Raw genomic sequence first — 144,179 nt, forward strand, 5'->3', positions numbered from 1 at the left:
TTCACAAATCCAGAGGAGCGAACTCGATGCGTTCGACTGTGGTCGGGCACGTTCGAACGCGATCGGTGAAAATTGTATTATTAATGTTAATTTTGAGTTGTTGGTTAGCCTCTAAAAGGATGTGGATGGCAACCAAAGTCATTATTGATTATTGAGAATTGAGTTTTGCCTTACCTCCTTCGTCTTCTTCGCTCCCGTTCTCTCAATCCCCGGCGACACCGCTTCTAACTTCCCTCGACCGGCTAATCACCCTAAACCCTTAGGGGCGGCCCTCTCCTCCCCCTTCTTCCAATCTATCCGACACTTGCCCTAACCCTTCCATCAACCATAATCCTTCCTCCACCACTTTTCACCGATGCCACCCTATTAACGCCGGTCCACCTCCAACCACCATCACCTAGGATCATGTGCCTCCATTCATGGATCCAAAACAGACCACCTTGACCATCGTCCACTAATCGGACGGAATATTTCGGGAAACTAGATTCGTTGGAAAGCACTTTCCTAGGGCTACAACATATCAAAATTTCACGTCAATCCAATAACGGAATATTTCGGGATCTTATTTCAAAGTTCCGTACCAGATCTAGTCCAGATCAGGAAATTGTAAGAGATCAAACCTTAGCCTAGTTGGTTGACTCCTTCCTACTATGGTCGCTCCAATGGAATCGGTTTCACTATTAGGATCATTGTGGATTGAGTCTTCCCTTGTTGGTGTGCTCTCCATTGGTCTCCTTGTTGATGTCATCTTTCTTGTTTCAACCATTAATGGAGGTCTAAGGTTTGCCTGGCTCGGATACCAATTTGATGAGTTCTCGGTATCAAAGATAGGCTACGCAATGATTCTTTTAAGATCTGAATATATTATAAGAATCAGTCCGCGCAACCGTGGGAAAATATTTATCAAATATGCTTTGATAGTCAAAAAATTACGAGACTAAGTGGATTAGATCCATAACTTCCTAATCCAACTTTCATATTTATGCCATTCGCAGATTCGAACTACAGCAAGGACAAAACTATGGAATAACATGGGTGATGGTGGTGGTGACACGTGGAGTGGATGTTAGTGTTATGGATGGGTATGGAGGTGAAGGTGGATGGTGGATGTGATTAAGGGATATAGACAAAGGGAACAAAGTGGTCGAGATCCCAAAGAAGATGGGTGACTCGATAGACGAGGAAGATTATAAGTTATGAGAAACCCTACTAACGATACAGGTGGAAGGATGTGATGAGATTTGGAACCAAAAATAGAATATGCTAAGATTCTTTCAAGATTTGAATTTATTATAGGAATCAGTCCGCACAACTAAGGGAAAATTTTCGTTAGATATTCTTCAGTAGTTAGAAAATTACAAAACTAATTGGGCTAGATCCGTAACTTTCTGATCTACAACTTTTATATTTACGTCCTTCATAGATTCCAACTATAGTAGGGACGAAAACATGAAATAACATGGGTGATGATGGTGGTGACGGGTGGAGTGGATGTTAGGGTTATGGATGGGTATGGAGATAAAGATGGATCGTGGAAGTGATTAAGGAAAGTAGACAAAGGGAGATTAGAAGTTAGGAGAAACCTTGCCATAGTATAGGTGAAAGGATGGTGAAGAGGGAAGAGGGAGGAGTTTAGAGAGAAGATAGGAGGCAAGAAATTAAGAATCCAATAGTATAATGAAGTTGGCTGCCATATACATATTTATAGAGGCTAGCCAACAAGTCCTAAAACACTATGAAACCCTAATTCTAGAGGATTCCCGTAGATCGCATTCGAACGTAGTTAAAAAACCCCATATCTGGATGTGCGAACACGATATAGGCATTCGAACACGAGCATTCAAACTCACCTGACCCCATTCGAACGCATAATATGTATTCTCTGTATTTACGAACCGGATGTAGGCGTTCATAAGGGCATTCGGACGTGACCCCACCTATAAAATCCATAGAAATGTGATAGGCTCTAATACCAATTTGATAGGCTCTGATACCAATTTGATGGGTTCTTATACCAAAAGATCGCTTACGGAACAATTTCCTTATAATCTGAATTTATTGTAGGAAGCAGTTCGCGCAACCAAGGGTAAATATTCACCAAATATTATTTGGTAGTCAGAAAATTATAAAACTAATTGGGTTAGATCTGTAACTTCCTGATCTACATCTTTTATATTTATGCCTTTCACAGATTTGAACTGAAACTAGAACAAAAATATGAAAGAACGTGGTGATGGTGGTGGTGACGGGAGGAGTGGATGTTAAGGTTATGGATAGATATGGAGATGAAGGTGGATTTTGGATGTAATTACGGGAAGTAGACGAAGGGAACGAAATGGTCGAGATCCCAAAGAAGAGTGGTGACTCAACAGTCGAGGGAGATGAGAAGTCAGGAGAAACCTTGCCAACGGTAAAGGTGGAAGGATGGAAAAGAGAGAGGAGGGAGAGAGTCCAGAGAGAAGATAGGAGGCAATAAATCAATAATCCAATAGCATTCTTCATCATACTCCAATTAGGGTATCCTCCACATATATATAGAGGCTCACCCTAGAAACTCATCAACTAAATTAAACAACTCTAACAAATCAAAAACTAAGTTAAAACCCTAACGAACCAACTAAACCAGTATTCCTTATCTTCTTCGATTGCCTCTCGGATTAAGATTTTATTTTGTTACAGATAGATTCTGAATCTGAAGAAGTCATAATTATCAAAGTTGTAGATCTGGAGGTTGGCGAACATATCCAACTAGTTTGATATTATTTGGATATGTGTAGAATATTTTACGAATATATTGCCAAAACTGCACAGAATTGGATTTAGCTAATAAAATAAAATCCTAAATAAGTTTATCAGCCCACCACGCTTTCCCCACCTTGCCCTCAAGGTGAAAAGTTGGGAAAACGCTCTAAGACATCTGTCTCCAACTCCCATCTCGCCTCATTGGATGGCTTGCCAAGCCACTCAACTAGAATCTCTATCTCCAATCTCGTACCATGTTGTCGTCGGTGCTTAGCAAGTACACGAACTGGCTCTACGATCTTTATCTCCTCCAATGGCTCCAGTAGAGTTGATCCAACGACCTTATGATCACCATTGCGCTCCCTTAGCAATGAAACATGAAAGACAGGATGCATTCTTGACCCTTCCAGCAGCTCCAAATGATAAGCAACAGGATCGACACACTCTAACACCCGGAATAGACCAAAAGTAGCGATCTGCTAACTTTTGATTACACATCGGATGCAGGGTCACCTGTCGATACGATTTCACCCTCACATCCCTCCTCAATCTTGGCCACGTGTAACTCTGAGATAGCCTCCTATAAGACCTCAAGACACCCTCATGACCAGCCTCTGGAATTTAGTGGAAGTGCTCCAACAATTTCTATCGCAATTCCTTATTTGCGGGCACCCGAATGCATTCGCGGTCCAGCAACAAACCGGATCGATTCTCCAACTCTGGATGGTGCGCTGGATCATTCATCACCTCCTGTAACAATCTCAAAATATCTGGGTCAAATGTACAAGCATACCTTAGCTCATCAAGAAAGGGAAGAATAGGAGAAGAATAGGCTGCAAGCTCGATAGTATCGAGTTGGCGCGATAGTGCATCTGCCACTCTATTTTCTATTCCCTTCTTGTATTAGATTTCATAATCATATCCTAGCAATTTTGTGATCGAACTAAGTGTATCAAAATGTCCTCCCAAACACGGTTCGGTATAGGTAAAGACCGAAGTAATCCAGCCAGTTTCATGGTAGTTGCTTTAGCCCTTTGACAGACTTCGCAAGCACGAACAAAACTCCTCACATACCCCCTCAATCCTGACCACGTGCAACTCTGAGTTGAAGTTTGGTGGAAGTGCTCCTATAATTTTTGCCGCAATCTATCATTTGCGGGCATCCGAATGCATCCGCGGTCTAGCAGTATACCGCCTCGGTTCTCCATCTCTAGATGGCACTCCGGATCATCAATCACCTCCTGCAACAATCTCAATATATCTGGGTTAGATATACATGAATACCTCAGCTTGTCAAGGAAGGAAAAGGTAGGAGAAGAATAGGCTACAAGCTCGGTGGTATCGGGTTGGCCAGATAGTGCATCTGCCGTTCTATTTTCTATTCCCTCCTTGTATTGAATTTTATAATCATACCCCAGCATTTTTGTGACCCATCTTTGCTGTGCCGGAGTGTGTATGCGCTGTCCCATAAAGTATGGAAGGCTCCTTTGATTGGTTCGGATAATGAATTGTCTACCTATCAAATAAGGCCTCAAATTTGTCACCGCATGTAGAATTGCCAACATTTCTCTCTCGTAAGTCAAAATATATCATTCATGAGGCCTTGAAAGGTAGCTGGAGCAATGGTGAGACCAAAAGGCATCACCCGGAACTCGTAATGCCTATCCGGAGTATGAAATACAGTTTTGTGCACATCCGCCGAGTGAACTCAAATTTGATGGCACCCGGCCCTCAAGTCAAGCTTATTAAATATAGTCGCCCCTACAAGCTCGTCCAGCAACTCCTTGATAACCGGGATGAGATACCGATCCTTGACGGTAATAGCGTTTAGTGCTCGATAGTCGACACAAAAATATCATGTCCCGTCCATTTTTCGCACCAATAGCATAGGGGATGAGTATGAGCTATGACTTGGTTGAATAAGGCCTTGCGCCAACATCTTGATACGATTCAAACTTCACCGATGTCGTCACGAGCATGGATTCACTTTAGGAGTATTTTTGTTCCATGTTTTAGTATTTAATTTTTATTAAAATAAGTTTTCTATAAGTCGCGTTCGAATGCGGGTGGAGTGAGTTCGAACACGGTTTGTGAACGAGGTTGTGAACGTGGGTGAAGGAGTTTTGCCTTGCCTCCTTCGTCTTCTTCGTTCCCGTTCTCTCAATCCCCGCTGACGCCACTTCTAACCTCCCTCGACCGGCCAATCACCCTAGTCCCTTATGGGTGGCCCTCTCCTCCCCCTTCTTCCAATTTATCCAACACTTGCCCTAACCCTTCCATCAACCATAACCCTTCCACCACCACTTTTCACCGGTGCCACCCCATTAACTCCGGTCCACCTTCAACCACCATCACCTAGGATCACGTGCCTCCATCCACGGATCCAAAATAGATCACTCTGACCTTTGTCTATTAATCAGACGATATCTTGAAATCCCCACATCCGATTCGCTTGAAACTAGATTTTTTGGAAAGCTCTTTTCGGGGTATACAACATATCAAAATTTCACGTCAATTTGACGGCAGCATATTTTGGGATCTTATTTCAAATTTCCATGCTAGATCTAGTCCAGATCTAAGAATCGGAAGAGATCGAACCTTAGCCCTAAAGGGGAGATCGTATCAACTTGGTATCAGAGCTCCATAGCCCAAGGCGTGATCGTATCACATCTCAACTACCATCTTTGAGATAACTTCTTTTTGCACATGTGGATACTGATATGGCCTCACGTTCGCCGGTGCCGCCCCAGGTACAATCTCTATGTGATGGTCCACCGCTCTCCTCGGTGGCAACTCCTGTGACTCCTCAAACAGTCCAGAAAAATTATCTAATAAATTCGACGATTCAATGGTAGTACCTGAACTCATTTGAGGCTCATCTCTTTCTGATCTTATCTGAAGAAGATAGGCCAAATCATACGCACAAGGCAGCCCTACCATAGGCTGCATCGCAGGAATCGGCGAAGACCGAACACCATCAAGCCGCACATCTTTCTTTCCTTGTTTATATTTCATCCACATGCTCCAGAAATCAAATGTGATAGGTCCCAAACTCTATAACCACTGAGCACCAAGGACAATGTCCGCTCCTCGTAGCGCCAACGAATATAAGTCTAAAATGGTGTCGTGTTCTTGTACTCGTATACTGACCCGACGACATAAGCTCTTCACCCTAAGCTTTGTGCCGTCTCCAACCTGGCGGCATCCAAACCGAATCTCCTCACTAACCTCTCATCTAGAAAGTTATGTATACTCCTCGAATCGATGAGGATGTGCATATAATGCTTTTTAACGAGTTCGTCTACCCGTAACGTCCTCAACGCGGAAGTATCCGAATATGCATGCATCGATATTTCAACTTGGATATCTTCCTTCACGCCCTCCTCCACAGCATCCTCATGGACCTCCTCTGGACACTCTCCATCATCAACAACCTCATCATCCTTCTCAAGACCATCGATAAGCATCACACTCCCGATCGGTTTAGAACACCGATGACCGGGGGTGAAACGCTCATCATATTGAAAGCAAAGGCCCTTCGCTCTTCGCTCCTCCAACTAGGTTGGTGTGACAGTTCGAATGGGGGGTCTAGTGCCTCCTCTAACATCGGAAGAAGGTCTCAAAGGTGGTCGTAGTCTAGTACTTACAGTCGTTGTTTTTGAAACCGTAAAATTTCTAACAGACGTTCTAGGTGCAAACTGCCCATCTCGGTTGCTTCAATTAGTTTTCGCTGCCATCTTTAGAGCCCAATGCTTTTGTTCCATCCTCATGGCCTTCTCAAAGGCCTCCTCAAGAGTAGTAGGACATAGAGCATGAACATCCACTTGTATCTTATCCCACAGCCCCAAAATAAATGTACTCATCAATGTCTATTCGGGCCATGGTGGCTCACAGTAACTACTAACTCTTTCAAACTCAGCTTGGTACTCCAATACAGTCGTCCTCTGAACCATCTAGCTTAATGTGGTAGCAAAATCTTCATATGTCGCTGTCCCAAATCTACGTGTAATCATCCTACAAAAATCAGCCTATCCGATAAATCCACCATCACAAATAACTGATCTATACCAATGCAATGCCCGTTCCTTGAAGGTGAAAGCTTGCCATTTGGACTTTTTCATCTTCCGCTATACCTTGACAATTAAAATATTATTCAACCTAAAACATCCAATCCGTTGGATCACTGCCTTGAAATTTTAAAAAGTCCAAGTGTACAATTCTCCCCCAATAGCATTGCTAGGTTCACGAAAGATCCTTGATTCATGTCTAAACCTTTGTACATGTTGATCAACTTCTCTAAATTCTCAAGCACATCCATCACCATCTCCATAAGGATCAATCTCATCCTCATAGTGCCAATTCTCCTCATCGACGAAGCGCATCGGTGCCGCACGCCTCTCGGGTTCCACCACCGCCGGTCTTGAGTTTTGTAACGGAGGTGGAGGGATGATGTGTAGGCATAGGAAAGAGGGGATCATTGGCACTCATATGACGCACATGAACCTGTGGGATATCGTTTCAATGAGGTCTTACCGCTGGTCCTTCTTGAAACTCCGATCGTCGTTGAGGAGATGACAAACCTAATCGGTTCATGACATATTCCTTAAATTTATTGTGATCCTTTTGCATGTTGTTAACTCTATGCAACAATGTTTGGAACATGCCCCTAAGTTCATCCATATTCGCACCCATGGACGTTGGTTGACTTGGTCCTACCGTGGTCGCTCCAAAGGAATTAGCCTCACATTTAGGATCATCGTGGATTAAGTCTTCCCTTGTCGGTGTGCTCTTCATAGGTCTCCTTGTTGATGTCATCTTTCTTGTTTCAACCATTAATGGAAATCTGAGGTTCGCCCGGCTCTGATACCAATTTGATGAGTTCTTGGTATTAAAGATAGGCTACGCAACGATTCCTTTAAAATCTGAATGTATTATAGAAATTCGTCCATGTAACCATGGGAAAATATTCATCAGATATTCTCCGATAGTCAGCAAATTATGAGTTGGATTAGATCCGTAACTTTCTGATATATAACTTTCATATTTATGCCATTTGCAGAATCGAAATGTAGCATGGACGAAAACATGAAATAACATGGGTGATGATGGTGGTGACAGGTGGAGTGGATGTTAGGGTTATGGATGGTTATGGAGGTGAAAGTGGATGGTGGATGTGATTAAGAGATATAGATGAAGGGAACGAAGTGGTCGAGATCCCAAAGAAGACGGGTAACTCGATAGACGAGGGAGATTAGAAGTTAGGAGAAACCTTACTAACGATAGAGGTGGAAGGATGTGATGAGATCTAGAACCAAAAATAATCTACGCTAAGATTCTTTCAAGATTTAAATTTATTATAGAAATCAATCCACGCAACTAAGGGAAAATATTCGTCAGATATTCTCTAGTGGTCAAAAAATTACTAAACTAATTGGGCTAGATCCGCTATTTCCTGATCTACAACTTTCGTATTTACACCCTTCACAGATTCCAACTGTAGTAGGGATAGAAATACGGAATAACGTGGGTGATGGTGGTGGTGATGGGTGGAGTGGATGTTAGGGTTATGGATGGGTATGGAGATGAAGGTGAATTGTGGAAGTCATTAAGGGAAGTAGACGAAATGGTTGAGATCTCAAAGAAGAGGGGTGGCTCGAGAGACAAGGGAGATTAGAAGTTACGAGAAACCTTGTCAACGGTAGAGGTGGAAGAATAGTGAAGATGGAGAAGGGAGGAATTTAAAGAGAAGATCGGATGTAAGAAATCAAGAATCCAATAGCATAATGAAGTTGGCACCTAACTGATCTCTCTCTATGAGTAAGAGAGCCTGCTCTGATACTAATTGACAAAAATCTAGATACACGTATATATCTAAACCCTAGGCAATGATATCACCTCTTTGCTTAAATAAATATGGAATAAATATAAAAAAAAACTAAAGCAAAGATGAACACTAAGATTTTTACGAGAAAAAACTCAAATGGGAAAAAAAATTACGAATCCAAACTCGGATCAAAACCAATCATTAGAATTGTAGTAGTTACAAGACTAACTCACAAAATAACCAGTCGATCCCCATAACTTTATTTCTCTCAGTCTCGCTCGCTAGAACTTACGATTCACCGCTTCCCGTGATTGATCTCCAATCTCAGTAACTCTCAAGATTGATCCTTCATCTAAATAACATTTAAAATGAAAGCTTGATGCGAGATAGAAGAGACAGACATTGTTGGTAGAAGAATGATGTAGCCTTAAAAACTCTCCTTTAAAAGCATTCACCAACCACACTAGAGTTAGGGCATCATAATCTTTATACATGTTACCATGATAAGGGCAAATGCAAGTCATATCAGAACTCACGTAAGTCCAGAATTTTGCATATTACTTAGGTGTGTTCGAACGCAGCCCGAGTGTGTTCGAACGGACTGACTTGTTCTCAGGTGTGTTCGAACGGGCCCAAGTGCATTCGAATGCGATGACTTGATTTTTACTAGATGAGTATGAATGCACAAATACACTCCTCTATATGTGTGAACATACTGTGAACGTATGTAGGGTGCGTTCGAATGGCCCATGACTGCGTTTGAATGACAAAAAAATGTTCTCTATATATGCGAACACCTGTGCATGCATTCGAACAGTTGTGACGCGTTTTCTGTATTTACGAATGCCTATGCATGCGTTCAAACGACCTTAACGCATTCTCTATATTTGTGAACTCCTAAGTGCACGTTCGAACACTATGTGAACGTAGAAACTTTTCTTCTCTGATCCTGAAATTTTTCAATCCAAACACTTTCAAAACTTATATAAATACTTATGTACATGTATAAAATTACTTAGAATATTTTATACACAATTGCCAACACTAAAAACCTAACAAACCGGTCTAGTTAGTCTCGAGCCTAGTGGAGGCATGATGATTGGCTTGCGAGGTTAGGAAGATGGAGCATGTGATGGCATGAATGCTGGGGTTAGAGTGGCTGCAATAGGCATCGAGCCTACATGCAAGATCTATGCCAATAGCTCTGCCACTCGTTCTCCGACCTCCCTTAATGCCCTAGTCTCCCTCAACATGTGTATAATCATCTGGTCAATCATGACAACCTACTCCACAAGGTTGCCAAGTTGGACATGAATTGAAGGGGCTCGATGTTGGTGTTCTCTTCCAAGTTGGTTCTCAACGCTACGGCTACAGAAGTCTCCATTGTCATCGGGTTGGGTTTCTTCGCTATTGCCACACTGACATAGCCCCAGTAATTGTCATGAAAATAGAAGTGCGTTGAGGACAACCTGATTCTGATACCAAAATGGATATAATTAGAAATTGGGTAGGGAATGGCGGTGTGATCTACCCATGGGATAGTATTGGTAGTTACGGTTAGCTGGTAATGGAGATGGTTTATGGATGAAAATGAAGTGGCAATGGTGATAATAAGTTAACCGCTGAAAGAAAGATTGTCAGCCCTTAAGGGACTGGGGAATGATCGAACGCGAGGGCTAGATGACAACGGCGCTAGGTCAGCCATGGGAGGAGGGAGTTAGGTTGAGAGAGAGAGAGAGAGAGAGAGAGAGAGAGAGAGAGAGAGAGAGAGAGAGAGAGAGAGAGAGAGAGTAGGGCGAGAGATAATTTTTCAATTCGATAATGAAAGCCGGTGGCTAACCCAATTTGACTTGATCAAATAGCAATAAGCAATTAACTAAAACATAAGAACTAAAATGCAAATACAATAAGCAAATGCAAAAAAGATAAAAGGATAATTGGGGATGGAATTCCATCTAGTCTATTGTAAGGCAGTTTGGTCCTGTATCAACTTGCTTCCTCACATTGAGGATGTGATCAATATTTTAGTCACAGTGAGCAAGTTAACATGAGTTTAGATCACGATCATCAATAAGATGGTAATCTTGATTCATCAGCAGAGTATTGCGCAAACATCTATATGATTGTGAATATTTGTACGTCCATCACCATGATTAAGTCTATTAGATGGAGTTTCACTATCATCATACGTGCCTCTAAATTATAATTAGAGAGGGCATCCCGAACATTAAAAGAATTAAACAGGTAAGTGATATTAGATGCCTCTTGCAGAATATGTTGTACCTATTATGCTAAATGGAACGAAATCTCGTCACATTGTTATTGCTTCCATATACTTCTTGATTTTGTCCCCAGTTGGAACTTATGATTTGTAAATTGAAATTCATTCGATTATACCCTGATATTAAGTTAGCATAGAAGATAGGGGACAAATAATTCTCTTCAATAATAAGATTAGAATATATGTATGTCATCTCACTAACGGAAGAGTTTAACGTCTCATTATAACTTACATTTGGAATCTCTTTAAGTCAAGACTCACCTCAAAGTTCTCATAATATGAGCAAGAAATGAACTTCATTTAATAAGAATAGCATTGCCCCTAACATAATATTCTAATATATATCTATAGGATCATGTTACCAATCCAAAATAAACTCTACAAATAAGTTCGACTAGGAATTGAAAAATAAATTTTATTAGGTCTTGAAAAAAAAATCCAAACCTAACTCGGAAAAATAAATGGAATCCAACTGGGAAATGTGCTGCATCACATGGGAGATAGCTAAAGAAGAACTAGCAGAGGGAATGGTAGCTGAGCTTAATAAACCTTTTAATTGAACTTGATTATTTGTGAACTAGAACTTGACGAGCGCAATAAAGAAAAGCGCCGCGCTGAGACCTTACATACATTTGCCGTTTGGGAGTTCAAACTTGAAGTCAAGTTTAAGCTTGCCTAGAGTTCCACAATCGTTACCCATGCTTACTGCCCTCTTCAGTATGATTGCCTTTTGAGAGTTTAAGCATGACTACAGACCAAAAGAGATTAATCGTTAAAAGCTTATTCTCTGATAGGGGAGAGGAAAGTCTGAGTATTGTGGAAGATCATAAGAGTGGCGAAAGAAATACAATGTGTGGGAAGAGGAGTAGGGAAGAAGAAGAGGGAAAAAGAGAGGAAATAAAATTAAGACGGGGATCGGTCACTCGGAATGCTCTTGCCAGCAGAGGTATCTCAGTTCCTTCGATTTGCTGTCTTAATTTGTAACGAGCATCAGGAGTCGGTCAGGCATCTTTTCTGCATTGCTCTTTTTGTTCAGCTTTTTTGATGTTCCCTTGCAGCTAAGTTGAATGTTCCCCTCTACTCCTTCGGTTCAAGATTATTAGTGTTGCTGGAGGAATCAACGTATTGGTTCAAGTATTAATCGACGTGATAGATATCTTTATTTTGGTGACTTATGAACACATATAGAAAATCATCCGCTGGTCCGCTACAACCAAATATGATTTTGCGGCAGATCTAACGTTTGTTTGGCATAAAATGACAGTCCTTTAATCCTTCTTTTAAGTGCAAAACTAATCTTTCTTCTGTCGACTCTCTGTTAGATCTTTAAATTTTTTTTCTTCTCTTTTTGGGTCTTTGATCAGGGTTTAGGAGGGAACCTATAACTAATTATGAGTCTGAGTTAAATTAGGCTCTAAAGTAGTTGTTTATTTTGGTCCTTTTCTTACTAGGCTTGGCCTAACTTAAATAGATTCGGTGAACATCTTAAATTCCAAAAAAAAATAAGAAATTTGTTAATCAATCATGACATGAGCAATTACATTCTACGTATCTCAATTACCATTCAGGTTAGTCTTATTTATCCAAATGATATTATAAATCGAGCTAGCACATCCTCGTATTATTGTCATCACTTTTTTCTGGTTAAATATATTTTTACATCACATACTTATATCCAAAACCGTCTTATATTTTAAAAAATCTTAAATTAATCTCTATATTTATGATTAAAATAGAACTGTTAGTATATCTATTATATTTAACTAAGATACCAAAATGATCAAAATATCTTCATCGTATTTGTTGTTATGAACTAAGGTGATTTATTTGATGTGAGGGCGATTTGGTGGTAGAATTAATATAGATGGTGTGATGCAGATGATGGGAGCTGAAGAGATAATGGTGAAGATGATGACGTGGGGTAGATATGTGATTTAGAAGAAAAGAAGGGAGAGACAATGGTCAACTCTAAAAAAGGGGGATCGAGGAGCTAGTTAGTGACTAGGGTTTAGAGGGAGGGGGGAAGATGGCCAAGCCTACTAGGCTAGAGGAATCGCCAGTAGAGAAAGAAGGGAATGGTATCGACTTGACGACCTTGGATCAAAATAAAAGATTAAGAGAGATGAGATAGGATACGATAGAAATATCAATATTCTTTCTTAATACCAAAATTACTTCTTTCAACATATTTAGTGGTTAACTAAAATTTAAAATAATTAAAATTAACTCTAACACAATGTTCTTAGCATTGAGCATTTGAACGCTATTGGACTAGCGTTCGAACGCCGTCGGACGGACTGCATTCTCAAGTTCTGGTGTTCAAATAATGAGCGGTAGCCATTACCTAACAATAGTCAATATATTTTGGCACACGCTGGATTGTCACCATTTGAACGCTAAAACTTAAGAGCACTTATTCTTTGATAGGGCTGCGACATTCAAATGCCGAATGACAATCATTCGAACTCTAAAATCTAATAACACTTATTTTTCGATAGGATTGTGTCGCTTGAACGTCAGGTTACGACCATTCAAACGCTATAGCCTTAAATTGCAATAGTTGAAAAGAAAATCTCAATGATAACCTGATTCAACCCAGCAAACCCAAATTTCCTTTATAGGGTGACCTAATCAAACTGTACCACATTATTTGTCACATAAGATGTGCAAGTTTTTAAGATATAACGCTAAATAACTAAAATAGATTTGATGCTCAATTAAATTTGACAAAAAAATAATACCACTGCATAACCAAAATAAAAATATGGTGCTTTATTCAATTTGATAGAAAAATTTATATTCAAACTTTATAGAGAGAATAACTGAAACTTTTTAAAATATAAAAAAAAAATTTAGACATAAGTACATTTTACAGTAAAATATATTATTATTATTATTATTGGAAATAGGGCGGCGTCACACTACTCTTTGTACGGTATAGGCTTGATCTCTCACATCAATAATGGGTTTCGTATGCAGATTGCGCAAGAAAAGTCCCGCATGCTTGCTCCTACGGAAGAAATTAACAAACAGAGACGTTCTGATCGGTATCGTTCAACTTCTAGTAATTCTAAATTGGTTTTCATCAAATAATGCGCTAGCTCAACCAAACTCGTTATTTCGTCCTCTCTCTTATGTACATAATAAGCTCACTTGTTCCCAGTCCCCACATAGGTCCAACAACGCACCAACAATGATCGACCCCCCCCCTTCAAAAGTAGCAGCTGCCGTTGCTATCACTCTCTCTCACTCTCTCTCTCTCTCTCTCTCTCTCTCTACCGACCGGAAACTTAATTGCACGTACCTCCTCCCAAAAGTCCATGGAATCTTGTCCCTGCTAATTCCACAACCAATGCAAAGAAAAAGGCAGCTCCGATCCTTTAAACCAAGATATAATCAACTATATACAACAAAGAAATAAGGACAAACGAAGAAGAGGCAGCGTTAATATTCATCATGCGACAAATAAAGAAGATACCAATTAATTAATCTTTCAAACTACTCTTAACAATGGATGCGTTCTTTATCATCTTCCTCGTTGTCGGGGCTCGACTGCCACGCGGAGGCCGTGAGCAAGGAGAGGTCCTTCCACCCGAGCTTGAGGCATCCGGCCTCCTCGGCCAAGGTGTACCCCTTCCAAGGGAACATCCCCAGGAGAAGATTCGCCTGCGCGGCGGCGCTCCCGGCGAGCGACACGGGCCGGAACCCGGCGCGCTGCAGCTCGTCCCCCCACCGCCCCACCTTCACCTCCCCGGTCCGCTTCGGCCCGCCGATCGCCACTATGTTCCTTATCTCCGCTGCCAGCAGCTGCCGCTCCACCGCGTGCCGCTCTGTGCTCTCGATGTCGACCCCGTCGCCGAGCGCGTCGAAGAGAGCCGAGTAGTAGTGCAGCGCCTCCACGAACCGCCCCAAGAAATCTCCCCCGTGCCCCAAATCCTGCTCGATGATTGTGATCAGCTTCGGCCGGAGAATCTTAAGCAGCCTAATGGTGGCGTGATCCGATCCAGTGACGTCGTACAAGCAATGGTGCATCCAATGGACGACGGTGACCTCTCCGACGTTGCGGACAGCGAACTCGCTATGATCCGTCACGTGCCCGATCTGGCCTTCTATAGGGTGGAAATCGAACGGGAGCCCGAGAGCCGCCGCGAAGTCGGAGAGCCTTCGCCCGGTGGCTTCAAGAAGCTCGAGGGACGACCCGAGCCCGGTGATGCGGAGGGATCGGAGCTTGGAAGGCCGGGAAGCGAGGATTTGGAACAGCCCGGGCCATTGGAGCCCCTGCATGATGTCGAGGTCGATGACATGGACGCGGTCCTCGCCTTCCAAGGCTTGGAAGATGGCCTGGTTTGCGGTGAAGTGGGAGAACTTGACGAGGGGCGAGAGAGCGTTGTAGGATTGAAACGCTTGGAAGATGCGGTGGTTTTGGATGGTCGTCAATGGCTTGAGAGTTAGCGGGGTGTACGCGCCAAGGTAGGAGCTGAGGATCCTCGCGTTAAGCGCGTCGCCGAAGTAGGCGGCAACGCGTTCCGGCGAGGAGCCGAAGGGGGAGGCAAGCTCGGAGATCTCCGGGAGGAGGTCACGCGCTTCGGCGAGGTGGTCGGCGGCCACTGCCTCCGCGCACTGTAGGAGGAGACCCAAGAGGCGGAGGACGCGGGATTCTGTCTCGTCGGAAGCGGTATGCCCACCGGAGTGGTGGTGGTGGTGCTTCTTGTGGACGCGGTCATCCTCGTCGTCACCAGCGGCGGCGGTGGTTGAGGAAGAAGGGGCGTCGCGGGTGGAGCGCTTGGGTCTCATGGAAGATGGAGGAGTCGGGTCGGAGGAGGTGGTGCCATTGATAGGAGACTTGGGGAGGAGGCTTTGGAGCATTATGGGAAAAGGAAGAGGTGGATATTTTGGGAAGAGATGGAAAGAGAGAGTGATGGAGGGGGGAGTATTATGGGAAGAAAAGGAACGGGAGGAGGAGGAGAGAGACAGATTGGGTTCGGGCCTTCGGGGGATGCGAAAAGGGATAAGAAGGTGTTGCTGTTATCGTCAGACGCCGTTAGCGTCAGTTGGCAGCCTCCTGTTTGTCGCTTTGCTGTAGTATTATTGTTTCTGGCAATTTTGCAAATAGCCGCCTATGATCTAATTAAGTAAATTTATGGTTTTAATCCTTCGTTGAATTATTTGCAATTGACTCCCTTTCTATAGTACATAATACTCCCTAGGATAAGGTTGCAAGGAGCATATAAATATAGGCTGGAATTTGATAGCGCTTGTTCTTTTTTTAGAATATAGTTTAACTCTTTGATTAAGCTGAAACTTTATCTTTTCGACCTTTCATTTCTGTCTTTTAATCTCATTATCGTTCTGCCATGTATGAAACTGTCTCAATGATAGTACTTTTGATATGAAAAAGATAGAAATCCAATCTTTTGTTTCACAACTACTAGAAAGAAAAGGTAAAATTGTTTCGTAAATTTTTTTTCGTAAAATTGTTTTACTAAAATTCTTCTTACTTATTCATCTTAAAAATTGTAATATTTTTTAAAAGAAAATAAGAGCAAATAAGAAAGGCAAAATTTCTACATGTTCGACTGTTTTAAAATAAAGTTACATCAGCCCTTAGTTTTGGACGAAAATATCAACGGCCACATATGGGTTAGAATTACAACACGGAAGAAAAGTTTAGGAGAATATTTTATGTTTTAGCCTAACCACAAGATAAAATTATCTTGATGTCTTGCTTAACCTAAAGATACCCTTTTATCTTCTATTAAAAATGAGAGCTTGATTTTTGAATAAAATGTAGGATTTGAACTACAAATTTTGTTATTACTAATTCCGTATAGGATTTCATCCATTTATTTTTTTGTCATTATTCTTGTCCTGTAGTTGCTGCATAGTTTAAGAAACAAGAGATGGGAAGGCGATTGATTGTCTTAATTACTAATTAGATTATATAAAATTGGATTAATTTAATAGAATGAGGTTAGGCCGGTAGGAGTTTCAAGTCAATAATTTTATCGGGCGTGACCAGCAGATTTTTTGGCAGTTTGTCTGGAAGAGCAGAATTTCATCGAAGCACTCCGCGAAGGATAGTCATTGGGTGGTTTGAGTTGAGGTATGAGATAAAAAGATCTTCTGATTAGATGGCGCGTAAGGTGAGCTTTTTGTACATGCTAATAGAACTTGTACAATTAGGTGGCTAGTAGAGTGAGCTTGAGCTGTCCCTTAATTTTTAGTTTTTTTTTTCATGAATATTCTTCTAAAATCTCTTATTTTTATATTTAGATAAGAGTGAAAATTGGTTGATTATTCAGTTTCATATCCGAGTGTTGTAGGATATGAAATGAAATTTTTGTTTCCGTTTTGATAACTGACTTTGTATCTGGATAGTCTATAATACCAAAAAAAAATTAAATCAATTCATGATGTGTGGCTGACCTGTCATGAAATTAGATGTGGTCGGCCACACTATTGTTCTCCCCTCCTCCCACCTTCTCTCTCATATATATATATATAGAGAGAGAGAAGAGTGTAATAACCCCAAATTAAAAAAAAATTAAATTAAATTAGTTGGGCATGACGCGATCAGCCATACTGTGGTCGGCCTCGTGCCTAGCATGCCTTGCATGCAAGGGCCTCATGCACCTCCACGGAAGCTTCCCTACTTAGCGTCATGATGACATGTGGAGGTTGGACCGAGCCCACCGGCCACTTCACCACTGCCACGTGACCACCCCTAATCTCTCTCTCTCTAATTTTATCTTTTCTTCTCCTCTCATTCTCTCGTCCTCTCTCTCTCTCTCTCTCTCTCTCTCTCTCTCTCTCCCTCTAGTCCAACAACGAACTCCAAGCACCGAAAAGAGCCATCGTGACCCTCCCACTCGTCGATGAGTCTCTCTCTTTCTTCTTCCTTATTTTCTTTTCTCTCCCTCTCTCTGTTTAGCTCTTTCTCTCTCACTATTTCTTTTTAGGGCCACCGGCGAGAGGCCGACCGTTGAGCGACCACCAGTGACCGTTCCTCTCCCTTGTAGCTCGATCCTCCCCTCCCTCCTCTTCTTATCTTCCTTTTCTTCTTCTCTTAAGTAATCTTGGTTGCAATGGTGCTGCACTCGGCCCAGCACCCTGCAATGGGTGTGCTTGGGTGCTAGGCTCGGCCCAACACCCTAAGGCATTGAAGTGCTGGGCTGAGCCCTTATTAGTTATTTAATTATTATAGTTAATCTAAAGTATTTAATTTCTATGAATTAAATATAATTATTATGACTAGTAAATAAATTTAATTATACATGATTAGCAAAATACATACAATATAATTTACTATATTAATCCTAGCTAGGTATAGTAATTATTAGAGTTATGTACATATATTCATATGTAATTACTTGCATTAATTTATTTTTAATTTCTTAATTATCCAAGAGAATAGGCAGATGATTATGTTTCAAATAAATTATTATATAATATAATTATAGTTTATAAATAACAAAACAAATATAGGAATCAATAGGATATGATTACAATGAGAAATTATCTTTTGGTTGGGTTAATTATAACTAGTGGAAATATTGAGATTATATGTTATAAATAATTTCAAATTCTGACTCCCCTATTTAAGACCATATGGATCTTTCTATCAAGGATTGATCGTTGTGGTGGCAAATGTGACCTCCAGCATAATTGTATGATATATATAAAGATGATTACAATTGAACATGTTTTATCATTCATTTTGATTAGACTAGTGATGGGTTACGGTACCAAAAGATAGGCTATGGAACAATTCCTTCAAGATCTAAATTTATTATAGGAATCAGTCCATGCAACTGTGGTAAAATATTCATCAAATATTTTTCTGTAGTCCGAAAATCACGAAACCATATGGATTAGATCCGTAACTCCCTGGTCTATAATTTTCATATTTATATCCTTCGCAGATTCGCACTGCAACTGGCACAAAAATAAAAAAGAACGCACGTGATGGTGGTGGTGACGGGTGGAATGGATGTTAAGATTATGGATGATTATGGAGATGAAGGTGGATAGTAGATGTGGTTAAGGGATATAGACGAAGGGGATGAAGTGGTCGAGATCCCAAAGAAGAGGGAGGGCTTGACAGACGAGGGAGATTAGAAGTTAAGAGAGACCTTGCCAATAGTAAAGGTGGAAGGATGGTGAAGAGGGAGGAGCGAGAGAGAATAAAGAGAAGATAGGAGGCAAGAAATCAATAATTCAATAGCATTATTAATTTGGCTACCATCCACACCTTTATAGAGGCTAGCCAACAAGCCCTAATACAATAACTAACCCTAATCCTAGTGCAATCCCGTCGATCACGTTCAAATGCACCCGATCACGTTTGAACGCACAAAAGACGTTCTTTGTATGTACGAACGCGATGCAAGCGGTCGAATGCGCTCGATCGCGTTCGAACACACTTTTCGCATTTTCTGTATTTGCGAACCTAATGCAGGCGTTTGCAAGGGCATTCGAACACAACCCTTCCTCCATTCGAACGCGACCTACAGAAATTTTATTTTAATGAAAATAAATAACTAATGTAATAAGAAAAGATCTTAACAAGGTGTATCAACCCACCACGCTTTCCCCACCTTGCCCTAAAGGTGTAAAGTCGGAGAAACACTCCAAAATGTCAGTCTCTAACTCCTATATCGCCTCATAGGATGGCTTGCCAAGCTGCTCGACTAGAATCTCCATCTCTAATCTGGTACCATGTCGTCGTCGGTACCTAGTAAGTACACGAACTGGTTCTACGATCTCTGTCTCCTCCAATGACTCTGGTAGAACTGGTCCAACGACCTCATGATCTCTAATCCGTTTCCTCAGCAATGAAACATGGAAGATAGGATGCACTCTCAAACCCTTTGGCAGCTCCAAATGATATGCAACTGGACCAATACGCTCCAACACCCGAAACGGATTGAAGTAGCGATGTGCTAACTTCTGGTTTCGTATCGGACGCAAGGTCTCCCGCCGATACGGTTGCACCCTCACAAACACCCAACTATCGATGTCGAACTCCTGCTTCCTATGACTATGATCATAAATTTGCTTCATACGATTTTGAGTAAGTTTAAGATTAGCACGCAACCTCCTTAATATGGCATCTCTATCCATCAAAGCTAAGTCCACCTTTGTCTGATCTGCAGATACCACTGGATCATAAGCACGTAATATCAGAGTTGTGCGTCCATACACCACCTCAAATGAAGTCATGCCAATGCTACTATGATAGGCGGTGTTGTAAGACCACTCCACTGACGATAAGAACTCTAACCATCATCTCGGCATCTCTCCAATAAAGCACCTCAAGTACTGCTCAATGCCTCGATTGACCACCTCGATTTGGTCGTCTATCTGTGGATGGTAGGCTAAACTGAAGTTCAATCGAGTCTCTTGCAATTTGAAAAACTCCGTCCGAAAGTCGCTCATAAATATATGATCACAATCCGAGATAATCATGCGTGGCATGCCATGTAACCAAGCAACATTTCTCACAAAAATTTCAGATACAAACTTGGCTGAAAATGATGTGACATTGCCGAAAAGTGCGCATACTTACTCAATTTGTCAATCACCACAAAGATAACAAAATAACCACATACCAGCAGAAGACCCTCTATAAAATTCATAGAATTGTCTTCCCAAACACGGTCCGATATAGGTAAAGGCTAAAGTAATTCGGCCGGTTTCAATGTAGCTACTTTAGCCTTTTAACAAACTTCGCAAGCACAGATAAAACTCCTCACATCCCGCCTCAATCCTAGTCACATGCAACTCTGAGATATCCCCCTATAAGTCCTCAAGATGCCTTCATGACCAGCCTCTAGAGTTTGGTGGAAGTGCTCCAATAATTTTCGCTGCAACCCATCATTTGCGGGCACTCAAATACATTCAAAGTCCAGCAGCAAACCGCTTTGATTCTCCAACTCTGGATGGCGCTCTGGATCATCCAACACCTCCTGCAATAATCTCAAAACATCTGGGTCAGATGTACATGCATTCCTTAGTTCATCAAGGAAGGGAAAGGTAGGAGTAAAATAGGCTACAAGCTCGGCGGAATTGAGTTGGCGTGATAATGCATCCGTCGCTCTATTTTCTATTCCTTTCTTGTATTGAATTTCATAATCATACTCCAGCAATTTCCGCTCTATTTTCTATTCCTTTTTTGTATTGAATTTCATAATCATACTCCAGTAATTTTGTGACCCATTTCTGTTGTGCCGGAGTGTGTATACGATGTCCCATATAGTATGGAAGGCTTCTTTGATCTGTTCGGATAATGAATCGCCTATGATCTATTCGAATAATAAATCACCTATCGATTAAATAAGGCCTCCACATTATCACCGCATACAGAATTGCCAACATCTCTCTCTTGTAAGTCGATAATTGCTAAGATTTTTGTGATAAAGCCTTACTAAGAAAGGCAATAGGATATCCTCTCTACATTAGTTCAGCTTCTATGCCAACACCTGATGCATCATATTCTACAATGATCTCTTCGGTGAAGTCTAGTAACGCTAAAATGGGCACCGTCGTCATTACTGTTTTTATTTTTTTAAAGGCTGTAGTGGCTTCATCCATCCATCTAAAAGTGTCCTTCAACAAAGAAGTGAGAAGAGCAGTGATCTTACCATACCCGGCGATGAAGCGGTAATAATATCCGGTCAGCCCCAAAAATCCTCGCAATCCGGTGATGGTAGTAGGAATAGAACAAACGGTCATGCATGCTACCTTTTGAGGATCTGCCGCTTCACCTTCTGCTGAAATAATGTGGCCTAAATACTCCACTTATTGTAACGCCCCCGCCCGGCATAGGCACATGCACGCCCACGAGCCTACATGGCACGCGCGATGCATACGATAGGTCGGGTGGGGCCCGTCATGCGCGGATACTCTTTTGTGCACATATAATCATGACATCATCAAATAAAACCTGCTAACCTATCTATGAATCACATAATCCATCACCAAATAAATCATACTATTAACCAAATAAACCTGTTAACATATGAATATCCAAGTCCACAATAATATACACTAAATCACTACATAATCTGGCAGGACCCACATAGGCCACAATAAACCATCAAGATACAATTAAAACAACTAATGCAAGAGTACACTATGATTCGACCTGTATCATACAAATCATCGTCTAATTCAAAAGAGTACAAATATCAAATACTAGTACAACTCAATTTATATATAAACTATCTTCTATACCGTCTCGCATTATAGCTTACCTTATCATCGCTCTTAAATATCTTCTCAAGATATTTTAAGTCGCTATCACATACCACATGTTTGAGCGGGTTAGAAAAGAACTAAAGAAACCCATCTATGCTGTGCTAGAGTGTGTATACGCTTTCCCATAAAGTATGAAAGGCTCCTTTGATCGGTTCGGATAATAAATCGTCTACCGATCAAATAAGGCTTCCACTTTGTCACCGCATGCAGAGTTGCCAATATCTCTCTCTCATAAGTTGATAATTGCTGAGATTTTTATGATAAAGTCTTACTAAGAAAGGCAATGAGATGTTCTCGTTGCATTAGTACAGCTCCTATGCCAACTCCCGATGCATCACATTCCATAATGAACTCTTTGGTTAAGTTCAGTAGTACTAAAATGGGCGTTGTCGTCATTGCTATTTTTAGTTTTTCAAAATTTGTAGTGGCTTCATCAGTCCATCTAAAAGAGTCCTTCTTTAACAAAAAAAGTAAGAGGAGCAGCGATCTTGCCATATCCGGTGATGAATCGGCGATAATATCCGGTCAACCCCAAAAATCCTCTTAATCCGGTGGTAGTAGTAGGAATAGGCCAAGCGGTCATGCATGCAACTTTTTGAGGATCCGTCGCTACACCATCCGTTGAAATGATGTGGCTTAAATACTCCACTTGTGGTACTCCCCATAAGCACTTGGACTTCTTGATCTTCAATTGGTTTTGCTTCAACAAATTCAGCACATCCTCCAAAATGCTCCAATTTAGTCATGCTATACACTAAAATGTCATCAAAAAATACCCAGACATACCTTCGCAATAGAGGCCAAAATATATCATTCATGAGGCCTTGAAAGGTAGTTGGAGCATTGGTGAGATCAAAAGGCATCACCTGGAACTCGTAATGCCCGTCCGAAGTCCGAAATGCAGTTTTGTGCACATCCGCTGGGTGAACTCTAATTTAATAATACCCGGCCCTTAAGTCAAGCTTGCTGAATATAGTCACCCCTACAAGCTCGTCCAACAGCTCTTCTATAACCGAAATGGGATACCATTCCTTGACGGTAATAGTGTTTAGTGCTTAATGGTCGACACAAAAAACGCCATGTCCTATCCTTTTTCTGCACCAATAGCGTGGGAGATGAGTATGAGCTATGACTTGGTTGTATGAGTCCTTGCTCCAACATCTCGGCTACCATTTTGGAGAAAACTTCCTTTTGCACATGTGGATACTAATATGACCTCATGTTCGTTGCTGCAGTCCTAGACACAATCTCTATGCGGTGTATGCATCAATATTTCAACTTGGATATCTTCTTCCATGCCCTCCACAATGGCCTCCTCATGGACTTCCTCTAGACACTCTCAATCATCAACAACCTCATCATCCTCCTTGAGACCGTCGATGAGCATCATACTCCCAATCGGTTTAGAACACCGATGACTGAGGGTGAAACATTCATTGCATCGAAAGCAAAGGCCCTTCGCTCCTCCACCTAGGAAGGTGTGAGAGTTCGAACTGGGGGTCTTGTGCCTCCTCTAACATTGGAAGAATGTCTCACAGGTGGCCTTAGTCTAGTGCTCGCAGCCTTCGTCTTTGAACCCGCAGAATTTCTAACCGATGTTCTAGGTGCAAACCGCCCATCTCAATTGCCCCAACTTGTTTTTGTTGCTGGGTGCCATCCACATCCTTTAGAGGCTAACCAAACAATTCAAAATTAACCCTAAATACTACATTTTCGCCGATCGCGTTTAAATGTGCCTGATTGCGTTCGAACACACCGAGTTCGCTCTTCTCTGGATTTGCGAACGCGATGCAGGCGTTCACAGTACGTTCAAACGCGGCGTTCGAACGCACAATGCACACTTTGACAATCACGTTCACAACCGCGTTCACAACTACGTTCACAACCGCGTTCAAACGCACTCCACCCGCGTTCGAACGTGACTTACAGAAAACTTATTTTCTTAGGAATTAAACATTAAAATAAGAAACAAAAACACTCCTAAAGTGTATCCATGCTCGAGATGACATCGGTGAAGTCCAAATTGTATCACCATCTTGAGAGCTTTATGATTTTGCTAAATCCTCATGGCCTTTCTCAAAGGCCTCCTCAAGAGTGGTAGGACATAGGGCATGAACATCTATTTGTATCTCCCCTCATAGGCCTGGAATAAATATGCTCAACAATGTTAGTTCGGGCCAAGGTGGCTCACAACGACTACTAACTCTTTCAAATTCGGCTTGGTGCTCCAATATGGTCATCCTCTGAACCATCTTACTTAATATGGTAGCAAAATCTTCATATGCCGCTATCCCAAATCTGCGTGTAATCCTCATATAAAAGTCAGCCCATTTGGTAAATCCATTATCATGAATAACTGATCTATACCAATGCAATGCCGTTCATTGGAGGTGAAAGCTTGCCATCTGGACCTTTGCGTCCTCCGCTGTCCCTTGACAATCAAAATATTATTCAACTTGAAACACATAATCTGTTGGATCACCGCTTGGAATTTTGGAAAGTCTAAGCGTGCGATTCTCCCTCGAATAGCATCGTTGGGTTCGCGAAAAATCCTTGATTCAGGTCTAAACCTTTATACATGTTGATCACCTTCTCTAAGTCCTCGAGCACGTCCATCATTATCTTTAGAGGGATCAACCTCATTCTCAAAGTGCCAATCCTCCTCATTAATGAAGCGCATCCGTGCCGCACGCCTCTCGGGTTCCACCACCACTGGTCTTAAATTTTGTATCAGAGGTGGGAAATGATGTGTAGGCATAAGTAGGAGGGGATCATTAACACTCACATGTTGCACCTGGACTTGTGGGGTATCAGATCGATGAAGTTCCACTAGTGGTCCTTCTTAAGGCACTGATCGTCATCGAGGAGATGTCGAAGCCGATCGGTTCATAATATATTTCTTTAAATCATTATGATCCTTTTGAATTGCTTCAACTCTATATAGCAATGTTTAGAACATGCCCTAAGTTCATCTGTTAAGCCCATATTCACACCCATGGACATTGGTTGACTCAGTCCTGCCGTTGTCACTCCAAAGGAATCGGTCTCACAATTAAGATTATCGTGGGTTATGTCCTCCCTTGTCAATGTGCTTTCTATAGGTCTCCTTGTTGATGTTATCTTTCTTATTTTAACCATTAATGGAAGCCTAAGGTTTGTCTGGCTCTAATACCAAATTGATGGGTTACAATACCAAAAGACAGGTTATGGAACAATTTTTTTTAAGATATGAATTTATTATAGAAAGCAGTCTGCGCAACTGTGAAAAAATATTTGTCAAATATTCTCCTACAGTTAGAAAATTATGAAGATAAGTAGATTCAATTCATAACTTCATGATATATAACTTTTATATTTATGCTCTTCACAGATTCAAACTGTATCTGGAACAAAAACATGAAATAATATGGGTGATGGTGGTGGTGACGGGTGGAGTGGATGTTAGGGCTATGGATGAAGTATGGAGATGAAGGTGGATGGTGGACGTGGTTAAGAGATGTAGACGAAGGGAACAAAATGGTCGAGATCCCAAAGAAGAGGGGTGACTCGACAGATGAGGAAGATTAGAAGTTAGGAGAAACCTTGCGAACGATAGAGGTAGAAGGATGGTGAAGAGGGAGGAGGGAGAGAGTCTTGAGAGAAGATAGGAGGCAACAAATCAATAATCCAATTTCATAATGAATTTGGCTGCCATCCACATACTTATAGATGCTAGCCAACAAGTCCCAATAACAATAAGTAACCATAATTTTAGAGGATTCCTACCGATTGCGTTCGAACGCACAAAAGATATTCTCTGTATATGCAAACGCGGCGTTCGAACTCGCCTGACCGTGTTCGAACGCACATTATGCATTTTTTGTATTTGCGAACCTAATGCAAGCGTTCGCAAGGGCGTTCGAACGCGACCCTTCTTACGTTCGAACGCGACCTAGAGAAATTTTATTTTAGTAAGAATAAATAACTAATGCAATAAAAAAAATCCTAACTAAGTGTATCAGCCACAGGCCTGCCCTCTTGCAATAAAACAGCCTCTACACCGACTCCAGATGCATCACACTCAATAGTGAACGGTTTGGTAAAATTTGCTAAGGCAAGGACCAAGGCTAAAATTATTACCTTCTTCAATGCTTCCAATGCTTCCCTTGCTTTGCTTGTCCATAAGAAAACACCCTTTCATAGCAAGGCCATGAGGGGAGCTGCCACCTTGCCATAATTCGCTACAAACTGGCGATAGTAGCCGGTTAAACCGAGGAAACCACTGTAACGCCCCCGCCCGGCACGGGCACGTGCACGCACACGCGCCCACACGGCACGCGCGGCACACGCGACAGGTCGGGCGGGGCCCGTCACGCACAGATACACTCCTGTGCACATACGTTCATGACATCATCAAATAACACCTGCTAACATATCCATGATCACATAATCCATCACCAAATAAATCATACTCTTAACCAAATAAACTTGTTAACATATGAATATCAAAGTCCACAATAACTAATACAAGGGTACACTATGATTCGACATGTATTATACAAATCATTGTCTAATACAAAAGAGTACAAATATCAAATATTGGTACAACTCGATTTCTATATAAACTATCATCTATACCATCTCGTATCTATAGCTCACCTCATCATCGCTCTAAAATATCTTCTCAAGTCGCTATCACGTACCACATATCTGAGTGGGTTAGAAAAGAAATAAAGAGAGTCATGAGCAAAAGGCTCAGTGAATAGACCTTACCCCGAATCAGTGATGCCAAACAGAGAGTAAATCATGTACTGGATAATATGAATCAGAAAGAGTATCATGTCATGAATGAGTATATGAATGTATCCTCAATAATATATAAATGAAAAGTAGATAACACGTCATAACTGATAAAAGTATATAATCCTCGACCATGAGTAAACAAATCTCCATGTCATCTATCATCATAACTCTCTCTCAAATATGACACATGATGTATGCCGATCATGACTATGCTATGATATCAAATGCAACCATATATGATGCATATTGACCACTCGATAATCAGGTAACCGAATGATAATGAAATCATATGCATTTCTCAATATCACGATCATCACCGACATCTCGGTATAATATCATCATACTATACCACTGTGCACAGTCAACACCCGGTACCCGGTCTCAACATCATGCCCGAAGGCTCAGAGCATACTCTGCCATCCGCAAGGAGTATCTCAAATATAACCATACCCTGCCATCCGCTAGGGTATCAACATCCATCCAGACCGGACACCCTTCTAGCTGATAGAAATCTCGTGAGGATAACTCGCCACATATGCCCTGGCGAACGGCATGTGTCCGAATGTCTGCTGCGCACACAGACTAACGACCTCGGATGTAAGGCCAACAGGATTGCGACCATGTCGAGCAATCAATCATCCACCAAGCACGTCCTAACCCTCGCGCCCACTCGGGTATCCTCACGCTTTCTATCAACTATCCTATCAATCACATTTCATGCTTTCCTTTTTAAATGACAAATCATATGCATATATCCAGTACAATAACAAGTCAATGCATAACAGGAATTTAGGTGGAATAGGAATCAAGAGCAAAATGATGTAATGCAAATTCCAACCATGTATCTAACACATGCATACTCATGCTAATCTACCACATGCATACTCATGATAGAAATCATCCCGACATAAAACCATAATAGCATAATCATCTCCAATCATCTCTATATATCACCAATGTACTCATATCCCAGATCAGTCTAATCAAGTGCATGATAAAATATGCTCGACTGAAATCATCTCTATATAAAGTCATATAATCATGCTGGAGGCCAAAACATGCATGTACATAATATACAATATATCCTAATTTGAGAAAGGGATCTAGGGGATAAGACTACTCACCGTCTGATCAGAAGATACAAACCACGCATCTCTCACGTCCGTCAGGTAACCGAGTGACACTCATTGCTAGCAAGGTACGGGGTCTCAAATAATTTCGGCTTGAACTTCCAACGGGTTGTCATCTTCAGTGTGGCTCACTTCTTCCACTTGCTATCCCTCAAGATCTTCAAAAGGATCTTTCTCAATCATCTCTTTCATGAGCATTATGGCTGCGGGCTGTTTGGCACATTTGTGGCCTGGTGTGAAGCGCTCGTTGTGATAGAAGCATAAACCCTTCGAACGTTGATCTTCGACCTCTGTTGGTATGAGGCATCGCCCTGTTACCCTTGGCTATCCCCTAGAGTTAGGGCTTGTCTATGGAAGGTTTGGCTGATTAAGGTTTGGCCAAACCCACCCCGAACGTGCCACTCCCAAGACTGATGGTCTAGGGTTAACACGTGGGTCCGTAACGCTCCAATTGGGGCGGTGAGTAGCCTTCAATTTTCTTTTCTTCCATCATTTGAGCCACTGAGAAGGCCTCTAGCAAGGTTGTAGGACGAGTAGCTTTGACTTCCACTTGGATATCATGACGAAGCACGGAGATGAAAGTACTTCTCAGGGCTGAGTCTGACCACCCATGGACTCTATTGCTGATTCTTTCGAACTCCTCTTGATAGACCCTTACAGAAGTCTTTTGGGTTAGTTTCATCAAGGTGGCTTGGAAATCTTCATAGTCGGAAGGTTCGAAACACACACAAAGCGCATCGGCGAACTCCTCCCAAGTGGCAAAGAGGCGTGCGCGATGCATTGCTCGATACCATCTCATCGCTATGTCTTCAAGGTGGAATGAGACCAGCAGCACCTTTTGGTGATTAGGTGTCCCTTGATAAGTGAAGAATTGCTCCACCCTATAAATCCAATCCAACGGGTCACCACCGCTGAACTTAGGAAAATCGATTTGAATGGTGCGACGTTGTAGCATTTGGTCACGCCCCTTTTCGTGTCATCGACAAAGCGGCTCTTGTTGTTGGACCCTTGGCTGATGTGGGGGGCTCCTCCCACTCATCCTAAGGCTCCTCCTCTAGATGTGGGTCCATAGGTTACCTCGGGTGCAAGGGAGGTAAGTTGGTGCGGCGCCTGTTCGGTTCGTCGTGCTATCGCCAAGGTGCCTCCAGGATCGGTCCTCATCAGTTCCCCTCTCTAGGTAAGGGGGGTTCTTCATATCTTGATGGCGCTCAGGGGAATGCCTTGGAGGATATTCATTCCTATCAGCAAGAGTGCCCTTGATCTCCAGCAATATTTGCGCCATGAGCGCTAGGGTTTGCGCGAGATCAGGCGGACCTTCTATCCATCCTCGTAAACTCTGAGGGGATGGGGATCTTGACATAGCCATGTTGTCCGTCTCCATGCCTTGTTCACTTACTTGCTTCGCCGCCTTGGTTCTTGTGGTAGCCATAATGGTCTGAGGAAAGTTAGCTCTAATACCAGTTGTTACAAATCGGCTTAATCCAATCCGCAATGGTTCTGGAGTCGATGAAGCATGTAACTTCCATGGGGTTCTGCAAACAATATAACCAATGGATCCTCTTGAATTTTGGATATGTTGTTGCCTTGAAGATAGCTTTCCAACGGATCTAAGATCACAGGATTTGGACGGTTAGATCTCAAGATATCGATTGAATAGTGGTTGAAAATCAATTAGATCCTAGCTTGATAGCCCTCCAATGGCTAAATAGATGCGAGGTTTAGTTCTTGGTATGAAGGGGGAGAAGTTGTTGTGGAAGAGGGTGATTAGAAGTTGGAAGAGGCCGACCAAAGACTTGAGTGGTGGAAAAAGAGAGGTAGGAGAGGGCACCAATGGCTAGAGACAAGTAGAGAAGGAGATAAAAACTAAATCCAATTTCAATAACATCATAAGACCTCAATTAGGGTTTCCTCCACATATATATAGAAGTTCACCCTAAGAACTCCTCACTAAGTTAAACAACTCCAAACAATCCTAACAAATCCTAACAAAACCCATACTTTTGCCGCGGTGCATTCAAATGCAGAATTTCCGTTCTCTGTCGATGTGAACGTGATGTAGGCATTCGAACGGCCGCGTTTGAACGCACTCGATTCCGTTTGAACATGCCATTTTCGTTCTCTATTGATGCGAATGTGATGTAGGTGTTGGAACCACCCCGTTTGAACGCGGTCCTTGCGTTCGAACGCACTCTAGCAAAAATTAATTTTATTGCTTCTACATACTCAACTAGATAAATAGGCTCATTCCCACGAACATAATGTCATGCGTGGTGCTAATATGGATCGAATCGTATCACAGTATCATAAGGGAAAGGGCAGAATTTCAATCATCAAGATAAATTGAATATAAGAACACTCTTATTTAAATTTTCTTGCATCACTCATCTCTACAACAATTTTAACCAGAAATATTTTACGTAATTTAGTCAGAGATTCATATAACTTGTTTGCTTTGAGTTTAGAGACCTCCCCTTAACTAGTTCAGAAATGTCTAAATTGGTTCAATAACTAAATATTTTTTAAACTTTTTTATATCTTATCAAGTTTATTTTTCAAAAAAATCAAGACTAAAAGATAAAATAAATAATCTATTCGGAGCTTAGTCCCAAACCAAACAAGAGAGTCACCCTTGCGCAACTCCCTTTGGAAATAAATACAATTATACAAAACAAAAAAAGGTGGGGCCTCCTTACGTGTCCGTGTTTGACCAGCTGAAATAATAAAATGGCCAGAATTGAACAGTTGACGGCAGTTACCACCACCCGGACAAACAAACTCCAGGACTTTCCCCATCACTTGGACTCTTTCTCATTCTCCCTTCTTCTCTCCTCCTACTCCGGGTAGACTTCCCCCCGACTCCCCTTTCCTCCCTTTCTTGCTTCGTTCGAATCAATCGCTGGTCAAAAGATTCCGATTCGGTGCTGATGGATTATATGGCTGGCTAGGGCTTAGCTTTGCCGGCGATGATCTCGTACCTCCTTCTTCTGATGCTTTTTTCCAGAGGGTATGGGACGCAAGGTAAGGGCTTTGTGATTCTTGTTCGTGTTGTAATAGATCATTTTGTAGGTGAAAATAAATATATTCTTTGATTTTTTTTTTCAACAGAATAGTACAGGATTGATTTATTTGGGTGGACTTAGGCATTAATATGGTCACAAATTGATGCATATTATATTAATTTAGTGATCAAAGGTGCGATTTCTGGTGGAAGGATAAAATTTTGCCTGAAGTGTCTTAGGAACATAAGTGCTTATTTAGCTCTGTTGAGATGTGTTATCAAGAGAGCAAGATGTGACATGACAGATAAAATCTTTACCCAAAATTTCAATTACCTGTCCCATATTAATGTGGCAAATGTTTTCTTGTAAGAATTTCAGTAAATGGAACTATTTTAAGATAGAAATAATGCTTTTAATGGCTTCACCTCATGTTCATCATAGTGACTTGCAGTGAACTTTTCTGAATGATGATTTTCCTATGCTAAATATAATCTGTAATGACATTAATTTTCGAGTGATTTGGACTTTCCTCTTTTTTCCATAAAGAAACTTAATGTCTCATAGAACTTCAAACAGTTGATGCAATGAATGAGCTGAAGCACGAGCTTTTGGAGACAAACCCAAGAAACAAGCTGTTGGAGAAGTGGTATGGTGATCCATGCTTGCCTCCTTCCTGGAAAGGCATCCGCTGTACACAGAATAATGGCACCTATGCTGTTGTGAAGTTGTGAGTGACTTCAGTCCCCCCGAATGCAGCTTGGTTTCTAACCTTTTTCACCACTTTAATCTCTTTGGGATACAATTTGCTTTGTAATGCCTTCTATATTCTTATCCTCATTTTTTTTATCTGTCATCTTACATTAATGCTTTCATAGGACATCTTACACTAACATGTTACTGAATGCTGGGCATCCTAATATGTACACAGAGATCTCTCATCAAAGAGTTTGAATGGGCCAGTTCCTACATCAATTGGTAACCTAACAGAGATAATTGACCTGTATGTTGAACTATTTCCTGCAATCATGGCTCCATGAGTCCATAACTATGGTATCTGTTCTTTGATTTTAATGCTATTTTTCTTGGACTGTTCAGAGATCTGAAGAATAATAACTTCACTGGATCCATTCCAGAATCTTTTGGCTTTCTCATTCGTTTATCAAAGTTGTAAGTTCAACATCACTGTGTTCCTTAATGTTCATTTCAACTCACAATTTGGACCGTGAGTACATGTACTGTATCTTTGTACTTCTAGAAGATTTGAAGAATCATATCTTATTACATTTTCTAATTCTACAAGTAGATAATGAGCTCTGTTTTTGAATTTTTCTTTGTGGTTCAATATTTGCAGCTAATATAAGTATTATTTGTATGTTTTAGGGCTATCAGGTGCAATCCATTCTTAAGCGATCAACTTCCTCCTGGCTTATCTAATAGGACGAATTTTACCCTAATGTATGCTGCCTACACAATGACAATTTAGCTGCACAATTTATCTGCAGAATTATTGAATACCTATCCGATCCCTTAGGTTTCTTTTTACTTGAATTCAGTTCTGGAGGTTGTGACAAACAAGACATTTCACAATCAAAATTTTCTCAACAAAGAATTTATGTGATAGGAAGCATCGCTGGTGGATCCATTGCCTGCGCTCTTGCACTTGGAATGTTTTTTACTTGCTTTTACAGGCGCACCCACCATCCTAGTAAAGGAGACAACCAAGCTGTTAAGGGTATGTTTATGAAATACTCATCCTTTTATGTTTGGTCACTGCATTTCAGAAACTTCACAAAGCATGATGCACAATGTATTTCAAATCCAGCACCATTTTGTTGCTCACTTTATCATGTAAAGGTGAATGCCCATTGCTCAGACTAGATATACGAAGTTTCCAGCTTTGATGAACTTGTAATTTATGGTTCAGTCTGTAGTAGTTCTGTAGTTTTGTTTATTCTCAACAATCAATGTTTAACACCTGCCCTCCTCCATCTAACTTTCATACTTAATCTCTGGTGAGAGTATAGTGAGTAATATGTCTATCTTCTAATTGTTTCCACTTGTATATTTGGGGATTGATGTTGTTACTTCTGCATGGAATTAGTACACAAATGAATACGGTATATTACATCAAATCTTGTTGTTTTCTTCACATGTGGATTGTGTGGCATTATAATACGAACCAAGTCACATCGGATCACATCACGGGGCATTTGGCTCGATGGATTGAGTTTATTTATCTTTTAATTGATTTATATTTATCTCTTATGTAATTCCTTAAGATAAGTCTTGTTAAATTATGTAAGCCTAAAAAATAAGTTTAATTAAGTCATATAAGCCTCTAAGATAAGTTTAATTAAGTCTTGTAAGTCTCTAAGTCATGTAAGTTTATAAGGCAAGTTCTAATTCGAGATGTATAAATCTTTAGGACTAGTTCGAGTAGAATTCACTATACCTGACCTTTATATATAGAGAGTCTGGCTTCTTTGTTTAATTATCTAACTGTTCAAGCATTGAGAAATTATTTTAGTCTTGAGTTTATCTTAGGAGCAAGAGTAAGAGTAAGATAATCTAGGAGTAGAAGTAAGTTAATCATAGTTGTTTATTTTACTACGAGTAGATATAGAATTTTAATTCTACTTCCAAACCTTAGCCACCATCATCTCCACAAGCCACCCTACCTTACAGTCATCCACTACCACCCTTGACCATCTACCACTCTTTGACGACCATCTCAATATCGGATAATTACCAATCTGTCTAATTTTGATCTTCCTCCACTATTTTATTTATATCTTTTCATCTCGACCTCTAATTTATTTGAAATCAAAATAATTAGAACCCTAATCTTTGAGGCTACCATCATATAAATTTTTATAATTTTTTTTACGTCTAGATTGGTCCAGATCTGGTTTGTAACACATTATGATCTTGTTTTTTTTTTTCGCCGACCTTAATTCAATGGAAATTGCATGGAACTTGTGATAAAGTCACCAGTACACTTGTTAACCTGAGTTTCTAGGATGTCCAATCAGCACATAGATGCACATATATCAGTTTATTGTGATCTTGTACATAAAATTCATATGAACCATTATGTTATATGCAGACCCAATTTTTTCAGATTGGAGTGTTCACAACCCTTCAGACCCTGTGGTGCAGCAATTCTCACTTCTATATATCCAAAACGCCACATGCAATTACAAAACTTTGATAGGAGAGGGTGGATTTGGAGCTGTTTATCGAGGTACTCTACCACATGGTCAAGAAGTGGCAGTAAAGGTGCGGTCAGCCTCCTCAACTCAAGGAACACGTGAATTCAATAATGAGGTATCTATAATCTAAACATTGTTTTCTATTTCATAAAAAACATATTCTACATTGACTTTCATAGTCTATTCTTTTTGTGCTCCTATGCTTAATCTATCAGAACAAAACATTATAGGCATCTCTTCAATGCTCGATAATTTTAATTTATTATGAAATATTTCATCAATGAGAAGAGTGCATAAACTCAAGCAAAGAGCACATCTAATAGTAGTATGGCTTTTAGATGCATCAAAATGTCCATCTATATTGGCTTTATTAGGTACATGGAACATTATCATCTTATCAATGATCATAAATCAGGAGTATAATCATTTTATGTATATCTATCTCTACTTAATGAATACAGTTAGTATGGCTAACCATCTATCTAGATTCTCTTTCATTTCTTGTCAGATATGTTCTTGCTTTTCTAGTACCTTCAACAGCAACTATTTCAATCATTTGTAGGCTAAAAGGAAGCTCCCCTAACTTAATAACTTAACATTTATACAGTTAAGCTTCCTTTCCACTATTCGGCATGACAACTTGGTCCCACTTCTTGGCTACTGCTGTGAAAATGATCAACAAATTTTGGTCTATCCATTCATGTCTAATGGTTCACTACAAGATCGCCTTTATGGTATCATCTTTAGTTTCAGTATGGAATCATATTAGGCTTTCCCAAATTTTTCCTTATATTTACTCAACATGGTTTTTTATCCAAAGGTGAAGCATCAAAAAGGAAAGTTCTTGATTGGCAAACCAGGTTGTCTATCGCACTAGGTGCTGCCAGAGGTGAGTTTCTCTTGTTATTTGATTTATTCATTTCTTGCACTTAGTAATGCATATGGCATGGGAGATCAAGTGTTGTGACTTTGCTTGGTAATATTATATATACACATTTGGATTATCCAAAGCTATGTTTTCTATTATACTAAATGTTATTTGCATTTGCAACCTATAGGTATATAATAGAAATGAAAATTAGTTACATATGACTTTATTCTCTCATAACGCTAGGATTTAATTTGACCCTGGGGCTACTCATTCTTTTATTTCCACCTCATTTATGAGAGTAACTGATATGACCCCAGAGCCTTTTGATGAACCTCTAATCATAGCTACCCGGTTGGCAATTCTTTGAAAATTCACAGTTTATAGTCCTTGCACCTTGATTTTTGGTGAATAGAATTTTAGGACCGACCTTTTACCTTTTGAGATATATGATTTTGTCCAAGGCTAAAATGTGAGTGGCAAATCTAGTGATCCCGGATCTGATGATGTCCCTACCACCAGTCATCTGCATGAGTAAATTAAGAACCCAACCATGGTTATATATAAATTTGTTAACCTCTGACCTTCACGTATGACCAGGTCAATTTCAGACTCTTGCAATATCCTCTGACATCAGATCAATACAATGTGCAGCACATGGCGTCTAATATAAATGAGGTCCTTTAATCATTAGTAAATTTCCAGCAGCTTTATAATTTGCCCCATTATCAGTAACCACTTGGATTAGTCTTTTTTCATCGATTTTTTGTACCACCTCATCCATCAACTGACAAATATAATCTGCATTTTTGAAATGAGCAGTAGCATCCACAGACTTCAAAAATATTGGCCCCATACCAGAGTACACTAAGAAATTAATTATATTTCTTTTGTTTTGTGTACTCCACCCATCATACATCAGTGTACAACTAAATTCATTCAAATACCGTTTAAATGTCTCAATATAAGTATGAAGTTCATCTACCTCTGAGTCAAGATATTTAGTAGCAATATCATTTGAACTAGGAGGGGGAACACCAGGCTCTATTGATTATATAGCATCCATCATAATGTGATAGTAAGGACTATTAGCTACATTGAAAGGAATATGGTTGTAGAAGAAAAATTTAGAGATAGTTCTATCAATGTGTTTCTTTGCATTTTTAATTCCTTTGGGAGCTGTCTTGATGGAAGTCTGTGTATGACCCTTTTTTTTCTAAAGATATGTATCCATTGGTCCAATATTTTCAGACTCTGCTGTAACACCAGGAATTCTATGAGTAGAACTACTGCCCTCATATTCTTTATCTCCTCGTATATTAACTAATTTAGATCTCTGAAAGTTACCACCAATGCTTCTTCTCATCTCTTCCTCTTCTCTATGCATATTTCTACTCTCTTTCATTGCCCTCCTCATCTGTCTCTCTTTCTCATCCTCCTCACTTTGCTCACTGTTATCATTATCAATGTGTACAAGATTATGCATTAATTCTTCACGAACCATTGACTCTCTTTGTTGTATAGATTGTTTATCCTTCTTTTTGCCAATTAAATGAGTCAACATCTGCTTTCTAACTTTCAAGGACACTTGAGTGCAAACTGCTACATTTCCTTGTCTTCCAACTAAATGTTCTTTCAAACGGCTGATTCCACTACTCATTTTCTTTCCATACTAGTTGCATTTAACACGTCTTTTATCTTGCCCAATAGTGCTACAATATTGTGATATGATTCGGACTTCACCGATGTTGTCCTGAGCTTGGATTCACTTTAGCAGTGTTTTTGTTTCATGTTTTAGTGTTTAATTTCCATTAAAATAAGTTTTCTGTAAGTCGCGTTCGAACGGGGGTGGAGTGAGTTCGAACGCGTTTGTGAATGGGGTTGTGAACGTGGGTGAAGAGAGTGCACTGTGCGTTCGAACGCCTAGTTCGAACGCACTGTGAACACCTGCATCGTGTTCGCAAATCCAGAGAAGTAGGAAACAGGTGCATTCAATCGCGCGTTCTAACCCTTGCATCGCGTTCGCAAATCCAGAGGAGCGAACTCGGTGCGTTCGCGTTCGAACGCGGTCGGGCGCGTTCGAATGCGATCGGCGAAAATTGTATTGTTAGGGTTAATTTTGAGTTGTTGGTTAGCCTCTAAAAGGATGTGGATGGCAACCAAAGTCATTATTGATTATTGAGAATTGAGTTTTGCCTTGCCTCCTTTGTCTTCTTTGCTCCCGTTCTCTCAATCCTCGGCAACGCTGCTTCTAACCTTCCTCGACCGGCCAATCACCCTAGGTATAACTGCATAATTGCATAACTGCATAAGCAGCACTAGGTGCTGCTGCTATTGTACTGAGAAGCAGCAGCAGAGAAGTTTCTGCTGCAGGTTGTGTTGCTGCAGGTGCAGTTGCTGCCCAATTAAAAAAAAACTGAAAAAAAAGCTTACCCAAGGTCGCCAAAGATCGAGGTCGTCGAATTTTCGTCAGAGAACATCGCCGGAAGTTGAGGTCTCTAGAGATCTACTCACTACTCAGTCGCTGATGAGAAAGAGAGTAAGAGACCCGTGAGAATGAGAGAAAGAAAGAAAAGAGAGAGAACAAAAAGAAAAGAGAGAGAAAAGGGAGAGAGGCAGGTGGGGGGTGTTATTGATGTCCCCCGGGTCGGATCTGACCCGTTCCCACCCGTTTGACCAAAACGGATCGGGTTTCGGCCGAAATCGTTGGAACTCCAACCGATTGGTTTCGGCTGGGGCCGATCCCGATCTGTTTTGGCCGATCCCATTTGGGATCGGTCGAAACTGGAAACCATGGGCAATGGGACGTCCTTCTTGCATTAGTACAGCTCTTATGCTAACATTGGACGCATCACATTCCACAATAAATTCTTTGGTGAAGTCCAGTAGCATTAAAACATGTGTCGTCATCATTACTATTTTCAATTTTTCAAAAGCTAAAGTGGCTTTATCTATCCATCTAAAAGAGTCCTTCAACAAATAAGTGAGAGGAGCAGCGATTTTACCATATCCGGCGATAAAACGTCGATAATATCCGGTCAGTCCTAAAAATCCTTTCAATCCGGTGGTAGTAGTAGGAATAGGCCAATCGGTCATACATGCAACCTTTTGAGGATCCGCCGTTACACCATCCGCTGAAATGATGTGGTCTAAATACTCCACCTTTGGTACTCCCCATAGGCACTTGGACTTTTTGATTTTCAATTGGTTTTGCCCTAACAAATTCAGCACGTCCTCCAAATGCCTACCAATACTCCAATTCAGTCCTGTTATACATCAAAATATCGTCAAAAAATATCAAGATATACCTTCGCAAGAGAGGCCGAAATATATCATTCATGAGGCCTTGAAAGGTAGTTGGAGCATTGGTGAGACCAAAATGCATCACTCGGAACTCGTAATGCCTATTCGGAGTCCGAAATGTAGTTTTGTGCACATCCGCCGGGTGAACTCTAATTTGATGATATCCGGCCCTCAAGTCAAGCTTACTAAATATAGTCGCCCCTGCAAGCTCGTCCAGCAACTCCTCGATAACCGGAATGGGATACTGGTTCTTGGCGGTAATAGATTTTAGTGCTCGATAGTTAACACAAAAACGCTATGTTCTGTCCTTTTTTCTTACCAATAGCATGGGGGATGAGTATGAACTATGACTTGGTTGTATGAGGTCTTGATCCAATATCTCGGCTACCATCTTTGAGATAACTTATTTTTGCACATGTGGATACCAATATGGTCTCACGTTTGCCGGTGCAGCCCTAGGTACAATCTCTATAAGATGGTCCGTCGCTCTCCTCGGTGGCAACTTCTACAGCCCCTCAAACAGTCCAGAAAAGTTATCTAATAAATTAGACAATTCAATGGTAATACCTGAACTCGTTTGAGGCTCATCTCCTGTTAGTCCTAACTGAAGAAGATAGGTCAAATCATACGCACCAAGCAGCCTCACCAAAGGCTACATCGCAGGAATCGGCGAAGTACAAACACCATCAAGCCGCACATCTTTGTTTCCTTGTTTATATTTTATTCACATACTCCGGAAATCAAATGTGACGGGTCCCAAACTTTGTAACCATTGAGCACCAAGGATAATGTCCACTCCTCGTAGTGCAAACGGATACAAATCCGCAATGATGTCATGTCCTTGCACTCGTATACTAACTCGGCGACATAAACTCTCCGCTCTAAGCTTTGTGCCGTCTTCAATAGCAACGCCAAACCCCGTAGTCGGTTCGACATCCAAACCCAATTTCCTCACTAGCCTCTCGTTTAGAAAGTTATGTGTACTCTCTGAATCGATGAGGATATGCACACAATGCTTTTTAACGAGTCCGTCTACCCATAACCGAATATACATGCATCGATATTTCAACTTGGATATCTTCCTTCACGCCCTCCTCAACGGTCTCCTCATCGGTCTCCTCTGCACACTCTCTATCATCAACTACCTCATCATCCTTCTCAGGACCATCGATAAGCATCACACTCCCGATCGATTAAGAACATCGATGACCGGGGGTGAAACGCTCATCACATCAAAAGCAAAGGCCCTTCGCTCTTCGCTCCTCCACCTAGGCAAGTGTGAGAGTTCAAAAGGGTCTTGTGCCTCCTCTAACATCGGAAGAAGGTCTCAAAGGTGGTCGTGGTCTAGTACTTGCAGTCGCTATTTTTGAAACCGCAGAATTTCCAGTCGGAGTTCTAGGTGCAAACCGCCTATCTCGGTTGCCCCAATTATTTTTTGCTGCCATCCTTAAAGCCCTATACTTTTGTTCCATCCTCACGGCCTTCTCAAGAGTAGTAGGACATAGAGCACGAATATTCGCTTGTATCTCTTCTCGCAGCCCTGAAATAAATGTACTCATCAATGTACGTTCGAGCCACGGTGGCTCATAATGACTACTAACTCTTTCAAACTCAGCTTGGTACTCCAATATGGTAGTCCTCTGAACCATCTTGCTTAATGTGGCAGCAAAATCTTCATATGCCGCTGTTCCAAATTTGCGTATAATCCTCCTACAAAAATTAGCCAATCCGGTAAATTCACTACCATGAATAACCGATCTATACCAATGCAATGCCGTTCCTTGGAGGTGAAAGCTTGCCATCTGGACTTTTACATCTTTCGCTATACTTTGACAATTAAAATATTGTTCAACTTAAAACACCCAATCCGTTGGATGACCGCCTTAGAATTTTGGAAAGTCCAAACGTGCGGTTCTCCCCCGAATAGGGTTGTCAGGTTCGCAAAGGATCCTTCGTTCAGGTTTAAACCTTTACGCATATTGATCACCTTATCTAAATCCTTGAGTACGTCCATCACCAACTCTATAGGGATCAACTTTATCCTTATAGCGCCAATCCTCCTAATCGATGAAGCGCACCGGTGTCGCATGTCTCTCGGGTTCCACTACCGCTAGTCTTGGGTTTTGTAACGGAGGTGGGAGATGATGTGAAGGCATAGGTATGAGAGGATCATTGACACTCATATGACGCACCTAGACCTGTGGGGTATCGGTTCGACGGGGTCCCACTGTTGGTCGTTCTTGAAACTCCGTTCGTCATCGAGGAGATGACGAACCCAATCAATTCACGACATATTTATTGAATTCATTGTGATCCTTTTGCATATTATCAACTCTATGTAACATATGTAACAATGTTTGGAACATGCCCCTAAATTTATCCATATTCGAACCAATGGACGTTGGTTGACTCAGTCTTGCCGTGGTCGCTCTAAAGGAATCGGCTTCATGATTAGAATCATCGTGCATTGAGTTCTCTCTTATCGGTGTTCTTTTCATAGGTCTCCTTGTTGATGTCATCTTCCTTTTTTCAACCATTAATGGAGGTTTGAGGTTCGCCTACTCTGATACCAAATTGATAGGCTCTGATATCAAATTGTTAGGCTCTGATACCAAATTAATATGATTTGGAGCTAAAGAAAAGCTACGCTAAGATTCCTGTAAGATCTAAATTTATTATAGGAATCAGTCCGCGCAACTGTGGAAAAATATTCGTCAGATATTCTCCGGTAGTTAGAAAATTACAAAACCAATTGGGTTGGATTTGTGACTTCCTGATCTATAACTTTCGTATTTACGTCCTTCACAGATTCGAACTGTAGTAGGGACAAATATATGGAATAACATGGGTGAGGGTGGTGGTGACAGGTGGAGTGGATGTTAGGGTTATGGATGGGTATGGAGATGAGGGTGGATTGTGGAAGTGTTTAAGGAAAGTAGACAAAGGGAACGAAGTGGCCGAAATCCCAAAGAAAAGGGGTGACTCGACAGATGAGGGAGATTAGAAACGAGGAGAATCCTTGCCAACACTAGAGGTGGAAGGATGGTGAAGAGGGAGGAGGGAGGAGTCTAGAGGCAAGAAATCAAGAATCCAATAACATAATGAAGTTAGCTACCATCCACATATTTATAGAGGCTAGTCAACAAGTCCTAAAACAATATAAAACCCTAATTCTAAAGGATTTCCGTCGATCGCGTTCGAACGCGCCCGATTGCGTTCGAACGCACTCAGAAAGCCCCTTCTCTGGATTTGCAAACGCGATACAGGTGTTCGAACGTGGGCGTTCGAACTCGCCCGACCGTATTTGAACGCACAATATGCGTTTTCTGTATTTGCGAACCTGATGCAGGCGTTCGAACGTGACTCCACTTGCGTTTGAACGTGACCTGCAGAAATTTTATTTTAATGAAAATAAACACCTAATGCAATAAGAAAAGATCCTAACTAAGTGTATCATGGTTCAAGAGTTTTCGGATGTTTTTCCTGAGGACATTCGAGTTCACTATCGATCTAATTCCAGGAGCAAGACTAGTCTCTGGAGCACTAACATGTTTTTATAACCTATATGTAGGAAAAATGAAAACCCTGCATCTGCTTTTTAAGAAAGATTGGGGTTAAATCCAATTAATATCATGAAGCTATTGAATTAAAAAGATACAAGATGAAAACTAAAGATGCAGAAGAGAATTAAAAGAAAAGAAATCAGTTTTGGCCTTTGAAGGAGTAACTGCATCCCAGCGAAAAATTCTCTTATTTCATTCCTTCATATTAATCACTACAATAAAGAAATTAAGAAATCCCATCAAGGCCCAATATGGGAAGGAATATGCTCTATCCTTTGGTAAGCCTGATAGTCTAACATCGATAGAGAGAAAATAAAAACAGCGGCATCCACAAACTGTTGAATTATGGTTTCAACAAAAATGCAATCAATGAAGATATAATGACAAGATTCAACTGCATCATCACAAAAACAGCAACTAGTTGGGGGCCTACGTTCCTTTGAGGAGAAGAGAATCTCTATTATGTAATTTCTTTCTCAAAGGAAGCTGAAGAAAAGTCCAACATTAGAAGGTGTAGAAACCTTCCAAATAGACTTAGCAAAATCTGCTTGAGTACTACCCAAATGTAGGACATCAAAAGCAGATTTAGAAGAGAATCTCACATTAGCAAAAGAAAAAAAAAACACCGATAAATAAGATCATGGATTTCCGCTGAGATTTGAACTACAATCCTAGGAGACCGAGAGAAGTTTCAAATATTGAGCTTAGAGTGCATTGTGTCTTTGAGTTGTCGTCATGTATTCATATTCTATTAGGAGAAAAAGAGTCAAGTATTGCCTTATAGCTGGCATGTAGTATGTTCATACCAATACATGACACAACCCGCAGAAATGACAAGAGAGAGAGAGAGAGAGAGAGAGAGAGAGAGTGAGAGAGGAAAGATGCCTGAGTCATTTTGACATGCCCACTTGTATTTCATCAATTGGAAATGAATACCACAATAAAGTAATTGTAGATCCACTTTAGATGATTAGTTTTAAAAGATGTCTACTTAAATTGATCTAACTTGAATTAGCTAGATCTAACATAAAGAGGATCTTTTACTCAAGTGACAATTTGCTTCATGCATATTATCCAAGGTTCTCAGTATCGGGATCGGGATCGGTATCGGCCGTCCAGAAAAACGATACGTATCGGCCGTATCGGCCGTTCATATTGGATCGGACTATTTTTTAATTATATAAAATTCTAAATATTATTTAAAAATGCAAAAAAATACAGAAAAATTTAAAAAAAATGAAAAAAAAATAAGAAAACAAAAATTACTTACATATGAAGTCTAAAAACTTAAAAAAATGTATTAACTTACTCAAAATTTAAAACTTTATTGAATACCGAGCTGGTTCTCGTAAATTTCTAGTCTTCATCATCATAATCACCATAAGTTTGTAAATATTGATGTTTGGGACCTGATGCTCCAAAAAGTGATTCCATCATACTAGTCATATTGTATAGATCTTGTTGCGTAACTTGCATTTGAGGAGGATAATAATCAACATTTGGATCTTGTGCCTGAGAATACTGAGGATACTGAGGATAATAACTAGTATATAGATCTTGTGATGGCTCCAAACAATAAATACTCGATGTACTATAATCATAGGAACCAAAATGCATCTCATGACGTCGCTGATATGTATATATATTCTCAGTTTCTCTGTTTTCACTCCTTATACCTCGACTTTCCTCAACAAATGTAGATGGAATGATCTCACCACCATATGTATTATTAGGACTATGACTAGTACTAATAGGTATACTATCTCTTGCTGTTGAATGACTCGTATCAGCCTCTGCCCTCGTTGTGGTCTCTCCCAATATTTCATCTAACCATGGGTTATCTCTGTCATCTAATACCCTGTCCTCTATCTCTCTGATCCATGGAGTCAAGGGGTTTTCTTCATCAAAAACATGATTTAAATCAATCAGTTGTTCATTTTCTGCCTTCCTTCTTAAATTTCTCTCCTTCAATCTCATATTATAATGACAAAAAACTAACTTCTCCAATCTTTCCATTGTTAATTGGTTGCGTGTTTTTGTGTGGATTAAGGAAAAAGTAGTCTAATTTCTTTCACACTGAGATGAAGACACAGTTTGACTTAAAATCTTCTTTGGTATTGGCGTCAAATTTGGTGCCTCCTCCCATCCATAAATAGACCACCATTCAGCTGGAGTGTTATGAGATATAGCTGCAGCAACTTTAGCAGTACTGAATTGCCCAGCTCTCAATCTGTATCTGTTACGATCCTTCCTCGGCTATAGGCTCTGATACCAGATTGATACGAACCCTCTTTTGGTGCTATGGCTTTGATTCAAGATTTATACGATCTTGCACGGAACTTTGAGATCAGATCCCGAAATATCCCGCCGTTGGATCGCTGTGAAATTTTGATATGTTGTAGGCCCGGAAAAGAGCTTTCCAACGGATCTAGTTTCAGGCGAATCGGAGATGGGGATCTCGAAATATCGTTCGTTTAGTGGACGAACGTCAGGATACTCTGTTTTGGATTCCGTGGATGAAGGCACGAAATCCTAGGTAATGGTGGATTGTGGAGGGCCGGTGTTGATGGGGTGGCACCGGTGTAAAAGTGATGGTGGAAGGGTTATGGATGATGGAAAGGTTAGAGATAGCGATGGATAAATTGGAAGAAGGGGGAGAAGAGGGCCACTCCTAAGGGACTAGGGTGATTGGCCTGTCGAGGGAGATTAGAAGCGGCGTCGCCGGGGAGATTGAGGGAACGGGAGCGAAGAAGATGAAGGAGGCAAGGCAAACTCAATTCTCAATATTCAATCCTAATTTTGGTTGCCCTACACATACTTTTATAGGCTAACCAACAACTCAATCTTATCCTAAAACACAATCTTATCCTAAAACTCAATCTTATCCTAAAACACAATCTTATCCTAAAACTCAATCTTATCCTAAAACTCAATCTTATCATAAAACTCAATCTTATCCTAAAACTCAATCTTATCCTAAGGTAAATCCAAACTTGAGACGATGTCGGTGAAGTCCGAATCGTATCAATCCACCACGCTTCCGCAACCTTGTCCTCAAGGTTTGAAATTTGGGAAGCGATCCATGATGTCTGCCTCTAGCTCCCATGTAGACTCGTCAGTAGGTTTGCCCAGCCACTCAATCAGCACTTCAGTCTCTAATCTGGATCCTTGGCGTCTTCTCCTACGACTTAGGACTCGAACCGGCTCATTGGAGCCATCTTCCTCCATTGGTTCGGGTAAGGTCGAACCCACTACATGGTTAGGCCCGATCTGGGCCTTCAATGCCGAGACATGGAAGACGGGATGTATCCTGGTTCCTTCAGGTAGGTCCAATCGGTAAGCTACTGGACCGATTCGTTGTAGCACTCGGTACGGACCATAGTACTTGTATCCCAACTTTTGGTTCAAAATGGGTCTCAATGTGGATTGTCGATACGGTTGAGCTCGAACGAACACCAATTGATCCACCTCAAATTCTCGCTCACGTCGGCCTTTGTCATGCGTTTGCTTCATGCGGTTTTGTGCTGTGGCTAGGTGAGTCTTGAGCCGTCTCAATGTTTCATCTCGATCAGCAAGCTCCAAGTCAAGCTCAGTCCTATCCGTCGCCGCGAGTCTATCGTAGGCACGCAAGACAGGGGGAGTGCGCCCATAAACCGCCTCAAATGGGGTTATGCCAATGCTTGAGTGATGAGCGGTATTGTATGACCACTCAGCCCAGGGAAGAAATTTGACACAATCATTTGGTCGATCCGCCACAAAGCATCGCAAGTATTGCTCTAGTCCACGATTCACCACCTCGGTTTGGCCATCCGTCTCGGGGTGATATGCTGAACTAAGATTGATTTGAGTCCCTTGCAATCTGAAGAACTCGGACCAAAACTCACTTATGAAGATGCGATCCCGGTCTGACACGATAGTCCTAGGCATCCCATGCAAGCGTGCCACTTCCCGAACAAAAATTTCAGCAACCCTTTTTGCTGAAAACGGGTGAGACAATGTTATGAAATGTGCATACTTGCTCAATCTATCCACCACAACAAACACCACCGATTGTCCTCGAACCTCCGGCAGCCCCTCAATGAAGTCCATGGAGATATCCTCCCAAATACGCTCTGGTATAGGTAGTGGTTGCAGCAGCCCGCTAGGCTTGAGTGCCTCTGATTTGGTTCGTTGGCAGATTTGACATTCACGCACATATTTCTTCACGTCCGTCTTCATCCCAGTCCAAGTACAGTTTTGGGCCAGTCGCTTGTAAGTACGTAATACCCCTTCATGACCTGCTATAGGAGTATCATGGAAGTGTGCCATCAATAGCCTCCGTAGCTCTTCGTTTCGGGGTACCTTGATTCGCCCGTGCTCTAGTACTAACCCATTGCGCTCCTCGTGCTCGGGGTTGCTTGAGGGGTTCGCTCTCAACTCCTCCATGAGTCGGACCAGATCACTATCCTCTGCACTGGCTCTTCGTAGATCTGAAAAGAAAGGAAAAGTGGGTGCCGAGAAAGAAGCGAGCTCCCTTTCTTTTGAAAGTTCAAGCAGCGGTTTACTTCCATCCAACAACACTCTCTGATCATCTCTCCAAAAGGTCAATGTGAGGCTTATAAAATCAAAGGTCACGGGCCCCAAGCTCCGAAGCCATTGGGTCCCTAAAACAATATCGGCACCTTGCAAGGCCAATGGATAAAGATCCAATGTGAAAGTTTGGCCTTGCACCTTCAATTCTGCACCTCTACAAATAGAATCTGCTCGCAAAGTTGTGCCATCTCCAATCGTCACATCGAACCCTTCCGTGGGTTCCGACTCGAGCCCAATCTTCCTAAGGAGCCTCATGTCAATGAAGTTGTGGGTGGACCCGGTGTCAATCAAGATTCTCACTGTGGTTTTCTTGATTACACCGTTCACCCGCAAGGTCTTTGGCGCGGCTGTCCCCGAATAGGCGTGGAGGGAGATTTTGGCCATCGTGTCCTCCGCGTGATGTTGCTCCTCAACTTCTTCTCCTCGATGTCCAGCCACATCTGCACTTTCAGCTGCCATGGGTGGAAGATCGTGGCCTTCTCCTTTGAGTGGTAGCTTGGCAGGGAGCTGCAACGTCATCGCTGGTGATGAAGCTGTCGTGGTCGACTGTCGATTGACCGAGGAGAATGGTAGAAGATCGCTGGAGGCCATATGCGATTTCTTCTTAGTTGCCGACTCACTATGGTTGCAAAGGGAGCTAGTGAAAGGCGGCCCAAGTGTCGAAATTCGCGATTTCGGATCATCTCCTTCACCACCGATGAGGATTCCTGATGAGGGATATCCAGCGACCAGGTGTGGGGTAGCCAGCACTTCGCGGTTTGTCGACGAGGTCTCCGGTGCATGGGAAGATGTGGAGGTTCCGAGGGCTGCTACAATGGTTGAGGATCTCATTGTAGCCGGTGGCAGTTCGTTGCGGCTGACCATGGGTCGAGGTGTAGAATCTCGCTCTTGCTGGATAGCCGAACTTTCCCCTATTTTTGTGATGAACGGGGAGGCCGTGGAGGATGTTGGGTATGTTGTGGAGGGTTCCCAATGCTGTCTTGTGATTGCCTTGCTTGTTGAAAAAGGTTTCGTCCATGCCCGTATTTCCTGCATCATCTCCATCATTATTTGCTTGTTGATGGCAATCTGTTTGGAAATAGACCCCAACATGGATAGAACGCTAGGTTCTTCCGTATTCCTATTAGATCGAGTGATCGTCATTGGAAGCGCTTGTCCGAGGAACGGTGGCTCTGATACCAGCTTGTTACGATCCTTCCTCGGCTATAGGCTCTGATACCAGATTGATACGAACCCTCTTTTGGTGCTATGGCTTTGATTCAAGATTTATACGATCTTGCATGGAACTTTGAGATCAGATCCCGAAATATCCCGCCGTTGGATCGCTGTGAAATTTTGATATGTTGTAGGCCCGGAAAAGAGCTTTCCAACGGATCTAGTTTCAGGCGAATCGGAGATGGGGATCTCGAAATATCGTTCGTTTAGTGGACGAACGTCAGGATACTCTGTTTTGGATTCCGTGGATGAAGGCACGAAATCCTAGGTAATGGTGGATTGTGGAGGGCCGGTGTTGATGGGGTGGCACCGGTGTAAAAGTGATGGTGGAAGGGTTATGTAGTTGTTTGTTCCATCTAGAATCAATCATCTTCTACCACTTCTTATAACTTTGGCCCACATTTTTTTTTATTGATTCTTTAGCTATGTCCATTGCCTCATATAAGAAACCCATCTCAGACTTCTCATCACTGTCTACAAGTCTTAATACTTTGACAAGAGGCTCAAATACTGCGGTGGCAATTATAATATTATCCCAAAATGTATTTTCAAGAGTTATATTTTTCAAAGTTTCACCTAAAGATTTATCTTTAGGTTTCATATTCTTAATTTTCATAGACCACTCCTGTGATGTAAACATCCGTATAATATCATCCTTGTAGCGCATGATGCTCTCCAAGGCTAAAAAGTGAGTGGCAAATCTAGTGACCGCGGGTCTGATGATCTCCCTACCACCAGTCATCTGCCTGAGTAAATTAAGAACCCAACCATGGTTATATATAAAATTTGTTAACCTCTGACCTTCACATATCACCATGTCAATTTCAGGCTCTTTTGTAATATCCTGTAACATCAGATCAATACAATGTGCAGCACATGGCGTCCAATATAAATCAGGTCTTTTAATCATCAGTAAATTTCCAGCAGCTTTATAATTTGCCCCATTATCAGTAACCACTTGGACTACTCTTTTTTCACCAATTTCTTGTACTACCTCATCCATCAACTGACAAATATAATCTGCATTTTTAAAATGAGCAGTAACATCCACAGACTTCAAAAATATTGTCCCCATGCCAGAGTACACTAAGAAATTAATTATATTTCTTCTATTTTGTGTATTCCACCCATCACACATCAGTGTACAACCAAATTCATCCCAATACCGTTTAAATGTCTTAATATAAGTATGAAGTTCATCTACCTCTGAGTCAAGATATTTAGTAGCAATATCATTTGAACTAGGAGGGGGAACACCAGGCCTTATTGATTGTATAGCATCCACCATAGTGTGATAGCAAGGGCTATCAGCTACATTGAAAAGAATATGATTGTAGAAGAAAAATTTAGAGATAGCTCTACCAATGTGTTTCTTTGCATTTTTAATTCCTTTGAGAGCTGTCTTGATTGAAGTCTGTGTACGACCCCTTTTTTTTCTGAAGATATGTATCCATTGGTCCAATATTTTCAGACTCTGCTGTAACACCAGGAGTCATATGGGTAGAACTACTGCCCCTATTTTCTCTCTCTCCTCGTATATTAACTGATCTAGATTTCTGAAAGTTACTACCAGTGCTTCTTCTCATCTCTTCCTCTTCTCTATGCATATTTCTGCTCTTTTCATTGCCCTCTTCATCTGTCTCTCCTCCTCATCCTCCTCACTTTGCTCACTGCTATATCATCAATCTGTACAGGATTATGCATCAATTCTTCATGAATCATTGACTCTCTTTGTTGTGCAAATTGTTTATCCTTCTTTTTGTAACGCCCCCTGCCCGGCACGAGCACGTGCACGCCCATGTGCCCACACGGCACGCGTGGCGCACGCGACAGGTCGGGCGGGGCCCGTCACGCACAAATACACTCCTGTGCACATACGTTCATGACATCATCAAATAACACCTGCTAACATATCCATGATCACATAATCCATCACCAAATAAATCATACTCTTAACCAAATAAACCTGTTAACATATGAATATCAAAGTCCACAATAATATACACTAGACCGCTATATAATCTGGCAGGACCCACACAGGCCACAACAAACCATCAAGATACAACTAAACAACTGATACAAGAGTACACTATGATTCGACCTGTATTATACAAATCATCGTCTGATACAATAAGGTACAAATATAACAAACAACGATACAACTCAATGCCTGGTTAAACTATCTTCTATACCGTCTCGCATCAATAGCTCACCTCATCATAACTCTAAAATATATTCTCCAGATATCTCAGGTCGCTATCACGCACCACAGATTTGAGGGGTTAGAAAAGAAATAAAGAGAGTCATGAGCAAAAGGCTCAGTGAATAGACCTTACCTCGAATCAGTGATGTCAAACAGAGAGTAAATCATGTACTGGATAATATGAATCAGAAAGAGTATTATGCCATGAACGAGTATATGAATGTATCCTCAATAATATATAAATGAAAAGTAGTTAATATGTCATACTGATAAAAGTATACAATCCTCGATAATGAATAAACACATCTCCATGTTATATGATCATCATAACTCTCTGTCAAATATGACACCTGATGCATGCCGACCATGATCATGCTATGATATAAATTGCAACCATATATGATGTATATTGACTACTCAATAATCAGGTATGTCAGATAAAAATGAAATCATATGCATTTCTCAACATCACGATCATCACCGTCATCTCGGTATAATATCATCATACTAGACCACTGTGCACAGTCAACACCCGGTACCCGGTCTCAACATCATACCCGAAGGCTCAGAGCATACTCTGCCATCCGCAAGGAGTATCTCAAATATAACCATACCCTGCCATCCGCTAGGGTATCAACATCCATCCAGACCGGGCACCCTTCTAGCTGATAGAAATCTCGTGAGGATAACTCGCCACATATGCCCTGGCAAACGGCATGTGTCCGAATGTCTGCTGCGCACACAGACTAACGACCTCGGACGTAAGGCCAACAGGATGGCGACCATGTCGAGCGATCAATCATCCACCAAGCGCGTCCTAACCCTCGCGCCCACTCGGGTATCCTCACGCTTTCTATCAACTATCCTATCAATCACATTTCATGCTTTCCTTTTTAAATGACAAATCATATGCATATATCCAGTACAATAACAAGTCAATGCATAACAGGAATTTAGGTGGAATAGGAATCAAGAGCAAAATGATGTAATGCAAACTCCAACCATGTATCTAACACATGCATACTCATGCTAATCTACCACATGCATACTCATGATAGAAATCATCCTGACATAAAACCATAATAGCATAATCATCTCCAATCATCTCTATATATCACCAATGTACTCATATCCCAGATCAGTCTAATCCAGTGCATGATAAAATATGCTCGACTAAAATCATCTCCATATAAAGTCATATAATCATGTTGGAGGCCAAAACATGCATGTACATAATATATAATAAATCCTAATTTGAGAAAGGGATCTAGGGGATAAGACTACTCACCGTCTGATCAGAAGATACAAACCACGCATCTCTCACGTCCGTCAGGTAACCGAGTGACACTCATCGCTAGTAAGGTCCACGGGGTCTCAAATAAGGGGGTTCGGGATCTGAAAATATTTAAGTAACATAAAGTTAGTTGTTTATCGCATTATAATCCGTTGGAGTAAAATATGATGATTTATTAGATTTTAGAATTTCTACTTGTTTTTATGATTGGCTAGATTTTAATTATAAATAAAATATAGATAAAAATCTAATTATAATTAAATTATATCTTGATTAATTAGGGACTATGTAGTCATTATCTTATTTGCTACAAAATAATAATGTATAATAAATTAATAGAGTTACTTAAAAATGTATATCATAAGAATATTAGAATATAAATCTAATAATTATAATTTACAAATTTATCTATTAATCTAATATACATATAAGTAAGTAAATAAATAAATATAAGTATTACCTATATTTATGCCTAATTAATCATTAATTATAAAAATTATCATTAATAAAAATACATTGAAGGATATATAATATTATTAAAATAGTTAATGTCTAAATAATCTATTTGCATTAATTAAGAAGCAAAATACTTAAATAAATAACATAAATAAACTAATTAATTAATAAATTAATTACAACTGCCATCAGTGCTGGGCTCGGCCCAGCACTACAGTGCTGGGCCGAGCCCAATACTGTGCAGAAAGAGAAAAGAGGAGCTGAGGAAGAAGGAGAAAAAGAAAGAAAGAAAGAAAGAAAGAAAGAAGAAAGAAGAAGAAGAAGAAGAAGAAGAAGAGAAGAGGAAGAGAAGAAAGAGAGGAGGTGAGGGAGGAGGTTGCGGACCCGGGCCGGCGGGGAGGGCACCGGCCGCTGCTGGCCAGCCAGCGGCCGGCCTCTCGCCGGTGGCTCGGCTCCGACGAGCCCACCCTCGGGCAAGAAAGAGAGAGAGAGAGAGAGGGAGAGAGAGAGGAGCTCACCGGCGCTCGAGGAGGTGGCGACGGCGACGACCGGCCTCGGCGAGAGAGAGAGAGAGATAGAGAGAGAGCATCCAGAGAGAGAGAGAGAGAGAGAGATTTAAAGAGAGAGAGGGAAGGCGGTGGGAGGTTGGCGGTGGCTGCGGCGGCGCTGGGGCCCGCCGCTGCCAGATGGCCGCAGCCGGTTGGCTGCGGCGACGCGAGGGGGGGGGGGGTGCGTGGCACCTCCCCCACGCAGCCCCACTGCATGGGCACGAGGCCGGTCACACTGTGGCCGGCCACGTCGTGCCCATGCTTTTTTTTTTTTTTTTTTTTTTTGGGGATTGGGTTGTTACATTTTCCTTCCCCCCTTATAAAAATTTCGACCCCGAAATTTAAATCACACTAGTATTGTAAGAAAATCTACAAATCTTGTTCTAGTACCTTCTAATCAAATTGACAACTGCACAATCTCACTTTTCAAATCAATAACTCATACTTCGTTTACTAACTTACTAACTCTTAACATTCCACAACCCCAAGTAACTCCCATACAACATTAAATTTTTTTTTTTTTTTTTTTTTGATCTAGGTGAGTCATGTAATTATACCATGTCTATAAACATCAATAATACCACTGGTCTACAAAGAAGCGTACATTCATTCTACAATATAAAAAGGTGTTGTCATCTATTAAGTAAATCATATTCTACTCCAAAATAACTCAAGCTATCCCAATTTTATCACTTTTCCCGCTAACTACCACAATACGCATCGTAATGCCATAATCACCTATGATTATACAATACAACCTATTTAAGTAAATAATCTCCAATCTGCTAAATATATATTCCAATATCAACATACACAATGGATTATCCCTCAATACAATCACTAATACCAGGTAGAACGATAAATACAAGTTATTTCAAAAACATCCGAAATACTTTAACTTATGCTCCTCTTCCTAAACAAATAATCTCACTGATCTAAACATACTCAGCATCATCCGATATCCTCATAAAAATTTAGGCGATAGCACAAACTCTTAGTTAAAGTGCACTGCTCATATGCTTAAACTATTATACAAATTACTAGGTAAATCAATACAAGAGATCATACCTATCCATATAAGACTACAACGTGTATTCATAATACATTCTTCAGAATAACATACAGTGCATCAAATCCGACCTATCAATGTAAATCCTAATGCAACCTCAACCGAAATTTATATCCTCTTCTAATTCTCCACATTATCTTCTTTCTTAATCTGCAATATCTAAAAGGTTAAATCCGAACTATCTCAAGAAACATACATGATAAACTTTATAATGATCTTTCTATCAATCACTTCTATATCCAACTATTCATTCCTCGATTCACATAATTCAAGTTTGATCATTATCTATTTAATTACTATCACTACTAGTATATCCACCAAAATATCGCTTAATGATATCAATATTCCGATCCAAAGACTATCCATGGAGTTCTATTAAGTGATCCAATAATCTCCTCAATATCTCGACAGATATAATATTCAATTCATAATACTAATCCATTGCCACACCAATATATACTAATCCATCATACTGGATCTTTTAAAAATACATAAACACATCTTAAACAAATCCATAAAATCATTATAAATGAACTAAAGTTACTAAAATTAACCTCCCGAATTCATAATGCTATTATGATCTGCTAATAAACTAACTGACACTAACTGATTCCTATAGATTAGAAGACATCCAAAAATATAGATAACAACATTCTCACGTCCTTAACTTTGCAATTCATTAAACGATCAAATTTCCACAAACTATAATAGAACCAATCATGAAATCATTATCTTCTAATCAAATGTCTTTATCTTAAGACTTAAATGTAAACCTGTAAGTCTTTACAATCATTAAATTAATCTAATCATTCAAAAAGGCTCGCTTAATAACCTCTAGTAATAATCGAGCATGTAAGCCAATTGTTAAACAATTGCTAATATAATCACTTTCCTATACATCATTATCTGTTTATCATCTAGCAGTATAATAAACATCCATCGATACATTGTATATGAAATATCATAGTCCTCTATATTCCTTTCATTATCGTCCTATGAAGCAATTAGTTCAACTTCCAAACCATCTCTCAGTCATAACAAATAATCAAGTCTATAGGCTCTACGAATAACACTATCAAATTATCTCACCAATTAGTTTCATCGAAACAACTAACATGTCAAAACACATAATATCTCAATTTAACATCTATACCAACATATCTCATTCCTAATTAAATCAATTAAACCTCATATTTCTTCAAAAATCTCAATTTAATATTCTATCACATCCTCTATACAAAGTCCATTATATATACTGCACAATTTAATCGTATAGTATCATCAACATCCTTCTACAACATCATTAATATCACCTAATAATCATAATAAAATAAGTCTGTATACTTGTAATTAAAATTCATCACCCAACATACACGATCTTCAGGCTATAACATTCTTATCCTCTAAATCAATTTTCAAAACTAAACTAATAATCATAATATATTTTTACTGTCATACAAGATATATCCTGAGACTATCAACTTTAGTAACTATCATCACTTTATATAATTCCTTTCATTATCATTCTTTCTATCTAATCAAATTCACACAGTCAGCAACTTCTAAACTAAACCTACTATCATGTCATCCAGAAAGATATACATTACTTCTCAATTACTGACATCACTCACAAACCAATCACTGTATCCATGTCATATTTCCTATACCCATTACTCTATTTGGTAATCAACTCAAAGGTTTAAACAAGACATTAATCCTCTAACAATATTGTTAAACACATATTCCTACTAAATCACCCATCTTATTGATACAATCACAATGTTATACCTACTACACAAGTATCTTGCAAACATAATTTATCATACTAGTCATTCGAAAATTATTTTCTATATACAATCTACAATCAGTTATATCACAACACATAATTTCTTTTCCACTATACAAAATCATCATATGTCTTACTCATCCATCCACAATCCATAATTATAACCCTCATAAAGATCAAAATAGTCTTTCTGCGCATATATCTCTTTACATCAATCTCCTAATATCAAATATATCCATAAAAGATCAAAAATCCAAAAATATGTTATATCTACTCAGAATAACTTCAAATCTACTTATAATAATTCTTCTGTACAAAATACATATCTCCACATATTTACAAATTTCTACACTTTATCATAACATATGAACAACTCTATATATCTAATATTATGCTCCACAGACTATGATGCCTCAATATCAATATCAATGCATGATTTTAATAATACATCTTCCTATTCATTAGTCGCTCAGATAAATTATCAATATACAAATTTCACAAATTATTTCTATCAATATCGACAAGTATCAAAACTTAATAATCTTAACATCACAACCTAGATTCCTATCTCAACCAATTAATATCAAACTTATCGAGATTGACTACTAAAGTAGCCCTAAAATAAACCGACAACTACTATCTTGATGGTTTGCCAGATCATCCTTAAACCTAGGCTCTGATACCACCTGAACTGTAACGCCCCCTGCCCGGCACGAGCACGTGCACGCCCATGCGCCCATACGGCACGCGTGGCGCACGCGACAGGTCGGGCGGGGCCCGTCACGCATAGATACACTCCTGTGCACATACGTTCATGACATCATCAAATAACACCTACTAACATATCCATGATCACATAATCCATCACCAAATAAATCATACTCTTAACCAAATAAACCTGTTAACATATGAATATCAAAGTCCACAATAATATACACTAGACCGCTATATAATCTGGCATGACCCACACAGGCCACAACAAACCATCAAGATACAACTAAACAACTGATACAAGAGTACACTATGATTCGACCTGTATTATACAAATCATCGTCTGATACAATAAGGTACAAATATAACAAACAACGATACAACTCAATGCCTGGTTAAACTATCTTCTATACCGTCTCGCATCAATAGCTCACCTCATCATAACTCTAAAATATATTCTCCAGATATCTCAGGTCGCTATCACGCACCACAGATTTGAGGGGTTAGAAAAGAAATAAAGAGAGTCATGAGCAAAAGGCTCAGTGAATAGACCTTACCCCGAATCAGTGATGTCAAACAGAGAGTAAATCATGTACTGGATAATATGAATTAGAAAGAGTATTATGCCATGAACGAGTATATGAATGTATCCTCAATAATATATAAATGAAAAGTAGTTAATATGTCATACTGATAAAAGTATACAATCCTCGATAATGAATAAACACATCTCCATGTTATATGATCATCATAACTCTCTGTCAAATATGACACATGATGCATGCCGACCATGACCGTGCTATGATATCAATTGCAACCATATATGATGTATATTGACTACTCAATAATCAGGTATGTCAGATAAAAATGAAATCATATGCATTTCTCAACATCACGATCATCACCGACATCTCGGTATAATATCATCATACTAGACCACTGTGCATAGTTAACACCCGGTACCCGGTCTCAACATCATGCCCGAAGGCTCAGAGCATACTCTGCCATCCGCAAGGAGTATCTCAAATATAACCATACCCTGCCATCCGCTAGGGTATCAACATCCATCCAGACCGGGCACCCTTCTAGCTGATAGAAATCTCGTGAGGATAACTCGCCACATATGCCCTGGCAAACGGCATGTGTCCGAATGTCTGCTGCGCACACAGACTAACGACCTCGGACGTAAGGCCAACAGGATCGCGACCATGTCGAGCGATCAATCATCCACCAAGCGCGTCCTAACCCTCGCGCCCACTCGGGTATTCTCACGCTTTCTATCAACTATCCTATCAATCACATTTCATGCTTTCCTTTTTAAATGACAAATCATATGCATATATCCAGTACAATAACAAGTCAATGCATAACAGGAATTTAGGTGGAATAGGAATCAAGAGCAAAATGATGTAATACAAACTCCAACCATGTATCTAACACATGCATACTCATGCTAATCTACCACATGCATACTCATGATAGAAATCATCCCGACATAAAACCATAATAGCATAATCATCTCCAATCATCTCTATATATCACCAATGTACTCATATCCCAGATCAGTCTAATCCAGTGCATGATAAAATATGCTCGACTAAAATCATCTCTATATAAAGTCATATAATCATGCTGGAGGCCAAAACATGCATGTATATAATATATAATAAATCCTAATTTGAGAAAGGGATCTAGGGGATAAGACTACTCACCGTCTGATCAGAAGATACAAACCACGCATCTCTCACGTCCGTCAGGTAACCGAGTGACACTCATCGCTAGTAAGGTCCACGGGGTCTCAAATAAGGGGGTTCGGGATCTGAAAATGTTTAAGTAACATAAAGTTAGTTGTTTATCGCATTATAATCCGTTGGAGTAAAATATGATGATTTATTAGATTTTAGAATTTCTACTTGTTTTTATGATTGGCTAGATTTTAATTATAAATAAAATATAGATAAAAATCTAATTATAATTAAATTATATCTTGATTAATTAGAGACTATGTAGTCATTATCTTATTTGCTACAAAATAATAATGTATAATAAATTAATAGAGTTACTTAAAAATGTATATCATAAGAATATTAGAATATAAATCTAATAATTATAATTTACAAATTTATCTATTAATCTAATATACATATAAGTAAGTAAATAAATAAATATAAGTATTACCTATATTTATGCCTAATTAATCATTAATTATAAAAATTATCATTAATAAAAATACATTGAAGGATATATAATATTATTAAAATAGTTAATGTCTAAATAATCTATTTGCATTAATTAAGAAGCAAAATACTTAAATAAATAACATAAATAAACTAATTAATTAATAAATTAATTACAACTGCCATCAGTGCTGGGCTCGGCCCAGCACTGTCTGCTACAGTGCTGGGCCGAGCCCACCACTGTGCAGAAAGAGAAAAGAGGAGCTGAAGAAGGAGAAAAAGAAAGAAAGAAAGAAAGAAAGAAAGAAAGAAAGAAAGAAGAAGAAGAAGAAGAAGAAGAAGAAGAGAAGAGGAAGAGAAGAAAGAGAGGAGGTGAGGGAGGAGGTTGCGGACCCGGGCCGGCGGGGAGGGCACTGGCCGCTGCTGGCCAGCCAGCGGTTGGCCTCTCGCCGGTGGCTCGGCTCCGACGAGCCCACCCTCGGGCAAGAAAGAGAGAGAGAGAGAGAGAGAGAGAGAGGGGGAGAGAGAGAGAGAGGAGCTCACCGGCGCTCGAGGAGGTGGCGACGGTGACGACCGGCCTTGGCGAGAGAGAGAGAGAGATAGAGAGAGAGCATCCAGAGAGAGAGAGAGAGAGAGAGAGATTTAAAGAGAGAGAGGGAAGGCGGTGGGAGGTTGGCGGTGGCTGCGGCGGCGCTGGGGCCCGCCGCTGCCAGATGGCCGCAGCCGGTTGGCTGCGACGACGCGAGGGGGGGGGGGGGGGGTGCGTGGCACCTCCCCCACGCAGCCCCACTGCATGGGCACGAGGCCGGTCACACTGTGGCCGGCCACGTCGTGCCCATGCTTTTTTTTTTTTTTTTTTTTTTTGGGGATTGGGTTGTTACATTTTCCTTCCCCCCTTATAAAAATTTCGACCCCGAAATTTAAATCACACTAGTATTGTAAGAAAATCTACAAATCTTGTTCTAGTACCTTCTAATCAAATCGACTGACACCACCACTTATTTCCTTTCCACACCGGTTGCATTTAACGCGCCTTTTATCTTGCCCAATAATGCTAAAATGTTGCCACCCAATATTGGTATCATATGACTTCTCTTTTGGAGCCATTGATATTTTAGCTTTGCAAGATTGCAACTAAAAAATATAAACAAAAATCAAAATAAAATATAAAATAATTTAAAATGAGGCATAGTTGCATAAGCAACACCAGGTGCTGCTGCAGCACCTGCAGCTGAACAGCTGCTGCAGTAGGTGCTGCCGCACCTGCAGCTTGCTGCTGCTGCAGTGCTGCTATAAAAGGGGAAAAAAACTGAAAAAAAAAATTTACCGAAGGTCGCCGGAGATCGAGGTCGTCGGAGAACGTCGCCGGAGGTCGAGGTCACCGGAGAGACGGAGATATACTCACTACTCAGTCGCCGGGGAGAAAGAGAGTAAGAGATCCGTGAGAAAGAGAGAAAGAAAGAAAGAAAGAAAAGAGAGAAAGAGACTAAGAGAGGAAAAGAGAGAAAGAGAGAGAGAGAGAAAAGGGAGAGAGGCAGGTGGTCCCCGGGTCGGATCCGACCCGTTCCCACCCGTTTCGGTCGGGATCGGCCGAAACGGATCGGGTTTCGGTCGAAACCCGGCTGGGATCGGGATCGTCCGAAACTGAGAACCTTGATATTATCTCATCAGACAAGAAGCATTGTGATGATTTAGCTTAACTTAGTTAGATCAACCTATTTAACGTCCCCGCCACTGGTCTAGTGCACGCCCACATGACATGCACGATGCATGTGACAGGATAGATAGGTCGATCACACGGAAGTAAACCTGTACTCAAGATAATCTATTCTAGAGATAAATCGTGCTACAATCCAAATAAACATGTTAGTATAAGAATATATAAATCTATAATAAAAATACTAGACTACTATATAATTTGACGGGACTCACACAGATCACGACAAATTATTAAGTTTATAACTAATACGCACTTGAATATAGTCCAACATTTACAATACATAAGTTAGTTTCTATATTACTTTACTTTTAGTTTACCTTATCTTTGCTCTGAAATATCTCATGACATTATCTTAAGTCGCTAACAGGTAACACATATCTTAGGGTTAGAAAAGAAATAAAAAGAATTGTGAGCTAAAGATATTGAATAGATCTTACCCTAAATCAGTGATGCTAAACAGAAAGTAAATTATGTACTGGATAATTTACAAGAAAAAAATATTACTTTATGAATAAGTATATAAATATATCATCAATAAGATATAAATAGATAATATGTCTTATATCATAAATAGGCATGTACATATATCTTCAATATATATATATATATATATCCAATAATACAATCATATTATAACTTTATCAAGTATATGAACATATAATGCATGCCGACTATGACCATGCTATGACAATTTTAAATACATCCATATATGATGTATAACGACTACTAGATAATAATGTATATCAACATATGAAAGAAGCAATGCATTTCTCAATATTTCAATCATTAATATCAACTCTAAATGACACAATCATTCTAGACCATTCGCTAAGAGTATTTTAGTCATGATTATACCCTGCAATCTGTTAAGCATGTATCAATATCTATTCAGATCGGGTACCCATCTAGTTGATAGAAATCACAAGAGGATAACTCACTACAGAATTCTAGCAAACGACGTGTGTTTGAATGTCGGACGTGGGCCACATGGTTGCATCTTTCGTGATCAATCTCCCTCTAGGCACCCCTTATTGTTGGTGCTTACTTGGGTATCCTTATGCTTTCTATTAACCATTCTTTTAATAAAATTTTATGCTTTCTTTTAAATAATGAATTATATATATTTATCCAGTACTATAACAAATCATGTATCTCAAGAATTTAATATGTCTCCAATTATATAAATATATAATATATTTTAATTCGGGAAAGCTGTCTTAGAGATACTTATGTTCTTCAACTAGATGGCAACTCATTGTTAGTAGGATCCAAGGGGTTCGAAATTGAGCATTTTTGAAGTACAACGGGGTAAAATGATTTTCAGTATAAATACAAGATAGCAAAATGTATTTAACTCTAGATTTATTTAAAGTAAGACATGCTTGATTCCTAGTAGCATGTGACAACATGGGTAGTCATGAGAGAGTATGCATATAAGGACCACATAATGTACATGCGAGTCAATTTACCCAGTACCACCGCTTATGCTGCTGATTGTTGGAACAATGCGGAAGACTAAAATGACATAAGAAAATGTAATAAAAGAAGGTAATATATCATTTCCTTTATTCTGGACCTTAGAATAAATAAAGATGATTACGTTGACTCCAAATTATTGCAACCAAATGCCTAATTACCATTGTTGTGGTTAGTTGTGGACAATAGGATCTGACTAAGGTAACTTTATGGTTTGAACCTCAGATATGTGATATGCATTCTCAATCATAGTTCTAGTTTTCTAACAGCAGAAGAGTTTAGAATGTTCCTATTTCATCGACATCATCAGGATTTAAGACTTTTCTGAAAAAAAAGATTAATGCGCAAGGACCACTCAAGGATCTGAAAGATCCTAAAAGAACTAATACTTTTTTCTGTAGCCAACATGTCAATATAAACATCAACCTTCTAAAAATCAATTTAATTATCAGCCAGTAGATTGACTTGCTATGAAAGCTATAGATTTATTAACCTTTGCTTGCAATTTATGCCATAAGAGAGCAATTATTTGGAAGTTGCTCTTTGGAAAATCTTTAGACACAGAAATAATTGAAAGACAATGAAAGATGACAAACTTTTATCTCATATTTTATCTCCAATTCCTGGGCATAGGCCAAATTAACACCAACCTTGATGAGAATTGTTTATGTCACCAACAACATTAAAAAACTTATATGACAAGACATAGGCTTCAATAATGTCTGTATTTTGAATGGGTGTTCATGACATATATGACAAGACAAAATGATGCTGAGTACAGGTATCAGAAAATAAAACTTTCATTTGATACTCAGAAATTACCTATAAGTCAGCATGAGTTATCTATCACGCCCTGATCCGGAAACATGATGGCTGTGAATCTTTAGGATAAAACTCAGAGAAAACACGAAATTCTAATTTTCTGCATAATTGACATCATTATATTGTAAAATTTTTTATCTCTTAAAATTAAACTGGATAAGAATAAATATTAAAAGATATTTCTAATTCATCAATTCTATTTTTATATAATAAAAATTTAAGAAAATATGAGTGGGAACTTATTTTGATTTCTTAATCCAAAATAATTTAATTTTTGCATCTTAATCGTAATTTACGGTTTTACACGGATTCCAAATTGTTTCATAATTGTCTTGTCTTTTCTTTTCTTTTTGATATGATGAGCTCTTTTTTTTAATCTATAAAGTGTCTTCTCTCTAATCTCTCTCAAAAAAAAAAATCTCTTTTTTTTCATATTCTCGGGACTGTAGCACTACGGTGCCGTCCCTAGCTACCCTCTTAGAATCTTCTCTAGGGTTTTCTTCTAGGCCTCCTTTTTATAATAAAAAAATATATAATAAGAGTTCTATTAGAATAAGGATTCTAATATCTTAAAGATATAGCTAAAATTTTAATTTAATTTAATAAAAATCTTAAAATATAAAACATAAAATAAAATTCCTCATTATCTAAATGTTTATTTATATATTTATGTTAAAATTTTTTGGGTTGTTACATTCTACCCTCCTTAAAATAAGTTTCGTTCTCGAAACTTAGAACTTTAATAGATTATCATGATCCAATTTCTATAATAGATTATCATGATCCAATTTCTAATAAATATATCAAATTTCTACCCAATACTTAAATTTTTGGAACATGTCAAATAATTTTCATATAACTCGTTACTCTTATTTAACTAAATATCTAGATGATAGCGTTGAAGGGCTTTTATTTTTATCTTTCGATGAAATTTACAATTTAAAATTTCTTTCATAAGTTAGAATCTTTTTTTTTTTCTATCGCTCACTCAAAATTTTCTTTTGTCAATACAAATGTCAAAAGCTAATCAACCAATTAACATAGATCTTCTATACGATTTCATGAAATTTAAATTATTATGATCAAAATCCAATAATTTCAAAAGATACTGATATCAAATATATAACTTGCCGATTCAGTTCCCCTAGAGATTTCTCACATAATTCTCAACATTCGAATCATAAATTGATCACCTATATAATTTATCAATAGTATATAAAGAATAGGAAATTGTAGATCCACTAATAATAAAATCAATACTATCTCTTTCTATATATCATGATTGATATCTAAACATAAATCCTTATATCATCTCCTCAACAATAAGAAAACCTAATATTCTCCTCCAAGTATAATATAAGTCATCCACAGACTAAGCTTTCAACTAAAATATGTTCTTGTTCTGACATTATATTTATAAATCAAAATTCTAATGACTCATCTATCATAGAAAATTATCCTATTATTTTGTTATCACCAAAATTCACATCAACATCCAAATGAGTAAGAAGATATTTTATCAAGTAATCAATATAGACTAAAAATCTCATATGTCAATAGTTGAATTAGGTTTCGATGTTTCATTAACATTTTAAGTTTCATATCAATTTCTATTACAATATTATTCTAAAGTTTTAGGCATATAGATATTAAATATGTAGCTTTCATTCTTTTTATCTTATCATTTATGGGATAATCATTTTTTACCACATGTCATATTGGTTGACAACAAATTAAAAATATATTATTTATTTATTTATTAGCGTATCTATGCCGTATCCATATCTTACTTTTAAGAATTTATCGTATCCTCATATCCATATCTCTGTATCCCCATATCCATATCTCAGTATCCCCGTATTTCGTATCCGTATCCATGCTTCATAGCTTCCAAATAATTGATATTATATAACCAATATAATTCATCTTTCCAAATAAAATTAAATCATCTAAAAACTTTTCACACTCTATAGGTATCTTTAAGCATATCGAGTTATGCTATTATCTAAAATTTCTTCGAATATTAACGTCAATCAAGTCTATATAAAAATTGTCAACTATTTTTTTTAAGAAAAACAAACAATCCTCAATCTTTAAATCATGATACAATCTTAATATTAGAAATTTCATCTATATAATATTCTTATTCAAGTACAATTCTTCCCAATTTCTATAATTTTCTTATTCTATAATACTAATGTATCAATCACTATTAAATCAGATAAAATTCCAAAATATAGTAATCCAAACATAAGTTCAAGCATCTCCAAACTATCATAGCCGAATCTCATTTATTTTTAATCCAAAATATAAGATTCAAATCCTCAAATATAATTCCATTAGATGAATTTATGAAGTAATAATTCAAAGATAATTCAATTATCCTAAAACATAAAAAAAAAAATCAAATCTCAATCCATTCTAGAAATGATGAGATCTTTAATTGAATATTATAACACTAAATCCAAAAATAACCATCTGACTTGCATTTATCTCCATAATAAATCTAAATTAAAGCTGCTAAATTATAATAAATCAATGCATCCATGTCATCATCAGTATAAGCAATTCAACTCTCTTTTCACAAACATCATAAATTGTTACGAACCGGCTTAATCCGATCCGCAACGGTTCCGAAACTTAGATTCTAGTTTGATAGCCCTCCAATGGCTAGATGGATTCTAGGTTTAGTTCTTGGTGTGAAGGGGGAGAAGTTGTTGTAGAACAGGGTGGTTAGAAGCTGGAAAAAGCCGACTAAAGATTTGGACGGTGGAAGAAGGAAGGTGGGAGAGAGTGCCAATGGCTAGAGTTAAGTAGAGAAGGAGATAAGGCTAAAGCCAATTCCAATAATCATCATCATCATACAACTCTAATTATGGTTTCCGCCACATATATATAGAGGCTTACCCTACGGATTTATTAACTAAGTTAAACAACTCCAAACAAATCCTAACAAATCAATAACTAAGTTAAAAGCCAACCAACAAAACTAGTCTTCCTTATTTTCTCGGATTAACCCTTCTTTTCGTCGCAGATAGATTCCAAATCTAGAGAAGTTATGAATATCAAAGTTGTAGATCTCGAGGTCGGCAACCTTATCCAACTAGTTTGATATTATTTGGATATGTGTAGAATATTCTACGAATATTTTTCTAAAACTGCGCAGAGCTGGATTTAGCTAATTAAATAAATTCCTAACCTGTTAAGACTCTAACTAAACCAAAAAACCAAATAAGATAATTAGACTCAATCCATTGAGCCCAATCCCCCTTTGACGTGATCCGATCTGACTCGGTTCACATCATAAATAAATTTATAATCCATGCTTCTGCCAGCTACTCTGATAATCACATATTATATTGATATAACTATCTAACTGACATAATTTTATAAGAAAATATGTCATAAAAAAAATCTTGATTAGTTAATCTAAAGGACTCTAAGTACTGAATTTTCGTAATGAATCTACTAGGTAGTTCAAAATCTGGCTCTGATACTATTCTATCATGCCCCAATCTGAGAACATGATGACCGCAAATCTCTAGGATAAAACTCAGAGAAAACACGAAAACCCAAATAGTGATCAAATCCTAAAATAGATTGACACAGCGGAAATAGTACTAAGCCTTCAGGAGTCTTCACTAAGCGGCTTTTTAAATTCCTACAAAATAACAAGTCCTCATGAGCTAGATGCCTAGCAAATAACCTACTCTACTAATAATATGTCTAATGACAATATCAACATGTGATACATATAGTAGCAGAAAAAAAATCATAATAATATATATAAGTCGTCTTGTAAAATAAATAATTTTCTTGTCTCTTATACTGAATTTCAAAATCCATAGATGTTAAATTAAAGTCATAAATCATTCATATTAACTCATATTGAATAAATCAACATAAAATGAATCAATATCCACTAAAGTGTATTATCATGGAAATTGAATTATAAATCATTTATAATATCTCAATTTAAATAAATCAATATAAAATGAATCAATAACTGCCAAAAGTGTACAATCATGGTCGCCAAAATTGATAAAATATCATATTGTCTCATTAATGGGTACTCTGACCCGTTGCCATATCGCATTACCTAGTCACTATCAGGGTGGCGCTCGGGACTTTTTTAGATAGTTGATCTGTCTAAGGTCACAGTAAGTACTTTGTAATACCCTAACAACTTTTCTACTAGCTGTTGAGTAAGATTAGAGTCACCAAGACAAAAATTCAAAAATCTTTTCTTTAATCCCGCTAGAGTCACTTGGTAACACTGATAGGTTACGGTACTAAAAGATCGGTTACGAAATGATTCCTTCAAGATCTAGATTTATTACAGGAATCAGCCCATGCAATCGTGGGAAAATATTTGTCAAATATTCTCCTATAGTCAGAAAATTACGAAACCAAGTGGATTAGATTCGTAACTCCCTGATCTACAATTTTTGTATTTATGCCCTTCATAGATTCGAACTGCAACTGGGACGAAAATACGAAAGAACGCGGGTCATGGTGGTGGTGACGGGTGGAGTGGATATAGGAGTTATGGATGATTATGGAGATGAAGGTGGATGGTGGATGTGGTTAAGAGATGTAGACGAACGAGAAGAAGTGATTGAGATCTTAAAGAAGAGGGAGGACTCGACAGACGAGGAAGGACTCGACAGACGAGGGAGGTTAGAAGTTAGGAGAGACCTTGCCAACGGTTGAGGTGGAAAGTTGGTGAAGAGGGAGGAGGGAGAGAGAATAGAGAGAAGATAGGAGGCAAAAAATCAATAATCAATAGCGTAATGAATTTGGCTAGCATCCATACTTTTATATGGGCTAGCTAAAAGCTCTAATAACAATAAATAATCCTAATCCTAGTGCAATCTTGTCGATCGCGTTCGAATGCGCCCAATTGTGTTCGAATGCATAAAACACGTTCTTTGTATGTGCGAATGCGATGTAAGCGTTCGAACGCGCCTGATCGCGTTCAAATGCACTTTCGCATCCTTTGTATTTGCGAACCTGATGTAGGCATTTGCAAGGGTCTTCGAACGCCACCCCACATACGTTCGAACGCAACCTATAGGAATTTTATTTAATGAAAATAGATAACTAATACAATAAGAAAATATCCAACTAAATGTATCAGCCCACCACGCTTCCCCCACCTTGCCCTCAAGGTAAAAAGTCGAGGAAATGCTCCAAAATGTCAGTCTCCAACTCCTATGTCGCCTCATCGGATGGCTTACCAAGCTACTCAACTAGAATCTCCATCTCTAATCCGGTACCATGTCGTCGTCGGCGTCTAGCAAGTACACGAACTGGATCTACAATCTCTATCTCCTTCAATGGCTCCAGTAGAACTGATTCAACGACCTCATAATCACCAATGCACTCCCTCAGTAATAAAACATGGAAGACAGGATGTACTCTCGACCCCTCCGGTAACTCCAAACGATATACAACCGGACCAATACGCTTTAAACCTGAAACGGACCAAAGTAGCAATGTCCTAACTTCTGGTTTTGCATCGGACGCAAGGTCACCTGTCGATACGGTTGCACCCTCACAAACACCCAACTACCTATGTCGAACTCCTGCTCCCTATAACTACAATCATAAACTACTTTATGCGATTTTGAGCAAGTTTAAGATGGGCACGCAACCTCCTCAATATGGCGTCTCTATCCATCAAAGCTAAGTCTACTTCTGTCTAATCTGCAGATGCCACCGGATCATAAGCGCATAATGTTGGAGCCGTGCGTCCATACACTATCTAAAGTGGAGTTATGCCAATGCTGCTATGGTAGGCGGTGTTGTAAGATAACTTCGCCCATGGTAAGAACTCTAACCATCGTCTCGGCATCTCTCCAACAAAGCACCTCAAGTACTGCTCAATGCCTCGATGACCACCTCGGTTTGGCCGTCCGTCTGTGGATGGTAGGCCGAACTGAAGTTTAATCGAGTTCCCTGCAATCTAAGAAACTCCATCCAAAAGTCGCTCATAAATATACGATCACGATCAGAGAAAATCGTACGTGGCATGCTATATAACCAAGCAACATCTTTAACAAAAATTTCAGCCACTGACTTGGCTGAAAATGGATGTGACAATGCTAAAAAGTGTACATATTTGCTCAATCTGTCAATCACCATAAAGATAACGGAATAACCACGTACCAACGGAAGACCCTCTATGAAATTCATAGAAATGTCTTCCTAAATACAGTCCGGTATAGGTAAAGGCTAAAGTAATCCGGCCGGTTTTAATGTGGTTGCCTTAGCCCTTTGACAGACTTCGCAAATACGAAGAAAACTTCTCACATCCCGCCTTAATCTTGGCCATGTGCAATTCTGAGATATCCTTCTATAAGTCCTCAAGACACCCTCATGACTAGCCTCTGGAGTTTGGTAGAAATGCTCCAACAATTTCTGCCATAATCCATTATTTACGGGCACCCAAATGCATCTCCAGTCCAGCAACAAACCGCCTTAGTTTTCCAACTCTCGATAGCGCTCTGGATCATCCAACACCTCCTGCAACAATCTCAAAATATCTGAGTCAGATGTACATGCATATCTCAATTTGTCAAGGAAAGGAAAAGTAGGAGAAGAATAGGTTGTAAGCTCCACGGTATCGGGTTGAGGCGATAGTGCAACCGTCGTGCTATTTTCCGTTCCCCTTTTGTATTGTATTTCATAATCATATCCCGACAATTTTGTGACTCATCTCTGTTGTGCCGGAGTGTGTATACGTTGTCCCATAAAGTATAGACGGCTCCTTTGATCGGTTCATATAATGAATCGTCTACCGATCAAATAAGACCTCCACTTTGTCACCGCATGCAGAATTGCCAACATCTCTCTCATAAGTCGATAATTGCTGAGATTTTTATGATAAAACTTTACTAAGAAAGGCAATGGGATGTCCTCCCTGTATTAGTACAGCTCCTATGCCAACACCCGATGCACCACATTCCACAATGAACACTTTGGTGAAGTCCGATAACGCTAAAACGAATGCCGTTGTCATTGTTGTTTTTCAGTTTTTCAAAGACTATAGTGGCTTCATTCGTCCATCTATAAAAGTCCTTCAACAAAGAAGTGAGAGGAGCAGCGTTCTTATCATACCCGACGATGAAGCAGTGATAATACCCGATCAGCCCCAAAAATCCTCTCAATCCGGTGGTGGTAGTAGGAATAGGCCAAGCGGTCATGCATGCAATCTTTTGAGGATCCGCTGTAACACCTTCCGCTGAGATGATATGGTCTAAATACTCCACTTGTGGTATTCCCCATAGGCACTTGGACCTTTTGATTTTCAATTGATTTTGTTTTAACAAATTCAGCATATCCTCCAAATGCCACCAATGCTCCAATTTAGTCCTGCTATATACCAAAATGTCAAAAAATACCAAGACATACTTTCGCAATAGAGGTCGAAATATATCATTCATGAGGCCTTGAAAGGTAGCTGGAGTATTGGTGAGACCAAAAGGCATCACCCGGAACTCGTAATGCCTCTCCGGAGTCCAAAATGCAGTTTTGTGCACATCCGCCTAATGAACTCTAATTTGATAATACGGGCTCTCAAGTCCAGCTTACTGAATATAGTCGCCCCTAGAAGCTCGTCCAGCAGTTCCTCTATAACCAGAATGGAATACCAGTCCTTGACGGTTATAGCGTTTAGTGCCTGATAGTCGACACAAAAATGCTCTATTGTATTCTTTTTTCACACCAATAGCATGGGGGATGAGTATGAGCTATGACTTGGTTGAATGAGGCCTTGCTCCAACATTTTGGCTACCATCTTGGAGATAACTTTTTTTTGCACATGTGGATACCGATATGGCCTCACATTCGCCGGTGCAGCCCCGGGCACAATTTCAATGCGATGGTCTACCGTTCTCTTTGGTGATAACTCTTTTCATTCCTCAAACAGTCCAGCAAATTTGTCTAATAAATTAGACAACTCAATGGTAGTATCTAGGCTCATCTAAGGCTCGCCTTTTGCTGGTCCTACTGAAGAAGATAAGTCAAGTCACTCGCACATGGTAGCCCTACCATCAGCTGCATCGCAGGAATTGGTGGAGATCGAACATCATCAAGTCGCACATTTTTATTTTCTTGCTTAAATTTCATCCACATGCTCCGAAAATCAAAAGAGACGAGTCCCAAGCTTTGTAACCATTGTGTGCTTAGAACAATGTCCACTCCTCGCAGCACCAATAGATATAAGTCCACAATAATGTCGTGTCCTTGCATCTTGTATATCGACTCGACGACAAAAGCTCTCCGCCTTAAGCTTCATGCCATCTCCAATAGTAACGTCAAATCCCGTGGTCGGTTTAGCATCCAAACCCAATCTCCTCACTAACCTCTCATCTAGAAAGTTGTGTGTACTCCCGGAATCGATGAGGATGTGCACACAATGCTTTCTAACGAGTCTGTTTCATCGCATCGAAAGCAAAGGCCGTAGATGAGCATCACACTCCCGATTGGTTTGGAACATCGATGACCGGGGGTGAAATGTTCATCGCATCGAAAGCAAAGGCCTTTAGCTCTTTGCTCCATCTGGACAGATGTGAGAGTTTGAATCTGCAGAATTTCCAGTCGGCATTCTAGGTGCAAATCGCCCATCTCAGTTGCCCCAACTTATTTTTGCTACTATCTGGAGAGCTTTATGTTTTTGCTCCATCCTCATGTCCTTCTTAAAAGCCTCCTCAAGAGTGATAGGACAAAGAGCATGAACATTCACCTGTATCTCAACCCGCAGCCTAAAATGAATGTGCTCATCAATGTCGGTTCGGGCTATGGTGGCTCACAACGACTACTAACTCTTTCAAATTCAGCTTGGTACTCCAATACGGTCGTCTTCTAAACCATCTTGCTTAATGTGGCAGTAAAATTTTCATATGCTGCTATCCCAAATCTACGTGTAATCCTCCTACAAAAGTCAGCGCAACTAGTAAATCCTCTACCATAAATAACCGATCTATACCAATGCAATGACGTTCCTCGGAGGTGAAAGCTTGCCATCTGGACCTTTGTATCCTCTGCTGTCCCTTGACAATTAAAATATTGTTCAACTTGAAACACCCAATCCGTTGGATTACCACCTTGGAATTTTGAAAATTCCAAGCGTGCGGTTCTCCCCCGAATACCATTGTCGAGTTCACGAAAGATTCTTGGTTTAGATCTGAACCTTTGCGCATGTTGATCTTCTTCTCTAAATCCTCGAGCATGTCCATCACCATCTCCGAAGGGATCAACCTCATCCTCAAAGTGCCAATCCTCCTCATCGATAAAGTGCACTGGTGCCGCTCGCCTCTCGGGTACCACCACCGCTAGTCTTGGGTTTTGTAACGGAGGTGGGGGATAATGTGTAGGCATGAGTAAGAGGGGATTATTGACACTCACATGTTGCACCTGGACCTAGTTCGGTGTGGTCCCACCGTTGGTCCTTTTCGAGGCACTGATCGTCGTCGAGGAGATGATAAAGCCGATCGATTCATCACAAATTTCTTTAAATCATTGTGATCATTTTGCATTGCGTCAACTCTATGCAGTAATGTTTGGAACATGTCCCTAAGTTCATCCGCCAAGCCTATCTTCACACTCGTGGACGTTGGTTGACTCGATCTTGCCGTGGTCACTGCAAAGGAATCGGCCTCACGGTTAGGGTTATCGTGGGTTGAGTCTTCTCTTGTTGGTGTGCTCTCCATTGGTCTCCTTGTCGACGTCATCTTCCTTGTTTCAACCATTAATGAAAGTATGAGGTTCGCCTAGCTCTGATACCAAATTGATGGGTTACAGTACTAAAAGATCGGCTACAGAACGATTCCTTCAAAATCTAGATTTATTATAGGAATCAGTCTATGCAATCATGGGAAAATATTTGTCAAATATTCTCCTGTAGTCAGAAAATTACGAAACTAAGTGGATTAGATTTATAACTCCCTAATCTACAATTTTTGTAGCCCTTCACAAATTCGAACTGCAACTGGAACGAAAACACAAAAGAACGCGGGTGATGATGGTGGCGATAGGTGGAGTGGATGTAGGGGTTATGGATAATTATGGAGATGAAGGTGGATGGTCAATGTGGTCAAGGGATGTAGACGAACGGAAAGAAGTGGTCGAGATCCCAAAGAAGAGGGAGGACTCGACAGACGAGGGAGATTAGAAATTAGGAGAGACCTTACCAACGGTTGAGGTGGTAGGTTGGTGAAGAGGGAGGAGAAAGAGAGAATAAAGAGAAGATAGGAGGCAACAAATTAATAATCCAATAACATAATGAATTTGGTTGCCATCCACACCTTTATAGATACTAGCCAAAAGCCCTAATAATAATAAGTAACCTTAATCCTAGTGCAATCCCGTCGATCACGTTCGAACGCACAAAAGACGTTCTCTGTATGTGCGAATACAATATAGGCATTCGAACGCGCCCGACCGCGTTCGAACGCACTTTTCACGTCCTCTGTATTTACGAACTTGATGTAGGCGTTCGCAAGGGTATTTGAACGCGACCCTACCTGCATTCGAACGCAACTTATAGGAATTTTATTTTATTGAAAATAAACAACTAAAAAAAGATCCTAACTAAATGTATCAAATACGTCACAAAGTTACATTCTAAGAATCTTTTTCCTAAATTTATCTTCTTGAAAATAAATTGGGTTCTAGACCTCATTTTTATCAATATTCAACTGTACCGATTCATTCTGAATCTCAAGTACCAAATTTCTCAATCATCAAAATTCTCAATTGTTCTAAATATTATATATGCACAAAAAATCAATAAATCAAAATATATATATATAAGTCAGAAAACAAAAAAATAATAATAATCTAATATTTGATCTTATAAAATTCCACATCTCAAAATAATATTTTATTTGTGATCGTCTTCTCAAAAATAAAGATCTTTATATTTTATTTACAGAAAATAAAATATATTAATATAAAGATTTCCTCTGTTATTTTCTGAAAATAAAATATAATAATAAATAATTTTTTAGAAATCCAAAATTCATTTAAATTGGGATACTTCCTATTTATATCTTATTTTCTGCAATAAAAATAAATATTAATTATTTTAATTCATTTAAATTGAAATACTTCCAATTTATATCTTATTTTTCTGCAATAAAAATAAATATTAATTATTTTCAGAAATCTGAAATTCATGTAAATTGAAATATTCCTTATTTATATCTTCTTTTCTTTAATAGAAATAAATATTAAATATATTTCAGAAATCTGAAAATATAAACAATAAAATCCTTTTTTTTTATTCCAAGAATAATAAATCTGAATTTTCTATAAAATACAAAATCTTAGCATCTGTAATTCTTTATTAAATATTGTAAAATTTCTTATCTCATAAAATTAAATAGGATAAGAATAAATATAAAGAGATATTTTCAATTCATCAATTTTATTTTTATATAATAAAAATTTAAGAAAATATGAGTAGGAACTTGCCTTGATTGCTCAATCTAAAATAATTTAATTTTCGCATCTTAAATCGTAATCTGCATGGATTCCAAAGCGCTCCATGATTGTCTTCTCTTTCCTTTTCTTCTCTTTGGTATGATAAGTTCTTTTTCTTTTCTATATATTGTCCTATCTCTATTCTCTTCTTTGTACACGTATTCATCGTTTTCTATTTTTTTTCTCTTTTGTCTCTAATCTCTCTCAAGAAAAAATCTTTTTTTTTTCTTTTTCCTATTCTCGGTACTATATCACTGCCATAGTACCGCCCCTACCTATTCCCTTAGAATCTCCTCTACGGTTTTCTTCTTAAAGATATACGTAAAAGTTTAATTTAATTTAATAAAAATCCTAAAATATAAAAGATAAAATAAAATTGCTCATTATTTAATTTTTATTTATATATTTATGTTTTAAAATTATGGGTTGTTACATTACCTGTGTGAAGATCATTTTAAATATTCAAGTTTCAATGCTTGACAGATGACATATTATGCTATACTAGCTTTGACAAATCATGACACTAGCTTCTTCTGATATTATTCAGGTTTGATGTACCTGCACAATTTTGGTGCTCGCTGTATAATACACAGGGATGTCAAGTCTAGTAACATTCTTCTAGATCATAGCATGTGCGGAAAGTTGGCAGATTTTGGTTTCTCTAAATATGCCCCTCAAGAAGGGGATAGCGGTGTATCCCTTGAAGTGAGAGGAACTGCAGGATACTTGGATCCAGAGTAAATTTGATCTTTATCTCTTGAAGTACTTAATTTGAGCAATTTATTCTTCAAATATATTTTTGAACATTCAGGATGTTTCATCATAGTTACTATGAATTGTAATTGCAATCTTTTTAATCATTTTTATTAAGGATATGAATTAACTATGGTGCACTACTTAATATAAAATATATAGTGCAGTATTTTTACATTATTATGATTTCCAATGCCACAAGTACAGGAAGCTATAGAGGTTTCAAATGCTAGGCCAACAGGAATAGATACTTATGCACAATAGGTCAGTGGTGCGTGACTGCCTTATGGTTGAATGCCCTTGCATGTGATCTTGGGTGGCATAATGGGTCATAGTTTTGGCTTTGTGTATGCAGGTTTTGGGAGTACACTAGTATAGTACGGAAAGGATACCTGTACCACTGTATCAAAATGCTATCAATGCCCATATAAGAATGTTTTCCTGTGGAATATTTTTCTAGTTTTCTTGAATTCCAGACAAGTCACGGTGTTGAAATTAACAATTTTCGCTTGGTATCTGTTGACATTCCTATTAATTCAGTATATTTTCTGTTGATGATCAGGCATTCTGTTAACTTAGGATTTAGTGGTAGATGTTCTTGTACCTCTTTCTTAAGATCTTTGTATATTTGCATCTGAAAGCTTCTCTAAACATGTAAACTTTTGTCAATAACTACTATTTTATAATATGGAATTTGTTACCTGGAAAACAGTGGAACAAGCAGCTGAAAGATTAAATTTGTTCTATTGTAGATATTATTCAACCCAGCAGCTCTCAGCCAAAAGTGATGTTTTTAGCTTTGGAGTGGTTCTTTTAGAGATTGTGACTGGAAGAGAGCCTCTCAACATACACAGGCCACGAAATGAATGGAGCTTAGTCGAATGGGTATGGTAGCAGTAATATTTATTTTCTGATTTTCTCATGAATTTAGTGTCTAGATTACATGCTGGTAACTAATACAAAGATATAAATTATGTCTTTCCTCTATCATTAACATCTGCATCTACAGCCTTTGATCTTTTGAGTTTTGAGCATTACCTTGCAGCTCTTCTTGTTGAAAGATACAAATTGGCAGAATTGCATCTAGTGTATTTAGTTCAGGAAAAACTATTTTATTTATGTTAATGGATGAATTACCATAATCCAGTTGCTTTCCCATATTAAATATTTGCCTTCCATTAAACCTACACATTTTGACCTTATTCCTTTTGATGTGAAATAAATGGATCGTTAGGATTCTAGAAACGATGACGGTGAAAGAAAGAGAAAAAAGAATGGGGTTTCACACCCAAAACTCACATTGGAGATCTAAAAAAAATTTCATTTTTTCATTAACTCCGATTGAGTAAAAGGTTGGCCTATATATAGACCTTACAAATGAGAATAAACAAATAACACCTTAAACAATTGCGGAAAAGCAAATATAACCCTAAACACCATAAATAACAAATGTATAATAAAAATAATTGATTTAGACTAATTTCCTGAAGGAGGAACTGCACTAATATATGTGCCTGTATAATATGTCATTAATGTCCACATCATACTCTCCGAGTGGGAGAGAACTCGACTTTGTCGAGTATTTCCCTTGTAGCATTAAGATTGCTCCAGTCTCACAGTTTCCTGGCACCCTAAGTCACTTCGATTAAGCCAAATATCATCAGATTCAGGGATAGGTTTCATATCTCCATCCTTAAGCAAGGGTTTCACACTCAAGTTTTTCTAATGATAAAACTTATCCTTAGTGACTTCGAGCAGTGGACTGAAATTTTTCTCATACTTTTCTAGTCTGTTGGGCTCTTACCGTTCTCAGTCAAACCAAGTATCGTCATGCTTAGGGATAGGTTTCACACCTTCACCCTCAAGCTAGGGTTTCACACTCAAATCTTCATGATGTCAAGGCTTGTCCTTAGTTTCAAAAATAACACCAATCATGGGGACCGAGAGAAGAAGTCGATGGAAATGCGACAGCGAAGGATATGGGTTGGCGGCTGCAAGCAAGAGACGGTAGGCAGCAGAGTTCAGAGAAGATAGCGTTAGCGATGGCGGAGAGCGGGGTTGGCAATGTCGGCGTCGGTAGAGAGCGATGGGTGTAGGCGTCAAGAGGGATAGCGTCGCTAGTGAAGAATGAAGTCATCGGCATTGGAAATGTTGGCGTCGGTAGAGAGCGATGGGTGTAGGCGTCAAGAGGGATAGCGTCGCTAGTGAAGAATGAAGTCATCGGTGTTGGAAATGTTGGCATCGGTAGAGAGCGATGGGTGTAGGTGTCAAGAGGGATAGCGTCACTAGTGAAGAATGAAGTCATCAGCGTTGGAGAAGGAGGGCGTCGCTGTCGAGAAGCCCTGATAGTGGCGTCGTCGATAGAAGGCGTCGCCGTTGTCGGGTGGAGTGACGGTGTCGGGGCAACGTCGTTGGGTGGAGCGACAATGTCGGGGCAGGGCAGAGTCGAGGAGGCGTCGTCGAGGTGGCGGCATCAGGGACTTGATGGCGTCGAGGTAGTAGTGATAGGGAATTAGGTTAGGGCTTGGTGTGAGGTGAGGGGAGGTTGAGGATGAAGATGGTTAACGGGTTGAGATGATGATCACTAGTAGGTTGAGGGGTTAGATTAATAGGTTTTTCGGATTTGGATTAATGGGTTTTGGATTTAATGGGGTTGGGTTGGGTTGAAAGTATTTGGGTTAATAGGTGTGAGTGAGTTTAGGTTGGGTGTCTAATCGGTTTGGGCTTCAAGCTCATTTCAATGGGTTGGCTTCAATTTAGGGAAGGAAAATTTTGAAAATTCGGAATATTGGAGGGAGAAGGAAAAAAAAAGGCAGATTGGTAAAGGTTTAAGAAAAGTGGGATTTGTTGAGATTGTCACGACCCGAAATAGGAATCATGACCGGCCATGCATCTCAATATGCTTGAGATACACGAAACCTTAATTATACTTTCTACGTGTACGATGGCAAAATAAATAAATAAAATGAAGATCTACTTTATTAAATTTAAAACTAATCGCAATAAAGCATAAAATAATGTTATTGTTTTTGAGTCTCTAAACGATATAAATAAATCTCCTAATCTAAAGCATAAAATCCAAAAGAGCGGAAAAGTAAATAGGTGAATCCTAAATGGAGGTGGAGTCCGGGTACATCTCGCTCAGTCGCCCCGCTGATTATTACCTGAGATAGATAAATAAATACAAAAAAAGAATCCATGAGCCAACAACTATAGCTCAGTGAGTAGAATCCACTCGAAAACCAAATAAATTTTAAATCATAATAATGCTGAATAAAATTAAACTAAAAGCAACAATATCCATAACAATATGCAATAGGCATGCTCTTTAAATAATAACAATGATAACAATAGAGAGAGTCATAACTTATAACCTTGCACGGTTTCAACATATTATACTATCATCATAACTCTCTCTCAAATATGACACATGATGCATGTCGACTATGACCATGTTATGATATCAAATACAACCATATGATGTATATTGACCACTCGATAATCAGGTAATCAGATGATAATAAAATCATATGCATTTCTCAACATCGCAATCATTAATGTCATCTCTATATGTCATCATCATACTAGACCACTGTGCACAGTTAACACCCGGTACCCAGTCTCAACATCATGCCCGAAGGCTCAGAGCATACTCCGCCACCCGCAAGAGTATCTCAAATATAATCATACCCTGCCATCCGCTAAGAGTATCAATATCCATCCAGACCGGGCACCCTTCTAGCTGATAGAAACCTCGTGAGAATAACTCGCCACATATGTCTTGGCGAACGGCATGTGTCCGAATGTCTGCTGCGCACACAGACTAACGACCTCGGACATAAGGCCAACAGGATCGCGATTATGTCGAGCGATCAATCATCCACCAAGCATGTCCTAACCCTCGCGCCCACTCAGGTATTCTCATGCTTTCTATCAACTATCCTATCAATCACATTTCATGCTTTCCTTCTAAATGACAGATCATATGCATATATCTAGTATGATAACAAGTCAATGCATAACAGGAATTTAGGTGGAATAGGAATCAAGAGAAAAAAAAATGATGCAATGTAGTCTCCAACCGTATGTATGACATATGTATATTCCTACTAGTCTATCACATGCACACTCATGCTAGAGATCATCTCGGTATAAAATCATGACAGTATAATCATCTCCAATCATCTTTATATATCACCAATGTATTCATATCCCAGATTAGCCAAATCAAATGCATGATAAAATATGCTTAACTGGAATCATCTCTAGATAAAGTTATATAATCATGCTTGAGGCCAAAACATGCATGTACATAATATATAATATAACCTAATTTGAGAAAGGAATCTAGGATATAAGACTACTCACCCTTGATCAGAAAACACGAACCACGCAACTCTCATGTCCACTAGTCGGACATCAACTCAACGTCAGGGTCCACGATGTCTCACATAAGGGGGTTCGGGGTCTGAAAATATTTAAGTAGCATGAAGTTAGCCGTTCATCTAATTAAAATCCATTCATGTAATATAAGATAATGATTTAGTAGGTTTTAGAATTTCTACTTATCTTTATAACTAGCTAGATTTTAAAAATAAAACTATATCTTGATTAATTAGAACTGTATAATCATTACTTTATAAAATAATAAATAAATACATAAGCCTAGTATTTTATTTGCTACAAAATAACAATATATAATAGATTATTAGAATTACTTAAAATGTATCTCATAAGAATAATAGTATATAAATTTGATAATTATAATTTACAAATCTATATATTACTCTAATAGGGATATAAATAATAAATATAAGTATTACCTATATTTATACCTAATTAATCATTAGTTATACAAATTATGATTCATAATAATTATATTGAAGAATATATAATATTATTAAAATAGTTCATGTCTAAATAATCTATTTGCATTAATTAAGAAGAAAAATACCTAAATAAATAACATAAATAAAATAATTAATTAATAAATAAATTAAATCTGCCATCAGTGCTGGGCCGAGCCCAACACTGTGCAGAAAGAAAGAGAAGGAGCTGAGGAAGGAGGAGAAAAAGAAAGAAAGAAAGAAAGAAAAAAAGGAAGAAGAAGAAGAAAAAGAAAATGAAGAAGAAGAGAGGAGGGGAGGGAGGTGCGGACCCGACCGGCGGGGAGGGCACCAACAGCTGGTGGCCAGCCAGCTGCCAGCCTCTCGCCGACGGCTCGGCTCCGACGAGCCTGAGCCCAAAGAAAGAAAAAGAGAAAGAGAGAGAGAGAGATAGTAATAGAGAGAGAGAAGGAAGAGGAAGGAGGAGGAGGCTCACCTGCGGCAGCACGACGATAGCAGCGGCGGTTCCGCAGTGGGAGAGAGAGAGAGAGAGAGAGAAAGAGATTCTGAGGGAAGAAGGAAAGAGAGAGAGAGAGAAAGAGATTCTGAGGGAAGAAGGAAAGAGAGAGAGAGAAGAGAATAAAAAGATAGAGAGAGGCGGTGGGGGGGGGGGTTGGCGGTGGCTGCGGCAGCGCTGGCCGCAACCGGTTGGCTGCGGCAGCGGTAGTGGGTGCATGGCGCCCCACCACACAAGCTGCATGAGCAGCTTGCATGGGCACGAGGCCGGCCACAGTGTGGTCGGTCACGTCATGCCCAAAAACTTTTAAATTTTTATTATTTTTTATTATTTTTCTTCCTTTTTGTCTCTTATTTATTTATTTATTTTATACATTATTATTATTATTATTTTAGTTATTTATTTATTTCTAGGTTATTACATTACTGGCTGGGACGCAGACTCGATTCTGGTACTTGACTAGTCCATCTGATCTCGAATAGCCAGGAGCTTCTCTTTTTTCTAATCCTTCCAAGATCTTCTTAAGGTTGGCATCCTCTAATTAAGGAGCCTGGATGCGATCTAAAAGTGTAAGTTTGACCACTAGCCGGCTGCAAATAGCTACTCTCTCTGGATTTGATGTTACTTCAATCTTCAAGCGTTTGAATTCTTCAATAATACACTGCTGACAAGTGCTGAAAGTGCCCCTTTGATGATTTCCTGCTCAAAGCATCGGCTACCATATTTGCCTTCCCAGGATGGTAATTGATACTAACATCATAATCCTTGATTAATTCTAGCCACCTGCGCTGCCTCAAGTTAAGTTCTTTCTGAGAGAAGATATACTTGAGGCTCTTGTGATCAGTAAAAATTTCACAAGATTCTCCATAAAGGTGCTGACGTCAAATCTTTAGTGCAAAAACCACCGTAGCCAACTCAAGGTCATGAGTAGGATAGTTCTTCTCATGAATCTTAAGTTGTCTAAATGCATAAGCTATCACCTTTCCATGCTGCATCAAAACACAACCGAGACCCTGTCGGGATGCATCACTGTAAATTACAAAGTTGCCGTCCTCTGTCGGAGGTGAAAGTATAAGAGCTGAAATCAATTTTTGCTTGAGCTCTTGGAAGCTATTTTCACAATCATCTAACCACTCAAATCTCACCCCTTTTTGGTGAGGTGAGTAAGTGGCAAGGCAATCCGTGAAAATCCCTCCACAAACTTTCTATAATAGCCTGCCAATCCGAGGAAACCACGTACTTCAGATACTGAAGTAGGCCTCGGCTATTTGCTAACAACCTCGATCTTCTTTTGATCCACCTTGACTCCATCCTTGCTGATTATATGTCCTAAGAAAGCCACCTCATCCAACCAAAACTTGCACTTCTTAAACTTTGCATAAAGCTTTTCCTCACAAAGAGTTTGAAGTATTGTCCTCAGATGTTCCTCATGCTTTTCTCTACTCTTGGAATAGATCAATATATCATCAATGAATATGACAACAAACTGGTCCAAGAAGGTTTTGAAGTCCATAAAAGCTGCAGGCACATTTGTAAGTCCAAAAGGCATCACTAAGAACTCATAATGGCCATAGCGAGTCCTAAATGCTGTCTTTGCAATATCTTCATTCTTGATCTTCAATTGGTGATAACCAGATCTCAAATCGATTTTTGAGAAGACCTGAGAGCATTGTAGTTGATCAAAAAGATCATCGATCCGGGGTAGTGGATACTTGTTCTTCACAGTGACTTTATTTAACTCTTTATAATCAATACAAAGACGCATCGATCCATCTTTCTTCTTTACAAATAAAACTGGTGCTCCCCAAGGTGATACACTCAGACGAATAAAACCCAAATCCAGCAACTCTTGAAGTTGGGTCTACAACTCTCTAAGTTTTGCTGGTGCCATCCTGTAGGGTGCCTTTGATATTGGTTCAGTGCCAGGGAGCAAATCTATGGTGAAGTCTATCTCTCTATTGGGTGGAAGACCAGGTAGATCTTCAAGAAAAACATCTGGAAATTCATTTACCACTTGAAGTTTATGAATCTCCTACTCTGCACACTCCACGCCCACTACCGATGCCAAAAAGCCTGGGCATCCTTTCTTCATTAATTGATTTGCTTGAAGTGCTGAGATAATACTGGTCGTAGGAATTTTTCGCTCACCCTGGAAGAAAAATTCTGGTTTCTCCGGGAAAGAAAATGTAACCCTTTTCATTCTACAATCTACTATAGCATGATGTGCAGATAGCCAATCCATACCCAGTATAACGTCAAAATCATGCATGTGTAGACAAATAAGATCTACCGGAAGTTTCTGATCGTCTATCTCTACTAAACAAGATCTGCAAATAAGATTTAAAAGTATGGTCCTCCCTATGGGTGTAGTCATTGCTAAATATGATTCCATAATCTCAGGTGCAATAGGTAATAAGAAAAGAAAATCAGGTGAACCAAAAGAGTGTGAGGCTCCAGAGTCTATAAGGACTTTAGCTGGTATGAAAAAAATATATAATGTACCTTGCACCACGGATGGTGAGTGCTCAGCCTCTTCCAGCATCAAAGTATAAATTCTTCCTTTATTCTCTAGCCTCGCTCCTGGATTTCCACTATTTGCTGGAGGCCTATTGTTCGCTGTGCCTGACTGGGACGGTCGATGCTGTTAATCCTGCTGAGAAGTTGGACGCCATCCCCCACGTGGTGCTCTGCAATCTCTCACCAAGTGGCCGGGTCTTCCACAGTTGTAGCAGCTTTGTGGTACTCCATTACACCCAACACTAGACGAATATGAGCGTCCACACCTCATACAATTTTTAAGCTGACTCTGTTTGGGACCTCCCCTAGAAGGGTTTGGTCCACTCCCGGCCCTCAAAGGCTGTCCAGATGACTGACCACCTCCTCTGTTTTGCTCCTGATACCTCCTCAGCTTCTTCTGTAGATGCTGCTGTTCTCATTCTTGGCGAAGCTCTCCAATGTTTCTCTCGGCAAGGAGTGCCTTAGACACCATTTCTGGAAGTGTCTGACACTGGAATAGTGATATCCTATCTCTAATGGCTGGCTGCAACTTACTCTCGAAGAAGCTAACTTTCTCTTCCTCGCTCGCTGCTATATGTGGAACAAATCGCAACAGCTCGGTGAACCTTGCCTCAAAGTCCACCACACACATGCCACCTTATCTCAGCTCAAAGAACTCGTCATGTTTCTTTTTCTTTAAGGCCCGAGGATAGTATTTCTCGAAGAAAATCCTCTTAAAGTTTCCCCAGGTCAGCTCCTTCTCTCGTCCAATGTACTGACACTCAATCATCTGCCACCAATGCTCTGCCCGATCGTCAAAACATATAGGTCGTTAAGGCAACCCTTTGATCCTCTGAACAATCCAATACTCGCAATATCTTCTCGATTCGCAGTAGCCATGCCTCTGCTTCAATCGAATCAATAGTCCCTCTAAAAGCAGGTGGAGATGCCTTCAAAAAAATTTCAAACACTGTACCCCTATCTAAACTAAGGGGCCTTGACTCTGATGTAGCCGGAGTCTGCGATGACTATCCTCCAATGGCCTGAAGAAGGGTCTGTAGCACTAATACCACTGTATGAGTAGCAGGAACTGGGGCAGGAGTGGGGATCTGGGCAGGGGTAGGAAGGAGTTTGGATAGGAACATGAGCTTGGGTAGGAGCAGTTTCCGATCCCGAAGCAGAAATAGCAGTTAGTCCAAGAGCTGGCCCTTGAGCAGGAGCCAGCTCTTGCTCCCTACTCCTGTCAGGAGATAAACTCTGGGCCGCAGCTCCTCGTCGACGACGACGCATATACATATTGCCCCTTCAAGATTTATAAATGAGATAAGAATAATTTTACTGAATATAATAAAAATTTCATAACAAACCTGAGCTTATGCCACCGGACTTCCACACAACTCTAAGGTGATTTAAGATAACAAAATTTTAGGCTCTGATACCAACATTGTCACGACCCGAAATAGGAATCATGACCGGCCATGCATCTCAATATGCTTGAGATACATAAATCCTTAATTATACTTTCTATGTGTACGATGGCAAAATAAATAAATAAAATGAAGATCTACTTTATTAAATTTAAAACTAATCACAATAAAGCATAAAACAATGTTATTATTTTTGAGTCTCTAAACAAAATAAATAAATCTTCTAATCTAAAGCATAAAATCCAAAAGAGCGCAAAAGTAAATAGGTGAATTCTAAGTGGAGGTGGAGTCTGGGTACATCTCGCTCAATCGCCCCGTTGACTATTACCTGAGATAGATAAATAAATACAAAAAAGAATCCATGAGCCAACAACTATAGCTCAGTGAGTGGAATCCACTCGAAAACTAAATAAATTTTAAATCATAATAATGCTAAATAAAATTAAACTAAAAGCAACAATATCCATAACAATATGCAATAGGCATGCTCTTTAAATAATAACAATGATAACAATTGAGAGTCACAACTTGTAACCTTGCATGGTTTCAACATATTAGCATCTTTTCAATATTTATACTGTCATATGTTTCAATGGGTCTAAACCCTATGGATCTACATCAACTAGAAGTTACCTCGAGATGACGCTCAGGACTTTTCTTTCTTCATAGCTGATCCGGTTAGGGTCATCAGATGGTATCACCATGTGATCAACACACTCTATCTTTTCCTCTAACTGTTGAGAGAAGTTAGAGTCACTTAGGAAATTTCTCATTCATCCTAGGACTGTTCCCTAACCCTATCAGAGTCACCTAAGAAAGTCACCGTAGTGATCTGATTTAGGACTTTCCCTTGGACTTTCAGATAGACTTGAGTCAGCATAGAAAATTGCAAGCGATTTATACCGGAATTGTTCTCTAAGTCGTACCAATACTAGTCTCCTTTTTCTTTTCACAAATTTTAATATTTGCACGAAGTATGGTGATGCACTGAGTATAATGATTAAATGCACACAGAAAATATAACAATTAAATTTTCGTACGTTCGGATGAAATAAATAGATTTGCACACAGAAATTGTAACAATTAAATTTTTGCACATAAGGGTGAAGTAAATAATTTGCACACAGAATATTTACATGGTCTGACAAAGGTACGAAATATAATAAAATAAATGTGAGTGAACCCACTCACCTGAGTCTAGGTAAAACAATCGAAATCTCAAATCTCTAGGTCACATACTAAAAATCACCACCTTTAATAATAATTAATAATAAAATTTTCAATTTGAATAATATCAATATTTCTAAATTTAAAAAAAAAACTAAAAAGAACTAAAATGAGATTAATTACCCATTGAATTGGGTTGGGCTACATCTGGCCCGGCCCATGCCAAAAATAGAACTAATCGGGCTGGGCCAAGGCCCAGCCATAAAGGAAACTAATCGAGCTAGGCCAAGGCCCAGCCAAGAAAATGGATTGGGCTGTGATTTTGCCTGCAGCCCATCCAATTTAATTGGTTCGGGTCGGGTCTGTAAATCCGAAATCCAAACCTGAACCCGAACTCGAATTGAAAAGAAAAAAGGGTTGGCTCGGGTTAAACCCGAGCCCAACCAACCCCTTTTTCTCCCTTCTCGTGTCCGACGCGAGGAAGGGAAGAATCGAGAGAGAGTGGCCGCCGGTGACTCTGCCGGCGGCGGGTCACGACCAGCTCCCTCTCTCTCTCTACTTCGTCGTCCTCACGAGGTGGAGAACCCATCATCGACGACCGATGCCGAGGCCGACGTCGATTGGTGCCACGAGGGCTCCCTAGAAGATATCACCGGCACCGGGCTTAGAGCACAAAGCTTCCGGTGACGATGCGGTTGCGACCCGAAGCCGCCGGCCGGCCTGATGAGCTGATGAAGCCGAGAAACCCAAATTTAGGTATTTTCACTATACCCTATTAATCTTTAATTAAATTTGAGGGGTGGGAGAAGGCTTACTAAGGAGTCACGTGGTGGTCTCCGCTGGCTCTGGCGGCGCTCCGGCAGGCCGATTCCACGGCGTGACTCCGTTGGTGAGGAAGAAGAAGGCGAAAGAGGAGAGGAAGAAGAGAGAGAGAAGAGGCTGAGGTGATTAAGCAGAGAGAGACAAATTTTTAGGGTTTAATTTATAGATTAAGAGAGGATCAAATCTAATCCGATTCGGATTAGATAAAATCTTTTCTGCGCCTCGTCCCATGCCGGAGAGGGAGAGGGGAGGGGAGGGGCTGCACGTCCACCCTCCTCTCTCAACCCCTAATTAATTTTTTTTTTCTGGTTCTTACAGGGACGTTGAGAAGAAAAAGAAAATTTGGTAGGAAGTTTAGGGAAAGAAGTAATTTGTTGTGATTCTAATAGAAATTAAGAGCCAAAAATAGAAATTTTAAAAATTGGGAATATTGGAGGGAGAAGAAAAAAAAAAAGCAGTTTGGTAGAGGTTTAGGAATTGTTAGAATGTTGAGAAGAAAAAAGAACTTTGGTAGGAAGTTTAGGGAAAGAAGAAATTTGTTAGAATTCTAACAAAAATTAAGAGCCAAAAATTGAAATTTCGAAAATTTGATGATTTTTTTTTTTGCTCACCTATGGCAAAGAAAAAGATTGATTTAGGTGATGATGGATGATGCACAAACACTCCATGTTTGGTTGGATCTTGCTTCGCAATTTCGGAATGATGACTGATTCTTCTCGTTCCTCTACAACAGCGATCTTCTCATGCGATAATGATTTGACATTCGTGATACAAGTGTCTAATGAAGGACAAATATAGAATGACATAAAACTTGGAAGGCGGGCCATCTATACATGGTGGAATTGGTAATAAAGGTTGGGGAATATAGGTACCATGGGAAACTTAATGGGCGATGGAGACAGAAAATTTGATTTGGAGAAAATTTGAATCCTAAAAAACCATTGCTCTGGTATCAAAAATAATGTGAAACAAATGGATCGTTAGGATTCTAGGAACGATAATGGTGAAAGAAAGAGAAAAAGAATGGGGTTTTACACCTCCATTCTATTTTAGGGTTTCACACCCAAAACTCACATTGGAGATCTCAAAAGAATTTCATTTCTTCGTTAACCTTGATTGAGTAAAAGGTTGGCCCATATATAGACCTTACAAATGATAATAAGCAAATAACACCTTGAACAATTACGAAAAAGCAAATAGAACTCTAAACACCATAAATAGCAAATGTATAATAAAAATAATTGACTTAGACTAATTTCCTGAAGGAGGAACTGCACTAATACATGAGCCTGTGTAATAAGTCATTGATATTCACATTACCTTTCCTCTTATTTCTTATTTTCCTCTTGTTTCTTGGACAATAAATTAGAACTTCTGCTTCTTGCAAAGCAATCAGAAGAAATTCTTATTGCTACTCATTAGCTGATTGTCTTTTCCTGACTAGTCATAAGAAATCTACAGTGAACAATCTTGTTAGAGGTGTCAAGTTCCATTTATGCCCAGATTCCATGTGTTATTCATGCACTAATAAGTGCACATAAATGTAGCATATATTTTTCTTCTTGTATTCTGCAATCCACAGTACTAATTGTATTCAATGACAATCTAAAGACACTAATTTTTCCTTGATATTTGTGATCCTTGTCTTCCTCAAATTGTAAATTAGATATATTCGAGATAGGCTTGGACATATAAAAATTCCTTCAGCTCAGTAATCATCTAATTTCTCTTTTAGCTCTGCGGTACCTATGTGTGCTGCCATGCAGTTGCACAAAGCGCCCAGATACGTACTTTTACATCAGATATTAACCTAACTTGAAACAGTTAATCATCTCTTACTCAATTTGACTACCAATAAACCATGTCCTAAGTTAACTTGAAAGAATTACCATCACACACTTGGGCCTTCTTTTGCGTCTTTTTGTACCATCTACTATTAAAGTCATCTTATTTTCCCAAATGCATGTAATATTAGTTTTTGTTTATCAAATCATTACTTTTTCTCCTTACAGATTACCCCTCAATCATCTTTTCTGTTAGTTCTCAATACTTCAGCAGTTCAATGCAATATTGTACTAGTTATTTTTCTGCTGCATTGTTGTTCTGCAACTTGCACCCATCTTGGTTGTATTGCCAACTGCTGGCTGGCTTATTTCATATTTAATACAATTGCAGAAAACGTGAAATTTGAATTCCTTTCGCCCTCATTTCCAAATAATACGACATTTGTATACAGGCAATACCATTTATAAGGGAGTCCAGGATTGACGAAGTTGTGGATCCTAGCATAAAGTGTCAGTACCACTCAGAGTCGATGTGGAGGGTGGTGGAGGCTGCTTTGATATGCACAGAACCCTTCTCGACATTCAGGCCAAACATGGCAGATATCGTAAGAGAGCTGGAAGATGCACTGATAATTGAGAACAATGCCTCGGAGTATATGAGATCCATCGAAAGCATCGGAGGTTCGAACCGCTTCTTATCATTAGAGAGGAGGATGCTTGTTGCTCCAGCTTGTGGTTCAGCTGAAACAGCATTAGGATACTCTCAGACAATATCTGCTCCACTTCCAAGATAATTACACATGGACCTACGGCAAGCAAATGAGATTGATGTGAAACTATGTTCTTAATTGATGCATCAATGTAAAGGGGAAGTTGACAGAAACACTTTGGAATGACAGGTCTTTCCTCATCCAATGTACAAAGCATTTGCTATTCGTTAGTTATCAAAGAATGCTTTTAGAAACCTTTAAAGGAAAATTTAATTATCATCCTAAATGCAATTTTCTTTTTTATGAGAAAAGTGGGAACTTAATGGTGTCCAGTTAAACCGATAATATTAGCACTATCTCATCGGCCATCCTACGTTCAAAGTTGTTGATTGATTGTGGCTAGTGAAGAAAGAAAAGGGTGATCTTTGCTATTGGGCGTCAAAGTTGGACGCCAGTTGTATAATTTGTCGATTTGCTACCATTGGACGCCAGCTGGAAAATTTATCCAGAATGAATGGAAATTGGAAGAACTGGAAAAAGGTTAAATGGGTCCTTTTCTCGATCTTCTTCAATTGCATAAAAGTTAGTTCAATTGAATTTTGTATTACTAGCTTTACCTTTGAAAAAATGTTAGTGGAGATCAGAATTGTCATACACTATCAATAATATAATATAAAAAATAAAGTGTGAAAAATAATCACATAAATTTTTACCATTTTATGTGGAAAACACCAAATTTAGGTAAATAAATCATAGATTCGAATTAGGATTGAAACATATCACTAATAACCATAACAGATATAAAATTGACTTACCACCCGCCATTCCCCACCAGTATATTTTTAAGGTCTTGCTTGCTCGAACCTACAATGCACTACTTTTCGTGATCGGTGCTCAACTTTAGTGACCCTCGCGGTTGATTCTTCCATCTCGGTGACCTTCAATATGTAGTTCTTTTTAAATCTAATGTCAATACGATGAATAGAAAATTCAGCACATTCTATCCAAAGCTGTCATGTGATCTCCCCTCCAAACAATAATAGATGAGATCCCTAGAGTTAAATTAAAACCTTTATAGAGTTGATTAAAACCCCTTTAATAATGCCCCTCAAAAATAGCTCGTGAAGTCATCATAGTAGAAAATGAACAAGTCCAGAAAAAATCGAATCCATATGTGCGATCTTAAGTCGTTGGAACCATCTGCGTAAAAATAAAAATTCTCTGATTGCATTCTTAAGTGGTTCTGATCAGTCCAACAAAACTTCATATCGAAATTCATATTATATTTTCTTCTTACAAACCATTGACGTAGTATTAAAATTCTAGACTTCGAAATCGATCTTATATTTTACAATATTTTATCAAACAATCCATAATCGGGAGATTTGCACCGTAAATCAAAATAATTTATAATTTTTCCTCACTACCTATTTAAAGTTTTCCTCTGTCCATTTTAAGTTTTCCTTACAACTTCACTCAAAAATTTTCTATAAATACTAAAATTATCACTGTACCAACGTTGAGGAGATCTCCTTGTATAAAAAAAAATAGTTTTTCTTTGGTTCTCTCTCTTTTCTGGTGGGAAAAATTATAATTGATCTTCTCTATTCTCATCCTTGCCACCAAGAGCTATCCTCTTTTCGGGACCCACCTTTGGTTGTAGCCAATAGAAGGCACCGGTGCATGGAGACAGGGCTTTCTCTTCCTTCGACGAGCAATCGAAGAGCCTGAAGCTTGTGCAGATCTCTTCTTTGTTTTTGTCCCCTTTTTTATAATGAAAAGCTTTTTGTTAATGTTGAAGGAAGAGAATAGAAAAAATAGGTTTGCTGGGAGAGATTCATTTTAGATGGGATTGAGAATTCTTTAGGAATTTAAAAAAAAAGAATATTAACAAGATTTTTCTTATAGAGTAGATTGTGAGATTTTATTTATTTTTTAACGGAGTATGAGAATGGATTGCAACGTGTTACACCAATGACATTGTACAAGATGATATGACAAGACTTCGTACAGAAATTATAGCGAAAGTTATATTACTGATGAAGTCAAAAGAAAAAATAAGCATCATAAGATATTAAGAAATGGAGTTGAAGCCATAATTGCCTCAATAATGAATTTGTATTTGGAACAATTTGGATATTATTTTTATGAAATACTTGTGTAGAACAACAATAGATATTATTTTTTGAAATATTTGTGTACAAAAATAATAATCTATGCATGTCTGAAATATTTATCTACGGCAGCCAATAATCTATTTCTAAAATGTTTGTGCACAATAGCAAATAACATAGAAATTTTAAAATATTTGTATGTAACAACATGTATTTTGATACACAGTCAAATATAATTTCATATTTAGTATACCGTAATAACTATATTCAATAGTTACCAAACATGGATTCCATAATTAATAATTGTAGACTCTATAATTATTAACTATGAATCCCTATTAGTAATTATAGATTTCATAGTTTCTAAGTATGGATTCTTTAGATACTAAGTTGAGATTCCATGGACAAGAACTCTAATGCACTCTATTGTAGATAATATGATATATTTTATCAAACTCAATTATTATATAGTAATTAATAGGGAAATTTGTAAATAACACATAGTCTTTTAGCTAAATTTATATTTACACCTTATATTTTTATTATTTGCAAATCGAGTCTTATAATTTAGAAAATATGTACGGAAAACACCATGAGTTAGACTTTAACTAACACACTGAGAATATTCCATTAATTAAATATATCTTATTTTAAAAATACCTTAAATGCCTAAAATACCCTTAGGTTGACCCGAGGTTGACCGACCCCTAGGTTGACACGCACGACAAGAATGCGGCCACCACCCTCGCCCACATCCTCGATGGGGATCCAGAGTCCTCGAGAGTTGACCTCGAGGGCATGGCCATGATAGGCGAGGGCCACATTCTTGTCCGAGTGAATGAGTCCTTGATCTCGACGAAGTCCCTAATCTCGGGCCAAATCCCAACATAGCCAAGCGGCGGAGTCCCCTAATCTCGGGCCAAACCCCGGTGTCCAACACCCCGACCACCACGTCGCTCCCCGCCATCATGTCATGAATGCTAGATCTCGATGAGAGAGGTGGGGATGATGACGAGGGAGGAGGGAGAAGAGAATGAGGTGGGAGAAGGGAGAAGGGAGGAGGGAGGAAGGAGGAGGGAGGAGGGAGGAGGGAGGAAGGAGGAGGATTGGGTTTAGATCAGACAGTGAAGAAGGGTTGGGTTAGGTTTAGTTGGTTAGTGGGTTGGGTTGGGTTTAATTGGTTAGTTGGTTTGGGTTGGGTTTAATTGGTTAGTTGGTTTGGGTTGGGTTTAATTGGTTAGGTTTAGTTGGGTTGGGTTGGGTTGGGTTTAGTTGGTTAGGTTTAGTTGGGTTGGGTTGGGTTTAGTTGGATTGGTTTGAGGGTATTTATATAATTTTCTTAGTATAGTTAATTTAACCTAAGATTTGGTTAAATTTAACTAACAAATCTAACGGTATGGTATTTTCTGCACATATTCTCCAAATCTTATAGTTCGATTTACAAATAGTAAAAATATAAGATGTAAATATAAATTTCGTTAAAAGAAAGGGTATTATATGCAAATTTCCCTACTCAATAATATATTTTATACATACTAACACGGTTTCCATAATTATATTTTTAGATTTCAAATAGGAATTTTCTCTCCTAAGTACAAAACTAAAAAAAGATTAAAACCCCATTTAGTATTGCAGCCTTACATGAGATGATGACTTGGTCCACTTAAATGAGTAGAAGGATATTACAGTCATTTACAACTAAAAAGGGTAAAGCTGCAAAAGAAAAATAAATGGATAATGAAATAAAAATATAAATAATTTTGGTTTACGGTGCAAAATGCCTTTCATAATTTGTGCCAATTCTCACATAGAATATCTAAACACATTACATAAAAAAAAAATTATTAGAAACACAATTTATCATTTTTTTTAACAAACAAGTAGCAGCCCTCGTTTTATTGAAATTTAAAATAACCATTAACCCTTGAAGAGTAATACGCACAAAATCTATCAAACCAGTTACAGCCTAAACTCTACTACACTTTGGAAGACAAAACCAACACCAGAATAATAGGAGTATTACTACTAACCATAATCAAAACAAAACAACCATCTAACTAAAGTTGTTTATATTAGAGCACAACTAAACGAAACAACAAGTCTGTTCCATTCAAACCAGAAATATAACTATGAATATAACACTTTTAACCCCAAACAACAACATCAGCTCCAAGAATTCAAGCTAAATTGATAGGGTCCGCCGCCTCATCTTCATGCATTTGCCGACGAGCTTTCTTCACTGTCTCACCCCCCAGAATCCCTACCCAGCACAGGAACAAGGCCCGTTACTTTGCGTAAAAAAACTCCCAATTTTAAGAACAATTGTCAAAAAATTTATTATTCCTTTTTAGCCATATAGACTAGAATAAGACACTTTTGTCTTAGCCAAATCAACCACCACTTAAGCTTCCCATTCGCAATATTCATAGTCTCTTTTTTCCAAACTAATCTCTAAAATGCTTTATTTTACTGGTTATTCCCAAGCTCATTTCATTTTTTTTTTCCACCATTTGCTTCACATAGTCACATCTTATAATCAAATGATCAACAGTTTCCTTATGCGCACAATAAACACATTGTACGACACCCGTCTAACATTTCCTTCTCAAATTATCCTTGGTCAACAGCCTATTATTATAGGCAAGCCAAAGGAATGCTCTGACCTTTAAAGGAATTTTCATTTACCAAATCTTAGCTCGTTCTTTAGAAATAGTCCCACCATTATTCAAAAATCTATAAAAGGATTTCATCATAAAATTTCCATTCTTCTCAAACTTCCAAATGACTTTATCTTTTTCTGCATTGATTTGCACATTGTTGTTATTAATCCAGTTAATCATGTTTTGTTCCTCAAAATCAACTGTTATGTTAAGTTCCTACAGTATTTAAAACACCACTTTTGTGCATCTTAGATCACCTTAACTAGTACCTTCTCATCCCAAGTAATATATCAAAAAGTTGAGGACAAGCATTTAGCCAAAAATTACTATAGCTCTTGTAACAACCTATCTTTCAAAAAAGAAAAAAATATTATTGCATGGCACGAGGCCGGCCATGCTGCCTCCCCTCCTGCCACTGCCTCTCTCTCTTTTATTTCTCTCCTCTCTCTCACTCTCCTCTCTCTCTCACTCTTTCTCTCTCTCCCTCTACTACCGCTGTCGCCCCGCCAGCTTGTCGCCACCGCCGCAGCCACCTCCACTAACGCTAGTGAGCCTCTTTTCTCTCTCTCTCTCTCTCTCTCTCTCTCTCTCTCTCTCTCTCTCTCTCCCCTCCCCCCCTTTATTTCTCTTTCTCTCTCAGGTTCGCCGGAACCGAGTTACCGGCTGCTGGCTGGCAAACAACGGCCAAGCCCCTCCCTACTAGCCCGGCTCCTCCACCCCTTCCTTCCTTTCTTCTTATCTTCTTCTTCTTCCTCCTCCTTTCTTTCTTTTTCCTTTCTACTTTTTCTTCCTTCCTTCTTCTCCTCCCACCTCGATTGCTATCTCCTACTGCAACAATGCTGGGCTTGACCTAGCACTAGGCTCTGATACCAATAGGATTTGGAACCAAGGATAGGCTACGCTAAGATTCCTTCAAGATCTAAATGTATTATAGGAATCAGTCAGTTCAATCGTGAAAAAAAATTCGTCAGATATTCTCTGGTAGTCATAAAATTACAAACCTAATTGAGCTGGATCCATAACTTCTTAATCTACAACTTTCGTATTTACACCCTTCACAAATTCGAACTGTAGTAGGGACAAAAATATGGAATAATGTGGGTGATGGTGGTGGTGACGGGTGAAGTGGATGTTAGGGTTATGGATGGGTATAGAGATGAGGGTGGATTATGAAAGTGATTAAAGAAAGTAGACGAAGGAAACGAAGTGGTCAAGATCCCAAAAAAGAGGGGTGGTTCGACAGTTAAGGGAGATTAAAAGTTAGGAGAAATCTTGCCAACAATAGAGGTGAAAGGATGGTGAAGAGGGAAGAGGGAGAAGTCTAGAGAGAAGAGAAGAGGCAAGAAATCAATAATCCAATAGCATAATGAAGTTGGCTGCCTTCCACATATTTATAGAGGATAGCCAACAAGTCATAAAACAATATGAAACCCTAATTCTAGAGAATTCCCGTCGATCGCGTTCGAACGCACCCGATCGCGTTCGAATGCACTCAAAAAGCCCCATTTTTGCATGTGCGAATGCGATACAAGCGTTCGAACTTGCCCGATCGCATTCGAACGCACAATATGCGTTCCCTGTATTTGCGAACCTGATGCACGCGTTTACGAGGGTGTTCGAATGCAACTCCACCTACGTTTGAATGCGACCTATAGGAATTTTATTTTAATAAAAATAAACATCTAATGTAATAAGAAAAGATCCTAGCTAATTGTATCAGGCCACCACGCTTTCGCCATCTTGCCCTTAAGGTGAAAAGTCAGGGAAACGCTCCAAGATATCAGTCTCCAACTCCCATATCGCCTCATCAGATGGCTTGCCAAGCCACTCAACTAGGATTTTCATCTCCAATGTGGTGCCATGTTGTCCTCGGTGTCTAGCAAGTACTCGAACTGGCTCTACGATCTGTATCTCCTCCAATGGCTCTAGTAGAACCGATCCAACAATCTCCTGATCTCCAATGCGCCCTCTCAACAATGAAACATGAAAGAGAGGGTCCTCTCTCGACCCCTCCAGCAGCTCCAAATAATATGCAATCGGACCAGTACGCTCCAACACCCAAAACAGACCAAAGTAGTGATGTGCTAACTTTTGATTATGTATTGGACACAAGGTCACCTGTCAATACGGTTGCACCCTCACAAACACCCAACTGTCAATGTTGAACTCCTGCTCCCTATGGTTAAGATCATAAACTTGTTTCATGCGGTTTTGAGCAAGTTTAAGATAAGCATGCAACCTCCTCAACATGGCATCTCTATCCATCAGTGCTAAGTCCACCTCCGTCCGATCTGTAGATGCCACTAGATCATAAGTGCGTAACGTCAGAGCCGTGCGTCCATACACCACCTCAAATGGAGTCATGCCAATGCTGCTATGATAGGCGGTGTTATAAGACCACTCCGCCCACAGTAAGAACTCCAACCATCGTCTTGACATCTCTCCAATAAAGCACCTCAAATACTGCTCAATGCCTCAATTAACCACCTCGGTTTGACCGTCTATCTGTGGATGGTAGGCCGAACTGAAGTTTAATCGAGCCTTTTGCAATCTGAAAAACTCAGTCTAAAAGTCACTCATAAATACACGATCACGATCCAAGACAATCGTGCGTGGCATGCCATGTAATCAAGCAATATCTCTAACAAAAATTTCAGCCACCGACTTGACTGAAAACGGATGTGACAATGTCGAAAAGTACGCATACTTGCTTAATTTGTCAACCACCACAAAGATAACAGAATAATCACATACCAGCGGAAGACCCTCTATGAAGTCCATAGAAATGTCTTCCCAAATATGGTCCAGTATAGGTAAAGACTGTAGTAATCTGGCCGGTTTCAATGTGGTTGCCTTAGCCCTTTAACAAACTTCGCAAGCACGGACAAAACTCCTCACATCCTGCCTCAATCCTAGCCACGTGCAACTCTGAGATATCCTTTTATAAGTCCTCAAGACACCCTCATGACCAGCCTTTGGAGTTTGGTTAAAGTGCTCCAACAATTCCTGTCGCAATCCGTCATTTGCGGGTACTTGAATGCATTCACGGTCCAGCAATAAATCGCCTTAATTCTCCAACTCGGGATGGCGCTTCGAATCATCCATCACCTCCTGCAACAATCTCAAAATATCTGGGTCAGATGCATGCATACCTCAGCTTGTCAAGGAAAGGAAAGGTAAGAGATGAATAGGCTGCAAGCTCGGCGGTATCGGGTTGGCGTGAAAGTGCATCCGTCGCTCTATTTTTCGTTCCCTTCTTGTATTGAATTTCATAATCATATCATAGCAATTTTGTGACCCATCGCTGCTATGCTGGAGTGTGTATGAGCTTTCATATAAAGTATGGAAGGCTCCTTTGATCGGTTCAGATAATGAATCGTCTACCGATCAAATAAGGCCTCCACTTTGTCACTGCATGCAGAATTGCCAACATCTCTCTCTCATAAGTCGATAATTGCTGAGATTTTTATGATAAAACCTTACTAATATAGGCAATGGGACGTTCTTCTTACATTAGTACAGCTCCTATGCCAACACCCAACGCATCACATTCCATAATAAATTCTTTGGTGAAGTTCGGTAGCGCTAGAACGGGTGCCGTCGTCATTGCTGTTTTCAATTTTTCAAAGGTTGAAGTGGCTTCATCCATCCATCTAAAAGAGTTATTCTTCAACAAAGAAGTGAGAGGAGCAGTGATCTTGCCATATCCGGTGATGAAGTGTCGATAATATCCGATCAGCCCCAAAAATCCTTTCAATCCGGTGGTAGTAGTAGAAATAGGCCAAGAGATCATACATGCAACCTTTTGTGGATCCACCACTACACCATCTGCTGACATGATGTGGTCTAAATACTCCACTTTTGGTACTCCCCATACGCACTTGGACTTCTTAATCTTCAATTGGTTTTGCTTTAACAAATTTAGCACGTCCTCCAAATGCCGCCAATGCTCCAATTCAGTCCTATTATACACCAAAATGTCGCCAAAAAATACCAAAACATACCTTCGCAAGAGAGGCCGAAATATATCATTCATGAGGCCTTGAAAAGTTGCTGGAGTATTTGTGAGACCAAAAGGCATCACTCGGAACTCATATGCCTGTCTGGAGTCCGAAATGCAGTTTTGTGAACATCCGCCGGGTGAACTCTAATTTAATGATACTCGGCCCTTAAGTCAAGCTTACTAAATATAGTCACCCTTGCAAGCTTGTCCATCAACTCCTCAATAACTGAAATGGGATACCAGTCCTTGATGGTAATAGCGTTTAAGACTCGATAGTCGACACAAAAATACCATGTCCTGTCCTTTTTTCACACTAAAAGCATAGGTGATAAGTATGAGCTATAACTTGGTTGTATGAGGTTTTGCTCCGATATCTCAGCTACCAACTTTGAGATAACTTCTTTTTGCACATGTGGATACCGATATGGCCTCACGTTCGCCGGTGCAGCCCCAGGTACAATCTCTATGTGATGGTCCATCGCTCCCCTCGGTGGCAACTCTTGCGGTTCCTCAAACAGTCCAGAAAAATTATCTAATAAATTAGACAATTCAATGGTACTACTTAAACTCGTTTGAGGCTCATCTCCTATTGGTCCTAACTGAAGAAGACAGGCCAAATCATACACACAAGGCAGCCCCACCATAGGCTGCATCGCAGGAATTGGCAAAGACCAAATACCATCAAGCCGTACATCTTTGTTTCCTTGTTTATAATTCATCCATATGCTCCGGAAATCAAATGTAACAGGTCCCAAACTCTATAACCACTGAGCACCAAGGACAATGTCCGCTCTTTGCAGTGCCAATAGATACAAGTCCACAATGATGTCGTGTCCTTACACCCGTATACCGACCCGACGACACAAGCTCTCCGCCCTAAGCTTTTTGACGTCTCCAATAGCAACATCAAATCCCATGGTCGGTTCAACATCCAAACCCAATCTCCTCACTAACCTCTCGTCTAAAAAGTTGTGTGTACTCCCCGAATCGATGAGGATGTGCACACAATGCTTTCTAACGGGTCCGTCTACTCGTAACGTCCTCGACGCAGAAGTACCCGAATGCATGCATCGATATTTTAGCTTGGATATCTTCCTCCACGCCCTCCACAACGACCTCCTCATGGACCTCCTCTGGACACTCCTCATCATCAACAACCTCATCATCCTCCTCAAGATCGTCGATAAGCATCACACTCCCGATCGGTTTAGAACACCGAGGACCGAGGGTGAAACGTTCATCACATCGAAGCAAAGGCCCTTTGCTCTTCGCTCCTACACCTAGGCAGGTGTGAGAGTTCGAACGGGGGGTCTAATGCCTCCTCTAACATCGTGGTCTAGTGCTCGCAACCATTGTTTTTGAAACTGCAGAATTTCCAGCCGGCGTTTTAGGTGCAAACCACCCATCTCGGTTGCCCCAATTGATTTTCGCTGCTATCCTTAAAACCTTATGCTTTTGTTCCATCCTCACGGCCTTTTCAAAGGCCTCCTCAAGAGTAGTAGGACAGAGCACAAACATCTGCTTGTATCTTATCCCGTAGCCATGAAATAAATGTACTCATCAATGTCCATTCGGACCATAGTGGCTCATAATAACTACTAACTATTTCAAACTCAGCTTGGTATTTCAATATGGTCATCCTCTAAACCATATTACTTAATGCGGTAGCAAAATCTTCATATACCGTTATCCCAAATCTACGTATAATCCTCCTACAAAAATCAGCATATCCGGTAAATCCACTACCATGAATAACCAATCTATACCAATGCAATGTCGTTCCTTGGAGGTGAAAGCTTGCCATCTGGACTTCTGCATCTTCTGTTGTACCTTGTGATACGATTCGGACTTCATCGACGTCGTCTCGAGCATGGATTCACTTTAGGAGTGTTTTTGTTTCATGTTTTAGTGTTTAATTTCTATTAAAATAAGTTTTATGTAAGTCACGTTCGAACGCAAGTGGAGTGAGTTAGAATGCGGTTTGTGAACGGGGTTATGAACGTGGGTGAAGAGAGTGCACACCGCGTTCGAACGCACTGCATCGCGTTTGCAAATCTAGAGGAATGAACTCGGTGAGTTCGAACGCAGTGCATTCGAACGCGGTCAGGCAAGTTTGAATGCGGTTGGCAAAAATTATATTGTTAGGGTTAATTTTGAGTTGTGGTTAGCCTCTAAAAGGATGTAGATGGCATGATTATTGAGAATTGAGTTTTGCCTTGCCTCCTTCGTCTTCTTCGCTCCCGTTCTCTCAATCCCTAGAGATGCCACTTCTAACCTCTCTCGACCGGCCAATCACCCTAGTCCCTTAGGGGTGGCTCTCTCCTCCCCCTTCTTCCAATCTATCCAACACTTACCCTAACCCTTCCATCAACCATAACCCTTTCACCACCACTTTTCACCGGTACCACCCCATTAACGCCGGTCCACCTTCAACCACCATTACCTAGGATCACGTGCCTCCATCCACGGATCCAAAACATACCACCCTGATCTTTGTCCATTAATCGGATGATATCTTAAGATCCCCACATCCGATTCACCTGAAACTAGCTTTGTTGGAAAGCTCTTTTCTAGGGCTACAACATATCAAAATATCACGTCGATCCGATGGCGACATATTTCGAGATCTTATTTCAAAGTTTCATGCTAGATCTAGTTCAGATCAGGGAATTGGAAGAGATCGAACCTTAGCCTAAGGGGAGATTGTATCAAGTTTGGTATCAGAGCTCCATAGCTCGAGGCGTGATCGTATCAAGCTTGGTATCAGAGCTCCATAGCTAGAGGCGAGATCATATCAAGCTTGGTATCAGAGCTACCGTTCCTCGAACAAGCGCTTCCTATGACGACCACCAGATCCATGGCTGCACGGCAAGATAATGAAGAAGAGATTCTCCCAATAGAGGAGAGAGAAATGGTTGCAGGGACTTCCACCCGCAGAACCGCCCGATCTAATCGAAATACGGAAGAACCTAACGTTCAAGCCATGTTGGGGTCTCTTTCCAAGCAAATGGCCATCGATAATCAAATGATGATGGAGATGATGTGGGAACTACGGGCGACAAGGGAAGCAATGGCGAACGTGAACGCACCATCGACCCCACGACGCGAGTCCACCCCCTTGAACCCACTGCCATCGGTTCATCCTTTGTAACCACAAGAGCTGCTGCTATCACCATCCTATGGGCAGAGGCAAGCAAGGATGGTTACACCAGGTCCAGTTGCAGGTAAACACATCTGACAAGCGAACCACTATGGAGACAACCTTGGAGATCAAGATCCGTCGGCGGGTCAATATGAACCGGAACCATGGCGAGTTAATCAAAACCGAAGGAGGGATCATCAACCCTTTATGGTGCATCATCCCCCGGTTAGACAAGGACTTGGACATGATCTGGAACGAGACAATGGCATCCGTGGACAAGTTGTGCGTCTCGAATTCCCCAAGTTCAAAGGTGGCGATCCAATCGATTGGTTGTATAGGGCGGAGCAATTCTTTGCATACCAAGGTACAGCGGAAGAATACAAGGTGACGCTTGCGAGCTTCCACCTTGAGGATGCGGCGCTTCATTGGTTTCGAGCAGCCAATGCCATTGAGGCTATCGAAACTTGGGCTGAATTTTGTGCTGGTATCACACAGCGATTTGAAGCGTCGGGGTATGAAGACTTTGACGCTCTCCTCTCAAAGACAGTGCAAAAGACTACAGTTGGGACATACCAAGAAGAATTTGAGAGGATTAGTAGCCGATGTCATCCACCATGGACGGATCAGCAACTTCGCAGCACCTTCATCTCCGGGCTGCGAGGTGACATACAAGCCGATGTGAGGGCTTTAAGGCCTAGAACCTTAAAGGAGGCCTTCGAAGATGCGGTGCTTATGGAAAACAAACATAGGGCCATAAAGATACACCTGAAATAGAGTTGGATGAGCCAAGGAAGCCGCAATCAATCGCAACCAATCATAGCGGCAGGAAACATCACCGGAGTACCAAGAGTTGCTGCTACAGTTGTACCTCCTCGAGAACCTTTGAAGCCCTCCCAAGATGTGAAGTACGCACCTAGAGGTCTGGGACGAGCACTCACACCTGCCCAAGTGGAGGAACAAAGGGCCAAGGACCTATACTTTCGTTGTGATGAGAAGTTTGTACCCGGGTATCGCTGCGCTAAACCGATGGGATCGGTGATGCTAATCAATGGATTGGAGGAAGCTGAGGATGAGTTTGTAGCTGAAAATGAAGGTGTGGCTGGACATCAAGGAGAAGAAGCTGAGGAGCAACCCATGGAGGACATAATAGCTGAAATCTCCCTCCACGCCTACTCGGGGACAACTGCGCCTAAGACATTGCGGGTGAACGGTGTAGTCAAGAAGACCATAGTGAGAATCTTGATTGACACCAGGTCCACCCACAACTTCATTGATAAAAGGCTCCTTAAGAAGATTGGGCTAGAGTTGGAACCCACGGAAGGGTTCGATGTGACGATTGGAGATGGCACCACATTGCGAGTAGATTTTATTTGTGGAGGTGTGGAATTGAAGGTGCAAAGCCAAACTTTCACATTGGACCTTTATCCTTTGACCTTGCGAGGTGCCGATATTGTTTTGGGGACTCAATAGCTTCAAAGCTTGGGGCCCGTAACCTTTGATTTCTCAAACCTCACACTGACATTTCGAAGGAATGGACGAAGGGTGCTGCTGGATGGAAATCAACCACGGCAGGGGCCAACATTGCAACCACTTGTGGGCTTTCCTTGTGCAGGGGACCGAGCTCTACTATTGCAAATGGCTGTCGCTTCGAGTCATTAGGAGGACCTAATCCGGATCCACCAACTACATCTAACTCGACCTCCCGAGCGCAATCGGATGCACCAGATCTCTACTGCTGAACTGACATTAAGTCAAGTGGTTCGACCACCTGAGACCAAGTGGACTCAATGTAGATGGACCCGCGTTCCACCTTGGGCTAGTAGGAGTACAAGTATCCAAGCTCGACTAAGGATGAACCCCTTTGAGGCGGTTATGGTCGCACTCCCCCTGTCTTGCGTGCCTACGATAGACTCGCGGTGACGGATAGGACCGAGCTTGACGTGGAACTTGCTAATCGAGAATCAAGCGACTGATGCCCTTTCGCGCCAACCGGACACAAGTGAGCTTACCTCTTCTTCAGCACCAACATTTCATCTATTTTAAGATATGTGGGGAACCAATGTAGAAGATCATACCATGGAGGAGCTGGAGTTAGAGTTCAAAGATTGCTTCCCAAATTTCAAACCTTGAGGACAAGGTTGCGGAAGCGTGATGGATTGATACAATTCGGACTTCATCGACGTCGTCTCGAGCATGGATTCACTTTAGGAGTGTTTTTGTTTCATATTTTTATGTTTAATTTCTATTAAAATAAGTTTTCTGTAAGTCGCGTTCGAACGCAGGTGGAGTGAGTTCGAACGCGGTTTGTGAACGGGGTTGTGAACGTGGGTGAAGAGAGTGCACTGTGCGTTCGAATGCAATGCGTTCGAACGCACTGTGAATACCTGCACCACGTTTGCAAATACCGACAAGCGCGTTTGATCGCGTGTTCGAACGCCTGCATCGCGTTCGCAAATCTAGAGGAACGAACTCGGTGCGTTCGAACGCGGTCGGCGAAAATTATATTGTTCGGGTTAATTTTGAGTTGTGGTTAGCCTCTAAAAGGATGTGGATGGCAACCAAAGTTATTATTGATTATTGAGAATTGAGTTTTGTCTTGCCTCCTTCGTCTTTTTCGCTGCCGTTCTCTCAATCCCTGGCAACGCCGCTTCTAACCTCTCTCGACCGGCCAATTACCCTAGTCCCTTAGGGGTGGCCCTCTCCTCCCCCTTCTTCCAATCTATCCAATACTTACCCTAACCCTTCCATCAACCATAATCCTTCCACCACAACTTTTCACCGGTACCACCCCATTAACGTCGGTCCACCTTCAACCACCATTACCTAGGATCACGTGCCTCCATGCACAGATCCAAAACATACCACCCTGACCTTTGTTCATTAATTGGATGATATCTTGAGATCCCCACATCCAATTTGCCTGAAACTAGATTTGTTGGAAAGCTCTTTTCTAGGGCTTCAACATATCAAATCATGTCGATCCGACGGCGGCATATTTCAGGATCTCATTTCAAAGTTTCGTGCCAGATCTAGTTCAAATCAGGAAATTGGAAGAGATCGAACCTTAGCCTAAGGGGAGATAGTATCAAGTTTGGTATCAGAGCTCCATAGCCCGAGGCGAGATCGTATCAATCTTGGTATTAGAGCTCCATAGCCAGAGGCGAGATCGTATCACCTTAACAATCAAAATATTGTTCAACTTGAAACACCCAATCCGTTGGATCACCGCCTTGAAATTTTAGAAAGTCCAAATGTGCGGTTCTCACTCGAATAGCATTGTCAGGTTTGCGAAAGATCTTTTGTTCATGTCTAAACCTTTGTGCATGTTAATCACCTTCTCTAAATCCTCGAGCACGTCCATCACCATCTCCATAGGGATCAACCTCATCCTCATAGTGCCAATCCTCCTCATCGACGAAGCGCACCTGTGCCGCACGCCTCTCGGGTTCCACCATCGTCGATATTGGATTTTGTAACGGAGGTGGGGGATGATGTGAAGGCATAGAGAGGAGGGGATCATTGACACTCATATGACGCACCTAGACCTGTGCGGTATCAGTTCAATGGGGTCCCACCGCTAGTCCTTCTTGAAATTCCGTTCGTTATCAAGGAGATAACGAACGTAATCGATTCACGACATATTCCGTTCGTTATCAATGTGATCATTTTGCATGTTGTCAACTCTATGCAACAATGTTTGGAACATGCCCCTAAGTTCATCCATATTCAAACCTATAGACATTGGTTGACTCAGTCTTGCCGTGGTCGCTCCAAAGAAATCGACCTCATGATTAGGATCTTTGTACATTAAGTTTTCCCTTGTCGGTGTGCTCTCCATAGGTCTCCTTGTTGATGTCATTCTTTTTTGTTTTAATTATTAATGGAGATCTGCGGATCACCTGCTCTAGTACCAATTATTAGGCTCTGATACCAATTGATAGAATCTGGAACCAAGGATAGGCTACGCTAAGATTCCTTCAAGATCTGAATGTATTATAGGAATCAGTTCGTACAACCATGGGAAAATATTCGTCAAATATTCTCCGGTAGTCTAAAAATCAAGAAACTAATTGGGTTGGATCCGTAACTTCCTAATCTATAACTTTTATATTTATGCCTTTTGCAAATTTGAACTGTAGCAGGGAAGAAAACATGGAATAACTTGGGTGATGGTGGTGGTGACGAGTAAAGTGGATGTTAGGGTTATGGATGGGTATGGAGATGAGGGTGGATTGTGGAAGTGATTAAGGAAAGTAGACGAAGGGAACGAAATGGTTGAGATCCCAAAGAAGAGGGGTGGCTCGACAGTCGAGGAAGATTAGAAGTTAGGAGAAACCTTGCCAATAGTAGAGGTGGAAGGATGGTGAAGAGAGAGGAGGAAGAAGTCTAGAGATAAGATAGGAGGCAAATCAATAATCCAATAGCATAATGAAGTTGGCTGCCTTCGACATATATATAGAGGCTGGCCAACAAATCATAAAACAATATGAAATCCTAATTCTAGAGGATTCCCGTCGATCGCGTTCGAATGCGCCCGATCGTATTTGAACGCACTCAAAAAGCCCCATCTCTGGATTTGCCAACGCGATACAGGCGTTCGAACACAGGCATTTAAACTCGCCTGACCGTATTCGAATGCACAATATGTGTTCTTTGTATTTGCGAACCTAATGCAGGTGTTCACAAGGGCGTTAGAACGCGATCCCACCTGTGTTCGAACGTGACCTACAAGAATTTTATTTTAATGAAAATAAATACGTAATGCAATAAGAAAAGATCCTAACTGTAACAACCCAATCTTAAAATAAAAATAAAAAAATAAAAATAAAAATTCTGGGCACGACGCGACCGACCACACTGTGGCCGGCCTCGTGCCCATGCAAGCTGCGCATGCAGCTTGCGTGGTGGGGGCTCCACGCGCCCGCTGCCGCTGTCGCAGCCAATGGGCTGCGACCAGCTGGCCGCGGCGGGCCCCGACGCTGCCGCAAACCGCCCCCCCCCCCACCGCCTTCCCTCTCTCTCTTTAAATCTCTCTCTCTCTCTCCTGTTTGGTCTCTCTCTAAACCTCTCTCTCTCTCTCTCTCTCTCGCCGAGGCCGGACTATCACCGCCGCCGCCACCTCCACAAGCGCCGGTGAGCTCTTTCTCCTCCTCTCTCTTCTTCTCTCTTCTTCTCTCTCTCTCTCTCTCTCTCTCTCTTTCTCTTTTTCTTACCTTGGGCTCGGGCCCGTCGGAGCCGAGCCGCCGACGAGAGGCCGGCAGCTGGCTGGCCACCAGCTGTCGGTGCCCTCCCCGCTGGCCCGGATCCGCACCTCCCTCCTCCTTCTTCCCTTCTTCTCTTTTCTTTTCTTCTCTTCTTCTTCTTCTTCCTTTCTTCCTTCTTCTTTCTTCTTCTTCATCTTCCTCAGCTATTTCCCTTCTGCAATAGTGCTGGGCTCGGCCCAGCACTGTAGCAGACAGTGCCGAGCCCAGCACTGTGACAAGGGATTGCTCCCTTTTTAATTTGTTTATATTAATTATATGATTTAGTTTTTAAAATTTAGGTGAATCAGTTATCTGGATGATAGATTATTTTAATAATTTATACTCTCTAGCATAAGTATTAGTTAAGTATTATTAGTATAATAATTTATTAATTATAGTTATAAGTACTTGCATATGTTTATATATAGTATAACCACTGTTTATTAGATTAATACATGTAATCATATAGATAATAATCTTATATTTTATATAGTTAGTTTTATTAAAAATAATTAAATTTTATAAGTTTCTATTAATGTTTATGTATGCTTATACATGCATATATTTAATACATTTGAGTATACAATGTGTTTCTAGCAACTTATCATTATAATTATATATTATTTTCTATGCAATAAAATGCTGAGCTCAGATAATCATTTTTATATTTATGAATAATGATTAATATATGTATGATTAGTAACTAGTTAAGTAAAAGTAATAATTGCCATATAATTGAATAAGGTTATCATAATTATATATATATAAGGTATATCAAGTTATTTAATAAAATCAAATAATTTATTATATTTTACACCAATGAATTCTAAATGGGATAAACGGCTAACATCATATTATTTAAATATTTTTAGACTCCGAACCCCCTTATTTGAGACCCCGTGGACCTTGCTAGCGATGAGTGTCACTCGGTTACCTGACGGACGTGAGAGATGCGTGGTTTGTATCTTCTGATCAGACTGTGAGTAGTCTTATCCCCTAGATCCCTTTCTCAAATTAGGTTATATTATATATTATGTACATGCATGTTTTGGCCTCCAGCATGATTATATGACTTTATCTAGAGATGATTACCGTCGAGCATATTTTTATCATGCATGTAATTAGGCTGATCTTTGATATGAGTATGATAATGATAAATAAGGATGGTTGGAGATGATTATATTGTTATGGTTTTATGTCGAGATGATTTCTAGTATGAGTGTGCATGTGATAGACTAGCGAGAGTATGCATGTGTTAGATACATGGTTGGAGACTACATTGCAATATTTTTCTCTTGATTCCTGTTCCACCTAAATTCCTATTATGCATTGACTCATTATTGTACTGGATATATGCATATGATCTGTCATTTAAAAGGAAAGCATGAAATATGATTGATAGGATAGTTGATAGAAAGCGTGGGGATACCCGAGTAGGCGCCAGGGTTAGGAGTGCCTGGATTGGTGATTATGGTCGCTGATATGCGATATCTCGTGGCCCATGTCCGAGGTCAGTTGAGTCTGTGCGCACAGACAATCGGACACATGTCGTTCGCTAGGGCATATGTGGCGAGTTATCCTCACGAGATTTCTATCAAGTATGTGGGGTGCCCGGTCTGGATGGATGTTGATACCCTTAGCGGATGGCAGGGTATGGTTATATTTGAGATACTCCTTGCGGATGGCAGAGTATGCTCGGAGCCTTCGGGCGTGATGTTGAGACCGGGTACCGGGTGTTGACTGTGCATAGTGATCTAGTATGATGATATGATACCGAGATGTCGGTGATAATCGTGATGTTGAGAAATGCATATGATTTCATTATTATCTGACATACCTGATTATCGAGTGGTCAATATGCACCATATATGGTTGCATTTGATATCATAGCATGGTCATGGTCGGCATGCATCATGTGTCATATTTGAGAGAGAGTTATGATGATAGTATGACATGGAGATTTGTTTACTCATGGTCGAGGATTATATACTTTTACCAGTTACGACATGTTATCTACTTTTCATTTATATATTATTGAGGATACATTCATATACTCATTCATGACATGATACTCTTTCCGATTCATATTATCCAGCACATGATTTACTCTCTGTTTGGCATCACTGATATATATTATTGAGTTGTATCGTTGTTTATTATATTTGTACCTTATTGTATCAGACGATGATTTGTATAATATAGGTCGAATCATAGTGTACTCTTGTATTAGTTATTTTAGTTGTATCCTGATGGTTTGTTGTGGCCTGTGTGGGTCCTGCCAGATTATGTAGCGGTCTAGTGTATATTGTTGTGGACTTTGATATTCATATGTTAACAGGTTTATTTGGTTAAGAGTATGATTTATTTGGTGATGGATTATATGATCATGGATAGGTTAGCAGGTTTTATTTGATGATGTCATGATTTTATGTGCACAGGAGTGTATCCGGGCGTGACGGGCCCCGCCCGACTTGTCGCGTGCGTCGCGCATGCCGTGTGGCCGCGTGGGCGTGCACGTGCCGTGTCGGGCGGGGGCGTTACACTAACTAAGTGTATCACTTGGCCTAGCATTGTAGCACGCAGTGCTAGGCCGAGCCGAGCACTATGTGAGGGGTTTTATTTTAGCTTTATTTCTTTTTTCTTTTTAACTAAGTATTTTATGTAGTTAATGCAATTAGTTTAAATAGAAAATTAGCTATATTGATACATACATATATATATATATATATATATATATATATATATATATATATATTAAGTAACATAATTATTAGCTAATTATAATTAGTAGAATTAATAGTTTATTATATTATAGACACCTAATTGTATTATTTACATATAATATTACTTGCAAATAATTGATTAATACTTAGTTTCAATAATTATAGTCATGAGATTTATAAATATACCCTTCATTAATTATATATATATATATATATATATTTATAGCACCTTATTGATATTCTATTTTGTATAAAAATAAAGGGATTTTTACAAATCACACCCTACATTTTGCCTATTTTGTGATTCGCACCCCGTCTTTGGGGATTTTATAACGCGACCCCTCATTTTTCCTGTAATATTCATTTAACACCCTAACATTACTTTAGATAACTAACATTAACCATGTTATATGGTTTATGTGACTCTAATTCAAAGATTACTAAAATACCCTTAAGAAATCATCACCTAACCCAAATCCTCACAATCCTCTTTCAGAACGAAACCTACCCCACAAAATCCTTTTCCCCAAACATAAACCCTACCCCACAAAATCTAAATCCTCTTTTTAAAAACTAAATCCTACCCCACACAATTAAAATAACAAACCCCACTACCCCACAGTAATCCCCAAAATATCTGCGACGTAAAAGCCTCAGAAGCTTCACCCATTTTCTCCTCTCTCCAAACCCTATTTTTCTCAATCTTTTCCCAAATTTTCTCCATCCCCTCCCTGTTTTTGAGGTCACAAGCAACAAAGTCAAGGTTTCATCTCCCTCCCCGTATTCTCTACACAAGCTAAGATTCCATTTGTTAAGGAATATAGTCGCACGCAAACAATTAAGATTTATTATCTTAACTTTAATCTTTTTCATTTTTGTTTCTTTTGTCTTTTGTTACATTTTTTACTAATTTCTGTTATTGTCTGTGGAGAGAGATTTTTATTAAGAATTTTTTTACATTTTTCAGTAATAAATTTCTATTACATTTTCTATTAGTGTATTTATGTTAAGAATTTATGTTATGATGGGTTTTAAAGTAAGGTTCCCTATGTTGTTATGTATTTTTTTTTAGGTTTTCTCGGTGTAATGGGTTTTAGAGTTATGTATTCTTATGTGATGGGTTCCTAATGATATGTGTTCTTATGGTTGTATTGTAGATGGAAAGTAGCTTTATTGATGTAAGACTTCATTATGGAGGTACATGGAGGGCAAATCAACAAACATTGCTATCGAAATATGTGAATGGGAGGCAACTTAACTTTGTAATGGAACGAGACTACTCTAATTTTAAGGATTTGTATGAACATATTGAGACTGAGTCAAAGTTAGAGTATAAGTATGGCATGCACATTTGCTATAAAAGATATGGAGAAAAAGAAACTTATGTCACTCTGTCAACAGATTATGATGTATTCAACATGATTGATGAATGTGAAGCTCAAAAGTTTGTTGACATGTATGTTGTGGCTAATGAGGAACGTAATCCTTCTGCTAATAATAATGGACAGCAAAGTGAGCAGCCTCACTATTATGATGATGCTGGGGGTTATCGTGGAGATACTAATGTGGGTGATCTCTTTGATAGTGATATCGATATAGCAGATGATATTATAGAAGAGTCTTCTGATGGCATTGTGGAAGAGGACCTGCATGAAGATATAAATGAAGATGAAGATGATGCTCATCCGAAGATATGGAGAATTTTAGGATTCACACATATGAAACAGAGAAGCAGAAATTTTCCATGGCAGTTGGTAATTTATATGATAATGTGTATATGTTTAGAAATGCTCTCCGGGATTATGCAATATGTAACCATTTTGAAACACGTTATATCCATAATGAGAAACATAGGGTAATAGTTAGATGTGCTAAGCCTGATTGTAGTTGGAGGTTGCATGCATCAAAAGTACAAGGTGGCCCAGTTATACAAGTAAAGACAGTAAAATGTGAACACACATGTGAGACTGCTAATGTCTATGGGAACAAAATGGCTACATCTAATTGGATATGCAATAAAATAATTGACTGGATAAGATTGGAACCTAACCTTACAATCAAAGCTATTTGTGCAAGAATCAAGGAGGCACATCATGTACAATTACATTATGCTCGGGTATGGAGAGGAAGAGAATTGGCATTTAAAAAACTTTATGGAAATGTGGACAGATCCTTTCAGTTTTTCCCTTCTCTTTATAGAGAGCTTGAAGAGAAAAATCCTGGGAGTGTAATTAAGTTAGATATAAACCCAGAAGACAATACATTCAACATATTTTTTGTTTGTTTCAAAGCATGCAGCGATGGTTTTATTGCTGGTTGTAGGCCATATTTAGGACTGGATGGCTGTCATTTGAAAGGAAGATATCTTGGTGATCTTCTTACAGCAACAGCTTGGGATGCAAATTATGGGATTTTTCCACTAGCATTTGCTGTCGTCGATATTAAGACAGGATATACATGGAAGTAGTTTTTGGACAACATTAGAGAGGCCATTGGAGAAGTAGAAAATCTAACCCTAATGTCAGATAGGCAAAAGGGTCTGGATGCTGCAGTTGTTGAGGTGTTTCCAAGAGCTGAACATAGGGTGTGCTTTAAACACTTTTATGAAAATTTCAAAAAAAAATTTCTAGAAAGCAATACAAAAAATATATGTGTGGGGCTGCCAAAGCATACATTCACTCAAAATGGGAAGATGAGATGAAATTACTAGAGGAATTGTCCAAACCTGCTAGAGAATGGGTTAGAGCATAGAATGAAAAGGTAATTATTATCTACACTTTGCTGTTTCATCTTTTATTGTTAAAGAATGTAACTATTTACTGCTAGAGAATGCTTTTGATTACTGTTTCACTTTTGACTAGTTTGTCCATAAACGCAGGGTTGGACAAGAAGCGTGTATAGCACTACAGCTAAAGTGCAATATTACACTAACTGTGGGGCTGAATCCTTTAATAGATATATCTTGGAAGATAGAGCTCGACCATATGTTGACTTGATAGATTGTATTCAACAAAAGATGATGACTCAGATGGAGCAACGTAGAAGGCATGCACAAAGTTGGCAAGGCAAATACATACCTACCATCAGTAAATATATTCAGTGGGTTTGCAAAGAGGCTGCAAATGCTGGTGTGGTGTATAGATCGGCTAACGAGGAGGCAGAAGTGCAAGGCAAAAATGATAGGTGCACTATTAGGTTGGATACACGTTATTGTTCATGTGGAAGATAGCAAATATGTGGATTTCCTTGTGTTCATGCTGCAGCTTTCATCTTATCAATTTGTCGAAATGTATTCGATTATATAGATGATTACTTCACTATTGAGAAGTATCGAGCTACATATGCAGCAAGTATAGCACCACTTCCGGATAAAAAGTTATGGAAAGACCCTAAGGTTGGTCTAGATATTTTTGCTCCACAAAGAAATCGACCTAGAGGGAGACCTAGAAAAAAGAGGATTAGGGGCCCGAATGAAGAGTTATTGCCATCTGGACTAATGAGACCCACCAAAGTTTGTGGATGATGTGGAAAGTGAGGGCACAATAGAAGAAGTTGCAAGGAGCCAATAGGAGAGAGTGCATCTGTTGGAGCACCTTCTACTTCAAATGTAAGAGGAAGAAGTCAAGGGAGGGGTGAAGTAAGTGGTAGAGGGAGAGGATGGAAGAGATGTATTACTAGATCTATGCACCAATTTGCAAGCAGTACACAATAGGTAATTTTAGCATATATTGTATTTCATATATACATTGAAATCTTTGACCTGCCTAATAACATATGTTTTTATCATTTGTAGGTTTCAAGTATGGATGCTTTGATGGTTATCTTTTTGTCTATTTTGTCATGGCCTACAAAGCCATTTCTTGTACATTGGAATCTAATATCGCCTATAGAGCCATTTTTGGTCTATTTTGTTATGGCCTAATGTGATGTATTTCTTATTATCACCTACTGTGATGTATTTGCTATTATCACCTATGTGCTGTATTATGATATTTTCATGGTTATAATGAATTTGTGTTAAATTATGATGTGTTGTCAGATTATTTTTCAAGTTTCAAGTATGTTATTCTATTTTAGATGTGTTCTCATGTATGAGATGAGTAAATCAAGGATATTATGGTGTGCTATTATGGTGCTTGGGATATAAATTTGGTGTGCTATTATGGTGTTTGGGATGTAAGTTTCAAGGATATTATGCTCAGCTATTATGGTTTATAGTTGAGAATTTATGGAATTAAACTTTTTAACATTTTGGGCATCTTTTCTTGTGAATGATTGTAAGAGTTGATTTTAAACCTTGTTAGTGATGTAAGAGTTGGCACATTTGCATGTGGTCCTAGGTAATGATGAGCTTGCCTAAGAGAGCTGAGGATTCAAAATTTTCTATAGGGCAATCATCTGATTCAGGTGAAAGAGAGACAGAAGCTTCTTATTCTACAGAGACATATAGTCACTCAAAACCTTTGAAGACTTCCCTCTTGTCGAGTGTCCTCATATCAACTTTGTCAATATTTGGGACACACTCTGACTCATTTTCTGGAGAAAATGAACTTCAAGAGTATACAGTTAAACTTCAAACAACATAGCAAGTTTGATTCCATAAATTATCAATTGAACTTTAAATAACATAACTCACAAGTTTCCAACTGAACTACAACAAAATGATAAAATATTGGGACTTTCTTAAAATATTACAAATATGCTAGTTTTGAATCACTTCAAATAGAGTGATACAAAAATTAACGTCACAATAATTCCCAACCAAAGAGTCTTATAGATCTTCCCAATCTTCTTTTCCATTAACTCCAATTTAAGTTCAATTGTGTATAGTTGGTATTTGAGATCTATGGGACGAAAATTGATATCATCACACCATGCAAAAAAGTCACACTTGTCATCATGCAAATTCAAGTAAAATTGACATTATTATTCTATCATATTTATGTCAATGAAATTTAACAAGAAGGGTTTTGCAAACTGATGATACCTTTCTTCTAGGGCAGCAATAGAACCTTCTATTTTTATTCTTCTACGTCATAGATATTCTTACGTTGCAATTTCCTCTGCCATAAGGACAATTGAACATATAATCCATATCATTCCAATTGGGCCCAATTGATGATCCCATGCTTGAGCTCATTGTAGTCAAACAAATCAAAATTTAACTCCAGAAGATGAAATATTAACTTCTCATTGTTTTAATCATCTTTAAATCCTAAAATCCCAAAATGGGGTTGAGTTGTCTTTAAACCCTAAAACCCCAAAATGGCATTCAACCAAAAATGATTACAGAAACTAAACGGTGTAGAGTTGGTGCCTAAGTCTTGCAACTTACGAGGAGTGATGTAGGCTTGGAGAAGCTCTTGTCGTTTGGGCAACTTCGGAAGGCAACCTCCTTCAACCTTCGACTGCTTGGTGTTTTGGTGATGTAGGCTTTGGGAAGCTCTAATTCCAAGCTGCAACCTTCCGACTACAAGCTCCTTCAACTCCGATGGCTTGGTGTTTGGAGAGCTACCACTTGGGGTTTAGAAGCTTTGAGGTCAGCTTGGCATTTAGGGGTGTTCTTCATGGTTTGGAGAGCTATGAGATAATAAATTATAGAGGTTTAAGTTATGAATAAAATTAGAGATGAGTACAAGGGTAATTCAGGAATATTATAAATTATATAGTAGATTATAACATAATATTCTCTTTCTGGTATCGTTCTGTTTGATTATAGTTAGGTTAAGTTAACTCAGGGTGTTAAATGAACATTACTATAAAAAGGAAGGGTCACGTTATAAAATCCCCAAAGACGGGGTACAAATCACAAAATAGGCAAAATGTAGGGTGTGATTTATAAAAATCCCAAAAATAAAATACTAAACTTTGATAATTATTTTTATATGACTAGATAATAATTATTTTACTTGTATTTAGTGATTATTAAAGTAAAGAGTAAGAACCGCAAAGATTAACTATAATTAGGTTTTATCTATACTTATATTTTTATAATTATATATATAAGCCTCTTATTATTATTTTATAATTATATACTTAGACTACTTTATATAAAAAGAACAAACCTTTTATTCTTATTTCCTAGATGCGTGGTTCGGATCTTCTGATCAGATGTTAGTAGTCTTATCTCCTAGATGCTTTTCTCAAATTAGGATATATTATATAATTATGTATATGCATGTTTTGGCCTCCAGCATGATTATTTGACTTTATCTAGAGATAATTTTAGTCAAGTATATTTTATCATGCATCTGATTAGGCTGATCTGGGATATCGGTACATTGGTGATATATAGAGATGATTGGAGATGACTATACTGTTATAGTTTTATATCGAGATGATTTCTATCTTGAGTGTGCATGTGATAAACTAGTAGGACTATGCATGTATCAGATACATGGTTGGAGACTACATTACATTATTTTTCTATTGATTCCTATTCTACCTAAATTTCTATTATGCATTGACTTGTTATCGTATTGAATATATGCATATGGTATGTCATTTAGAAGAAAAGCATGAAATGTGATTGATAGGATAGTTGATAGAAAGCTTGAGGATACCAAAATGAGCGCGAGGGTTAGGACACGCTTGATGGATGATTGATCGCCGACATAGTCGCGATCCTTTTGGCCTTACGTCCGAGGTCGTTAGTCTGTGTGCGCAGCAGATATTTGAACACATGCCATTCGCTAGGGTATATGTGGCGAGTTAGCCTCACGAGGTTTCTATCAGCTAGAAGGGTGCCCGATCTGGATGGATGTTGATACCCTGAGGGGTGGTAGGGTATGGTTATATTTGAGATACTCATTGCGGGTGGCAAACTATACTCTGAGCCTTCGGGCATGATGTTGAGATCGGGTATCAGGTGTTGACTGTGCATAGTGGGCTAGTATGATGATGATATATAGAGCTGACATTGATGACTGAGATGTTGAGAAATACGTATGAGTTTATTATCATCTGATTATCGGATTATCGAGTGCTCAATATAAATCATATATGGTTGCATTTTGTATAATAGCATGGTCATAGCTAGCATGCATCATGTGTCATATTTGAGAGAAAGTTATGATAATAGTATGACATGGTAATCTGTTTATTCATTGTCAAGGATTATATACTTTTATCAGTTATGACATGTTATCTACTTTTTATATATATAATTGAGGATACACTTATATACTTATTCATGACATGATGCTCTTTCTGATTCATATTATCTAGTACATGATTTACTCTTTGTTTGACATCACTGATTCGGGGTAAGATCTATTCACTGAGTCTTTTGCTCATCACTCTCTTTATTTCTTTTTTAACTCGCTCATATATATGGTATGTAATAGCAACTTGAGATATCTCGAGAAGATATTTTAGATTGACGAGGTGAGCTATAGATGAGAGACGGTATAGATGATAATTTGTATAGAAATTAAGTTGTATCGTTGTTTGTTATATTTATACTTTATTATATCAGACAATGATTTGTATAATACATGTCAGATTATAGTGTACTCGTGTATCAGTTGTTTAGTTATATCTTGATGGTTTGTCGTGGCCTATGTCAGTCCTGCCAGATTATGCAGTGGTCTAGTGTATATTATTGTGGACCTGGATTTTCATATGTTAACAAGTTTATTTGGTTAATAATATGATTTATTTGGTTATGAATTATATAAGCATGGATATGTTAGTAGGTTTTATTTGATAATATCATGATTATATATATACATAGGAGTGTATCTGTGCATGACGGGCCCTGTCCGACCTATTGCGTGCGTTATGCGTGCCATGTGGGCATGTGGGTGTGCACGTGCTTGTACCGGACATGGGCGTTACAATTCAGGTGGTATCAAAGCCTAGGTTTAAGAATGATCTGGCAAACCATTAGGTACACTAGTTGTCGATTTGGTTTAGGGTTATGCTAGTAGTCGATCTTGATGAGTTTGATATTAATTGATTGAGATAGAAGTCTAGGTTGTGATGTTGAGTTTCTAAAATTTGGATATTGGTGATATCGATAGAAATTATAATTTAGGATCTTTATAGATTGAGAATTTATCAGAGCTACCAATCGATAGGGAAGAATTATTACTATATCATGCATTGATGTACTATAGAGGACATATATTAATATTGATGTGTTATAATTTATGGAGCGTAATATTGGAGATGTATACTGATAGGCTCTGATACCAATTGATAGGCTCTGATACCAATTTCTTAAAGCTTGGATACCAAATTAATGGGATCTAGCACCAAAAGATCGGCTATGGAACAATTCCTTAAAATCTGAATTTATTGTAGGAAGTAGTCCACGCAACCGTGGGAAAATATTTGTCAGATATTCTCCGGTAGTTAGAAAATTACGAAACCACTTCGGTTTGATCCGTATCTTCCTAATCTATAACTTTTCTATTTACACCCTTAGCAGGGATGAAAATACGGAATAACGTGGGTGATGGTGGTGGTGACGGGTGGAGTAGATGTTAGGGTTATGGATGGGTATAAAGATGAAGGTGGATTGTGGAAGTGATTCAAGGCAGTAGACGAAGGGAACGAAGTGGTTGTGATCCCAAAGAAGAAGGGTGGCTCGACAGCCGAGGGAGAATAGAAGCGAGAAGAAACCTTGCCAACGGTAGAGAGGTGGAAGGATGGTGAAGAGGAAGGAGGGAGGAGTCTTAGAGAGAAGATAGGAGGCAAGAAATCAAGAATCCAATAGTAATCTTAAGTTGGCTGCCATCCACATATTTATAGAGGCTAGCCAACAAGTCCTAAAACAATATGAGACCCTAACAAACCAATTAAACCAGTATTCTTTATCTTCTCCGATTACCTCTTAGATCAAGATTTCATTTTGTCATAGATAGATTTGGAATTTGGAGAAGTAATGAATATAAAAATTGTAGATCTGGAGATTAGCGATGTTATCCAACTAGTTTGATATTATTTGGATATGTGTATAATATTCTACAAATATTTTCCGAAAACTACACAAAGTTGAATTTAGCTAATTAAATAAAATCCTAACCTACTAAGACTCTAACTAAACCAAATAACGAAATAAGATAATTAGACTCAATCCGTTAATCCTAATCTTCTTTTGATGTGATCTGATTTGATCCGATTCGTATCATATACATGTTCTTATGATGTCGTAGTGTGTAGAAATTCATACATATGTGGAGATATTATTTTATGCAGAAGGATTATTATTAATAAATTTGACGTTATTTTGAGCAAAAATAATATATTTCAGATTTTTATCTATTAAGTTGAGACTCTTGAATAAATATGAGGTTTAAGTGCTTTAATTAGAAATGAGATACGTTGTTTTTTTTATCATAAATGTTAAATTGAGATATTATGTGCTGACATGTTAGTTGTTTTGATGATATTAATTAGAGAGATAACTTGATAGAGTTATTCATAGAGCCTATAGATATGATTATTTATTATGACTGATAAATGATTTGGAAGTTGAACTAATTGCTTCATAAGATGGTAATGAAAGGAATACAGAGAATTATAATATTTCATATACAGTGTATCGATGGATGTTTATTATACCGCTAGTTGATAAATAGATAATGATGTATAGAAAGTGATTATATTAGCAGTTATTTAACCGTTGGCTTATATGTTCAATTATTACTAGAAGTTATTGAGCGAGCCTTTTAGAAAGATGAGATTGATCTTAATAATTGTAATGACTTACATGTTTGCATTTAAATCTTAAGATAAAAATATTTGATTAGGAGATAATTATTACATGATTGGTTCCATTACAGTTTATAAGAAATTTGATATTTTAATGAATTGCAAAGTTAAGGTTGTGAGTTGATCTAAAGTAAAATAGATGATATACTAATAAGGTTGTAATTTATATTTTTGGATATCTTTTGATCTATATGAATTAGTTAGTGTCGGTTATTTTATCGGGAGATTAATCTTAGTAGCTTTAGTTCATGTACAATATTTTTGTAGATTTGTCTAAGTTAAGCTTATGCATTCTTAAAGATCAAGTATGATGGATTAGTAAATAGTTGTGTGGCAATGGATTAATATTATGAATTGAATATTATTTCTGTTGAGATATTAAAGAGATTATTGGATTACTTAGTAGAATTCAGTAGATAGTTTTTGGATCTGAATATCATTAAGTGATATTTTGGTGGATATACTAGTAGTGATAGTACTTAAATAGATAATGATCAAACTGGAATTATATGAATTGATGAATGACTAATTTGGATACAGAAAATAATTGATAGAAAGATCGTTATAAAGTTTATCATGTATGTTTCTTTAGATAGTTTGAATTTAACCTTTTAGATATTGCAGATTAAGAAGGAAGATAATGTGGAGAATCAGAAGAGTATAAATTTTGTTTGAGGTTGCATTAGGATTAACATTGATAGGTTGGATTTGATGAACTGGTTGTTATTTTGAAGAATGTATTATGAATACAAGTTGATATTGTAGTCTTATATGGATAGGTGTGATCTCTTATATTGATTTATTTAGTAATTTGTATATGGTTTAAGCATATTTACAGTGCACTTTAAATAAGAGAGTTTGTGCTATCGTTTAAATTTCATAAGGATATCGAATGATGCTGAGTATGTTTAGATTAGTGACATTATTTGTCTAGAAAGAGAAGCATGAGTTAAGTATTTCGGATGTGCTTAAAATAACTTATAATTATCATTCTACTTGGTATTAGTGATAGCATTGAGGGATAATCCATTGAGCATGTTTGGGATCGGAGTATACATTTAGTAGATTTGAGATAAATTTACTTAAATAGGTTGTATTGTATTATCATAGGTGATTATGGCATTACATTATTATATTGTTGTAGTTAGCAGAAAAAGTAATAGATTTGGATAGCTTGAGGTATTTTGGAGTAGAATACGATATATAGATGACAACATTTTTTATATTGTAGAATGAGTGTACTCTTTCTTGCAGACCAGTGGTATTATTGATGTCTATAGACATAATATGATTACCTCACTAACCTAGATCGAGGAATTTTATTTTTGTAAGGGAGTTACTTGTAGTTGTGTAATGTTAGAAGTTAATAAGTAAGTTAGTAAACATAGTATGAGTTATGGATCTAAAAAAGTGAGATTAGACAATTGTTGATTTGATTAGAAGATAGTGAAACTAGATATGTTGATTTTCTTATAATACCAGCGTAATTTAAATTTTGGGGTCGAAATTTTATAGGGGGGAAGGAAAATGTAACAACCTATCTTTCAAAAAAAATTATTATTGCATGGCACAATATGGCCAGCCACGTGCCATGCAATGGCAGGAAGGGAGGGCGCCACGCGCCCCAGCTGCTGACTAGGTCAACCTTGAACGGTGGGCCCCACCGTGGCCTCCTTCCCCACCGTCTCTCTCTTTCTTTTATTTCTCCTCTCTCTCTCTCTTTTGGTCTCTCTCACTCTCCTCTCTCTCTCTCTCCCTCTACTATTGCTACTGCCGCCGCCACCTCCACTAACGTCGGTAAGCCTCTTTCTTCCTCTCTCTCTCTCTCTCTCTCTCCCTTTCTTTCTCTCTCTCTCGGGTTCGTCGGAACTGGCTGGCCAGCAATGGCCAAGCCCCTCCTTGCTTGCCCGGCTCCTCCTCCCCTTCCTTCCTTTCTTCTTCTTCTCTTCTTCTTCTTCTTCTTCTTCCTCTTTCTTTCTTCTTTTTCCTTTCTCCTTTTTCTTCCTTCCTTCTTCTCCTCCCACCTCGATTGCTGTAACTTGACCGCAACAGTGCTGGGCCGAGCCCAGCATTGTGTCAGGCATTTTATTTTAGCTTTATTTCTTTTTTCTTTTTAACTAAGTATTTTATGTAGTTAATGCAATTAGTTTAAATAGAAAATTAATTATATTGATACATACATACATACATATATATATATATATAATGTATTTCTAGCACCTTATTAATATATACTATTTTGTATAAAAATAAAATACTAAACTTTGATAATCATATTACTTAAATATTTTCAGATCCCGAACCCCTTATGTGAGACCCCGTGGACCCTGTTAGCGATGAGTTGATGTTTGATTGACGGGTGTGTGGGATATGTGGTTCGGATCTTTTGATCAGATGTGAGTAGCCTTATCCCTTAGATGCCTTTTACAAATTAGAATATATTATATAATTATGTATATGCATGTTTTGTCCTCCAGCATGATTATATGACTTTATCTAGAGATAATTTTAGTCGAGCATATTTTATGATGCATCTGATTAGATTGATCTAGGATTTAAGTACATTGGTGATATTCAGAGATGATCGGAGATGACTATACTGTTATAGTTTTTATGTTAAGATGATTTCTATCATGACTGTGCATGTGATAAACTAGTAGGAGTATGCATGTGTTAGATACATGGTGGAAGACTACATTGCATCATTTTCTGAATTCAGTAACCTCTGCCACTACTTTGCTAATAAAGCCTCATTTAATTATTTTAGATTGAAAATACCCATATCACCATATTCTTTCCTCATACAAACTCTATACTAATTGACCAACGCATAACTCTTTTTTTTCTGTCTTAGCACTATGCTGCAAAAACTCTCTTCTCAACTTATCAATTATCTTTCTTACTCGTACCGGTATATTGAAAAAGGCCAAATAATATAAAGGCATTGTAACATCCTCTACCAGGATTAAATATATATATATATAAGTGCACGTGAGGGGCACATGCCCCACTTCCTCTGTAACAACCTAACCCTAAAAAAAAAAAATTTGGGCACGATGCAACCAGCCACATTGTGGCTATCCTCATGCCTAAGCCGAGCCCAGAAGGTGAGAAAGTTTTCTCATTTGTCATGGTAGGTCTTAGGCGCACCACATGCACCCAGCCGTCGGGCCGGCTAATCCGGCCGAGCCAGCATGGTGTGGCAAACCTAGCCATCATAGTCTCCCTCCCCACCGCTCGCCTCTCTCTCTCTCTCTTTAAATCTCTTCCCCTTCTTTCTCTATATGATTTTTTATTCCCCTTGACAACCTCTCTCTCTATCCTTAGATTGCCGGCCTACTGCTACCGCCGCCACCGACGCCGGTGAGCCTCCTCCCTCCTCCTCTCTCTCTCTCTCCTTTTCTTCCTCTTTCTCTCTCGGGTTCGTCGGAATCGAGTTGCTAGTGAGAGGCTAGCCATTGGCTGGCCAGCATTGGCCGAGCCACACCCTGTCGGCCCAACTCTTCCTCCCCTCCCTTCTCTTTCTTCTCTTCCCCTCTTCTGCTTCTCCTTTCTTTATTTCCTTCTTTCTTTCTTTCTTTCTTCTTCTTCGTTTCTCCTTCTTCCTCGATTCTTCTCCCCCTAACTGTGGCGGTGGTCTTATTTACATTTTATTATTATTGATTTTATTTATTTAGTTATATATATATACACATCTATTGCTGTTCCAAACTTTCTTTTTATTTAAAGCCTATTTGAATAGGATGAACTGACCTCCATGGATATATTTGCTTCAGAACAAAACAATTAGAAATAGACTTGGTCAAGTGGAATGTGTATTATCCACATGGGAGATCTTCCAAGTTAGAAGATCCTTCAACCTAAGAAAAAGAGAAGGAGAAAGGTCTGTCTATTTTGTTTAGTTATTCAATTAGATCAATGATTTGTTACAATCATTTCATTAGATATGTATGTATATATATATATATATATATATATATATATATATATATATATATACATACATATATATGTATTGAAAAATCTAAAGCAAACCCTAATATGGACTATAAAACTTATCAGAAGACTTAATAGAAAATATTGAATGGTAAATAATAAGCAACGTAAACGCATGAGATTTACATGGAAAATCTCCAACTAAGGTAAAAACCATGGATCTTCTTCACTCATATCAAATCAACCACCAATAAAGAACAAATACAAGAATCACTTATAGATTACCTATTGCGATCCACACCTATATCTGAATATTTCTTGTTCCCTAGATCCTACAATGAATTGCTTCATGTGGCTGATTGCACTAATTTTGTTGACCCTTGATATCCCTCGAGACAATGAGTTGTTTCATGCACAATGATGAAACGATCAAGAAAAATCTTTGGCACTCAAGTTATTTATCTTTGGTCAGCCTAATTTGGTCCAACTCCACTAACTAGAAACACATAAGCAAATAACATAACAAAATATTAGAAAATAAATACTTCAGACAAGGCTTCTCCGTCAGGCATTCAAACGGCTTTGCGAAGTCATTTGAACATCCAAAATGGGGTCTTAGACTTTGGCAACGCTATGTAGGTATTTAATTTCCCCAGTCAAAAATCCTTATTCTTTAGTAAACAAGTAAATAACTATTACAAAACCAAAGTAAGAAAAATGATTAACTAAGGAATAGTTTCATATTCGACTCATGGACGACAAACCCAATGTGATGTGGTTCTTCAGCTCGAGTTGGTGCTAGCTGGTTCGTATCAACCACCCTAGGCTCAAATAGGTGTCGGTCTGGCTGAACTATATCAGTCCAACATACTTTCCTCACCTTGTCCTCAAGGTGATAAGTTATGAAATGCTCCAAGTTGGTTCAACTCAAGCTTGACTTGGGCCAACATGATGTCTCGTCAATCACAACCTTGGGTGGAGCTACAAGTGGTCGAGGCTTCTCCAATATTTCTTCCTCCATCTAAGGTAGTTTGGCATGAATTCGGAGATCTCACTGTGGTCTTCCCTTGAAGCGGCTCGTTTTGATCCACAATTGGCTCTGAACTGAAATCAGGGTGGAACATTGGAGGGATACTAGAGAGAGCTCTCTAATGAATCCAATATCTTGAGATTTGGATGGCTAGATTAGAATATATTATCAGATTAGTAGTCGGAGTTCAAGATAGACAAACTTGCTGGATAAAATTTTGAACTGGATTTGGGTCAAACCTAAGTCCATGTCGGACACCATATGGAGGTATTGCTGACTTGTGGTGCATCCTCAATCATTCCATGAGTCTTGGTGTGGCTCAAACATTTATAAATTTATCATAAAAACTTATGTATATATTCATACATAAAATCTAGACAAATTATATAAAATATAAATAAAACCTAACATATATATATATCCTTACCTTAGTCTTTCTGAAAATTAAGCAATTGTATGTCAGAATGGTAATCAAGAAAAATAGATGGGTCGAGCTACTTCACTCCATATATTCCCTCTTAGCCATTTTTACAAATTATAATATATATATATATATATATATTCAGACCTATTGATCTACTAAATCCTTATGCAAGACAAATTGATAGTATATACAATAGCCTAGAATCACGAGCACACTTGCATACATGCTTCATCAAGTGCTATATATACAATAATATGCAATACAGTTGGCCAGCAGGCCTTGAAACTTTGAGAGTTAGATCTATGCTAGAAAATCTAAAATCGATAGGAAATATAAATTTATATATGACGGAAAACACCTATTGATATGATGAAGTCAAAATTGAGCGCCAATTAGGATATGTCTACCTTCCGTAACCACTACCTACAGCCAATTTCTATTACTGCTGCAGTAGATCAATGGATTTTATTATCACATAACCGATGCAAGTATTGGGCACGTAATTCTCATAATTAAACACACTGAATATAAAAAGCAGGCTAAATATAGTTCAAATCATAATTAGTTTGAACTATGCAAGCCAACTTTATTTTAATATCAATGTTGATTATTTGGATAGTTCAAATTCATATACGGACATGTTTCAAGGGTGACGTGTTTGATATCTGTATCGTGGACGAACCCTTAGTAATTAGACCGTCCAAGTGTCTCAAACAAGAAACACGTATCTATAAAAAATGACTTCTAATAATAAAAAATTAATAATGACCGGCATAATGAATGACGTGAAAATTTATCGAATTAAGAATGATTGGCATAAATTAAGAATGACTTACAACAATAATAACTTATTCTGTGTGGATATATATTTAATTATATAGATATTTTTTTATAAAAGAATGACTTACAACAACAAATCCATATTAGTTGTTCCCTGAAGATATTGCAATATATATTTTACTCCGTACAAATGTCTTCGTGTTGGATCAGAACTGAATCTTGCTAATAAATTGGCTGAAAATCCTATACTTGGTCTTTTGGTATTTACGAGGTATATAAATGCACCAATTGCACTAAGATATGGTACTTCAGGCCCAAGAAGTTGTTCACCATTTTCTTCGGGATGAAATTAAAGGATCTTTCCAAGAAATTGTTCACCATCTTCTTCAGGGAGAAAGGGATTTTTCTTTATTATATCAAGTGATCAAACAATCATTACTGAGCTCAATGGATGACTTTTATCCATATAGAACTGCTTCAAAACTTTTTCCGTTTATGTTGTCTGGTGAATGAAAGTTCCATTTGGGAAATAATCGATCTCATAATCTATAATATATTGATATCTCATAATTTTCAGGTACCTATACATCTTCAGGAGGTAGCTATCCGGAGGGATTGAATTGGTCAATAGGTATAACGCGTTCTGGACTGCTATTCTTATATATTGTGGGGAAATTCATTTTGCTTCATGCGTATATGTGACTTTTTCACTTTCTTTGCATCAATGACTATGTCTAGTAATTGATTTGCAATTCTTTGTAAAGGAATGATCCTTTCAACTTTCAGTTAATGCAGATTTGTGCGAGGATCAAGATGCAATAGTGTTTGGGGCATTCTATGTAATTTGTTGGCTTAATATCCATCCTCACATATATTAGTTTATATTTTTTTTTTATATCGTCATGTCATTATTAATCTAATTATTATCATATATCTCTAAAATGCATAAATCAATTCAGCAAAATTTAATAATATCATATTGTACATGAAATAAGAGTGAAATAAATGTGATATATGATAATTATATGTAAATTAATATAATAGTCACCGGTAATAAGTTAAATTTCACATCATCCATAGACTATGCTAGATTTACTTGCCTGGATTGGATAAGATAACTAGATTATAATAAGCTCTCATAAGGCATCGATCCCCTCCTATGTCTGGTGATATCCCCATATGGTAATAGATGTACCAAGTAGTAATATCAAAAATAATCTATTTATTTATTTTCTTGAGTATTTTAGATTAAAAGTTGTCATTATGTGTTTGGTAATTTCAAATAGAATTATCCCCATTAAATTATCATATACATATTATATATATATATAGAGAGAGACAAAATCCAAATAATTTGTATTGTTTCTGCAACTATTATATTAATTATTTCATTTGTTTTCAAAATTAATAATATTAAATAGCTTAGTGGCAGAGTAAAAGTTATTATATTATAATAGAAACATAATTTAAAATTAATTAGTATCTAATACTTAATTTCTAGTTTAAAATAGATAGTTAAGTTTAACTAAATTTTACCTCTATGTTATTAAATATTATTTTTCCTAATAATTAGTCTCTGTTAAATAAATTATTCATCCAAGAATTAATATTTATTAATTACAATTCTTTATATTAATTTGTTTAATAGGTTAATGGGGCGTGGGCTATAATTATCTAAACATAGATGTAGTCCGCAGGTTGGCCTGAGTGCCGCTCCATCTTCTTCCTTCTAAGAGATGGAGGAAGAATGGGAGGGCTGGAGCATAGCGTAAGTAAAAATATCTCTTCCCCTCTTCAACGATGATGAATGGTTGGCTAGAAATGGTTTCTTGTGATCCTATCTTCACCCCATCTTGAAACTCATAAGTCATTGAAATAAAAGCATTAATCTGGAGGGTCACTGAGGTTGAGAAATCAATCACGAAAGGTAGTAAGTACATCGCTGGTTTGAGTGAGAAAGACCATATAGAAATAGTCATAGAGATTGTGAAACGATCTATATGTCAATCATGTAACTACGTACTATAATTAATATAGTGATTGTTTTGATCTTGCATAGAATTCGTTGATCTTTCGACCTAGGTATAGGGGTTTTTATCATGTAAATTTTATGTGTTTGCTATTTACGCTTTATTTTCCTTATTATTATTAATGATAGCTTGTAGAAGATCTAATCTCCTAGGGCAGTATATAGAATTTTCCCACTCTTTTGTTAGTGTAGTATCTTTAATTTTATTAACAACAATATTTGACCACTAGTGGAAAATATATAATATATGTTCCTTATAAGATATTTATCTTATAACACCCCCGTTCGGGGACCAAGTGCATGCCTATATGCCCACACGGCATGCGCGCAACCTACGACAGGATGGACGGCGCCAGCACACATTAGATACACTTGTGCTCACATCATCTGTCTCAAGATAAATTATGCTATCATCCAAATAAAAATATTAACATATCAATATCCAAATCCACAAAAATTATCTTAGACTATTACATAATCTAGCAAGACCTACAAAAGTCATGACAAACCATCAAGATACAATTAATACAACACCGTCCAACTTGTACAACAATTCTTATTATATCTAATACAATAAAACATGAATATATACATCAGTACAACTCAATTTCTAAATAAGCTAATCTTTATACTATCTTACATCTAGTTCACCCCATCTTTGCCCTAAAATGTCTCTTCACAATATCTTAAATCGCTATCAAGTGCTTTATATCTAATGGGTTAGAAAAGAAAAATAAAGAGAGTCATAAGCTAAAACCTTAAAGAATAGATCTTACCCTGAATTCATGATATTGAATAGAGAGAAAATCATGCTTTAGATAATATGAATCAGAAAGGAGCATGATGTCATGTATTAGCATGTATATATGTATCCTCAATAATATATATAAATATAATCATTATTATTTGATACGATCTTCCCTATAGGCCAAGGTTCGATCTCTTTCGATTTTCAAATCTTGACAGGATCTGACATAGAATTTTAGAAATAGAGCCCAAAATATGCCGCCATCGGATCAATGTAATATTTTGATATGGTGTAGCCCTAGAAAAGAGCTTTCCAACAAATTAAAGTTTAGGCGAATCGGATGTAGGGATCTTGAGATATCGTCCGATTAGTGGACAAACATCAAGGGGTCTATCTTAGGATCCGTGGATAGAGGCACGAGATCCTAGATGATAGCGGATGGTGGTGGACCAGCATTAATGGGGTGGCACCGGTGAATAGTAGTGGTGGAAGGGTTATGGGTGATGGAAGGGTTAGGGCAAGCATTGGATAGATTAGAAGAAAAGGGAGAAGAGAGCCGCCCCTAAGGGACTAGGGTGATTGGTTGGTCGAGGGAGGTTAGAAGCGGCGTCGCCGGGGATCGAGAGAATGGGAGAGAAGAAAACGAATGAGGCAAGGTAAAAACTTAATTCATCAATAATGACTCCATGGTTGCCATCCACATCCTTTAGAGGCTAACCAAACAATTCAAAAATAACCCTAAAAAGTACATTTTCGGCGACCGTGTTCAAAAGCGCCCGATCGCGTTCAAACGCACCTATTTCTCACTTCTCTGGATTTGCGAATACGATGCAGGCGTTCAAACGCGCGTCCGAACACACATGTTTCCCACTTCTCTGGATTTGCAAACGCGATACAGGAATTCACAACATGTTCGAACGTGACGTTCGAACGCACAATGCACACTCTCTGGATGTGCGAACGTGATGCAGGTGTTCACAACCGCGTTCGAACACACTCCACTCGCATTCGAACATGACATACAGAAAACTTATTTTTTTAAGAATTAAACATTAAAATAAAAAATAAAAACACCCCTAAAGTGAATCCATACTCGAGACGACATCGGTGAAGTCTGAATCGTATCAATCCACCACGCTTCCACAACCTTGTCCTCAAGGTTTGAAATTAGGGAAGTGATCTTTGAACTCTAACTCAAGCTCCTCCATGATTTGATCCTCTACATTGGTTCCCCACATATCTAAAAATAGAGGAAAGGTTGGTGCTGAAAAAGAGGCGAGCTCACTTGTATCTGGTTGGCGCGAAAGGGCATCGGCCGCTTGGTTCTCAATCCCTTTTTTGGAGACTAGTTCGTAGTCATACCCAAGGAGTTTCGTGACCCACGGTTGCTGTGTTGGGGTGCGCACACATTGCTCCATGAAGTAGGGTAAGCTACGCTAGTCCGTGTGGATAGTAAACCGTTGGCCAATTAAGTAAGGTCGCCATTTGGTGATGGCGTGTAGAATTGCTAGCATTTCGGGCTCGTAGGTGGATAGCTGTCGCAACCGGTTTGACAATGCCTTGCTCATATATGCTATGGATCTGTCCACTTGCATCAAAACTACTCCAATACCGTCACCTGAAGCGTTGCATTCCACCACAATGGGCTTGCTGAAATCCGGTAGTGCTAGAACCAAATCGGTAGACATAGCTGTCTTCAAGGCTTCGAAGGCTTCCGTCGCCTTGCCCGTCCATTAAAACCCACCTTTCCTGAGCAAGGAGGTTAGCGGGAAAGCAATTTTGCCGTAGTTGGCAACGAATCGCTGGTAGTGGCCCGCCAACCCAAGGAATCCCCTCAATTCTCGCTAATTAGTGAGAATCGGCTAGTCTACCATATTCTTGATCTTGCTTGGATCGGCTTCCACTCCTCTTGCTAAGATTATGTCCCAAGTACTCCACTCATGGCTCTCTCCAAAGACACTTGCTCATCTTGACTTTTAACTGGTTTTGTCGTAAGATATTCAACACTTCACGCACATGCCGCAAGTGCTCGCTCTAATTCCTACTATACACTAGAATATCATCAAAGAATACGAGCACATACCAACGCAGAGCAGGTGGAAAAGGTCATTCATCAGCCCTTGGAAGGTGGCTGGTGCATTGGTGAGCCCAAATGGCATGACTTGAAACTCATAGTGGTCATCGTGAGTTTGGAATGCCATTTTGTGCACATCTTCCAGGTCGACGTGGATTTGATGGTACCCCGCTCTTAAGTCAAGTTTGCTGAAATAAGCCGACTCTGTGAGTTCATCTAGCAACTCCTTGATCACCGGTATTGGATACCGATCTTTGACGGTAATTGCATTCAATGCTTGGTAGTCAACGTAAAATCGCCAACTCCCGTCTTTCTTCCGAACCAGCAGCACCGGCGACGAGTAGGCACTTCTGCTCGATTGAATAGTCCCTTGCTCGAGCATTTCCACCACCAATTTACTAATCTCTTCCTTCTGGACATGTGAGTACCGATAGTGCCAGACATTTGCTGGTTCAGCCCTTGGAATGATTTGGATGCGATGGTCGTGGCGACAAGTCGAGGGCAGTCCTCAAGGTTCCTCAAAGAGATTCTTAAATTCCTACAGCAGCTCTTACATGTCAGCGACTATTTCCCTTGGTAGTGGATGTTCTGGTTCAGCAACAGCCATTTGCAATAGTAGAGCTCAATTCCCTGCATAAGGAAGGCCCAAAAGTGGTTGCAATTTCAGCTCTTGCCGTGATTGATTTCCATCCAGCAACACCCTTCGACCATTCCTCTAAAATGTCAATGTGAGGTTTGAGAAATTAAATATTACGGGCCCTAAACTTTGAAGCCATTGGGTCCCCAAGATAATGTCGGCACCTCGCAAGGGCAACGGATAAAGATTCAATGTGAAAGTTTGGCCTTACACCTTCAATTCCACACCTCCACAAATAAAATTCATTCGCAATGTGGTGCTATCTCCAATCGTCACAACAAACCCTTCCGTGGGTTCCGACTCGATTCCAATCTTCCTAAGGAGCCTCTTGTCAATGAAGTTGTGGGTGGACCCAGTGTCAATCAAGATTCTCACAATAGTTTTCTTAACCACACCGTTCACCCGTAAGGTCTTTGGCGCGGCTGTCCCTAAATAGGCGTGGAGGGAGATTTTGACTATTATGTCCTCGATGGATTGCTCCTCAGCTACTTCTCCTTGATATCCAGCCACACCTTCATTTTCAGCTGCAAACTCATCCTCCACATCCTCCAATCCATCTATTAGCATCACCGATCCCATCGGTTTAGCCCAGCGATGCTCGGGTACAAACTTCTCATCACAACGAAAGTATAGGACTTTGGGTCTTCGTTCTTTCACTTGAGTAGGTGTGAGTGCTCGTCCCAGACCTCTAGGTGCGTACTTCATATCTTGGGATGGCTTCAAGGGTGCTCGAGGAGGCACCATTGCAGCAGCGATTCTTGGTACTCCGGTAATATTTCCTGCCGCTATAGTTGGTTGAACCGAATTGCGACTTCCATGGCTCGTCCAACTTTGTTTCAGGTGTAACTTCATGGCCCTGTATTTGTCTTCCATGAGCACTGTATCTTCGAAGGCCTCCTTTAAAGTTCTAAGCCTTAAAGCCCTCACATCAGCTTGTATGTCTATGGGGGATGACATTGGCTACTTATCTTCTCAAATTCTTCTTGGTATGCCCCAACCGTGATCTTTTGCACCGTCTTTGAGATGAGAGTATCGAAGTCTTCATACCTTGATGCTCCAAATCACCGTGTGATATGGGCGCAAAAGTCAGCCCAAGTTTTGATAGCCTCAATAGCGTTGGCTGCTCAAAACTAATGAAGCGCCACATCTTCAAGGTGGAAGCTCGCAAGCGTCACCTTGTATTCTTCTACTATACCCTAGTATACAAAGAATTGCTCCGCCCTATACAACCAATCAATCGGATCCCCCCCTTGAACTTGGGGAATTCGAGATGCACGATTTGCCCACAGATGCCGTTGTCTCGATCCGGATCATGTCCAAGTCCTTGTCTAACCGAAGGAGGATGCACCATGAATGGTTGATGATCCCTCCTTCAATTTTGATTAACTAGCCGTGGTTCAAGTTCGTCTTGCCCCGTCCACGAATGTAGATCTCCAAGGTGATCTCCATAGTGGTTAGCTTGTTGGATAGGTTCACCTACAACTGGGCTTGGTGGAACCATCCTTGCTTGTCTTTGCCCATAGGGTGGTGGCAGCAGCGGCTCTTGTGGTTGCAAATTCTAAACAGGTGGCGGCGGGTTCATGGAGTGCACTCCCGTCGTGGGGTTGATGGTGCGTTCCCGTTCGTCATGGCTTTCCTTGTCGCCCGCAATTCCCGCATCACCTCCATCATCATCTGGTTGTTGATGGCTATTTTTTTGAGAAAAAGACCCCAACACAGCTTGAATACTAAGTTCTATCGTACTCTGATTTGGCTGGACGGTTCCGCGGGTGGAAGTTCCCGTGACCGTTTCCCCCTCCTCTACTGGGAGAATCTCTTCTTCCTCATCACGCCATGCAGCCATGGCTTTGGTGGTCATCATAGGAAGCGCGCATCCAAAGAACGGTGGCTCTAATACCAGCTTGATACGATCTCCCCTTTAGGCCAAGGCTCGATCTCTTCCGATTTTCAAATCTGGACAGGATCTGACATGGAATTTTAGAAATAGATCCCGAAATATTCCGTCATTGGATCAATGTGAGATTTTGATATGTTATAGCCTCAAAAAAGATCTTTCCAACAAATCAAGTTTTAGGAGAATCGGATGTGAGGATCTCGAGATATCGTTCGATTAGTGAACGAACGTCAGAGGGTCTATCTTAGGATCGGTGGCTGGAGGCACGAGATCCTAGATGATAGCGGATGGTGGTGGACCGGCATTAATGGGGTGGCACCGGTGAATAATGGTGGTGGAAGGGTAATGAATGATGGAAGGGTTAGGGCAAGCATTGGATAGATTAGAAGAAGAGGGAGGAGTGGGCCGCTCCTAAGGGACTAGAGTGATTGGCCGGTCGAGGGAGGTTAGAAGCAGTGTCGCTGGGGATCGAGAGAACGGGAGCGAAGAAGACGAAGGAGGCAAGGCAAAAACTTAATTCATCAATAATGACTCCATGTTTGCCATCCACATCCTTTAGAGGCTAACCAAACAATTCAAAAATAATTATAAACAGTACATTTTCACCGACCGCGCTCGAACACGCCCGATCGCATTCGAACTCACCTATTTCTCTTTTCTTTGGATTTGTGAACGCGATGCAGGCATTCACAGTGCGTTCAAACCCGACGTTCGGATGCACAATTCACACTCTTTGGATGTGCGAACGTGATGGAGACGTTCACAACCGCGTTCAAATGCACTCCACCCGCGTTCGAGCGCAACATACAAAAAACTTATTTTTTTAAGAATTAAACATAAAACAAGAAACAAAGACACCTCTAAAGTGAATCCAAGCTCGAGATGACATCGGTGAAGTCTGAATCATATCATTATTTCATGAATAGGCATATTATATTTTCAACGAAAAATGTCTTATGATGAAATCATAATATAACATCATCCAATATAATAATATATGATGTACAATAATCTTGATCAAGTGATAATAGTCTCATCAATAATGATGCATGATGTATGCCAACTAGTCTATAATCATATATATCAGAGTCAGATACAATCACTATCATAGTTAAAAGTCTCAACTTTAAATATCATTCACAATGTTGGATCACGCTACCTAGCTTTAAACTCGATACATGTCTGACCATCATGCCACAAGCTCAAAATATATTCTGCCATATTCTAAGGGTATCTTTAAAGATAATCATACTCTGTAATTTGCTAAGGGTATCTTTGAAGATTATCATACCTTGTCATATACTAAATGTACAACCATCAACTACCACCATACTCTATCGTACACTAAGAATATGTCTACTTCCAATCGTCACATCATATATACATATATTTTCATAATTTTCTTATACATGATAGGTCATATGCATATATCTAGTACTACAACAAGCCATGCTTATTAAGAATTTAGGTGGTAAAGAAGCCAAAAGAAAAATAATATAATTTAGTCTTTAACCATATATCTAACACATGCATACTTACGCTAGACCAACTCAGCATAAAATATAGATAGTCTATTCATCTCCAATAATAGCTATATATCATCAACATATTCATATCCAAGACCAGTCTAATCAACCGAATGATAAATATATGCTCAACTATAATTATCATAATATAAGATCATATAATCAGGCTGGAGACCAAAACGGAATGCATACATATAAAATATATAATATATTATAATTTGAGAAAGGTGTCTAGAGAGTAAGATTACTCGCCGACTGATTATAATAAGCTGGTTGTTATTTTTATAGAAAAGTAGTCTAAGTATATAATTATAAAATAATAATAAGAGGCTAATTATGTATATAGTCATAAATAAAATATAAGCATAAATAAAATCTGATTATACTTAATCGTTAATTACATGTAAAATAATCATTATCCGATCACATAAAAATAATTATCAGAGCTTAGTATTTTATTTTTTATACAAAATAGTATATAACAAGACAATGCTAGAAATACATACATATATATATATATATATATATATATATATATATATATATAAGAACATGAATACAAATATATGTGAATTTGCTTATTATTAATTAAACTAGATATATTAATCTAATATTAACAAATAAGCTACAGATACCAATATACTTATAATTAAAATTAATTATCATTGTATTACTTAGCTTACAAATATTATTATCATTTTTATTCCTTATTGAATAATTTAATTGCCTAATAAAATTAGAATTAGTAAAAAAAACAATTATAAAAGAAAAAGGAATTAAACCTCAGCTGCAGAGAGGAGGAATTGAAGAAGAAGAAGAGGAAGAAGAGGAAGAAGTAGAAGAAGAAGAGAAGAGGAAGAGAAGGGAGGGAGGGGAGGCTCACCTCAGCAGCAATGGCAATGGTGACAGCGAGAGCGGGCCGGCGTCAGCAAGAAAAGGAGAGAAATAGAGAGCTAGAGAGAGAGAGAGGAGAGCTCAAGAGAGAGAGATAGAGAGAAATTTAGAGATAGAGAGAGATTTAGAGAGAGAGAAAGCTCAAGAGAGGTTTAGAAAGAGAGGGAAAGCGATGGGGGAGTCAATGATGGTTGCAGCGGCAGTGGCCGTGTGGTGCCATCAACGAGAGCTAATGGTTTGTACCTTGCAACTAATAAATTCTCTTTTCTTTTTCTATTTTTTCATTTTAAATAATAATTATTACTGTTATTTTCAATTTCTATCATCATTAATATTTATTATCTATTTTTATTATTATTATTATTATTATTATTATTATTATTTTAGTTTTATGTTCGGGTTATTGAACACCTAATACAATCCAACCACGTGAGTTAAGTTAGTCAAGTCAAATTAAGTTTGTTAGATTTGCTTATTACTTTAAATTTCAAATAAAGTGGATATAAGTCCAATAAGGTTTGATTTGCTATGATTCTACTCCTATAAATAGGAGTAATCATAACATGATTATCATGAGTAGAATGATTATTGAGTTTAGTCTATTTTATTATCTATATCTTTATCTTTATTCGTAATCTGTATATCGTTCTTATTTTCGTAAGAGTAGATCATAACCTTAGATCCATTCAAAGCACTCAAATCGTAGCCACTGTCTTCCTTCACGAACCACCGTCACCCTTCGAAGATTGTAGCAACGTCGGATAATTAACTTTTCACTTCGTAATTAAACCTAATAGGTCTGTAACTTATTAAGCTACCGCCCATACAAATCTCATAATTTTCTTAGGTCTAGATTGCTCTAGATCTGGTTCATAATGGTGGTATTAGAGCTAGCCTTCCTTGGCTAATGGTTGGCACAAGATTGAAGAAGACTAATGAGGAAGGATCACTACTGGAGGATCAAGGACTTATCACCATTCCTATGGAGGTTTCCTCAGTGCCACCCGCCATTGCTGTCGATGAACCACTTGCGGGCTATGCGTTGATAGAGTCCGTAAACTCATTGAAAGAATCATTAAAGGAGAGCTCAAAGAGGATCAAAAGGGAGATCTAAGCCTTGATGGTAGTTCTCCTAGCCCAGCACGACTAACCTACGCCACGAGCTCACCACCTTCAAATAATAGGGAAGTGGCAAAGAGACCCAACCAGTAGCCAAAATCCCTCCTCTAGCTGCAATGATGTCCGAGTAACTGATAGATACAGTACTTGAGCTATCTTCCTTAGCCGTGGTGGATACCAACGTTTGAAAACCTAGACTTATGACGGTGAGTATCCTCACAATTGATAGGAAATATGCTCCACGATGGATCCTAGAACTCGTAGATGTTTATTCGGAAGTCCCTATCCTGTGAGTTGAGACACTTTAGATCACTTATATATAAATGAGGAATGTCTTTACTTCATATTAGGGGAATCCACCAAAGTAATCTTTAAGTTTGAATAGGTTCCAAAGTTTTCATTTTCAGTTCTGCACATGCCATACGGACAACATGACACTTAAGTTTGTGAAACAATTTTCTATGCATCATCTAAATGCCATTTGAGTGCTAACCAGATGCCACTTTGCGACACTGTAGAAAATTTTGATTTCTAGTAAATACCAAATATGAATTCTTTTGACTCGATTTAGTTATATTTATTTATTCTCTTTCCAAGTACACTCTTTCGCAACTTGTGTGATTTAATAATACATTTTTCAATTGTACATTTTGTATTCACTAACTTGCTATTACTTAAAATTGCATGAATATTATCTATTCGTTCTGCAAAGTAAAAGATTAAAGTTGTAAATAAATAGAAGCTAAGATTTTTATTTTTAGATCTTTAAGTGTTCTAACACACCGTGCAACTTTTTTTGCTATCTCTGACCTACTTGTAAATATCATTGATGATCCGCTGAAGGTGTATTCAATATCTTTACCATGTGCATGTAGTAATTAGACTTCATCTTTGTCACATTGATACTTTTGCAGTCAGGGTTAGTGTTGGAGTGTACATTCATGTATATATATAGACATCTATTGCCATTCCAAACTTTCTTCTTTATCCAAGGTTTATTTGAAAGAGAATCTAGTAACTCTTGGTTGTGAATATTTGAATAGGATGAACTGACCTCCGTGGATATCTTTGATTCAAAACAAAACAATTGGAAATAGACTTGGTCAAGTGGAATGTGAATTATCTATATGGGAAATCTTCAAATTAAGAAGACCCAGTAACTTGAAACAAAGAGAAGGGGAAAGGTCTATATCTACTTTAGTTATTTAGTTAGATCAATGATTTATTACAGAAGCATATAGCAACAATCATTTCACTAGATATATATATGAAAAATCTAGGGCAAACTCTAATATGGACTATACAACCTGTTATTAGAAGACTTAAATAGAAAATAATGAATGGTAAACAATAAGCAACATAAATGCACAAGATTTATGTAGAAAAGCCCAAACTAGGGGAAAAACTATAGATACTTTTCACTAGGATTAAATAAGTTACTAATAAAGAGCAAATACAAGAATGATTTATAAATTACCTGCTAAATTCCTAAAGATTTCTTATTCACTAGATCCCACGATGAATTGCTTCACGTAGCTAATTGTATCGATCTCTTTGACCCTTGAGATTATATGAACTTGTTTTAGTATCCCTCAAAACAACGAGTTATTTCAAGCACAATGATGAAACAATTAAGAAAAATCTTTAAGGACTCAAGTTCTTTTATCTTCTTGATCAATGAACAATTCTCATCCTAATTTTCACTAGAGCTTGAATTTATGTTCTTTAATCCTTTTAACCTCTTTTAAGGTTTTAAAGACTTATATAGGTTTGCAAAATTGATAAGAAAACCAATTTAAGTCAATCTTGGACTCGTATTCAAATGCCTAAATGTCTCTTCTACTCTTGGATAGATGCATCCAAATGCTCGATACTCCATTTAACTGGCTGAGCAAATAGTTGAATGCAAAGTGGTATTTTCTATGCCCTTTTGATACTTTTTTTGTCATACTAATTCAACCACCATAACACATTGTGAGCAATTTAATGATGATTTTAAAATCATTTCAAGTATTTTGACTTCAAAATCTTTCTTTCACTTTAATATTTTTCATCAAACATTTCTTAACTTGTCATAATTTGTGCATATAATCATACATAAAATCTAGACAAATCATATAAATAAATATTATGTTTTAGAATACAATTTGCTAATAACATAAGTACAAATAAAACTTAACATTTATAGATATATGTATATATTATATTTTGTAAAAATGGCTAAGAGGGAATATATGGAGTGAACTAGCTCGACTTGTCTATTCTATTGATCTACTAAAATCCTTATGCAAGACATACTATAATCACAAGCACACTTGCATACATGCTTCATCAAGTGCTGTATATACAATAATATGCAATACAATTTGTGAAGAGTCTTGAAACTTTGAGAGTTGGATCTATGCTAGAAAATCTAAAATTAATAGGAAATATAAATTTATATATAATGGAAACACTTATTGATATGATCTAAGTCAAAACTGAGTCTGAATCAGAATTAGTCTATGTCCATGAATTATATAAAATTACAGTCTATGCAGTTTTAATAAAATAATCAATAAATGTTCATACAACATCCAAAAAAATATGAAATCAAATATATTAGATCAATGATGGCATTACACACATTTTTGTATTTAGATTTTCTTCAAATTTAGTATCTATCTAGGGCAGAAACAAAGAACTAATCAAAGGAGATTCGAGGATAGTTTAGATAAGCTTTCTAATTTCTTTTTATTTGGTTTTATACAACTCTCTTTTTTATTCTATATAAATAGGGTTTTATGATTTTAATATCATGGTTGATTATTTGAATAGTTCAAACTCATATACGGATATGTATCAAGGGTGACGAGTCTAACAACTGTACATCTGGACGAAAACCTTAGTAATTAGACCGTCCAAGTGTCTGAAATGAATGTATAAAGAATGACTTCTAATAATAAAATATTAATAATGACCGGCATAATGAATGACTTGAAAATTTAGCAAATTAAGAATGATTGGCATAAATTAAGAATGACTTACAACAACTAATTCCTGTGTGGATATATATTTAATTATATAAGATATCTTTTAACTCACAAGTCATTATATATTAGTTTTAGATAAGTTTCAATATTATTTAATCCCTAAAGAAAGGCATAATGATGAGTTACTACATTGACTTATTCATAGTGATATGTATTAATTATAAAAGTTCTTCTTTAATTACAATAATAACAATATATGCAAGCTAGTAGGCTATTGGAATCAATTAACATATCATTATATATTAGTTTAATGTAAATTTTAATAGTATTTAGTCCCTAATAACTGGCATAATGAATGACTTGCAAACTTAGCAAATTAAGGATGATTGGCATAAAGAACCACTTACGACAATTTATTCATATAGGATATGTGCATTTAATTATAAAAGTTTCTTTTAATTATGGTAATAAAAATATATGCAATGTGTATTTAATTGTAAAAGTTTTTTTTTAATTATAGTAATAAAAATATATGCAAGCTAGTAGGCTATTGGAAGCATGCAACTCGTCATTATATATTATTTTTAGTCCCTAAAGACTCGCATAATGATAACTTGCAAACTTCGAAAAAATTATGAATGGTTTGCATAAAGAACGACTTACAACAATTTATTCATATACATATCCATATTTCATTAAAAAAAAGTTATTTTTTATTTTAATTGTATGTGCAATTATTTTGTAATGGTTCATAAATAAAATCACCAAATAGTAGAGTTGCATTAATTAGATTCAAATATATATAATTAAGTCACATAACTTGTGAAGATCATATCGTGCAAACAAATCAAATAAAAGTTTGAAGAAAAACAATTTCAGCAGGCGAGTCAAGAATCTCATCAGGACACTAGCAAAAAAAAGTTTTCGTAAAAGAAAACCAAACCAAGTGGCATCTAGAAAAGAAAGTGATTTGTTTAGTTTTGGATACGAGTTTCCTATGAAGATTGTCCTACTATGAATTACAAAGTTCCCTCATGAACTATATTTTACATTTAGTATGAGTAGAGCATCTAAATATCTCTGACTTATATACATTAGAAATTGATTAAGAGCATTGTAGGAGATGAATAAGTCGTTATCAATGACAATGACACCCACCAACCAACGAAGAGCTTCAGGAGTGATCTGCAGCAATGTACAACATATCAAATGTGAAGGCAATAATCCTAGGGTAGTTAACTTCGCTCAAAAGATGTGGACTTCAACACTTACACAATATACTAAGTATTGCAAGCAATGTGGTAGATTGATCTAGTTTATTATTATTATTATCTACAAATGATGTGGTATAGATTGTGAAAATCCTTAACCCTTACTAGACTAAGATGTGAGCACTTTGAAAAATTATGTTCTAATTTGAACTTTATTCCCACCAGAGCTATCTGTCTCTAGCTGTGTATCTCGTTCAAATGGAATAGCATTTCGGGAATTCGTTTGAAAGCCTTTCTTATTCTTATGAAAAAAATACTTCTTGGAAAAAATCCATTTGAATGGATTACTACTGCTCAAATGGAAAGTCTTTCTTGCTTCTAAAACGTGCTTTTAGTCTTTATAATTCACACTAATAATTTACAACTCATATGATTTTTGATTTATCACAAATTTACTAATAATAATTGCTAATAGATTGATCTAATCTTTTACTTTCTATAAATGATTTGGTAGACATTGATCCAGTTTTGGTAGATTCATGATTTTCTTTTCTTCTCTTGACGGACTTAGCGATTTTCTATGTTAAAAAATTATGGCTGTGCATCTACCGTGTATGCTTTTCATATTCTTTATTGGCTTTACGCTTCCTCCTACTTCTACTTGATTTTCACTTTCCGATTAGAGGTTCGTTTTAATAAGTTCTGTAGTATTCAATTTTCTAGTAGATTTCGGCTTTTCGAATCTGATTTTGATATAGAGTTATATTTTTACTATTACATTTTATATCTTATTCACCTAGTCAAACTAGCACTCCTATCTCTCCTCTCAAATTTCGATATTATTAAAGTATACCTCGTTAATTGGATGACAGCTACAAAAATTATACCTCGTTAAAAACCTTGCAAAGTAAAATCTAGTAAGAAAAACAAGTGCATATCTTATGTGCAAATTATGATGGTCATACTTTCACCATATAACTGTCGCGTTAAATTCTTGCTAAGGAAAGCCCAGTGGAGAAAAACTTAGCAGCGAAGGAAAAAAAAAATATATACACAGTGCACAGATATTCTTCACTCCCCACATCTTCTATGTTATCACTTTGGGATAATTTTTAAGAGCATTTTCAATGGCTGCACATTGTAGCTTGCCCCCAGTAGGAAAATGACGACTCACAAAGCCGGCAGATACATCAGTCTCATTGTAATCATATTTCAAAGATGCCCCGGCAATTGGTAGTCCAGTTATTACTGCCATATCTTCTTTTGTGAGATCAAGAAGAAGATGCCTAACTCTAAAATAATTGTTCGGCTTCCAAGAAGAGACTAGTTCTTCAACTAATGGCAAGTTAGAATCCATGCTAGGAAATTCAATAAACCAAGCAAATGGTGTCTGAGAGAGAATCTCCATATGAGGCTCTCTAATATATTTATGTGCTGCCTCCACGAAAACTCTAGTATAGCATTGTGATATGAGTTTAACAACATGCTCTGCATTCTTATTATTTTTCATTTCTTCCTTTATTTCCTTAGGCTTGGGCATGGGCTTTTCATTTACACATTTTTGGAGCGAACGTTAAGTGGCTTTACTTTGAACTCGTAATGTTGATTGAAGCTCTTACCACTCATTATGGTAGTAGCTTTCCTCTTAGAAGTCTTCGAAGAAGTCATTGTTTTCGGATTATCTGCAACATAGGTAAATATTGCAAAGAATCAATAATGACAGGAAAATTTTTATGCATGTATTGAAAAACATAATATTTATTTACACATATTATAATATTTGATCACTAAAAAGATATATATGACAAAGAATGTATCAACTATGTTAAAAAGCTGATAAAAAAAGATAGTCTAATTCTAAGTATCCTATTTGTATACAAAGAAACTAATAAAATATTTCTATTGGCTGGATGACTATAGAACACATATGTAGAACAAGAATCATAGATATAAACCATAAGTAGAACTAGAGATTGAATTATAAGACTTACTTTTGTCTCTATAAAAGATTTAACAATTGTGACACTTTTTATGCCACCAAATGAGAGTTAGTAAAGTAATCCAACATTAAACACCCACTAAAGTACTAAAATAAAATATTTAATATTTGTGAAGGAATGAACATTACTTTAAAAAAAATAACAAACTTATATAGTAGTACATAATATAATATAGAAGAATAGTATATTATACATTAATAATAAACAAGTATGCAAAAGAGAGCATGAGAGAGAATATGAGGTGCATTAATTGATAATCCATGTACAAGTTAATCACAAACTGATTCATGGAAATTTAAAAAGTGCAACCAATTCAACAAGTAAAAATAGTAAAATTTACAAATTAGATCGAAAATATATATTTTGCTTTTGATCAAATTAGATCAAATATTTTGCTTTTCATGTGAGTCATGTGATGACAAAGTCTTTGATTTGCATTTAGGGAATTATTGCATTAAGAACTAATTTGTGCACCCTCAAAAGGAAATCCAAACAAATTTGGTGCTAGAGCAGTACTTCAAGCCGAAGATAGAAGCGTAGTAGATACAGATTGAATTCTATCTTCTGTTCCTATTTTTCTTCCTCAAGAATGCAATTCATCTTTTTACAATATTTTGCTGAATTTCAGATTTTTAATCTGATTTTGGTGTTGATAAAACTCTATTTAAAACTCTTCTCCAACTTCTAATCTTTCAATCCTTCTTCCTCGTCCCTACTCTGGCCAATCTAGCCTCTCATTTTATTGAGGTTTATCATCAATAAAGATAAGACTAATTAAAATGAACTCCAGCCAAAATGTGAAAAGCATTAGAAGCAATGTCTATAAATCCAATCATCAGATTACCACTTTTGTGCAATGACATCAAAATAACATTTTCTCGCTGTCCATTTTGTCAGCGTTGAAGAAGTCACACAAATTTAGACATGATTGACTATGAGGTAGATTTCTTGATCCTAATGGTAAAACAAATATGCATTAGATAATAACTATTCCATTATCTTGAACTACAATAAATTTTCGCTTTCGATGAGGTGCCATGATTGTAGAAGATGATTTGTGAGAGATGGGGAAGAGAGAAAAGGAGAAAAAAACTATTGGGGCTTTGGAGGCTTTTTGGTTGATGATGACTTAGAGCTCCTGGTCTATTCTCCAGTGGCCAAGGTTGACAGATTTGTGGAGATGAGGAGGAGAAGAGGAGGGGAAGAGAAGACGAATGCAGATTTTTTAGGTTCTGGGTTTCAAGAATGTTTCGGTGTTATAAAATTTTAGTGACTGATTTTGCCAATATAATAACTTTCAATGCAAAGTTGCAAATAGGTGAAAAAAAGTGCAATTAAATTGCAAATTGCTCACTGTGTTTCATAGATCGCCAAGATATAATAAGTATTGCCATAAGTAAAGCATATCTTGTTTGCGATTTGGCTTTAGGAGCATAAAGATATCCTACATATCCAATAAACTACGAACTTGACTCCTTTGAATAAAAAAAACCCACATTAGTTGTTCCACGAAGATATTGCAATATTTGTTTAACTCCATTCCAATGCCTTCGTGTTGGAACAGAACTGAATCCTGCTAATAAATTGACTAAAAATGCTATATCTAGTCTTCGGTTATTTACGAGGTACATAAATGCACCAATTGGATTAAGATATGGTACTTTAGGGCTAAGAAGTTGTTCACCATCTTCATTAGGATGAAATTAAATGATATTTCTATTAGAAATATCATATATTTGATATGAAATTTTATTAACTTTGAACTAAGTTTTAAGTGGAGCCTACACATTATTAATAATAGATTAATGGTAGAATTAATTTAGCTCAAAGAGTTCTTTTTTGTCATATATTTTACTTATTTAAATTCATGAAAATAAGTGAATGAAAATTAGCTCTAAAGTGTGTATTATGGTAATAAAAAATTAAAAAAATGAGTTTAGTACTATATTAGATATTTAAGAAATGTTAGTATGGTATATATAAGTATTAAATTACTTATGGGCTTTGGGCCCCAAAATGAATACCTATACAAGGCACTCATATATTTACTTCCTTTCGAGTGTAAGGCAATCGTAAGTTCCTGAGAGTTGCTGCAATTGATGCCTATAAGCATGCTAACATTTTTTTGCCAAAATTATATCCTCAACGGACTGGACAACTCGTTATACAATGTGTATAGTTCAATGAAAACGTCTAAAGAATTATTGAAATCCATGGACATAAAGTATAAGACAAAAGATGCTGGAAAAAAAATGGTAGCCAATAAATTTCTTGAGTACAAGATGGTTGTCACTAAGCTAGTGATTAACTGTAACGCTCCTACCCGACACGGCTACGTGCTCACCCACGGGCTCACATGGCGCACGTGATGCACATGATAGGATGGATGGCACCTGTCACACACAAATACACCCAGTGCTAACATACTCAATTACAAAATAAATCATGACATCATCAAGTTAAACCTGTTTAACTTATCCATATCTAGATCCACAACAACCATACTATACAGCTACATAATTTAGTAAGGCCCACACATGCCGCGACAAACCATAATGATACAACTAAAATCATTAATATATAAGTGCACTATAATCTGACATATATTATACAAATTATCGTCTGATACAATAAAGTACAAATATAATAAACAACAATATAACTCTATTTCTATATAAATTATTTTCTATACCGTCTCATACTTATAGCTCAACTCATCATTATAAAATATCTTCTTAAGATATCTCAAGTCGCTATCACGTACCATATATCTAAGGGGGTTAGATAAGAAATAAAAAGAGTTTTGAGCAAAAGGCTTAGTGAATAGACCTTATCCCAAATTACTGATGCCAGCCAAATAAAGAGTAAATCACGTACTAGATAATATAAATTAGGAAGAAATATGATATCATGTATGAGTATATATATATGTATCCTCGATAACGTATATATAAATATAATCAATATTATCTTATGAATGGGCATATAATATATTAATAAAATGTAGATATCATATCATAACTAATCAAAGTATATAATTCTTGACAATGTATAAACAAATCTCCAAATCATACCATCATCATAATTCTTTCTCAAATATAACATATATTGTAACGCCCCCGCTCGGCATGGGCACGTGCACGCGCATGCGCCCACACGCCACGCGCGGCGCACGCGATAGGACGGACGAGGCCCGTCACGCACAGATACACTCCTGTGCACATAAAATCATGACATCATCAAATAACACTTGCTATCATATTTATATGCACATAATCCAATACCAAATATATCAT

The 144,179-nt window shown here is 38.5% G+C and overlaps 2 protein-coding genes across 4 annotated transcripts; one reads left to right on the forward strand and one right to left on the reverse strand.

Moving 5' to 3' along the window:
• Positions 1 to 14,169: 14,169 nt before the first annotated feature.
• LOC140758949 (scarecrow-like protein 23) lies at positions 14,170 to 16,042 on the reverse strand. The gene has a single exon (XM_073095367.1). The coding sequence runs from the start codon at positions 15,711 to 15,713 to the stop codon at positions 14,352 to 14,354; it is 1,362 nt and encodes a 453-aa protein (XP_072951468.1). The 5' UTR covers positions 15,714 to 16,042; the 3' UTR covers positions 14,170 to 14,351.
• Positions 16,043 to 30,788: 14,746 nt separating this feature from the next.
• LOC140759398 (nodulation receptor kinase-like) lies at positions 30,789 to 88,336 on the forward strand. Of its 3 annotated transcripts, none has more exons than XM_073095951.1 (12): positions 30,789 to 31,036; positions 31,582 to 31,744; positions 31,946 to 32,017; positions 32,113 to 32,184; positions 32,398 to 32,472; positions 32,571 to 32,749; positions 34,124 to 34,344; positions 34,837 to 34,963; positions 35,050 to 35,118; positions 74,050 to 74,239; positions 75,008 to 75,140; positions 87,747 to 88,336. In XM_073095951.1, exons 1-12 carry the CDS (start codon positions 30,982 to 30,984, stop codon positions 88,086 to 88,088), a joined length of 1,698 nt encoding a protein of 565 aa, XP_072952052.1. In that variant the 5' UTR covers positions 30,789 to 30,981; the 3' UTR covers positions 88,089 to 88,336. The 3 variants fall into 3 exon arrangements, with proteins under 3 accessions (XP_072952052.1, XP_072952054.1, XP_072952053.1); XM_073095953.1 differs by having other exon boundaries at positions 34,139 to 34,344; XM_073095952.1 differs by having other exon boundaries at positions 31,594 to 31,744.
• The last annotated feature ends 55,843 nt before the right edge of the window (positions 88,337 to 144,179 follow it).

Source organism: Typha angustifolia, chromosome 4 (assembly GCF_048772165.1).
Source record: "Typha angustifolia cultivar Huaian chromosome 4, ASM4877216v1, whole genome shotgun sequence".
NCBI classification, from domain to species: domain Eukaryota; kingdom Viridiplantae; phylum Streptophyta; class Magnoliopsida; order Poales; family Typhaceae; genus Typha; species Typha angustifolia.

Excerpts from the sequence above, each read along its gene's own strand:
- LOC140758949 (XM_073095367.1), bottom strand. The coding sequence starts at position 15,713 with ATGCTCCAAAGCCTCCTCCCCAAGTCTCCTATCAATGGCACCACCTCC.
- LOC140759398 (XM_073095951.1), top strand. The coding sequence starts at position 30,982 with ATGATCTCGTACCTCCTTCTTCTGATGCTTTTTTCCAGAGGGTATGGG. Across the intron at positions 32,018-32,112 it reads CTAACAGAGATAATTGACCT|AGATCTGAAGAATAATAACT; the intron begins GTATGTTGAACT and ends TGGACTGTTCAG. Across the intron at positions 75,141-87,746 it reads AATGGAGCTTAGTCGAATGG|GCAATACCATTTATAAGGGA; the intron begins GTATGGTAGCAG and ends ATTTGTATACAG.